Genomic DNA, 144,179 nt, shown 5'->3' on the forward strand with positions numbered 1-144,179 from the left:
AGAAAAGAAGGAATGAGCCAATAATTGAGATTCTGAGAAGTCACCAGTAATTGGGGGATTGAAAAATATTGAATGTATTAACTCATATCTCTCCATCTCTTATGACAGGGTTTTATTCTTTTTTATTTAAGCCCTGGACCTCAGTATAACATTTATACTTAGGTTGAGATTCAAACTTCTCTAGAACTCAACTCGTCCCATGATTAATTCGTGATCTTGGACCTAAACTTTGCTTTTTAGCTGATGGAGATGAATGTCTCTTAATAAGCTGCCAACTTCATCATTGGCTATTATAGAAGCCTTCACTTAATGATTAATCATTCACAGCCCTTTCTGTAGTTCTCCTCCAGTGGCCCATTTCCACTGTCCTTATAATTACTAGCCCCCCTGTATTTCTCAAATGATTGATATGTACCGTTGCTAGTGCATGTTCTTCCAATGGCATAAAACCACATTTCACGCTGATGAAAACGTTAACAAATACATTACTAACACATGCTAGGGATAAGCACTTGACCCGCCGGTGATGGGGTCCTTATTACCAACCTGCACGTAGTGATTCAGCTGCAACATCCTCTCTCAGTGACTTTTCTCAGCCCACTTCTGGAACCATCGCTGACTATTAGTTTCCGCAGAAAGCATACTGTGAGATGAAAATGAGCTTATGGTATATTTATATTACTAGCCAGTGCTCTAAAGATCAACTTCTGTGTGGAAAAAAAGAAGGCATGATTGGACAGATAGAAAAAATAAATTGCAATGCACTTTAAATAAAATTTCAGCTGACTCAGATGGGATATGGAAAGCTAGATGATGCTTCAGGGATGTGTTGTGTGTTGCAAGAAGCCAGATCTCTGGACTTTCACAATGCATTAATGCATGGGAAATTGGAAAAATAACTTTTTACTCCCCAGAAGGGCAATACATAAAGAGGGCTGGAAGCCAAGGCCTGTGATCCAGCTTCACCCCAGCAGCTGGGAATAACCCCTCCATGCTGAAGAATCGGGATGGTGCATTGTACATGCAGGACTCAAAGGGGCTTCAAATTTCTTAAGAACACAACTGAAATACAGAACAGCAAGGAAGATAAGCCTTTACATGTCTGAGAGATATGCTTTAATAGGAATAAAAAGGCCCTAGCCGATTTGGCAGAGTGGATAGAGCATTGGCCTGTGGACCAAAGGGTCCTGGTTCAATTCCAGTCAAGGGCACGTACCTTGATTGCAGGCTCCTCCCAAGTCTGGGCTCTTGCAGGAGACAACTAGTCAATGTGTTTCTCTCGCTTTGATGTTTCTCTTTGTCTTTTCCTCTCTCTTCCACTCTCCCTAAAAATCAATAGAAAAATATCCTCCAGTGAGTATTAACAACAACAACAAAAGTAATAAAAAACATATCAGTCATCTTTGCTTAAAAAACACATAGAGGCTTCTGAAATAAAAATCAAAACATAGTCTCCTAGTAATAATTTTCCCTGTCTTTACATTTCAGATTGTACATGATATGTCTTAATATGGGAATTTAAATTTATTTTTCCCTTTACTCTTGAATAGTTATTTTATTTCAATATAAAGTAATTTGTATTTCTAAATTTAGGAAAGTTACCTTACTTAATTTAGTTTTCATTTCCTCATATTTTCTTTTTTTTTAATTGTTTCCTGCAACTCATATTATGATGTTGGAGATTGCTAACATTCATAGTGTTACTCTTACCTATTTTTTTTCTAGTCCATTGGAAATTTCCTCAACTTATATCTTATATCTTATATTTTAATTATCTTCTTTTTTATTCTTTCTTAAATTTAATTTTCAAAGATATACTCATTGTTATCTCATTGTTCTTTATTTCATTGCCCATCATTTCTGTATCCTCTTTAGGACTCTAATAAAATTGCTATTTTGTTAGTTTTTCCTCAAAGTAAATGTGTGTGTGTGTTTTCCCTCTAAAGTATTTGTTTCTCTTTTATTTGCTTTGAAATATGTCTTTTATTAGAGACTTTGCTCAAATATCTTGGGATTTTTTTTGTTATATCAGTAAGGATAACTATATTATACTGAAATAAAAAAGTGTCTCCACAATCTTGCCAATAAAGTAAAGTTTAAATTATGTCTCCTGCTATCTGTTCATCAAAGTTTGCTTTGGGGATCTGTTCTGTGTCACCATAATGTTCACTCCGTGACCCTGGCCAATGGAGTGACAGTAGTGGGTCATATCCAATACTATGACAGAAATAAGCTGTTGATGTTTCTGTCCAGAAATGGAAAAATAAAAAAAATCCACTTCTACTCACATTCTATTGACCAAAGCAATGGTTATGCCTAAATTCAATCAACAGGAAAATACAATCCTACCACGTATCAGGAGAGAAAAAACAAAACAGTTTATGAAAACATTAAACATCGTACCCTTACACCTTCATAGTTAATAATGAGAGACTAAAATGCTAATTGCAGACTTTGAGAGCCTGGGGGGATTTACTTTTTTAATAGAGGACTCCAAATGTAATATTCTGGAGTTCTTTCCCTTTGGCAAGTCAGCTTTCACAGAAATAAATTCTTTAATCTCTCGCCTTGGGAAATGTAGTTAGGGCATAAATCTATTTGCAGACATCCTGGTAATGAAGCTTGGGCACATTGCAGAGTTCTCATTTTCTTTGTGTGGATCCTGGTTTCATGATGACACGCCGCCCCCTTTTAGTGTATCTGTTTCAGGTGAGTCCAGAATATGTCAGAATCAATAACTCCATAGGGTTTCAAATTCAATTGTGTTAAGTCTACAACCAACAGAATCTATAACTTTTAATTTAATGCTTGGGGTTTTTCTGTTGAGGCAGGAAAGAGCATCTGTACTAGTAAATCCTCCCTTTAAAAACATTTAAGCAAGCTTACTTTTTCATCCTCTAGATTATCTAATAGCTTCCCTTTCTATGGAATCCCCTAGCACAGTGGTTCTCAACCTTCTGGCCCTTTAAATACAGTACCTCATGTTGTGACCCAACCATAAAATTATTTTCGTTGCTACTTCATAACTGTAATGTTGCTACTGTTATGAATCGTAATGTAAATATCTGATATGAAGGGTGGTCTTAGGCGACCCCTGTGAAAGGGTCATTTGATCCCCAAAGGGGTCGTGACCCACAGGTTGAGAACCGCTACTAGCATTTCTGTTTTCAGCACTTTTTCTTCCCCTTCTTATTTACATATGATTCCATATTTTTATGCCTAATTTATGTATTAGTTTGTTTGGCCTGCTGAAACAAAGCCATAGACAGGGTAGCTTATATAACAGAAATGTATTTCACACAGTCTGGTAGCTGGGAAGTTCAAGATGATGGACATCAAAGTGCCATTTTGTTCAGTTCCTAATGAAAACTCTCTGGCTTGCAGATGGCCAACTTCTTGCTATGTCCTCACATGGTGGAGAGACACTAAGCTCTTTGCTGTCTCTTTTTATAAGAGCACTAATCCCATCATGAGGTCCCCATCCTTATAACCTCACCTAGCCTAATTAGTTCCTTAAAGACCCATCTCCAAATACCTTCACCTTGGGAGTTAGGACTTCAACATAGTTATTTTTAGGGAACACAACCATTTATTCCATAACATGTATCAACTTCATTAGGCCACAGGCTGCCCAGATATTGGATCAAATTTTATGTCTGGGTGTGTATGCCAGAGTGCTTCTAGAAGAAATTAGCATTTGAAGTAGTAGATATGGGTGGCTCTTATCCAATCAGTTGAAGACCTAAATAGAAATAGTCTGACTCTCTAATAAGAGGGACCTCCTCCTGTCCAAATGCATGACCTGGACGTTGATCTTTCCGGCCTTTTGACATGAACTGAAACGAGCTTTTCTTGGATCTGGAACCTGCTGATTTTTAGGCCAGAATTAAACCACCCATTCTCCCTGGTCTCCAGCTTGCAGACTGCACATCTTGGGACTTCTCAGCCTCCATAACACATAACCCAATTCCTTATAATACATCTGGTTCTATATCCCATTGGTTCTTTAAAGAAACTGACTAATATACAGATAAAATTATGTAGTTCTTTGATCTATCCACTTAGATTTGGGAGGAAATTCCATATTTGGAATTGTTTATTTTGGACCAAACATATGAGGTAGAATAAAATGACACTATGTCAGTTTGTTGGAAGATGATTACATGAACTTGTGAGAGCAGTCATGGCAAATGAAGACATTTAATGTATTTAATGCATTCATTAGAACATTAATATAATTTTATTGCCTAAAATAATCAAATTCTACATCTTAAAATATATATTTCCTATGGGCATACACTACTGATAGGCTTTAAAATGTTGAATATACAGTAATACAAAATGTTAAAATGTGCTGAGAGTAGTTTAGATGGTAAATCTAGAAATCTTCAGTAAGGACACAGCTTTAATTGTTGATACACATACTGTTGGAATAATTTTTAAAACCTGATTTCAATTGAAGCTGTAATGCAGTTTCTTGGACCATTCAAACTGATGGAGTCAAGATAATCAAGTTGTATAGAGAGTTATTTTAGGGAGCGACTGAACTTAAAGAATACTCACAATATAGCATGAAAAATATATTATGCATTTAAGTCAATTTGTCAATCAGTAGCTTAACATGAACATGTAATTATTATCTATAATTTTTTAAAATTTTGTAATGTTTCTAAATATAGAGGTTTAATCAAAATATTGTATTTGGCATTGTCAGTTGTGTTTCTAAGCAATAATAAAAATTTAAATACATAGGCAATAAATAATTCAGTGTGAATATTCCTGGTGTGTTGAAAGCTTAATGAGTGTACAGGTTATATAGCAACTTTCTCATAGCTGTAAAATCACCTTTCTATACTGTTTTGGGATACTATGCCTGAGACTCACCATATCACATTTCTCCTCTGTCAACTGACTCAACCAAAGGTTCTTCTGAAAGGGGGGGATACTAGGAACTAGAAGGCTCTTTGCTCCCTGTTTCTTTCAGCATTAACCAAACTAATGTGCTTTACCTTGAGAATGGCTGCTATTTCCAGTTGTAGTTGTCAATGTAAGAAATGTCTAAACCTATAAGAATTTTTGTGAGTTTATTTGAGCCAAAGTGACAAGTGCTAGGAAGCAAAATCTCAATGGATTGAGAAAATTCTTCAGAGAATGGCAGTTTTGCACTGTATTTTATACATTACAATCAAAAGAGGAGGCATAAAGTGGGTTACATGAAATTCATTGGTGATATATTAGGGGGGTGGGAGAAAGCAAAGCAGGGAAATCTCTGGGATTGGATGAAGAGTAAAATGAAGAGATAAATACTTCTTTTACATAGATGGATATATGATAGTTAATGATTAACATTTATAGCACATAGAGATGGTATGTAGGGGAACAAAATAACAATGAGAGGTTCCGTGGTTTTGGGGACTTGTGGGAGACTGTGCCCTGAGGGGTCTGGTAAGGGAATTACTCAGGTGCACAGGGAGATGCTCAACCAAATGAGCTACCCCAGCCAGGGCAGATACCTTGTATTTATTTATTTTTTATCCTCACCGGAGAACATTTTTCCATTGATTTTTAGAGAGTGGAAGGGAGGGAGAGAGACACAGAGAGAAACATTGATGTGAGAGAGACACATCTATTGGTTGCCTTCCACACGTGCCCAGACAGGTGCCAAGCCTGCAACCAAGGTACGTGCCCTTGACTGGAATTAAACCCGAGACCCTTCGGTCTGCATGCTGACGCTCTATCCACTGAGCCAAACCAGCCAGGGCCAGCGTCAGATACCTTTCAAATGATATATTATACTATAATATAAGATGGCTAGACCAACAGCAAGATCTGTATAAATAGGGAACAAATCCTTCATTTCTGAATTTTGTTGTGGCTATGGCTGTGGTTAGTTTGAGAAAGTGTGACTGTAAGATATTTGAGGATATTGAAGTAAAAAGATATTGGAGATATATTATCTATGGAGATTGAAAGAATCCCAAGTGTCAAAAGTGACTTTATTACTTTAGCCTGATAGTGGAATTGCAGTACTTCTCACAGAAATGAGATATTAGGTTGAATAGCGATTTCTGGGAGACAAGAGATGGGACTGTGATGAGTTAGCAGTAATGATACTCTCTAAGAGGAGATATCATGTAGGTGGGTGGAAATATATTCCTCTTTGGTCATAGGAGAGAAATAGACATGTAAGAATACCACACGAGAAGCTGAAAGTATAAAGCGAGTGCAGTAAAATATGAAAATCACTTTGAAAGGAATCATATTCTAGGAAAATCTAAGAATATATTTTCCCTAGAGTTGAAAATTTAGAGAAACCTAACATTTATTAACATGAAAAATGTATAAAAAACACAGAAAAACAATGGTGTGACATTATTTATAAATATAAAATCCCTTTCTGTCTTACTGAGGTCTCTTACCTTATGTGATTATATATTGGTTTTATATTTCTCAGGTTACTAATTTTAACTGTGTTTTGTAGAATCTCAGTCTCTCTCTCTCTCTCTCTCTCTCTCTCTCTCTCTCTCTCTCTCATTTATATTTATTTTTTGGCCACTCATTCCCTTGGCAGGTTCAATAGCATCATAGTAACTTCTGTTTATGAAATGTACTCTCTGGTACTCTCTGGACGGAGTTGATTTGTGGACAAGGTGTCTAAAGGGCATTGAAGGGTATGGTCTGTGCTTTCACGCCTCACACTCCAGGACTTTGTCAAGCACAAGACAGTGTGTTTTTCCTAAAGGGGATTTCCTCCCCGCCGCCCCTGCCCGCCCTGTTCACTGGTTTAAGCATATCCAATGTGAAGGGGCAGGAAGGTAGGATAAGGGAGGCAAAGATTTTCTTATGTAAGGTAGTCACTGCCAGGGGAGGGGAGTCCTGGCCTCATAGGATTTATTCTGTCTGCTGCTGGTTGCTGAGGCTGTTTAGGTTTTCTCAACAGCGTGGGTGTGTGGGTTTGGGGGGTCATGTTCACCTTGTCCTAGCTGCTTCTCTCACTGTCAGCACACAATACAGGGTGTCTTCAACTCACCATCAGTACATAACTCCCCTCCTGGTGGGCTTGGTGCATCTTTGTCAAAAGTCTCTTGAGCAGTGCTCCCTGTCTACTTTCTTCTCTAGATTCTTGGCTCCTTCACATGTGGACACTGGCATAGCTGAGCCTTTTTCACGCCCTCAAATAACCACAGAGTGGTTTGGAAGTTTGGGAACATGGGGTTAGTCACTCTTTTCTCCTCAGGTTCTTATGCCCCATAACGTAAGTGTCTCCTCAAATCTACAGACAAGTAATCAGGCACCATCTCTTTGATATATGCACACAACTTCCAGGGACCACATGCTTTTCCTCCCTCAGTGTCTTCACTGGGGAGGGACTATAGCTTCTGAGAAAAGGTACCATAAGTGGGGCCATTTTAAACTAGAGCTGGGGCTGCCATTCCAGAGGAAATTCTTGCCTGTCTCACTCCTCAAACTTTGAATGTCTGTGTTATAGTAATAAGTTTAGTTAGTATAAGTTAGCATAAGCAAACTCCATTTTTATTAGTATAGGTTAGCATAAGCAAATTCCATTTTGTATTAGAGGGAATTTTAACTTTACTTAGAAGAGGAACTAACTTGTGTGTGTGTGTGTGTGTGTGTGTGTGTGTGTGTGTGTGTGACCCTGATAAGTACCTTGTACACTCCTGACAAATAACTTGTAACTTCCTGCATGTGTATCCTGATAAGCCCAGAAGGCACCACAGGAGCACACTGATATGAGACACTGAAGAAGCCCACCCATCGGGTATAAAAGAAGGACTCTCACACCAGCAGTTAGACGCCTGTCTGCCCTCCACAGACAAGACATTCTCCTTGCCCCTGGAAACTGCCATTCCTGCTCTGCTTCTGAGCCCAAACTGTTAGAGGCCTCTCTTCGTGTCAAGAGACCAAGCACCTGCAGCTGCATACCTGACGACCTCCGTGTGTCTCTGTCGGCGAGTGTCTCCGGGTGGCCTGCAAAGGACTGAAACCCATCAGCTCTCTGGTAAATAAACCTGTGTGATTCTTGCATTCTGTTTGTCTCCTGTGTCTCCTCTCTTCTTAGTTTTGGTTTAAGCTCGGCCTAATTAATAATAAGTACCCTTTGACGTCTGTATTAGTATATCCAAATGAGGCGGACTGGGTCACCTGTGTATACGTTCCCTAGAAGTGGAACAGTCTGAATTGCACAAAATGAACCTTTGGACTTATCCAAACCAACATTGTATTCCAAATAACTGTTTGCAAATCTAACAGGAAAGTACATATCTTGACCAGAATAGCTTTGCTTATTAGCATCAAGAGAGATTTTTCTAGTCATATATTTCCTTTAATTTCTCCTTAAAAAACAAACAAAGCCAACCTTGCCTTTACCCCGTGATCAGAGCACTATTTGGGTTTCTGCCTGAATCACTGCTTCCCAGATAGCTCTTCTTTGATCTCAAATAAACGCTTGATGCCTCCCAGGTTGACTTTTTAGTTTGAGGTTAATGGTTCTGAAACCCCGGAAGGCTTGGGCCAGGGAGCAATGTGCTAGGCTCTGCTTCACACGAGGATGACTGCCCCTGTCTAATGATTCTCTTTAACAGCCAGTTCTTATTGTTTAATAGGAACACATCACATCCCTTTCACCATAAGTACAAATGGTTAAACATTTTAAATGAAGAAAATGACTAGGAAATATATTATGTTCTCTCCTCCTGCTGTGATAAATATGTCTTCACAAAGACAAAATAAAACATCATGTGGAAAGCAACAGACTATACCACAAGCTCCCTCAGTCTCCTTTCTAATCACTTAGAAAAACCCTGGAATAAACACTCTTTGTCTCTCACCCTGGGGGTGGGGTGGGGGGCTCTTTCCATTTCTATGTATTACCTTCCTTTATCCTCACCATTCATGGACATCAGTGCTCAGAGGCAGAAATCACTGTGTTGGTTTCTCCTCACCTCAAGTCACAGGCCAGACAACATCTGACTACTAGATGCCCTGTGGAAACCCTTTCTAGGTTTTTATAGGAATTTGAAACTGTAAGGTCGAGTTTGGATTTAGAGTTCTCCTGCAGCTAGGAATTAGAACATGGCAGAGGGCAGAGAGCCATGTCTGGGCCATGCAATGGTCCACCATCCTTTTTTTAAAAAACATTTTTAAAAATTATTTTTATTGATTTCAGAGAGGAAGGGAAAGAGAGAGAGAGATAGAAACATTGATGATGAGAGAGAATCATTGACCTGCTGCCTCCTGCGTACCCCACACTGGGGATTGAGCCTACAACCTGGGAATGTGCCCAGACCAGGAATCAAACTGTGACCTACTGGTTCCTAGGTCAACGCTCAACCACTGAGCCATGCCAGCTGGGCCAACCTCCTTTTTTTTAAACCCCAGCTACTTCCAGCAGTTGGAAGTTTCTCATGAGTATAAGAAAATGCCTGCATGTGCACAAATGCTCCCAAATAGACAAGCTTTGGACACCCAACATGTTTAGGATTGTGCAACCTTTTCTGTGATCTGCCCTCAGAAGATCAGATCCCAGGAACTGACCTATTCATGCTGTTGTATGGGTCTGGAGACTTTGTGCTGAAAATTATATAGTTCCAGCTCCTTAAAATATGGTTTTAAAAAAAGGGTCATTTGGGTGTTTGAAAAATATTAAAAATAAAATCCCCTCCCAACTCAGAAAACATGGCCACAAAGGTAGAAGAGGAAGACAAGTTTAAGTGTTGAATAGACATTAAACTGAGATGTGCTACACAAGACAATCCGCTGAGAGATTGCAGAGACATAGTCTCAAAATAAACCATAACCAGCTCCCAAATAAGATGACTTGACACCATTTGTCACATACAGTTTATCTTCAATTCACTTGGTAGTTAGCTAATTGGCTCTTGCCAAAGGAGAAACCCATTTTTCATAGCTTTATGATAGGAGGGAGTTTTGTTACCGTAGTTACTGTAGTTAGTTACACATTAGAAGGAAGAAAGCAAGGGAAGGCAGACATTGGTAAGCTGGGAGCAGAGGTCCTTTTGCTTCATCAGGAAGCTACAGCTTCACACTCCCCCCAGGGAATCACCAGCCCATTCCCAGCAGATCACTTGGAAGGGATCCAAGAAAGAGGGAGGTGAGCACATGCTCAATAGAAGTGGAAATCCTGCAGGGGAGGTGCTTGGCCATAGAGGCCTGTCAGTCAAACCTGGGAAAAAGATCATTGACTACTAGAGGGTCAGTGCAGTCCAGAGAAAGCTTGGGAAGATGACTGGTTATTTTGAAAAGCTCCTAGATAAAACCCCAGGGAAACAAAGTTCTCTCTCTCTCTCTCCCTCTCTCTGTCTTGCCCATCCTGTAACAGACTTGCCCATTAGTTTGCCTGCTCTCCCACCAAGGAACACCCACCATGCTGGTCTAGCAGCTACCACACCCACAGTAGGCCACAGGTGCCCCAAAGGACTAAGCTTTAATATGAAATAGAAACTTTGGACACTGAATGGGTTCTCTGGTGGGAGAAGTCTTCTCTTTGGCACTGTGGTCCACCAAGTGACTGACCCCTAAGGCTTAAAGACCATACACAAAAATACTTAAACTCTATCCTTTGGAGATGTGAGGGGAGCGGTGACTGTTGATTCTACTGCTTGGTTCCCTGACCCATTCAATCTTGCTATGGAGAAACGAGGCCATCAATTGAACACTAGCTTAGAGCATATTTTATAAATTCTAGGGCTCACACTCATAGCAATATGCCCTAGTACTGCTGCTAAACTTTCTACAGAACCCTGGTAGATTGAATTCTTTCAGCAAATATTTAATATTCTCTCCAATGTTTTCTCTAATCTCTCCCTCCTACCAGGCTCAATGTACTTTTCTACCTGTCTTACTTTAGGCTTAACTCAGTGACTTGCGTTAATGTGTAGAATAGAGCAGAGTGTGCCAATTTTGAGCAGAACAGAGGCTTTAAAAGGTATTGTGTGTTCTCTCTCAGTTCCTTATATTCCTGTCACGAGAAGACCATGCGCAAAGTAACTTCTATTCCTCCGTCCCAGGTTTTTATATGAGAAACTTGGGGAGAAGTTCAATACTAGAGCCCAGATAAGCCCAAATATCCCAACAAAGATTTGCAGATACACAGGTAATCAGATGCTGATGCAAAAAATAATGTTTTGTTTGTTTGTTTAGGCCACTGGGGATTTGTAGTCATTTATTGTTTTAATTGCATTGCATTTCCAATTCCATTTAAAAAGGCAGCTGCCTCTGTGTGATGGGGCATATGATATTACTGGCCACACAGTCACTGCGCCACAATCTTCCCTTTAAACAACTGTCAAATGTTATTTTGAGAGAAATGCCAGGGTACTCCATAAATGTTGGGATTAACAAAAGCACTGCGTGGTGGAGAGGGAAATGCACATGAGACTTAGTTGTCTGTTCTTCAAAAAGAAAACACTGCCTGCTCCATGATGGGGAGGGACAGGGCACCAGGTTGCTGAATGATTCCCTTAGGATAGGGTTTGGCAAACCACAACTCTTGGGTCTAATCTCTGTTCTATGAATTACAGCTACACCCATTTGTTTACTAACTTCCTCTCTTCAGGTTATGATGGCAAGCAGAGTTCAGTAGCTACAACAGAGAAATATGGCCCACAAAGCCTAAGATATTTACTAACTGGCTGTTTACAGAAAAAGGTTTCAGATTCCCACCCTAGCAGGTATGTGAAATGTCAATATCTACAGCTTAGGTTTGATTTCTGCTGTTGGGAGGTTGATCACTCAGCACTTGGCCGAAGGCAGATCAATTTCAATGAGGAAAGGGACAATTTGGGTGGATCTATAGCCTCCATCTCCTTCTAGCCAAGCCAGATTTGGTATAAGAGCCCTTTGGGACAGCACTAGATTAGTTAAGGAAAGATGCTTACTAACATCTACAGCAAGTATGTCAAACTCATGCCCCGAGGGCCACATGCCTTGTTTATTTGGCCCATGTTAGCCTTTGAGTTTGACATGCTTGATCTACAGGATAAACTTACTCTCTCCCATGCACCTCCTGGTCAATTTTTCCAATGATATTCTTTTGAATTCCTGATCTATTGGTCAACCTTTCAGCTATCACTGAATCAGTATATAGCTACAAATCAAGCCGTCTCTTCTTCTACTAATAATAATATGCATTTTTATTGATTTTTTTTGAGAGAGAGAGAGAGAGAGAAAGAGAGAGAGACATGGGGAGAGAGAGGGAGAAAGAGGGTTTTTAGTTCCAACAGGGGTTGGAACCCAAATCCCAGGCATGTGCCCTAACCAGGAATCTAACCCTCAACCTTGTAGTGTACTGAGCCACCTGGTCAGGGCCAGGTCATCTCTTCTAAGTGCACATTTAGTTGTATTACCCAAAGTTGTGATCACTGGGAACATTTTCTACCAGCACTCTCTTTCTGGGTCAACCCCGATTTAGGATGAAGAGCAGCAGTAGCACATTCCTAGCTAATGTTTTTTACCATGAAAATACATGCAGGAAGTAATAACCAGGTGATGATGGTATAGGAGGGAAGGCAGTGCTTCTGGGGAGATTTCCTGTCTGCTCTCAGAGGATTAAGTCCCCTGGCATGTGTGAATAGGTATGTAGCTTCCTGGTGAAGCAAACAAACTCCTGCCCCCCAGCCCATTAGGCTTAACAATGTCTGATTGCCCTTGCTTCCTTCCTTCATCAGTATCTATGCCAACAGACCTGCCCCTGCATGGGTACTGGCAGACCTGATTTTATTCTTTGTTAGGGCAGGCCCATTTGGGTTGCAATGTTGCTACAGTTGTCCTGTTATATGGCCTTATTGGGCCTCACCTGAGTACCTGAGGTATTCGGTTAAATCTCTCACTCCGGCTGGGCGAGAAATGTAATAGCCTCAGGTATGTTCCATCTCTGTTTTCACTATTTAGGTTTCAATGTCATAGCGGGTGATTTCTTCTGGGCTTCACAGTCTTATCTTGTGCATGCTGAGCCCAGCCCTCAGCCCAGTAGCTGAGGTGATGTCACACAGACTTCTGGAATGCTGGAACGCCTCGGTCCTTCCTATCAGCTCCCTGTGCAGTCCTATCATTTAAGTTACCCTGCCTTGCAAATTACAGCTCCTTGACTAGGCAGTGCCGGGCATCTCTGCCTGATCAGCCAAGTGAGACTCTGGCATTGATTAGACCCCTCCAAATACCAGGCTACTAGGGGCTATTTCCCTGTGTTTTCCTGCTGTGCCTGTGCTATTGAAAGCCTGTGCCCCAGAGGACCATAACAGTCCCCTCAGCTTGACTACAGTTTAGACAGGTTTCTTTCTGACTCCAGGGTCCTGTGCTTTCCTTTCTTAGAGCATATACTTTAGAATCTTAAATGTGCTATCCTATATCTTTCATCCGCTCCTTTGAAATGTAAATCCTTTTTAAAAAGCCTCTTGCCAGTTTTATAAGCCAGGAATGCCTTTCTCCAGGACCTGGGAGCCTTTTCTTTCAAATGCAAGCAACAAGGAAGATAGTGCCCCTATCTCTCTGTCTCTGTCGGAGGAGAGAAGCCACGTTTGGGGGGGGGGGAGGGGGGGTATGGCAGGCACCTTGCTCTTAGTTGTAAAGGTAGACAGAGTTTGTCTTTCCTTTGGGTAAAGTCAGTTGGCAAAAACAAATGACCTAAGATCGCCCCCTCACCCTCCGTTCTCAATAACTCTATGGCCATTTGTCATTAGAGTTGAGCTCAGACTGTGTTCTGTTGTCTCTCCCTATTGCAATAGCCTTGAATAATAAAGTTTTCCTCTTCCGTTTCACTCTGCCCAGTGTCATCTTTACCTTGGCACTTGAAAACCTTTGTCCCATGTGTTTTTCATGTTTCGGTTGTGTTCTGTGGTAAGAGTTATTCTATCATGCTTGAAGCAAAAGTCTAGGGAGAATCTCAGAGGAATTTTGCTCTCAAAGAGGCCATAACATTTTGATTGATAGATGAAAGACATAAGTTCAAAGAAGGTGTTTTTCTTTTAAGCTGGGTATGTAGGTATTACAACATCTGTGAATGGTTATGGAAATGATACATAAAAGAAGAGAAAATCAGTCCTCAAGAGAAAGATAACTGTGGCCTCTAAGGCTTCGGGCATAGAAGTGCTGGGTTCCATACACAATGAGAAGTCAGGGTCTTAGAGAACACAGATGTCAGTTCCACCAAGCGCCATATATTGATACAGATGCAGGTATGTCAGTGGATTTGGTGGTGGAAAGCTGATGAGGTCCCTTCAAGTAGATTTATATTTCCTCAGTCAATAGGAAGAAAGGTCTCTCTCATCCAGGGATCAAGGGTGAGGCTGTTGGAGAGCTGAAGAGTTTGCAGGCACCAGAGGCATTGAGAGTTGGGCTTAATCAGGCATAGATTTTCACTAGGTAAGGATAATCTAGGAACACAAGGACACATTAGTAAAGGTATACTCTGAGAAGGCACAAGGAAGTCAAATGACAGCAGAATATATGAAGGGTAGCAGTGATATAGTCTAATTGTATGTAAATCGTAAGGAGGGTAGGGGATACATCATTTTGTGAGATAAGGAAAGAAATAATTTTCTGGTGAAAATAAGGTGGTGATATAACAGTCCTACCTCCAGACTCTGCATTATGTGTGTTACAAGAGGAAAAATGAGATAAAATACAAGAAAACGATGAAGAGTATAGCCTCATGGGCATACTATATGCCTGAGTTTGTAGCTTGGCCTCATCACACAGTGTGACAGTGTCTGTGTTACATAAGCTGTGGCTCAGATTTCTCATATGTTAGTTGGAAATAATAGTTATACCTATCACACAAACTTTTTGTGACCAGTAAGTTCCCTGATACATGCAAAGTGCTTACTTAGTACACTGTGTAGTATATACTACACATTCATTAATTGAGATAGAAATGAGAAAGCTAGATGGGACATGGCCAACTGGCCATCTGTACAAGAGATACAGGGAGATTCAGAGAGGAGTTCGACATTACAGAAGGTTGTTCTAAACTGTAAGCAACAGGATCCAGAATGTATCTTGAAAGCCTTATGGAGAAGGAGCTGAGGAGGAATTGAATCTTATCCAATGAGATGTGGGCACATGAATTTGGCTGAAGGAGAATGACCTGAGAAGCTAGGACTTCTCAGGCATGGGAATTGGTGTGATTGCACCTCTGTATCAGGGGCTGGCAAATGTTTTCTGTAAATAGACAGATAAAAATATTTTAGGGCCACAGTCTCATTCACAACTTCTTAATTCTCCTATTTGATCCCAAAGTAGCCACAGACAATGTCAATCAATTTCTGTGGCTATGCTTCAATAAAACTATTTGCAAATGCAGACAGAGGGTCAGATCCAGCCTGTGGGCCGCACATTGTGATATTGGTTTGCTAGGGCTGCTGTGTGGCAAAGTTCCACAACCTAGAGAGCTTGAGTAACAGAAGTCTGCTTTCTCTCAGTTGTGGACCTAGAAGTCTGAGATCAAGGTGTAGATAGGTTTGGTTTCTCCCCAGGGCTGTGAGGGAAGGATCTGTTGTCTACCGGCCCCACTTCTTGGCTTGTAGATGCCATCTGCTCCTTGTGTCCCTGTCCATGGTGTTCTTCCGGTGTGCATTTCTGCCTGCAAATGTCCCCTTTATATAAGAACACCCCTCATATCGAATAGGTAGGGTCTGTCCTACTAGCCTCATTTTAACTTGAAAAGTAAATGATTAGCAAATGTATAAAGACCCTGTCTCCAAATAAAGTCACATTCTGAGATACTTGACATTAGGACTTCAACATATGAATTTGGGTGGGGCGGGGGGGGGGCACAATCTAATCCACAATAATTGCTGACTCCTGCTCTAAGATGAAGATCTTTATTCAATGCTAACCTTCACCTTCTCCTTGTGAGTTGTCTCTCTTGGGCCATGTGAGCAACACTTATTGGTTATTTCTACATAACATCATTTTAAAAAAAAAAAGACTTGAAACAGAAAGTTGATCTCTGCTCACTGATATCCCAGCTTTGATGCAAATGCAGCTCTGCCTTTTGCTTTTATTCTGACAGGTGCTACTGGGAAACCATGCCTCCACTCCAAGAAGTGGTTAGTTCTAAAAATCAAAGCCACTGACGGACGGCATCTAGAGACTCAGGCCTGCAACACTTCATCGCTTTGGCGACAGCTGTCTAAAGAACACCCACAGAGCACCCCCAGCTTCTGGGTGGAAAACGCCCCGGGTACTTCTGCAGGCAGCCGCTTGCTGCCATCCCCGCGGTGTGATGCAAGGGCAGCCCACGGAGCTCCACTGATCCTCTACCACCTCCCACTCTCTTCCTCCTCCCAAGATGCAACCCCACCCACCTCTCACTTAAACAGCAGCGAGAAGGACAGAATCTATTTGGTGGTAGGAGAGTGATGGACATTAAAAATGGAATATAAAGCGAGGTATGAAGGTGCATGAAGGTATTTTCATGAGGCATTGTTTAGCAAGAAATGTCAAATTCACAAAACACACACACAAATGTGTGTCTGTCTATGCATAAATACATTCATATATATATACACATATACAGATACATAAATTACATTTCTTAATAAAATGTATCATAGGCATAGTTTGAACACTTTGTAGAACCATGCTGTGTGTGGGTGTGTGCAGCAGAAAACACACTAGCTGTTTTGTGGTTGCAGGTGAACATGAGGATGAGGAGGGTGAAGTCATTTAGGGGAGATGGCGAAGCGAAAGAGAGAGAAAATACAGACCCCAAACTGAAAGAGCTAAATTAGACTGCAATGAAAGCATGTATTTTTATCATATTTATGCACAGATTTAAATTATGCAATTGTATGGGAATACATATATATAGTTATGACTGTGTGTGTGTGTGCGTGTGTGCATTTTAAAGCTTTAAGAGGTGGTGAGGGAATGAGGAGGCCTGGAAACTAAAGGAGCAGCTTTGCCTACTTCACAGTTTGCACTGGGCATGTGCGTACTTTGGAGAGTTCCTGGAAGCTTGTAAGAGGCAAAAATAGTTTTTCTACTTAACATTAAACTTGCAGCCAAACTTCTACACAGTGTATTATAAGATTTAAGAGTTACGGTTATTTTCTTATATAACCGAACAACTGCTATATCCTGGTGACCTAAACTAGAATTATTAGGATACACATACAAATGTTTGCAAACTTACTACAATCGCATGCAATAAGACCCAGCCTTCACTTAGCTCTTACTATGTGCCAGCACTTTTAAAATCATTTTAATGCATATTTACTGTTTTTCTCCTTCTAGGGAACCTATGAGGTAAATACTGTTTTGTAACCACATTTCAGACTACAAACAAGACACTGCATTTGTTTTCAATGCAGTGCAATGAACTTAGCAGCTTAAAATAAATACACATTATTTATCTCCCATTTTCTGAGGCCCAGAGTCTAGCAGGGTTTGGCTGGCTCCAGTGCTCAGAGACTCACATGCCTGAAATCAAGGTGCCGCCATCCTGTGGAGCTTGTTCAGGGGCTGACAGAGTTCTGTTGCCTGTGGTTGCAGGGCTGAGGCCCTAAGGTTTTAGAGATCATGCCTCTCCACAGACACAGTATAGAACTAATTGTGCATGTCCTCCACCAGGCCCAAAGGAAATGTCTGCTGCTGCTGCTCTGTTTTTTTCTTTCTTTTTATAATTCATTAATTCTTATTTCTGCTGCTGCTCTGTCAGACTTCTTATTCTGACTTCTTGTAAAAAGTCTCGCCTTAGCCAGTTTGCTCAGTGGATAGAGCCTTGGCCTGTGGACCAAAGGGTCCTGGGTTAGGTTGCAGGCTCCTTCCCAGCCTGGGTCCTGGTTGTGCAGGAAGCAACCAATCGATGTGTTTCTTTCACATTGATATTCCTCTCTGTCTTTCCCGCCCTCTCCCACTCTCCCTAAAAATCAATGGAAATATATCCTTGGGTGAGGATTTAAAAAAAGTATTAAAAAAATAGGCTTACCTCCTTAGGTAAGGATGACCCATGTTTTGATTAATTTAAAGCCAATTGATTAGTGACCTAATCATGAGAATACGATCCCATGATATTGAAGAGTCGTGAAGGAGATTTTATAGAACGCACATACCAGGAGCAGAAATCTTCTTGAGGTCCACTTTAGATCCCTGAATACCACACAATATAAGGCAAAGAAAGGAGGTTTAACTTGCCCCACACTACAGAGTTAATAAGAAATCAGAATTAGGCATCTATATTTAAATTCCATGTTGGTAACCACTATGCTCTACTAAAAGGTGAAGGAGGAGAGTGTCAGCTCACACTTTGTAGATATTATAAGAACTGTGAAGGGTGGGAGATTTTATCCTACTTGCAGGTTAACCAGTTAGCCTTCCACAGTTTCTTGGGAGCTGGAAGAAGACACAAGAATCTTGAGTAAGAACCAAAGTACAATCTATTACTCAAAGAAATAATAGTAGCCACAGTATCAGCATTTGCACTGGTTGTCTGAGCCTCAGTTCTTATGGAGTGACACAAAGAGGGCCATGTGGTATTTATATATCCACTGGGTTGTGTTAAAAGGGAAGAAACTCTAGTTTAGGGAACCAGATGTCTTACACCAGACATAAGCCTGTCTGATGTTTGCCCCAAGGGGAGGTATTATCTTTATTATACTAGACAGTAAGCAAACCTGCCTTTTTTCTATAGAAAACTATTATATTTCCCAGGCCAGTTTTCTAAACAGCCAACCTTGAAAAGATAGTCTTCAACACAGTCAGATAAAGTTTTATTTGTGCAAAGTGTATGGAAACATGAGAAATCCATGAAAAGGCGTTGCCCAACACTACCTACCTCTTGTTTCTATACCATCTTTGTTTCTATTGAATTTTCCCACAATTATATTGGTCTCTCTGATTAATCTTAATAACAGAGTTGTGGAAAAATTCATTCACATTGTCTCAAATTATTTAATTAAATTTATCACCCGTAACATTGCAAAGAGTAAAAAGGAGGCCAATGCACAATATTGACCTCAAACATGTCCTCCAAGGAATTGAATCCAACCAACTGAATAAACATCACAAACCATGAGGGTGTACCTTAATAAACCAGGTGACTTCCTCCTTAAGGTTTTATATTGATTTTTCACTTGGCCCAACCTATTAAGCGGGATGTATTAGTAATTATACAGACTCTACCTTGTCCAGCAATCAGGATGTCTAACAAAATTCCATCATCTATAACAATACCGGTCAGTGAGTTGAAGATGACCTGCACACCTTCTAGGGACAAGGTAGTGTTTCACATTTTCTAGGGACAAGGTAGTGTCTTTGATCTTTTGAACTAGTCAAGAAAAAAATTAATTCAATCTTTTCTGATTGTCTGATCCCTCTCAGGGAAGACTTTCCACAGCCTGCCCATAAATAGAGTCAGTTATCCCTCTGGAAGCTCCCCTGAGTAAGTGAAAGTAGTCTGATTTTGAATAAATTTATGTATTTTTCTTGAGGGCTACACGATCTACTGGCAGTATTTTCTTTAAAATGTGTAGGTCTTTTATATTTACCCTTAAGGTGCAAGTCACAGTGTTTTTAGAAGGGAGGCAAGTTAATACCTGCCTATTACACAAGAAGTATAGTCCCAGGAATATAGACTCTGGCAAAAAAAAAAGAAAGAAAGAAAAGATGGTGGCTGGCAGGATGGAGGTGAGGGATAAGAAGTGAGTGAGTGAGTGGATGAAAGGAGAGAGTGGAAAGTGTGTGGATGTGTGTGTTGTGTGTGTGAGTGAGGGAGGGACAGTTAAATCCGGCAGGAGCAGCAGACCAGGCTCTCTGGGACAGGGAGAGACAACCACCACTGCGGGCACTCCCCGGTCTGCCAGACTCAGCACGAACCCCCCGCCATCTTAAAGGGGAGAGCGGCCTCTTCTAGGAACTCATCAGCACCATCACCCAGACAGGCCTGGAACACTGCCTGTGACCCGGCAGCCACTCCAGCCAAAATCCTGCTGCCGCACACGCACACTCGCAGACCCTGGGATCTCCACCGCCAAAGGAGCACCGCGCCTGCAGCAGTAAGTGCAGCCTCCCCTCCCCAGCGGCAGACCTCCGCATTAGCGATCTCCAGCGCGCAGGTCTCCAAGGCACACCTCTCCATAGACTTCTCTTAGGAGTCACTATGAGCCCCAGCTGGGTGTGATTTTGTACAGACACAGGCGCACTAACCCCCCCCCCCCCCCCAGTAGAAATTCTGAATTCCCTCTGCCTGATTAACACCCCCCACACACCCAGCTGCGCAATGTAAGCACCAAGGCCCTTCAGCGTCAGGGTCCCTCAGAGTGCATCAGAGTCAGCACTGCCGCAGTTGCTCATTCCCCCTGAGCCCATCTATCCACAGGGCACTTTGGGAAGCCGCAGTGAGCCTCCGCTGGGTCCGATCTTGGACAAATAGGGACGCGCTCCCCTGGGCAGTAGAAATTCTGAATTCACCCACCCTGGATACCTGCCCAAAGACACCTTGATTAAGCGTGCCAGGGCCCTTCAGAGTGCTTCAGTGTGCCTGTGCTAGCAAACTCACTGTGGGTGCTCCTGTGTGCCACCACCAGGAACACGCATCTATCCACCACAAAGCAAAAACTGAGTTTCCCCACCCCACAGCTGCAGAACTCTGGACACTACAGTTGCATGCTTTTCCAGCATGCTGGTCTCCCTAGACCACCGCTCCACAGGCAGCCCTGAGGCCCTGCTGTGAGCCCCGCTGGACACGCACTTAAACAAACAGGGGTGCACTGTTGAGCTGTCGAAATGCTGAATTCCCTCTTCTGGGATACCTGCCCACAGACACTGCAATCCAGTGGCTTCAGTGCCAAGGCCCTTCAGAGTGTGACAGTACACCCTGCTGGCAAACACACTACAGGTGCCCCTGTGAACTGCTGCTGGGATCGCGTGTATCCAACCACGGAGGCAGCAGCAAAAGGTGAGTCTGCCCACCCCACAACTACAGAACTCTGGACACCACAGTCATGCCTTTCCAGAACGCAGGCCTCCTGAGCCCCACCACCCCAACAGACGGTTCCTGGGTGCCACTGTGAGTCCCCGCTGGGCACGAGTGATTTCAACCAAGGGCACAAGACAGCAAAAATTGGGACACCCCCTCCATGGCTGCTGACTTCTAGACACCTCAGTTGCGCCTTTCCAGTTCACAGGCCTACATCAAGAGAACCCAAATAGCTCAAGTAGGGAGCTATACTAGACTACCAAGCCCAGGAGACCTGAGAGGACACACCAGTAGCACCATGCCCAAAAGAAACTGGGTAGCAAAGCAATCAGAGCTACAATTAAAACATTACAGCAAAATATGGGAAGAAAAAAAGCAATCCACAAAGGAAAGAAAAAGATAAATCACCAGAAAGGGAGTTAAATGAAATTGAGGCTACTAACTTATCAGAGAAAGAATTCAGAATAATGGTTATAAGGATGCTCAAATGGCTGGATGACAAATACACACAACTCAATGAGAATTATAAGGAGCTGAATGAGAATGTCACCAACATGAAAAGGAACCAAGAGGAAATGAAGAACGACATAGCTGCAATAAAGAACACAATGGAAGACTTAAACAGCAGAGTAGAAGAGGCTGAGGACCGCATCAGCGAATTAGAAGACAAGGTAGGAAAAAACACACAAACACAGGAGCAACTGGAAAAAAAACTTAAAAAGCCATAGGAGAGCCTAAGGGAGCTTTGGGACAATGCAAAATGAAACAACATTCGCTTAATAGGGGTACCAGAAGGAGAGGAGGTGAAGCAAGGAATAGAAAACCTGTTTGAAGAAATAATGACAGAAAACTTCCCTGATACTGGAAAGAAAAAAACTACACAAGTCCAAGGAGCACATAGAGTGCCAAACAAGATGAACCCCAAAAGACAAACACCAAGACACATCATAATTAAATTGGCAAACACCAACAACAAAGTAAGAATCTTAAAGGCTGCCAGAGAGAGACAAAAAGTTACCTACAAAGGATCTCCTATTAGAATATCAGCTGACTTCTCAACAGAAACACACCAGGCAAGAAGGGAATGGAATGAAATATACAAAGTGATGCAAAGCAAGGGAATGAATCTAAGAATACTATACCCAGCAAGGCTATCATTCAAAATTGAAGGTGGAATCAGGAGCTTCACAGACAAAAAAAGGGCTAAGAGAGCTTATTACCACCATGCCAGCAATGCAAGAAATGCTAAAGGGACTGCTGTAAAAAGAAGAAATAGAAAGACAAGAAGAAACACAAACATTAAGAATAAAAATGACCACAAACAAGTACTTTTCAATAATAACATAAAATGTAAATGGATTAAATGCTCCAATCAAAAGACACAGGGTAGCTGAATTGATAAGAAAACATGACCCATATATTTGCTGTCTGCAAGAGACCCACTTCAGAACAAAGGATGCACACAGACTGAGAGTGAAGAGATGGAAAAAAAATTTCAGGCAAATGGAAATGAGAAAAAAGCTGGGGTTGCGATACTTATATATGACAAAATAGACCGCAAAGTAAAGGCCATAACAAGAGATAAGGAAGGCCACTACATAATACTAAAGGGAGCAATTCAACAAGAAGATGTAACTCTGGTAAACATATATGCACCCAATACAGGAGCACCCAAATACATAAAACAACTTCTGGAAGATATCAAGGGAGAGATTGATAGCAATACAGTCATAGTAGGGGACTTTAATACCCCACTGATACCACTGGATAAATCCTCTAAACAAAAAATCAGCAAAGAAACAGCAATCCTAAATGACTCACTAGATCAGATGGACTTAATTGACATCTTCAGAATATTTCACCCCAAAGCTACAGAATATACATTCTTCTCCAGTGCAAATGGGACATTTTCAAAGATATACCATATAGTAGGACACAGGCAAAGTCTCTTCAAATTCAAGAGAATAGAAATCATAACAAGCATCTTCTCAGATCACAATGGCATAAAACTAGAAATCAACTACAATAAAAACATTGAAAAGAAATCAAACACTTGTAGGCTAAATAGCATGCTATTAAACAATGACTGGTTTACCAGAGAGATCAAAGAAGAAATAAAAAGCATTCTGGAAACAAATGACAATGAAAACACAACAATCCAAAATATATGGGACACAATGAAAGCAATCCTGAGAGGGAAGTTCATAGCTCTACAGGCCTACCTCAAAAAATAAGAAAAACTGGTAATAAATGATCTAACCCTACAAGTCAAAGAGTTAGAAAGAGAGCAACAAGAAAAGCCCACAGTATCTAGAAGGAAAGAAATAATAAAGATCAGAGCAGAAATAAACGACATAGAGACCAAAAAACAATACAAAAGATCAATGAAACCAAGAGCTGGTTCTTTGAAAGGAAGATTGATGAAACTCTCGCCAGGCTCACCAAGAAAGAAACAAAAAGAAAGGACCCAAATAAACAACATCAGAAATGAAAGAGGTGAAGTAACAGACCCTACTGATTTACAAAGGATTGTCAAAAAATACTACGAACAACTCTACTCCAACCTCGACGAAATGGACACATTCCTAGAAAAATACAAGCTTCTAAAACTCAATCAGGAAGAATAAAAAAACCTGAATAGGCCAGTAACTACTGATGAAATTGAAACAGTAATCAAAAAGCTTCCAGCAAACAAAAGCCCTGGACCAGATGGCTTCACAGGGGAGTTTTACCGAACATTCAAAGAAAAACTAAAGTCAATCCTTCTCAGACTATTCCAAAAAATTCAAGAGGAAGGCACACTTCCAAGCTCTTTCTATGAAGCCAACATTACCCTAATCCCAAAACCAGATAAAGACACCACAGAGAAAGAGAATTACAGGCCAATATCCCTGATGAACATAGATGCTAAAATCCTCAACAAAATTCTAGCAAACCGGATCCAGCATTACATTAGAAAGATCATACACCATGACCAAGTGGGATTTATTCCAGGAATGCAAGGCTAGTACAATATCCACAAATCAATAAACATGATATTTCACATAAACAAGTTGAGAGACAAAAATCACATAATCATATTGATTGATGCAGAAAGGCATTTGACAAAGTCCAACACACTTTCTTGATAAAAACTCTCAGCAAAGTGGGAATAGAGGGATCATACCTCAACATAATAAAAGCCTTATATGACAAACCTACAGCCAACATCATACTCAATGGGAAAAAACTAAAACCATTTCCCTTAAGAACAGGAACAAGACAGGGATGCCCACTTTCACCACTCCTGTTCGACATAGTACTGGAAGTGCTAGCCAAAGTGATTAGACAAGAAGAAGAAATAAAAGGCATCCAAATTGGAAAAGAAGAAGTAAAATTGTCATTACTCACAGATGACATGATACTGTACTTAGAAAACCCTAAAGACTCCATCAAAAATTATTAGACCTAATAAATGAATTTGGCAACGTAGCAGGATACAAAATTAATGCCAACAAATCTATGGCATTTTTATACGACAATAGTGAACTTACAGAAAGAGAAATTAAAAAAACAATCCCATTTACCATTGCACCAAAAAAATTAAGATACCTAGGAATAAACTTAACTAAGGAGGTAAAAGACCTCTACCCAGAAAACTGCAGGACATTGAAAAAAGAGATAGAGGAAGACATAAACAGATGGAAGAACATACCGTGTTCATGGATTGGTAGAATCAACATCATCAAAATGTCCATACTACCCAAAACAATCTATAGATTCAATGCACTCCCCATTAAATTACCAACAGCATATTTCACAGATCTAGAAAGAACTCTCCAAAAATTCATCTGGAATAAAAAAAAAAAAACCTCTGAATAGCTGCTGTGATCTTGAGAAAGAACAAAGTAGGAGAGCTGCTGTGATCCTGAGAAAGAACAAAGTAGAAAGGATCTCAATACCAGATATCAAACTGTATTACAAAGCCACTGTTCTCAAAACTGCCTGGTACTGGCACAAGAACAGACATATAGACCAATGGAATAGAATAGAGAACCCAGAAATTGACCCAAACTACTATGCTCAATTAATATTTGACAAATGAGGCAAGAACATACAAAGGAGTCAAGACAGTCTAAGACAGTCTCTTCAATAAATGGTGCTGGGAAATTTGGTCAGACACATGCAAAAAAAATGAAACTAGACCACCAACTTACACCATACACAAAAATAAACTCAAAATGGATAAAGGACTTAAAGGTAAGACAGGAAACCATAAAAATATTAGAGGAATCCACAGGTAGCAAAATCTCAGATATATGCAGAAGGAATTTCTTCACTGACACAGCTCCTAGGCCCTAGGGCAATGGAAACTAAAGAGAAAATAAACAAATGGGACTATATCAAAATAAAAAGCTTCTGCACAGCAAAAGAAACCATCAACAAAACAAGAAAACCCACTGCATGGGAGAACATAGTTGCCAATGATATCTCTGATAAAGGTTTAATCTCCAACATTTACAGGTAACTCATACAACTTAACAAAAGATAAACAACCCAATCAAAAAATGGGCAATGGACCTAAAAAGACACTTTTTGAAAGAGGCCATACATAAGACTGAGAGACATATGAAAACATGCTCAAAGTCACTAATCATCCGAGAGATGCAAATAAAAATGACAATGAGGTACCATCTTACACCTGTCAGAATGGCTATCATAAACAAATCTACAAATGACAAATTTTGTCGAGGATGCGGAGGAAAAGAAACCCTCGTTCACCGCTGGTGGGAAGGCAAACTGGTGCAGCCACTGTGGAGAACAGTATGGAGTTTCCTCAAAAAACTAAAAATGGAACTTCCATTTGACTCAGTGATCCCACTTCTAGGAATATATCCCAAGGAACCAGAAACACCAATCAGAAAGGATATACACATCCCTATGTTCATAGCAGCACAATTTACAATAGCTAAGATTTGGAATCAGCCTAAGTGCCCATCAGCAGATGAATGGATTAAAAAACTTTGGCAAATCTGCACAGTGGAATACTATGCTGCTATAAAAAGGAAGGAACTCCTACCATTTGCAACAGCTTGGATGGACCTGGAGAGCACTAAGTGAAATAAGTCAGTCAGAGAAAGATAAATATCACATGCTCTCACTCATTTGTGGCTTATAATGAACAACATAAACCAATGAACAAAAACAGATGTAGAGACAGAGAAGCATCAATCAGATGCTCAAAACTCAGAGGGAAGGAAGGGGAGGGTGGGGGGGAGGGGAAGAGATCAACCAAAGGACTTGTATGCATGCATATAAGCATAAGTGATGGATGTGGACAACAGGGGGTGAGGGTGAGGGCAGGATTGGGGGGGATGAGAGGACATTGGGGGGATAAGGACACATTTGTAATATCTTAATCAATAAAGGGGGAAAAACGGAAAAGAAAACAAGTATTATTTAAAAGTATTAAGTGACTCACAGAGTGGTGACATATTTTAAAGAAGTTCATCTTAATCCAGGCTATCTGCTGCACCATTTTCATAACACCTGACATTTATGTCTTATTTTATGAGCCAGTAGATTTTTCCAAAGCTGTGGGGTTGACCCCAAATCTTAGCTAGGATTCTTTGGCCCAGTTGTTCATTCCCCAGTGGCTCACTGAGGCAGTAAGAGCCTAGACAGAGATCATTTTTTTCTCTATGACTTTCCACAGAAGACTCACTGTTTCAGGGAATTCTCCCTTCAAAGGTAACTCTCCCTCACAACAGCTGGGTCCCATGACAAAAACTCAGACTTCTTACTGCCATACTTGAGTACATTTAAAGCTGGAATGAAAGACTGCAGGAGGAGCTAGTTTTTAAGATAATCCAGTTGTGGCCATTTCTCCTTAATAAGTATCACATGCCCTAGCCCCTCAACTTTTATATAAACCAGCCAAAGTTGTAATGAATTGCTTGTTTTTTTGCCCTCCAAAGCCACAAGTTTTCCTTCTTTAATAGTCAGCAGAGGTGTGTGACTCTGTAACTCCTGATTGCAAGAGGGACCTTAGTAATAGTTTTTGTAGAGGGATGGACCTGAAGCTGACCACCACATTGGCTAGTTCCAACATCCAAAGGAGCTTTAGCAATAATCAGACCCATTCCAACAGCTGTCTTTGAGCTCACTTCTTGGTGTGGCCTGTGAGCATCTACTCAATTCTTCCTTATTTACAGGCAAGAGTGAAAAACCATTTATTGTGTAGCAGTTGTCTGTAAAATTTAGTTAACCTATTTACTACATAGTCCCATGGACTTCCCCCATGTGGGGAGCTGGCACGGCCATGGCATACTCATGCCAGCTCAGCCTGGTTCAGTGACCTGAGTGGGGGTGGTGAAAGGATTGAGAAAAGACAGAATGAGAACGAAAGCTGGGTCTCGGTGGGATGCTGCTCCCTGATGAGGAGACAAAACCAGCGCCCACAAGCTGTGTCTTTATTTTAGAGCAGATGCCACGAGGCAAAGTAGGGGCGTGATCAAGATGTTTACAACATTCTCATTGGTTTCAACCCTACTCAACTACATGCACCTGAACTCTATCACACAGGCACATGGGGCCACTTGTTCAAGCCATAGGTTCAAGCTTACAGCTATAGCTGTTGGCTAATTGTGCTGGGAAGGCTCTGCCCTCCAGCTGGGACTTGCACGTGGCAATGAGAGGACTGTGCCCTCTCCTCAGTCCAAGGCTTGAACCTGTCCAAAACACTGTAGCCGCTCTCCATACCCCCAAATCTTGTCCATTGGCCCCAAATTCTTATCCTTCCTAGCACAGAAACCCATGTTTCTATTATTTTGTTAAACTGTCAAAAACTGTGAAGGATCTGAGACGATCTACTTGAAAACTAACAAGTTAGCATGTTGTGGTTTCATGGCTGCTGGCAGAAAGCATGAAACCTCTGAATCAGAGGCAAAGAGCAGTTTATTACACATACAAATAGTAGTAGCAGAAAAGTAACATTCCCCAAGCTCTAAAGCAGTGGGTGGCACTATAGGGGAGGAACCCCAAACATAAATGGGTGAATTTTTTAATAATGGTCGATGAGGCTATTCAACCTTTGTTCTGAAAAACATTACTTTTATTATACTAGACAATAAACAAACCTGCTTTTTGCTGTCGATGGCGATACTATTCTATCTTGCAAGGCTGTTTACTATACAAAATCCTTGAAAGACAACCTGGGATAAAAAGCCTTTGGCTCATAAGATGTGTAATGGGGAGACTCATACCAATATGCATTTGCCTCCTTCTTTTAAATAGTAATTACTAACTTTCTTTAAGAGGGCATACATTTTCACATACTGTATCTTTTGTCTTCACAAAAATTGCTACTATACACATTTTTACATGTATTAGCTCACTAACCCTCACATCCCCATGAGGTACTGTTATCCTTACCCCATTTTGAAGCTGAGCACTCTAAGATCCGGAGACTAAACTAAATGTCCCAGTTCACAGCTAATGATGTTAAGACCAGCACCTGGGTGATTATCATCCCCCAAAATTCTGACTTGAGAGTCCATGCTCTTGGCCTCCAAACTGGGGCCACAGGAGGGTCACATGCACTTATTGCTGATTCAACAACACGTGAAGCCCTCAGCATTGGGCTGGACACATGGTGGTCTCTTCAGGCATGAAGATTGACATTAGGTTTTCCTTTGATCTTGACATTAGGTTTTCCTTTGATCTCTTACATTCAGTTTACAAATAAAGAAATTGAGACTCAGAATATAGATGGGATAATCAATCACTCTCAAATAAATGTTAATTATTCTAAAATTCTGAAAAATTGATATCCACTGGACATTTCAACATATTCCTGGGCTCAGAAAAAACTTGGAGATGAAAATAAATATCAATGACTACATATTTTTCCAAAAATATATTTTTATTAATTTTAGAGAGAGAGGAAGGGATAAGGAGAGAGAGAGCAAGAGAGAGAGAGAGAGAGCAAGAGAGAGATAGAGAAACATTGATGTGAGAGAAATATTTATCCACTGTCTCCTGCATCCCCCTTACTGGTATCAGGAATCAACCAGCAACCTTTTGGTGCACAGGATGACACTCAAGCAACTGAGCCACACTAACCAGGGCTTGCTTTCTTTCTTTCTTTCTTTCTTTCTTTCTTTCTTTCTTCTTTTAATATAAATATGTTTTTATTTATTTTAGAGGGATGAAGGGAGAGGGAGAGAGAAAGTGACTACATAAATTTAATGGCATAATCACTCTAATATTTATGAAAACAAAGTAATATAATTTAATGTAGTTTCTTAAACATATCTTAAGCTGGAAACACATTTGCATATAGCATTCAGTATCATAATAAATACTGCTTACTGTTTTAGATCTAGATTTGGCCATATGTACTTTGTTTTGAATATTAACAAACTTGGGAAAATTAATTTGTATTCTAACCATATCTACTGAAGATATGTGTGACCCCTTCAATATGTAAGTTCATAATAACTATAATGGCTTTATTTTATTATGAAGGTTTATAGTATCCCAAATGATTATGATTAGAAGTAGTTAAAATAATTTTAATATAGAGAGCAAAAAAGCAATTGTACATAAAGGCAGTGATGGTTAATTTTTATCTTATAATAAATTAATGAGTCAAAAAAGAACATTAAAAAAGCATATAATGAAGTTTTATGATATGAAAAACGTAACCACTGGGTTCTCTTCACTCATTTCTTGGTAATTTCATTTCTTTTTTCTTTAGAGTTCAAGAGAAATCCTCTGCCCCACTGTCTGACCTGATCCTTCTTAAACTCTTACAACTAACTTTTGCCCTACAGCTACAATGGTTGCTCGCTGCTTCAGAAAGTTTGACATAAAGAAACCCTTAGACTTCATGCTGCAGGACAGAGCATTGCAACAGAGTCAATCATTACATTAACAACCGATAATACTGCAACCTAAAGTAGAAGAGCCTTTGGTAATAATTAGGTTTTTTAAGAGAAGCACAAACTCTTTTAAATGCCCATGTAACCTAGGGCTTGCTGACTAATTAAGTGGCCCATTACATAGTTAGCGATTTTCTATAATTACTTGCTATTTAGACTTTATAGCTAGATTATTTAGAATCCTAATTCTAATTGTCTGTTTAAACTTAGATAATTTAAATCTCTGAACCCTAATTGTCCCATCTCTTACCTGGGAACATCTTGATGGTGGAAGGCATGAGGGAGATGCTATATGAATATTGCTTATTTGAGCCCTTATTAAAGTAAAAGTGATAAATGGTAGCAAGTATTTAGTGTAGTAACTGGAGTCCTATGATAGTCTGAGTATTGCATTCAATATTAAGAATATATAGATGAATAAAACACAGTTTCTAAACTAGAGGGACACTTACTTCACTTGGGGCAGCCACAAGAGGCAAAAGATGTCTATATAATACACTAAGTACAGAGGCATACCAAAATAAATAGCTTGGCATATCAGGTGGTTCATCTGGCAAAGTGGAATCTACCCTAAACTGAGGTTACAACTACACTAGTCAAACAAATAGGTCATGTGGTCTGATACTGTGAGCATACACAATTGTGTGAAAACATAGTATATTGCATAGAGCAGTGGTCAGCAAACTGCTGCTCGCGAGCCACATGCGGCTCTTTGGCCCCTTGAGTGTGGCTCTTCCAAAAATACCGACTTCTGTGCATGGGCCACGAAGTTTCAATCGCACTGTACATGTGCGCCCCGCACATGGTATTTTGTGGAAGAGCCCCTCAAGGGGCCAAAGAATCGCATGTGGCTTGCGAGCCGCAGTTTGCTGACCACTGGCATAGAGCCTATTGCCCTGGCCTTTCTACATGTGGAATATTTTAAATATGAAAACCAATTAAAAAATGTGGAGACAATTGCTTATGTTTAACTTCAATTTTGAAATGAAATTTCTGATTTTTTTTAAAGAGGATAAGAGTATAAACAGTGAACTATGAAAGTGTATGGTTTTTATGAACTACAGCAGTTGTATAGAGTGGAATTGATAAATGAATGATAGATAGGTGCAAAAACAGTGAGCATTACATACCATTGAGAGGAACCAATATTTATTCTGTATAATAGTGTTTGTTAAAGATTGGCCAGAAAACCACGTAGGCTCCCCTCTGCCCATAGACTCAGAAACCTTGGGAGCATGAACTAAGAAACTGCTACTGTAATTAAATCCCCAGTGCAAATCCTCAATTAAACAGACAGAATGGTGCAACTTCAGCTGTAAGTAAGCTAGTGCCATTGACTAAACAGTTAGCATTTTTGATTGATGACTTTAGCAGTTACTAGAGAAACAATTTGAGGAGGACAAATTCGAAGGCAAATAGGAAATTTAAGAGGCCATTTATTCATTCATACACCCCCTCACCCCCTGCCCCCATCCTTCCAAAACCCAGTTAGATGATGGGCATACACCATAGGAAAAAAGCAGGTAAGTTCTTTGAACTCTTGGTTCCTAAAAAATTTCCAGAAAATCAGATAAGCAACAAATAATTCAGTGTATTTTTACAACAGAAGTTCAAGGTAACCTAAGCAAGACTGGTGAATCAAGGAAGACTAGAAAGAAGTGACATTTGTACTTAGACCAAATAAGTAAAAATCATGTGGGTGTAGAAAATAAGCAGAAAGCCTGAAAGGAGAATAGAGCTGAGTTTTTAAAGTGGAGGAAACATAATCATTGAAAGCCCTAAGGCATGAGAGAACATGTTCCTTTAGAGTAATTCACTCTTGTTCATTTTAGGTCAAAGGAATTCTTTAATAGTACAATATAATCATATAAATCCTCTTAAGAATTTAAGAATTTTATGTGGTACATTATAAATTATACAGAAGTCTATTTTTAATTAGTTTGTATTGTGGATATGTTTTAATAAAATCTTTTACAGCAATACAAATACACTATCTTTATACATATTTTAGATAAGCAACTTGGAACCATTTAGAAACAATAAAAGCATATTGTTTACTTTAAAAATTATTTAAGATAAATATATGAATTATATATTGTACATTGATTATTTTTGGAAGGAAGATGTAGGCGTGGGGATACATTAAAATGTAGACTAAAATATAATTATATTTTATGGTACCTAATATAGATAAAATGTTTTCATAAGCAGTTGCTTGTATTTTTTACATATTTTTGGTTAAAATAAATGAGTGTTTATCTTAATAATGTTTAGATTTTGCCTCTAAATAATGAGATAGTAGAATGTTATTATTATTTAAAACCACAAATAGCATATTAACACCTCATGTATAATATATAAAATATATGAATATGATCACTATCCTGACCAGGGACTGGGATCAAGCCTGAAACCCAGAATCAAACCCGAGACCCTTCAGTCTGTAGGCCAATGCTCTATCCATTGAGCCAAACTGGCTAGGGCAGCACTAGTTTTAAAAGTTGAGACATCTTGACATGATGTACATGATTTTAATAATATGAAGGCAATATATAGATATAATGATAGTCATACTATTGTCTATTTCCAGAATTATTAATAACATTATAATTCAGTGTCATTGTTGCTTATTATTTCTATCTTCAACCAAGTTCAATATGAAAATAAATTAAATTCATTATAAAAGAAAGCATTAAAATAAATTGATATAAAAAGTGACACAGATAATAAAACAATTCAAATGAATTGTTGGCTGAGTCATTAGGAAGTTTATCTGCAGTCAACAAACCCTTATATAATAGGGATTCATTTAGTACTCACTCAGATTTCATACCATTGTATTTTAAAGTGAAAATTTATTTTATTATTGAAACCAAGTAAAGTAGATATAATTATCACCCTGGAAACATGATCTTAATGACACATGTTTGCAAATATCCAGGTGTGGAGAAAATCACATATTCAGAAACACTGGAATATGGAGAATGGAATGCAGTCCATTGAAGTAGAGAAGAAGAGTAGAGGAGAGGAGAAAGTTGATTGGGATATGTTGGGGAGAGAGATATTTTAAAAGCTTTCAGAAGAAATTTTTAAGGATACTAATCAATTTGTTTTCTGTAAGGATCATGAAAATATATAAGACTACTAATCTGAAATTAGCATGATCTAATAATTAGTATTTTCATTAAGGCAATTTAAATAAAGACACAAAATAAATATGGTAGCTAAGAGTGAATAGAAGAAGCTTTCAAAAATCCAGATAAAATTTGATGAAAGATGACTTTTATGTTGGTATGGAAATAAAGAGAATTAAACAGATCAAAGAAAAGTTTAGAATAAAGAGTCTGCAATTGTTCAAGTATGAAAGAGAAAGGAATTCCAGACTTTTGGGTTGATCAACAAGTTAGATGTTAGTGGTGTTTTTTGAGAAAGGGAATATTGAATGAGAATAAGAAAGATGAAGAGGATCACTAGTATTCTATGGGTGATGATGCTTATTGTTATTTGTTTTCTTGTTATGTGATATACTTGAAAATATATAAGTGCTGATGGGAAGGAGTGGGTTCAGAAGGAGACACTGAAGTGGTAAGAAAAGGAAATAGATTTTGCTATAAAACATATTGGTTTTGAGGGGGAAACCAAGATGGCGGCATAGGTAAACACCGGAGATTGCTGCCGCAAACAACCACTTCAAAAATACAACTAAAAGACGGAACGGACATCACCCAGAACCACAGGAAGGCTGGCTGAGGAGAGATTCTTCAACTAGAAGGAAAGAGAACAGCATACCGAGGCTCAGAGGAGGCGCAGTGTGGAAAATACAAAGGTACGGAGGTGCACGTGGAGCCGGCTGGTGGCTGAGGGTGCGGTTGTCATTTTCAATCAGGAGGGAGTCTCAGACTCTGAGCTCCAGATCTGGGCGAGTCTCTAGGGACTCAGACTCAAATGGGAGAAGCAGGATTGTCTGGCATCAGTCGGAACGTGAGGGCAGCTTTCTCTCCGAGGTTTGCAGCAGTTGCTGGGGTTCTGAGAAGCAGAGCCTCTGGGAACAGGACTGAGAGCAGCCATAACTGCTCCCTCCACCCGCCCTGTTGATCCCCTGCGACCTAACCTGCACAGAGCCATTTGCCGGATAGCCTCAGGCAAAGGCTAGATTAGCACCTCTCCAGAGGACAGAAGTTTTCCCACTGCAGACACAGCTGATTCTCACAGCCAGTCGGCCTGGTGGTCAAATCCCTCTAGTATTAACTACAACAATCAAGGCTTAACTAGAACAAGACTGCGCACAAAGACCACAAGGGGGTGCACCAAGAAAGCATAAAAAATGCGGAGACAAAAAAACATGACAGAAATGGAGGCTATAGAGCTAAAAAATGCACTTTTGAGGGCTTTCAATAATTTGCTAGAAACTGCCTATAAACTTGATGAGAGCCTCAAGAAAACTAATGAGACCCTCGATGTTGTGATAAAGAACCAACTAGAAATTAAGCATACACTGACTGAAATAAAGAATATTATACAGACACCCAACAGCAGACCAGAGGAGCGCAAGAATCAAGTCAAAGATTTGAAATGCGAAGAAGCAAAAAACACCCAACCAGAAAAGCAAAATGAAAAAAGAATCCGAAAATACGAAGATAGTGTAAGGAGCCTCTGGGACAGTTTCAAACGCACCAACGTCAGAATTATAGGGGGTACCAGAAGATGAGAGACAGCAAGATATTGAAAACCTATTTGAAGAAATAATGACAGAAAACTTCCCCCACCTGGTGAAAGAAATGGACTTACAGGTCCAAGAAGCGCAGAGAACCCCAAACAAAAGGAATCCAAAGAGGACCACACCAAGACACATCATCATTAAAATGCCAAGAGCAAAAGACAAAGAGAGAATCTTAAAAGCAGCAAGAGAAAGAGACTCAATTACCTACAAGGGAATACCCATACGACTGTCAGCTGATTTCTCAACAGAAACTTTGCAGGCCAGAAGGGAATGACAAGAAATATTCAAAATAATGAATACCAAGAACCTACAACCAAGATTACTTTATCCAGCAAAGCTATCATTCAGAATTGAAGGTCAGATAAAGAGCTTCACAGATAAGGAAAAGCTAAAGGAGTTCATCACCACTAAACCAGTATTATACAAAATGCTGAAAGGTATCCTTTAAGAAGAGGAAGAAGAAGAAAAAGGTAAAGATACAAATTATGAACAACAAACATGCATCTATCAACAAGTGAATCTAAGAATCAAGTGAATAAATAATCTGATGTACAAAATGAACTGGTGATTATAATGAATCAGGGACATAGAAAGGGAATGGACTGACTATTCTTTCGGGGGAAAGGGGAGTGGGAGATGCGGGAAGAGACTGGACAAAAATCGTGCACCTATGGATGAGGACAGTGGGTGGGGAGTGAGGGTGGAGGGTGGGGCGGGAACTGGGAGGAGAGGAGTTATGGGGGGGAAAAAAGAGGAACAAATGTAATCTGAACAATAAAGATTTAATTAAAAAAACATATTGGTTTTATAGCATAAGAATATAACACTGAGATACGTCACCTACAATATCAATAAAATAAAAAAAATATATAATGAGGACATATCATTCACTGATAATTCCATGGAGATTGTAACATATTGGTACTCTCTCCAAATAGATTTTATTTTATATAAGTGGTAAGAGGTGAAGGAATAGAAGCATATACTGGAGATTTGAGAATTGTGGAGAACATTTTCAAAATTCATGGTGGTAATATGAGACTAGAATTGAGTTTCATGACCAATAATTTATTTTTGTACCACACTGCTCAATTGTGTGATTTTCTCAGGAACACTCAGAAGTTAAGCTGTAGTCATGGGAAAAGGTGAAATTCTTGAATGCCAAGAAGATAGAATGTATTAGAATGGTTTGACCACAGAACAGAGACAAGCTGTTGACACAAGTGATTCAGATGGGGAAAAATTAACAAGGCAGTAATCATTGAAAGAAATGGTGAAGATCTGTAGTTTCTGCCACATGTGTTACACTTGAGAATTATCCTGAAAATATTATCATGTAATTGACAGAATCTTAAGATTGAGACAATGAGTATGTGTGTGTAAATGTGTGTGTATATGCACAGACCTGTGTATTATATGATCCCATGGCTTAATTAAGAGGAAGCAAAATAAATTCTACTCAAAGCTCAAAATATAGGAAATAGGGGAGAAACCCCAACTCTCTTAAGGTTGGGTTATGAGTTAATTTTTGAACTTGTGAAGATGTTTTAGGTGTCAGTGGATGCATCACTCATGGTCTGACTAGAAGACAGAAACCACATCATATTTTGAACAGGGAAAGTTTAATATAAGTAACTATTATTTACCCTAGGAAATTGAAATTCATAGGGGATTTGTTAAGAAGAAGAGAGAGAACTCTGAAAATTACTGAAATAGGAGGTGCGAGGAGCAATCATTACCTCATTACACCCAGACCCAGACAGAGCATTCACAGAAGAGTCACTCTCGGGTTACGCCCCCCACCCCTCCACCCCAGACTTGAGATCCAGACTTCAATCAAAAGTCATGAACCCAGCTCACCGAATGGAAGAACCTGCTGGAAAATGGCCCTCTGTGATAAGCTGTCCACAATTAAGTGTCATACTTTGGAACTCTTAGCAAAGCCACCTGAGGTCTTGCTGAACTAGCTGGTGCTACCCTGCCTTGCAAGAACCAAGTGCTGAAAAAATTATTCACTGAAGGAGATAAAGGCCAGAGAAACTGTAATGCAGGAGCCTGGCCAGGGAAGTACCATGGCAGTTAAATACCTACTTTCCCTTCACTGCTCCTCTAGTACCCTCTACTGGCAACGTTTAAAGTCATGCCAGGCAGCGAAGCACAAATCACTGAAGGCCCAGCTCTACTTTCAGAGGAGGAAGTGAAGGGTACATTTGGATCAGAGAGATAATGATTTCATAAATGGCAACTCCACGGGATAAGATGATGCGGCATCCCTGGACTTTGTATTAAGGAAAATATAGCTTGAGAAGGGAGCATTGTTAACATGTAGGAGTTAGAACAAGGAAGACAATTTAGCAAAACGAATAAAATAGAGACATCAAAGGTAGAAAGGAGAAACTGGAAAAAATGGTGGTTTGAAGTCAAGGAAGTTTCAAAATGAGAGAGTAGTCGGCAGCATCGGATACCGAAACATCCAGTAGAATGAGACTTGTATTTCACATTTCAATGGGAAGAAACCGTGTTAGCAGACATAATGAAAGGGAGCGCTATTTTAAAGAAGTTGCATGGAATTTACAGTCAGTGAACTTATGTTCAAATCCCCATCCTGCCATTTATCAATGGTGAATCTTTAAGAGGGTTTCAAAAAATATTTCTGAACTTCAATTTTATCCGGAAAATAGAAATGTTAATAGTAGCCATCTCAAAGCTTATTGCTAAAGATGAAACAATCTACTAGTGTTGCAACAATTTGAAACCTCTATTTTTGCACAATTGGTATTGTTCGTGTTGGTACTGAAGTCGGAGTTCTAGTGCTAAATGAAAGGGGAGCAAACGGAGCCTATAAATGCAGAAGCGTAATTCAGGAAGATTGACACTTACAGGAAGGAAAAATATATGTTTAAGTGGATCAGGCTGGAAGTTGGGGTTCCAGTAGTTCAAGTTACTGTGCAAGGCACAGCATTTAAAGGAGTAAGACATTTCTTTGCATAAATTGCCAAGACCAAAAAGTACTACTGCCATTTACATTCGTTAATCAGCAGATAGTCAGAGCTCAAACCGCCATACATAATACAGCATACAAAATAGTTAACATACCCCTACCTAAATCTTCGACTCTGAGCTTAATCATGCTATTTAATTGCCAAACTTAATTTGAAAATAATTGTTCACAGCAATTAAGTAAATGTGCCAATTTCATTAACAGACTTTCTAATTAGAACCTACAACATAAAAGTGCTAATGTTGCTTCATTAGCTTTGATTTACTGCTTTTAATACTACCTTTTTTATTATTCTTTTTTTTCAAATCTGAAACTGTGTCTAGGGTTAATTATGTTTGGTTCTTGCAAATATCAAGGGATAATTATTTCCAGATTAAGCATAAAAATATCTTATATTAAAATTTCATTTTAACTTTTCACATTAGACACATATTGGGACCAACATTTTAGTCTCCTTATTGTGGAATAGTTTAAAGCAATTAGTGAGAATTGCATTCGCCTTGAATTGTAACCAAACAGGTTTTTCAAAATTGAAAATGCTCCTTCACATATGGTGTCTGATTGTAAAATAAAACAGTAAAGAAAAAAAAAGTTTTATTGTTATGTAGCCCTGTTGCAACATTCTGAAAGTTGACTTAGGTTAGTAATAATTTCTTTTTTAAAAAATTTCTTTATTGATTAAGGTATTACATATGTGTCCTTATCCCACCATAACCCCCCCAACCTCCCCAACTAATGCCCTCACCCCCCTGTTGTCTGTTTCCATTGGTTAGGCTTATATGCATGCATACAAGTCTTTTGGTCGATCTTTCCCCCTTACCCCCACCCTCCCCTACCTTCCCTCTGGGGTTTGACAGTCTGATTGATGCTTCTCTATCTCTGGATCTGTTTTTGTTAATTAGTTTATGTTGTTCACTATATTCCATAAATGAGTGAGATCATGTGATATTTGTCACTTTCTAACTGGCTTATTTCACTTAGCATAATGCTCTCCAGATCCATCCATGCTGCTTCAAATGGTAAGAATTCCTTCTTTTTTACTGCAGCGTAGTATTCCATTGTGTAGATGTACCACTGTTTTCTAATCCATTCATCTACTGATGGGCACTTAGGCTGTTTCTAAATCTTAGCTATGGTGAATTGTGCTGCTATGAACATAGGGGTACATATATCCTTTCTGATTGGTGTTTCTAGTTTCTTGGGATATATTCCTAGAAGTGGGATCACTGGGTCAAATGGGAGTTCCATTTTTAGTTTTTTGAGGAACCTCCATACTGTTCTCCACAGTGGCTGCACCAGTCTGCATTCCCACCAGCAGTGCACGAGGGTTCCCCTTTCTGCACATCCTTGCCAGCACTTGTCATTTGTTGATTTGTTGATGACAGCCATTTTGACAGGAGAGAGAATGTACCGCATCAGGTTAGTAATAATTTCATGATCTAAGATATGCATTAAATATCCTCAAATATGCTATGTATTGTCTGCTAATGAAAAACCTAGGTTGGGAGGATCAGTTAAGTTTTCCAGTTTCTGTCTTTGCCAAGTAAAAAGAACTTGCTTATGTTTCCAAGCAACAATTCCTATGTAGCTATTAACAGCATGATTATATCAAAACATGAAAAACATACTGATTCCTTACCAGGCACTAAGACAAGGCTCTGATGACAGGGGAATCTGGAACTTTATTGGTAGGATTGTAGTTAAGAGTGAAGAAAGCGGAGTCCGTAGGTCATCCAAGTCCATTCATTGCTTATGTATATATACAAAGGTGGGCAAAAGTAAGTGAACAGTTATGAGTTCTCAAAGCACAGAGTTTATTCTTGTCTTACTATTCATTGATATTGTATTATTTCCCATACAACCGTAAACCTACCTTTGCCCCATCCTGCATATAGGAATGCCTGTATATATGTATCCCCCTCGATATGATGGTCTACAGTGGTGACCACACTCTTCTATACCATTTTAGTCCTATGATCAGGTCTGTGTTTAGTTGAGTCTGACCCTGGGGTTGTGAATTCCATCAGTGCTTCTCAGTGCTTCTTTCCCTTTATTTGGGAAACACTGGATTACTGGAGGGGCCTGGAATTGGGCATTTCCCTTCCCGCAGCTAGTTCAGTCTCCAATAAAAACACCGACAGGTTAGGCTCTGATAAAATAGTTTCTCCTGAGCACAGGCCTTGTTTAAAAAAAGATGCTCTGGAGTATTTCAAAATGGTTGATTTTCCCCTCCCACTGCCAGAGCATGGGGAGAATTTTCTCTGCCAACGTGGTAGAGCTCCTGGAGGTAAAGCTAACAAAAGTGTGGGAGGCCCCAGGACTGGGTCCCCCCGGAGGTTTAGCAGTCAGACTTATGCACCCAGGGCTTCCAGCAATTCATCAATTACCATTCAGGGTTTCCTACCCCAGCACTGGTTCCTGGGGAGACTTTGTGTGGGGGTTTCTGCTCCGGTAAATTGTGATTCTCTGTATCTGCCTGTCAGTCTCAATTTGGGGGACATCAGCTTATTGTCCTATGATCACTTCTTTTCTTAATCTAAGAAAAGTGGTGGATATTTTTCAGTAAGTTTAGCGTTTTACTTGTTGTTAGGATGGAGTGATGACTTCTAAGCTCCTTGCATGCCAGATTGGAAACCAGAAGTCCCTCTACTAAATTTTAAAACCCCGCATAAACTCCAAGGGAGTACAGGATGCCAGGGAGGAATGGGGATGTTACGTGTGTTAATGGTGGCTTGTGGTTCACAGGAATCAATCATGCACGTTTCTCCCCAAATCGAAGTTTAGTGACATCATTTGAGTCATTTGAAATTGGCCATTTTATAAGTACTTACCTTTACAGTAATTGGTTTATGCTACGAAGCAGCCCTTCCTGGCCACACTTGATGGAATGGAATGCTTGAGGGTTTCCAGGGACCACCATATGAGAGGCAAATGTATGTGATAATATCTGCATTACAGTCTTCTGATTTCAAATGACATGCAACCCAGGGCAAACAGGTTTAGGCAGAAAAAAAAACAAAAACAAAAACAAAAAACACACACATATTGGTTCAAAAACTGAGAAATCTATGTTTAGTCTTCATTTCAAGCACCATTATTTCTAGGATTCAAACTCATCAGAGCATAATTTTTATGATTTTCTAAGCCTGACTCCTATGGTGTATCCTTTCTCTCACTTTACATGGTGCCTACCAGATCAATAGCCTCCTCAGTTCAAAGTCAGCATGCAAAGAGTGCTTCTTCTTGTGATAAATAACAGTCCCAGCTATCCCTCTGATTGAATCAATTTAGGACAACATTGATCCCCTGAACGAGTCACTACTTTGTATGTGTAAACTGAAATAGACTGGATGATTCAATAGAGACATATATTCTACCCTGGGGCTAGACCTAGAGTCCCACCCAAGGATCAGAACTCTCCTGTGCAGAAAAGGATGGTCCTGCAAGGCAATTTTTGGTGAGTCACCCACAGCAACATGTGACATGATATTGAAGGAAAAGACGCAACAGATGCCCGCTACTTCCTACAATGAAACAGACATAGAGAAAGGTCTCCCTTTATTTTTTTTTTATATATATATTTTATTGATTTTCCAAAGAGAGGAAGGGAGAGAGATAGAGAGCTAGAAACATCGATGAGAGAGAAACATCAACCAGCTGCCTCCTGCACATCCCCCACTGCAAGGCAATTTTTGGTGAGTCACCCGCAGCAACATGTGACATGATATTGAAGGAAAAGACGCAACAGATGCTCTATCCACTGAGCCAAACCGGCTTAGAGAAAGGTCTCCCCTTAAAGCACAAACAAGTTGAGCTGTGAAAACCTCTCTAAGAACCTTGTTGGAGTATTTTTAAGATGGATCATTTTCAGTGTGACATTTGATTTCTTTCTCCTTTTGGCCCCAAATGGAACTTTTGCTAAATTGGATTGAGATGGGACTTTCGGCAAATTGAGAGTTTGCTAAGAAGTAATAATGTTAGAAGTAATAGCACGAAGGCTCTCTGGTCCTCATAACTAAAGTATGTGTCTGGCGGGAGAAGGCTGTCTGCATTAACAGGGAGTGGTGCTCTGAATCTCCATTGGTGGCTCAAGACAGCAACAAACACTGAAGTCAGTGCCAAGGCCATCTGACCTTACCCAAGTTCATTTGGGTGGCAGCAGAGGTGGCCCCAAAACAGCAGATAGGGAAACTGTGAGCTTCTGTCTGCTGAAGAGACCTGGCTAGGCCCCAGCCTGAAATTCCATCTCATAAAGGAACAAACGTCTCCTCCTTTGTTCTGCCCTTCAGGCTGCAGGGAGTTTCAGACCAAAACAGAACAACAAAAGATGTATTACACCTGAGTTCAGTTTTTAATTTTATGGTAAAAAATAAACATGTACAGAAAGCAATTGTCATGTCTTTGAATGTGTATTATATTGAGTTGTTTATCATGTTAAGTAAAATGTATGCTTTATATCAAGTTAACCGTGTTAAATATAATTTGCAAGGAATTCAGACACCTCATATTGGAAATGAGTTAGATGTATGCCACTTAATTGGCATCACAATTATCCTTTTTAAAAAATCATTCTCTATTCCTCTCTCTTTTCTTTTGCTTCCTTGAAGAAATAGCAATTAAACTATTTTAGTGTGTACTAGTATACTCAATGATTTCTGCACAGTAGACATTCAATAAATGTTTGTGGACTAAAATAAAAAATTAGTCTCACTGAGAAGTTTCACTGCAATTATTAGAACTTGATTTTGCAATATGTAACTTGTCTATTTATTTTATGGTTTTCAACATCTTGCTTCCTAAAAATCAAACATTCTGAGATTGATTTTTGGCTAAAACATCCTGAGAAATGTTCTTGTGTTCTACCTATGTCCAAGATAAAATGTTCACTACTTAACATATGACCCTATTATCAATTCAAATATAATAATATCCATATTCCTAGAACAGAATTCAAAACTAAAGTATTTTCAAAATGATAACTATATCAGTAAACAAAATATTTATCATATTAAGAATAATTAACTTTGCTTGTGAAACATATATTATGCAAATATTATATTAAATTATGAAGACCTGAGAATTTCAATATAAAGTCATTAGGTAATTATTGTGTTACTGATGACTGTGAAAACAAATAAATGCAATCATAGCTACAATCCAAATGAGTTTCTATTGGGTAAAAATGTGAATTAAATCTACCTCGTAGAAACACAAGACTAAACTTTTCTAAAGAATACCTGATATTTAAGTTATTCAGCACAATTATAATGTAACCTAATTGGGTATTGAAAATGGCTCTAGTGACAAAACAAATTTTCCTTACATAGCTTTGAAATCTATCACCTATATTTGGTTGTGGGCATTTGAGGGGCATATCATTGGTTTGGAGATTGTTGTTTTCTGCTATTCCCAGATGATATAAGTAAAATAGGCTCTTCTGCTGATAATTTCAGTGAAGAGAAATAAAGCCCCTACAAATCTATCTCATAAACTTGAAAACTTTTTGTATAAAAGAGCCAGTTAGTAAATATTTTAGGCTTTGGTGCTCCGTGTCATCTATGTCACAGCTCTTCACCTCTGCCATTTTAAGCCAAAATGTCCAAAGACAATACTTAAATGAATGGGAATAATTTTGCTGCAATAAAACATATTTACAAAACTGGTCTCAGATCTGGCCCACAGTCCTCAGTTTGCTAACCTTTTCACCTATATTAGTCTACATCCTTTCTAGGAAAAACAGTGCATATTTTAAAGCCTGCTGAAAAGTGAATATGGGTTACTTTGTTTCCTTATCTTTGAATTGCATTATTATTATTATTATTATCCCATCTTTTAAAGTGCTTTGGACTATTTTTTTCTGAGAATAAAATTGATCTCATCTATGGAATTTTAATTATGCTTATATGATTACAATTAATTTATATTCAGAATGAGATCTTGCATTTTGTAAAGGTAAGACTAACAAAACATAGGCAGAAAATGAGAACATGGAAATATCTGGACAATGTTTTATGAAGACTTGCTGAAAATACTGTAACTTATTACCTTTATTTTTTTAAAATATAAATTCCACTTCAATGTGTTTATGGTTGTACAATAAAGAGGAAACATAAGCCTGGCCAGCATGGCTCCGTGGTTGGACATCAACTTATATACCAGGAAGTCATGGTTCCATTCCCTGTCAGGGCATATGCCTAGATTGCGGGCTCAATCCCCAGTGCAGGTGGCAGCCAATCAATGATTCTCTCTCATCATTGATGTTTCTATCTCTCTCTTCCTCTCTGAAATCAATTAAAAAAAATTTAAGAAGAAACATAATTCTTCATCAGTAAGAAACCATCCTCACTGCTCCTTGATCTCTTGCCCTCAGATGTGCCTCTCTCCCTTTCCTTGTCCTACTCTGGTTCACAGGTAGGGAGACCCTCCCAGCTGCACTTTCCAAGCCCTCATGCCAGCTGGTTGTTGCTGGGTTTGACCAAGGAAGACAGGACTTCTTGGCCCACAATTTTACCAGTTAACCCTGGACCTGGAATTGAGTGTCATCTCTTCCTCTTGGGCATCCAGTTAACAGTAGTTGCTTTGATCTTTGTGTCGCTTCTGTTTGGCTGATGACCAGAGCCACAAATCCCCTGCATTAAATTCTAAGATTCCAAACATTTTCTCTGTGCTCTGCTTTCCTAGGAGCTTTTGATTCATGTAAGCAAAACTAAGTTAAAAACTCTAAATAGCCCTAACCGGTTTGGCTCAGTGGATAGAGCGTCGGTCTGCGGACTCAAGGGTCCAGGTTCGATTCCGGTCAAGGGCATGTGCCTTGGTTGCTGGCACATCCCCAGTGGGGAGTGTGCAGGAGGCGGCTGATCGGTGTTTCTCTCTCACCGATGTTTCTAACTCTCTGTCCCTCTCCCTTCCTCTCTGTGAAAAATCAATAAAATATATATTTTAAAAAATAAATAAATAAAAACTCTAAATATATTCCAACCCAATATAAGGAAAAACTGTCTTTTCACTAGAGCCAAGTGAACTACTGAATCAGGTTATCTTGTAATTGTGTTGAGTAACTTAATTATCAGGTATCCTTTAGAACAGTTTATTTTCTACCTGGTGGGTATAATTACTGCTGACCTTTATGAGAACCACAGATTTTTAAATAAAATATAATTAAACATATTAAATATTACCTTAAAAATCAAGAAATTTTTTTTGAGCTTATAAAATTTTCACTTTACCATTTCTGACTTAATAAGAAAATCAATATATTAAAATATGAAATAATTGCTTATGTAATGTAGTTGTCTTATAATATACTCTAGCTTAAAGATCACACTTTGTCATAGGTAGCTATTTTTGTAAAAATAAAACAGTATTATGATCAACAACTTCATAAAATATATGCATGATGATATCACACAATATACCTTTAATGTTGCATTTCATCACAATTAGCCCAACTGGATGTTATGAAGTAAAGTGGGTTTTGTCATAGCTAAGCTTTGTTGGGTTGCATAGGTTAGTCAATTTCTCTGTACATTATTTATATCCTATATAGTATAGGTAAGTGATGTGTCATTATGAAATTTCAATGGGAAAATATATGTAAACTAGAGGCCCAGTGCATGAAATCGTGCACGGGTGGGGTCCCTAGGCCTGGCCGGGGATCAGGGTCCATCAGGTTCCCCACCTCCTTGCCTCCCTGCCTCCTCTTTCCCTCACCACCCGCATGCCACCACTGCGCAGTTTCCTGCCTCCCTCTCCCTCCCCTCCTCTTACCTCCCCACCCGAGTCCTCCACCACCCACCTCTAGTTCCCTGTCCCAGCTCAGGGTCCAGCCCCCATAAGGTAATCAGGACCTGCCAGCCAGGGGGGAAGGGACTGGGAGGTTGTCTGGCAGGCCCCGATGAGGCTATTGGGGCCTGCCAGTGGGTGGAGGGATGGGGAGAGGACCCTGGAAGTTGGCCACTGGCCCCAAGGAGGGAGCCAGCCCTCAGCCCCCATGGGAAAGTGGCTGTATCCACCACCACCCACCACCCCCGGTTCCCCATCCCAGCCCAGGGTCCCAGCCCCAATCAGGCGGTCGGGGCCTGCCGGCCAGGGGGAGGGACCGGGAGATTAGCTGGTAGGCCCCATCTGCGATCGGGGCCTGCGGGCTGGGGGCAGCTCCTGTGTTGAGCCTCTGCCCCCTGGTGGTCAGTGCGCATCCTAGTGACCAGTGGTTCCAGTCGTTCTGGTCGTTCCATCATAATGGTCGCTTAGCCTTTAGATACACGTATAGATGTCCTGGCACAAAGTCCGGTGCTCAATATATCTTAGTTTCCTTCCTCTGAAACAGTGTTCTGGTGATGATAATTCCTAACTGGAAAGAATAAAAGTCCAAATGTTGATTTTTTTTATTCCACTAAGACTAACCAGAATGGATTTTTGAATTTGTTTTATTTTTGTTTTGTAACTCAAAACCAAGTTAATAGGAAAATCACATCATAAGTTGTTTTGGGATCAGGATGCACTATCATTTCTTAAGTGTGAAAATATTCAGTTTTTGTTTTTTATTTAAACTATGTAAGGTCTTATGGCTGCAAAGAGAGCATACAATTTCTGAAAATATTCTCAAAATAGTTTTGTGTAATTTTATTCTAATTTTTAGCCTTTATACAGTTATTTTAAATTAGGAAGATTAAATATATTTATAAAACATGTTTTAACAAGGAAAAATCCTTTGGACTTATTTTATTAAACCCTAAAATGAGTGCTTTGGGCTGCATAACACCCTGCTGGTGAAGATATTTTTTAATCTAAAATTTAATCAGTTTATTAAACAAAAGCTCTTTAATGCCTACTCTAACTTCAGTTCTGCTACACATAATTAATTCTCATAATCATAATTCAAAATGGACATTTTAAAATGAATTTTTATGGCAAATAAATTTAATTGCCATATGGCTATACAAAACTTCTATTCTTATGCATACCCCTGAAGTCAGAAATGCAGTGTATACACAAATATATTTCATAAGTATACATTTGGGACTTAAGGGAAAGATTCCAGGATCAGAACAAGCTTCTAATTCACTATCTTCTCCAGAAGATCCCTGAAATACTTTTATTTATTTTATTTTTTTTAAATATAATTTTTATTGATTTTAGAGAGGAAGAGAGAGGGAGAAAGAGTTAGAAGCATCAATGATGAGAGAGAATCATTGATTGGCTGCCTCCTGCATGTCCCATACTGGGTCAAGCCTGCAACCTGGGCGTGTGCCCTGACTGGGAATCAAACTGATCTGCTGGTTCATAGGTAGACGTTTAATCACTGAGCCATGTTGGCTGGTTTATGAAATATTTTTAAAAGAAGAAAATATATCTTCATTAACACTGAAGCTAGATAACAGCAACAACCACATGCTATAATACATTTATGATATATTTAGTAAAACTTACATCCAAATGAAGGACACCAGAGCTAATCCATGCCACCCATTCACCAGGAAAGGGTTGTGTTGCAAGAATTAGTCATTGGCATCTAAAAAAATATGTATTTTTAAAATATTTCTCAAAATGTGACTAAAGGCAATGGTGAATTAGAAAATCAGCCTTCCAGAGGAAATGAAAGAAAAGACATGTGGGAATATTACACCAATGTCCTCTGACCTGGCCTATCCATTGCAGTGGTTCTCAACCTTCTGGCCCTTTAAATACAGTTCCTCATGTTGTGACCCAACCATAAAATTATTTTCGTTGCTACTTCACAACTGTAATGTTGCTACTGTTATGAATCATAATGTAAATATCTGATATGCAGGATGGTCTTAGGCAACCCCTGTGAAAGGGTCGTTTGACCGCCAAAGGGGTCGCGACCCACAGGTTGAGAACCGCTGCATTAGAGGGATGGATCCCTCTAAACTAGAACTCTAGTCATGGAGATTAATTGAGAAACGTACTGATGACTTTAAACTAATTAAGATTTGCAAAGTCAGGTTGATTCACCCTTTAAACCTGGTATTTCTGCAGCCTTTCTCACCTCAGTAGTTGACCCATTGTTGTCCTTATTGGTCAAATAAGAAAACATGCTGTCACCTTTATTCCTCCCTTTGGCTCATTCTATACAACTTATTTCTGAGCAAGTCCTGTTGGTTCTACTTCCAAAATATGCCTAATAGCCATTAGCTTTGCTCTAGTTCCTCTTATTCTTGCATCATCACCTCTGCAGTAGCCAGGGAAAAGCCTTTGACCTGGTCTTGTTATTTACTATATTTGCCTTCTCTAATCCCTTACTCAACAGCAGCCTGTGTCAATTTAATAAAAACAAACAAACAAACAGATAAATGAGGTTATATCTCTTTGCTTAAACCCTTCAGGATAGATTCAGAAGGAATACTTTGTAACTCATTCTATGAGGCAAAAATTACACTAATATTGAACCGAGACAAAGACATTATAATATTATAGTCCAATATTCCTGATAAAGATAGATGCAAAAATTCTCAAAAAATATTAGCAAGTCAAATCCTACAATTTATAAAAGTCATTATACTCTGTGACCAAGTGGGATTTATCCCAGGTATAAAAGTTGAGCAATAATGGCTTAGATTATGAAAATCAATTAGTGTAATACATAAGATCAATAGGTTAAATAAATATTGTCACATGATCATGTCAATGGATGCAAACCAACACACACACACACACACACACACACACACACACACACACAACTAAAAATAAAATAAAATGAAATAAGGGAAATTTTTGGAGGTGACAGATCTATTATCTTGATTGTGATGAGGTGTTTAGTTTTGTGTATATCAACTATATCTCAATGAAGATTTTTTTTAAAGGCACTCCAGGTAACTGTACTTAGTACTGCTATCATTGTAGCTTAACTAAGAGTCTTTGACCCCTGGCTGGTTTGGCTCAGTGGATAGAGCATAAGCCTGCAGACTGAGTGGTCCCAGGTTGGATTCCAGTCAAGGTCATATATTTAGGTTGCAGGCTCCTCCCTGGCCTGGGCTCTGGTCAGGCTCAGGCAGGAGGCAACCAATCAATGTGTTTTTCTCACATCAATATTTCTCTCTGTCTTTCCTTCTCTCTTCCACTCTCTCAATGAAAAAAAAAATATCCTCCTGTGAGTATTTTTTTAAAAAAAGAGCCTTTGATACAGTATGTAATAAAAATATATTATTGGGTAAAAAAGAAAAGGCATTTGACAAAATACAACACCCATTAATGATAAATCTCTGAAAAACAACAACAAGAAACAGAGGGAATCTTCTTCAACAAGATACATAACTTCTACCAAAAACACATAGTTAGTATCATATCAAAATTCATGGTGAAAAACTTAGCTTTCCTGCTAAGATCAGGAACAAGGCAAGGATGTTCCAACTCACCACCAATGAAAAGATGCTGAGGAAACTTAAAGCATATTACTAAGAGACAGAAGCTGACCTGAAAGTATATGACATTCTGGTAGACAACACTATGAAGACAGTAAAAGAATCAGTGGTTGCCAGGGATTAGGGGGGAAAGGGATGGATAGGTGGAGCTCAGGGGATTTTTACAACAGTGGAACTACTCTCCATGACTTTCATGATGGGTATATGCCATTACACATTTGGCAAGACCCATAGAATGAACATTCAGAGTGAACCTTATGGAAACCACAGACTTTGGGTGATAATGATGTGTCAATAGAGGTTCATTAATTGTAACAAATGTGCCATTTTGGTGGGGGATTTTAATAGTGGGGGAGGCTGTGTGTATGTAGGACCAGGGGACACATGGGGAGTATCTTTACTTTTGCTCAATTTTCAATGAATCTAAAACTGCTCTCAAAAATAAAGTCTGCCCTAACCGGTTTGGCTCAGTGGATAAAGCGTTGGCCTGTGGACTGAAGGGTCCCAGGTTCGATTGTGGTCAGGGGCATGTACCTTGGTTGCGGGCACATCCCCAGTAGGAGGTGTGCAGGAGGCAGCTGATCGATGTTTCTCTCTCATCGATGTTTCTAACTCTCTAGTTAGAAACTCCTTCTCCCTTCCTCTCTGTAAAAAAATCAATAAAAATATATATTTTTTAAAAAATAAAGTCTGTAAAAACAAACAAACAAAAACTTTGTTAGCTTTTCTAAGCACAAGAAACAAAATTGACACCACCCAGCATGATTACTGTCCTGAAACGAGGCCAAAGCTGACCTGTGCACCTTTATCCCATTGCCTTGTCTGGTACAGGGAAAGACAAAGCATTAGACTGACTCATTTCTTCGCCCAGAACTCCGTTCTCATAGCTCATCCCATGTCTGTCTCCTTTTCATCAGCTGTAGCTTAAATGCTGCTTCCTTGAACACCATCCCTTAAGTTTATTTCTTTACTATGCTTCCTTTTTTTCCTGTAGCGCAGAATGTACTTGATTCTGAGTTTTATTAAGATAAGAATCCCCATGAAGAAAGTTTTATTAAAATGGGTTTCAAAATGAGCATGGGAATCATTTGAACATAAAAATAACTGAATTAAATACAGCTACGAAAGAATGCAAAATGATAAGTAGATGAACATATAAGGCCATGTAAGATAATATTTATAATTATTTATTTTATCATTTTAGTTTTACTTTTTAAGCTGTGAACAAAGGTTCATGATTATACAACAACAAAAAATGTGCCCTAGAGGCAGGTGTTGGAAGTATAAATATGAAAAATACTTTATTTCATAAGGAGACATTGATATTGTTTTGTTTTCAAATTTTTGACTAACAAATTGAGAAATAGAGTTACATAAAGGTATAAATATAAGCACTGGTAAAGTATAATGAAGTTTTGGGTTTTTTGTTTTTTGTCTTTCAAATCACTATGTGCAGAATGTCGGGTGACATTAAAAAACAACAGTAGAAAGTAGGACAATATAAAGAAAGCACTTAAAACATAACTTACAAATCAAGATGACAGCTATGACACTATAGGTACTATTTCTATGCTTTGAATTAAATTTAACCTTAGCAGGAATCACCATTTTTTTTCTTTTTTGGCAGCTATTTGATCTAAAATGGGTAGACTATGCATTCAATTAATAATAAAACATGGCTTAAAATACAGGGATGGGCAAAAAGAGGTTTACAATTGTGAGTATGCAAAAAGTTCACTTTTATATGATTGTTTACTTATTATTATATTATTTATTATTATTATTAACCTACTTTTGCTCACCCCTGTGATATATATATATATTGTGTTGGTTTGTGCTTAGATAGTTTTTATAACCAGAAATTTTATAATATTTAGTTTGTTCACTGAGAGATTGCCAGCCACACTAGTTAATGTTTCTATATCCAGTGCTTTGCTCGTCATCTCTAGACAGGGAGATTTCTTTCGCTTATGTATTTATTTTTAGCTAAAAAGACTTGTCATTTCACTGTACATATCTTCTGATAGATTAGAGCACCACTTACACATTATGTAACATTTTAAAAAGGAAAGATCCAAAAGAATTGTATGACTAAGTGAAATGGAGCTTACCCACGCATGTTTTTTTAAACTTCAAAGTAGTTCACACTATCATAGCTGTGTGCATGGTGCTTTTATACTCTTAGTTGTAAGGTGTTTCATGATGCTTTAAAAAACACACACAGAAATGTTGAGGCATGAAAAGTTAGACATAAACCTAAACTGTGAAAAGGTAACAATGTCGTATCTCCCAATGAGATACGTTTATTTAATTTATTTTTTTAAATATATGTTATTGATTTTTTACAGAGAAGAATAGAGAGAGGTAGAGAGTTAGAAACATCAATGGGAGAGAAACATCGATCCGCTGCCTCCTGCACACCTCCTACTGGGGATGTGCTCTTGATTGGAATCAAACCTGGAAACCTTCAGTCCGCAGGCCCACGCTCTATCCACTGAGCCAAACCAGTTAGGGCAAGATACACTTATTTTTTTTTAATCCTTCTAACTAAGGTATAAGTTTATCTGTGCTCATTCTCAGCCCATTTTACTCTCCCCTCACTTTGTTCAATGGCTGAATTTTATTCATAAGACATTGTAATAGGTTGTTAAACACAAGAAAAACACATCGGCTTTCTATTTTATAAGACTAGAGGGATATCTCATTTAATTGAGACTGTTACCTGCGTGTGTCCAGATTAAAATTACAGTTATTTGCTTTCTTGCTTTATGCCAGGCATTATGCCAAACACTTCATATACTACAAGATTGAATTTTATTCATAGCTCTATAATGTAGTTCAGTTATTATTCTCATTTAACAATAAAGACTCTGAGGCTTTTGAGAAAGTTTACAGTGGGAGGTAAAAGATCGCCATGATACTTGAAGCAGCTGTGGTCAGAATCAGTGAACTAGTGGCTGGATACCTTGAAGCTATAGTTGAAGTGTCTTTTGAGTGAGCCCCTACTACAAATAGTTCTTTTCTACAATGAGTGGTTGTAGTAAGTTTTTTTTTCTCAGTTAAGTATAATTCTTGCACAGGTCCAGATCTGATTTTGCAAAATACAGGAGTATCCCCTTATCTGTGGTTTTGCTTTATGTGGTTCCAGTTAATCGTGGTACACTGTAGTGTAAAATATTAAATGAAAAATTCTGTAAATAAACAATTCATAAGTTTTAAATTGCTGTTTTGAGCACTGTGATCAAATCTCATGCTATCCCACTCTATCCTGTCCAGGATGTAAATCATCCCTTTATCCGGCATCTGCATGTGATATACTACCTGCCAGTTTATCACTTAGAGTTAGGCTATGTATCAATTATAAGAGACAGGAAGAGGAGAGAGAGAAAGAGAGAGAGAGAGAGAATTCACATAACTTTTATTACAATACTATAAACCCATTGCCCGAAGATTTGTGCAATAGGCCTTCCTTCCCCTGGCTGCTGGCACCGGTTTTCCTCTGGCACCCGGGACCCAGGCCTATGGTCCGGCCATAGCAGAGAAGCCAAGCCTCTTCAGTCTTCACTCGGCTGGAACCTTCAGTCTTCGCTCTGAGCCTGTGTATGCAAATTAACCACCATCTTTGTTGGGTTAATTTGCATAGTCACTCTGATTGGCTGGTGGGCATAGCGGAGTGACACCAATTTGCATGTTTCTCTTTTATTAGTGTAGATATTGCCATAATTGTCCTATTTTATTATTAGTTATTGTTAATTCTTCCTGTGCCTAACTCATAAATTAATCTTTTTCATAGGTATGTATCTATTGGAAAAAAACATAGGATATATGGCGTTCAGTACTATCTGTGGTTTCAGCCATCTGCAGTGGGTTTTAAAACATATCCCCTGCATGTAAGGGAGGACTACTGTGCATTTTATTCTATTCAATCATTGAAATATGGGTGCTAAACATAGCATTTTGTTTTTTTTAAAATATATTTTATTGATTTTTTACAGAGAGGAAGGGAGAGGGATAGAGAGTTAGAAACATCGATGAGAGAGAAACATCGACCAGCTGCCTCCTGCACATCTCCTACTGGGATCTGTGGTTTCAGCCATCTGCAGTGGGTTTTAAAACATATCCCCTGCATGTAAGGGAGGACTACTGTGCATTTTATTCTGTTCAATCATTGAAATATGGGTGCTAAACATAGCATATTGTTAACTCACTATCTTTATTCTTATGTAATTCTGCTTCATAGTTGAATATGGGAGAAATTATTACCAAATCAAGAATAAGGATATTGCACATATCATAAAATCAATCTGAGAAAAATATATCTTGTATATATAGACTATATACAATTTAAAAAAATAATCCTGTTGTTAATATAATCACCATTATATAGAATTATCTTCAAACATTCTGTAGTTATCACAACAGAATAAAAATAATCTCTGTGAAAATAGTTGGGAACATGAATATATGTTTTAATGATCTTTTTAAATAATAGTAAATGATATTGACAGTGATTTCAGTTTATGGTCAACTTTCAGAGCAACTAATGTAATGTGCTGTAATTAGTTTAACACTCATTTTAGTTAACTTCTTGTGTTCACAATATGTTGTTAGTTTTCTTTAAAAAATTCTTTTGATTTTTAGAAAACATGTTCTAAAATATATAATCTACCTGTTTAGGGCTCACACCAGATGATAGTAATTAGTACTACTCAACTTTATTAAAACAATTGAGCTCCATATTGAATGAAACTTTGCCACTTTTTTGCAAGTTTTAATACATTTGTGAGTTTTAATATTTGAATGCTTGGTGTGAGTCTTTCTTACCTTGCACTTTATCATTTCAACTCTATGAGGTAGGCATTACTATGAGGTGACAAAATTGAGGTAAAGAACATGGAATTTACTCACAGCTACAGGGCGTGCAGACAGTAGATCTAGCAGTTGAATCCTGGGGGCCCACCTAGTGTCATGAGAAAGATTTAGGAACAGCAACAATGGAAACAAAAGCAATGAAAGGCAACAGGATACTTTTAATAGGATATTTTTGAGCTTCCTGGAGCTTGATCTCAGCTTAATCAATGAAAAAAGCCAGGTGGGCTATTATAAAACAACACTGGACAAGCTTCCTTAGGCCCACTTCCCTTTGGGTCTACATTTAAATGTCCCTCCGCTTTGTCTTACCTCCTGATAGTGTGGGCAGGCATGCATGGAAGAAACACTATGGGATAGGCCAGCCACACGTTCATATTCTTTTCTCTTTCAGCTCATCTCTTCTGAGTGTGGTCCAGTGAAAGGAACGAGCATGGGTGAGTGAAGATAAATACAAGTTATTGCTACTCCTCTTCAAATAAGATCTTAAAAGTTTTAATGAAATTCAAATTAAACTTTAAAACCTAATGGAAAGGAAGAACAGAGAAAAGACTCGGTGGTTCAGGCAAGAGAGAAGTTTAATAGAACGAATACTGAGGACTGAATACTGAGAAGAGAAGTGGGGACAGGAAATAGGGCAGCACCCATTGTCACAAGGGAGGGGGACAGATGTCTTGGTGTGGAGCCAGAACGTTGGAAGTTGAAAGGATGTTATTCCTATCTGCTTCCTTTAAAGTAAGATCGGCTGGCGCTGCGGCAGTTTCTAAAACCGCCACAGAGGGGCAGCACATAATAGTCATTATGGAGATGGTCTCTGGGGCACCTCTGATGGGGTTCAACCCCTGGCTCTGCAATTTATTGGTCCTGCATCCTTCATAATTTGACTATACCTCAACATTATTTTATTAGAAATAACAGCTAAAATTTAAGAAAGAGGCTGTGGATGTTAAATGAGGTGGAAGGGTGCCTGATAAATATTAGCTATTACTAATATATTACTAATCTTGCCTGCCCTAAATTTTTTCTCTTTATAACAGTTATCTATCTAAATCACATTCACACCTCTCTCTCCTCTGCTCTATCGACACGTTTATATGACAAGAATGATTAAAAACTCAAGTCCCCTAAAGTGATATATAACCTCTTCTGGGTTTTGGCTGCCTCCTTCTTTCTGCCTGAAACTTTTTGCAGCATAAACCACTTGCAATTCCCTGTAAGAATATTGCTGCTTCTCGTCTCCTTGCCTTGTTCACTAACTGCATGGAGCTTTATTCTCCCCTAAATATTTATTCCTATCAGTAAATTCCATCATTCATTCAACATCTCAATCAATATTGATATTATATAAAAATCTGTATTAGTTATATATATATAATATATATTTAAAAATTTATTGTTCAAAGTATTACAGATGTCCCCCTTTTTTCCCATTGACCCTCTCCACCCCACTCGCATCCTTCCCAGGACTTCCCCCACTATTGTTTGTCCATGGGCTATGCATATATGCATATAAGTTCTTTGTTTAGTTTCTTCCTGTTCTCCCTGCCCCTCTTCTGAAATACATCAGTCTGTTGCATGCTTCAATGTCTATGGGTCTGTTTTGTTCAGTTTATTTTGTTCACTAGATTTCACATATGAGGGAGATCGTGTGATACTTGTCTTTCTCTCAATGGCTGATTTCTCTTAGCATAATACTCTTCAGTTCCCTCCATGCAGTCTCAAAGGGTGAGAGATCCTTCTTTTTACAGCTGCGTAGGATTCCATTGTGTAAATATACCACAGTTTTTTAATCCATTCATCTACTGATGGGCACTTGGGCTGTTTCCAGATCTTAGCTATTGTAAATTGTGCTGCTATGAACATAGGGGTGCATATATCCTTTTTGATTGGTGTTTCAGGCTTAAGGATATATACCTTGAAGTGGGAACACCGGGTCAAATGGCAGCTCCATTTTTAATTTTTGAGAATACTGTATTAGTTATTGATTAATGCATAACAAATGACTGAAAATTTAGCAACTTAGAAATATATACACACATACAACATTTCATGGTTTCTATGGGCCCAGCTTTGGTGAGTCCTCTGGTTCAAGGTCTCTCCCAAGACTGTAATCAAGACATAAACCAGGGCGACATTCAGTTTAAGGCTCAATGGGAAAGAGATCAAGTTCAAATTCACACAGTTGTTAAGAGAATTGAGTTCCTTTTGGGTGTTGGAGGGAGGGCCCCAGTTTCTAGCTGTCTGTTGGCTAGAGGCTATCCTTCACTTCTTCTTACATGGGCCTCCATAGCATTGGAACTCCTTTCTTTAAAGTCAAGCATGAATTTACTAGCAAGATGGAGGTTATACACTTCATGAGTCTTCTTTCTTTCAAGAAGGACCCCTGCTCGTGCAAAACAGGCAAAATTAACTGAAATCATCATGTTATTTTATATCTACTTGATTTGTGTGTCTTACCCCATGGCCTGCATGACATCAGGGACTGTGTCTTCATCTCTTTATGGTTGCGGCATAGGGTGATGACAGTATAATTATTAAAAATATGTGTTTAATCAACTTTGGAATTAAATCCATATATAACCATTCAGTTTTTGATGGGTAAGATTTTTACCATCTCACATAAAATAAATTATCTTTAGCACACAGAATGAGCATTTTCACTATTGTGCAGGTGACAGGGGTACATGCATTAGACACCAAATAGAATAGAATGGTCATGACTCTAGCTACAATAAATGGCATTAAAATTACAGTAACGAAACCTTGAAGCATAATTTCAAGAGCATCTAAATAAACATATTTGTAGTAATAATGATGATGCATAATGATGATGTCAGCAGATACCAAAACTCAGGAATCCACTACTGTTTAGTGTCTACCCAGAACTTCTATACATTTGGGCTCTAGGTATTAATGAAAACTACACAGACACACAACACAAGCTTATTTAAGTCTTTAAAATACATACTTTATAATATTGAGAACAGGGAGTAAAAGTGAGAAAACCATATTATGAACATATACAGAAAGAAAAACATGTGACATTTTCCCCTTTGTCCCATATTTCTGAATAAATAGCAGCAGTTATAAAAGATCTTATAATGAAATTACTTAGTTGGATCACTCTATAGAATTTGTCATTTAAATCCTTCAGAACAGTTGCTAGCTTCTGCAGGAAAATAAGAGTAATAATCACAATGTATTGGATTTAGCAATCAGTATTTATAACATAAAACTTTAGAGTTCAAGCTGAATGTCACAATTAAAGTTTAAAATTATCCCTATCTGAATAAGTTATGAGTTTTGTACAATCCAAAGAAAGATAATTATCAAGTTGCTTCAGACAGTTATGAATATTTTCATAATTAAGTATGAAATGCTGTATTTTTCAGAACTACCTTGAATTTCCATGTTCTTATTACAATTTTCCTGGCCCTGAGTTAATCCCTACTTAGTGGGAAGTAACAACCAGCAACTTTTTCAAGTACTATTGTTGGTGTGCCATTGTCTAACTCACAGCACGTGCATCCCTTTTTGAAAATGCTCATGCGAGTATGCTAGACACTTTGCGTGAGTTTCCCTTCCCACATTTTCTGCTGCTGCTGCTGCTGCTCAGAGTAGCTCCATATACTTGAAGCCTCATGAATACCCTTCCATGTTATTCTCGCAAGCAGTGTCTTGAGAAGATGCCTTCTTCTTACTTTTAAAATAGAAGGCTTTTTTATTTCTTCTAAACTATATTTTTATTTTAAGAAATAATTGAATTCATCTAACCTAAAATTAAAATGTAAATTTCAAGAATTTTTGTGATTCTAAAATAATTTATAGAGAAAAGGGGCTATTTGCTTTCTTTTTGGAAGTTAATTTTTATTTTTATTTTTATTTTTTTTTATTTATTTTTTATTTTTTCGCTATAAGTATTACAAAGGGTATTACATAAGTGTCCTTTCCCCCCCCCCCCCCCCTGAAAAGCCCCTGCCCTCCCTTAACCCCCAGTGTCTTATGTCCATTAGTTATGGTTATATGGATGCATACAAGTCCTTCGGTTGATCTCTTAATCCCCTCCCTCCTGGCCCCCAACCCTCCCTGGCCTTCCCACTGCAGTTCGACAATCCATTTTGAGGCAGCTCTGCCACTGTATTTATTATTGTTCGAAAGTTTGTAATGGTCTTAATTATCCACGAAAGAGTGAGATCATGTGGTATTTTTCCTTCATTGACTGGCTTGTTTCACTTAGCATAATGCTCTCCAGTTCCATCCATGCTGTTGCAAATGGTAAGAGTTCCTTCTTTTTAACAGCAGCATAGTATTCCATCGTGTAGATGTACCACAGTTTTCTAATCCATTCATCTACTGATGGGCACTTAGGCTGTTTCCAGATCTTAGCTATGGTGAATTGTGCTGCTATGAACATCTGGGTGCATATATCCTTTCTGATTGGTGTTTCTGGTTTCTTGGGATATATTCCTAGAAGTGGGATCACAGGGTCAAATGGGAGTTCCCATTTCCCAATTTTTTGAGGAACCTCCATACTGCCTGGAAGTTAATTTTTAAATAAAACCAGTGAAAAGCAAAAAATTCATATTTTAATTCTAATTTGTTTATGAATGAATTTTATAATATGATGCAATGAAAAAATGTGAATGGTTTTTAAAGCCTAAATTCTCCAGTGACTTTTCCACAATAGTACATTTTCCAGTGTTCTGTATAATTGTGTTTTTACTTATTTTTTGTCACATACTAAAAAACATGAAATAAATTCATTCTCACTTTGTTACTGGTTTTCATATAGTGAATAATACGACTATCATTGTTAGAATAAATTATAGTTTTACTCTATAAAACATAATTTTACTCTGCATTTTAGTTTCTCTAGAAAAGTCTTGTCAGTAAATCAAACAAGGAATGTGAAATGCTTCATCACTAAATTAATTAGAGTTGCATCTTAGACTTTCAATAATCTATTAGTAATTAAATAAACTTTGTAGTAATTGTTAGCATTCTAAATAATACTGCTTATTATTCAATAGTATGCTGTAGGTAGACATCATTTTGACTAAATAATTGTTTCATCTAGATGTTAGAATGTTAAATAGATTTTTTTAAAAAGGAAGAATTGATATGTTGGTTTGCTGAAAGGAAAAACAAAAATAACAATAAATTTGTTTTCATTAATCATATAAATAAAAACTAAAAAATTCAAATAATATGCAAAGTCTGTACTTCATTCCACTTTGATACAAAAATGTGGAGTTAAATAGTAAAATGTATTGAAAAGCATATTTTGGGGGGAGATCATTTTTATAACATATTTAAGTCTAATATAAAAATGATTCATTTCAGTAATTTCATCATTAAACAAAAATTATTATTAAATATAGTAAATCAGCTTATTTTATTATATTATTTAATTAATATTTATCACATTTTGATCATTTTTGACACCTGGAATAGCTTCTTTAGCTTTCACTCTTCCTCTCTCTTAATCACATGTGCACAGACTCACAGACACACAGATACACACACACTAATCTAAGTTTTCTTAATATCTTTTTAATAGATTCTTGAAATGTTTTCCTTAGTAACTTTTTAGCTTTGGTGCTAATGACCTCACAAAAATTTTATAGAGTATTCTAAATAGCTTGAATATTTATGACATGATTTTATTAATTGTTCTATCTTAACCCATATCTGCTATCATTTATTTTAATGTATTTTGCCCTTAACATATGTATAATTGCTGACAAGTACTTTATGTACTTCAGTTTACTTTGTTGCTAACTTATCAATTCTAAAAATCACTGCAAAATAAAAAGAACAAGAGACTTGACTTTTTATTCTGTATAATTATTTTTATTATCCAACTTAAATCCTATGTTTAGCAATTAAGTATAATATAGAATTATTAGAAAATATAACCATTGAATTGATTAAAAATATGGGGATATGAAAAAGAATCAGCCCTAGCTGGTTTGCCTCAGTGGATAGAGTGTCAGCCTGGGGACTGAAGGATCCCAGGTTCAATTCCGGTCAAGGGCACACACCCAGGTTGTGGGCACAATCTCTAGTAGGGGGCATGCAGGAGACGGCCATTCAATGATTCTCTCATCATTGATGTTTCTATCTCTCTCTCTCCCTCTCCCTTCCTCTCTGAAATCAATTAAACATATATATATATGAAAAAGAATCAGAATATAACAACTGTTTTAGCAGCATACAGTTTAAATTCTGGAGTTTGGAAGATACCTTGTGATTAACATTTTCATGATATATGTTATTTTTCAGTTGACTGGTTTCTGCTTCCACCTGAAATATGATACTGTATGACAATGCCATTTTAATGATTAAGTGTCCTGTTGTATGAGAAAGTGAACTCAATTTTTAAATTATGCACATTGAAATTACGAAAACTAAATTACATGAAAATTCTATTGGTCAGAGACTTGCTATCTAGGATGTATATCATTTATGGAAGATGTTTCCATTTCTTTCTACTCATTTTTTCACACTCACTTGAGTATTTTATTACACTTAGCTATTTCTTAATTTCTCTGTTTAGTTGTTTTGTGGAGAGGCAGAGTACAACCAAATGCCACAGGAAATTTGTAGCTAAATTTTCTATATAAATCTATTTGGTTCACTTGCCCCAGATACAAGGAAGAAAACAAAGAAGCCCTGAGAAGTCAGGAGGCAGGACTCTTTTTGATGCTTTATTTGAATCCTTTTTGTGGCCCCAAACTGAGACAGATGCAGTTTTCCTGAGATTCTTCCCAAAGAAAGAACTGTTTTGTTGTCGTTGTTGGTTGTTGTGGTGGTGGTAGTAGCGGTGGGGTGGAGGTTACGAGATATGTTTTACTACCAACAAAATGAAAGCAATACCTGAATTCATACTAATAATTGAATTGGCAGAGTTCCCTTTTATGCTGAGTATCCCAGGCATCCATAAATATTCTACCTTCACTCTCAAAAGTGTTCTTGGCATGGGTAATCAATTTTATGTACACCTATAGCACTACTAAGCAAAGCCTCATATGTATAATCATTCAATATTTATAAAGTATTTTAATTTCATCATTATATTGTATTATCTTAAGAACCTGGTGATACAGGAAGGAAAAGTACCAATATTCTAAATTCATTCACAAAAACATTAAGTAACTTGTATGTGTCTCAGCTACCTGGAGTCTGAGTAATGAATCAAACCAAAATCTCTAATTAAAATTTCTTTTGCTCTTTCCATTATAAAAGACTGTTTCAGTTAAATTCTCCCAAATATAACTCAGACAACTTGTAAATATACCAAACTACATTTGTTAGAACTTACAACCATAACAGAGGATACCATCTTAAGAGAATTTTAGCAGTTTCAGAAGAGGGGAAATTAATAGAGAGATAATGACAAGGTTTTTTGGTCCAGGTTCAAGTGGTTTAACATGTGTCTAAAAAAAAAGTCAAATTGGCTTAAATTAGGTAAAGTTCACAACATACATCTTTTTAGGATTAGTGGGTATAGTGAGGTGAATAACTTGAAGTGAATCTTGATAAAAAAATGATTGATTAATAAGAAAGATATTGGCCTATGTGAATAGACTATTATGTAAGACTAGAGGCCTGGTGCACAAAAATTTGTGCACTGGGGGGATCCCTCAGCCCGGCTCGCCCCCTCTCACAGTTTGGGAGCCCTCAGCGGATGTCCTACTGATGGCTTAGTATCCCAGGCATCCATAAAATGAGATGCAGTCTGGCCTTCCTCTGCTGGAGGTGACAGGGCCGATCAGGGGAAGGCGCCACCCCCATCACCCTGCTGTTGCTGCCACTGCCAGCTGCCGCAACTGCTGGCTCTCAGCCCTCGCTTCTTAGCGCCGGCCCCGCCCCCTGCCCACTGGTGGTTGGAGGGCAATTTGGGGCCAGGATGGCTGGGGGAAGGGCTGTGGGATGTTGAGGAACAGCAGCTCGCACCCTGTCCTGCCTCTGTGGAGGCATGGCACCAGGACCAGGACTGCGCCACTGCCTCTGTGGCTGCCTCTACGGAAGGGGCAGCACTGGGACCTGGACTGCACAGCCCCCTCTCCCACTGCCTCTGCAGAAGGGGCCATGGTGCTGGACCAGCCTGTGCTGCCACCTCTCCTGTGCCACCACCTCTCCTGTGCCACCGGCCCTCGGCCCTCGCAGCTGCTGCGGCTTTGTCCAGAAGGACGTCCAGAGGACATCTGGTCTATCCGGTCTAATTAGCATATTACCCTTTTATTAGTATAGATAATTTGATCTCCAGGAAAGTTATTAATTGGTATATTTCTGGACAAGTGTTTCATGGACTAAGAAATATTGATTCACGTCCTCTTAATTCTCAGTCTCTTGTGGTCATCCATCTGCCCACAGTGAGCAACCCACCATCATTAGTTGAGGGCTTTACCTGCCTGATCTACATATTCTAGGCTGCAGCTGCCACTGATGTTGATGATAATATGCTACTTACTGTTCAAGGGCTACAGAATCATGTATTTTAGAGTTAAGTTCAAAAGAGAGGATAATTCTGGGAGTCTTTATTATCAGGGCTTTCTCTTTTAGTAACAGTAATGGCTAACAAGCTGAGGCTTTCTTTCCTATAATTTGATATTGTAAAATCTAATATGATTTAGGAACCACTAGTCAAGCAACTATTATATGGATACTTTTAATGTTTTAATTTTTTTTTCCAAAATATGTCTTTATTGATTTCAGAGAGAGGGCAAGAGAGAAGGATAGAAACATCAATAAGAGAGGAACATTATCTTTCAGCTGCCTCCCACATGTCTCCCACTGGGGATCGAGCCCACAACCTGGGCATATTCCCTGACCCGGAATCAATCTGGTGACCTCTTGGTTCATGGGTTGATGCTCAACTACTGAGCCACATTGGCTGGGCTAATGTTTTAATTCTTAAATAAGTAATGATATGGGAAAATTGTACTGGAATGAGCAGTGTTCCTCTGGGCAGGATGGTTCCTGTTTTTTTTTTGGTCCGGTGGAGTTGAAGAATGAAACCACGGATGAAAGTTGGTATAGCAAAAGGTGGACATTTATTGAGAAACAAGCACAAACTCCCACGTGGGGAGGGGGAAGAGTCCCACCGAGTCCCTTTCCCCTACAGTTTATAAAGGTTGCAGATCTTTGTGCCTTGATATCCCCTCTGATTGGTCACTATCCCCTTAGATTGGTTACTATAGCAACTCCAGAGCTCAAACTTCACGTGAGGTTCCCTCCTTCTTCTTCCCTATTGTTTCCCTATTCCCTCTGGGCTTTCTTCTTCCCTCTCAGAATGAGGGGCTTCCTTCCCTTTAGTCTGTAAATGTATACCTTTCTGCAGCTCCCAGCTCCCTTATCTTATGGAAATGGACCTTCTGCTATTCCCAGCTCCCTTAGCTGATGGAAATGTACCCTTTCCAGCTCTGTAGCCTGTGCTTTTTCCATGGGCCCCTTAATTCGTAAAATGTCCTAAACCTGCCTATCTCACCCCTAAAAACTCCTTTCAGTAACATTGATCATCTCTATTGTAACTATGAGAAGAAGGAAGTTCAGAGATGCTATTTGATCTGCTCAGGGTAATTCAGATAGGCAGTGAGTCAGGAATTGAACCCAGGCCAATCTGATTCAAAAGTCCATGTTCTTAGGTAGTATTTCATTTAACCATTGATGAAACAGACACTAGAAGAGAAGACACATGCTAAACTATTTTTATCCTTTGAACTTATATTTGCTTTTACATTAAAAGATATCTGGACTTACTTCAACTAGATAACTAGCCACAAGAGCATCACCCAGATAAAAATTTGACTGCCTGATTATGCCAGGGAGCAACATGCCATAACTCCCGGTATTTGGTCACCATTTCAAAGATGTGATTTGATAAGACACAGTAGCCGAGGGAATAAAAATTCTTAACACTCCCATCTTTTTTCCGGTGCCTGGGGGAGCTGCATCTATAATTGATTACTCAACTTCCAGCTGTTTTCAGAACTGTGTCATTGAAGTCATGAATTATTCGCTAAATCTAATATGTGGATAACAGTTAAATCAGCACACTGAGTTTATTTATCTGCTGCATAATTTTTTCTGTAAACACACTTGTCCAAACAGAAGATATATACTTATCAAAGAAATTAGCCTAAAATTACTGAAAAAAAATATGATAGTACAAAATAAATACGCACAGAGAACTGCATTCTGGCATGGATGTCAAGATGGCTTCACAAAATTCCCAACGACCTTTGTTTGGAGGACACTTGTAAACATCTTTGAGAGCACTTTCTGAAATCCTTCACCTATTTCCGTAGGCATTATTATTTTGAACCCTTCTCCTTGAATTACAAGTGAACTCTAAAAAAGTGAGGGAGGCTTTGTAGGCCTAGATGGCAGAGCAGTTTTTGCCAACTTTCCAATAGGAATTCCCTCAGGTCTTCCTTTTGTGCCCTCTTTCAGAAGAGTCCTCCCCACCTTTAATGTGCATATGAATCACCTGAGGATATGGTTAAAATTCTGGAGGCTTGGGTTCAAGGCTGAGGTTTTGTAGTTGTCTCAAGCTCCCCACTGCTGATGAGTCCTTGAAATGTGGCTAGTCAGAAAGGAGACAGCTTAGTTATACAGGAGAGTTTAAAATCTTAGTAGCAAAACAAGAAGGGAAAATACATCAAAATTTTTTTATTCCCTAATGATTATATGTTGACTAGACAATGTTATGGATATATTAGATTGAGTGACTACTAATTTTTTCTTTCTTTCAAATAAATGTGTACTTTGCATTGTTTCCTTGGTACCTCACTAGTCTCAGTAAAGGGTCAAGATTAGAATGTGATTCAATGAGACTGAGATGGCATCTTCGTACTGTCATACTTTACTACTCATGCATATTAATGATACTATTTATCAATCTTTCCCAAAGGATTGCTCATTTCCTGAGTGTCCGGACTCTTCACTGTTGTGTCTCAAACAATTAATAGGGTGACTAGCAAAGAAGAGGTTGTCATGTTGGTTAGATATTTGCATGCCATAACTATGAACCATCCTGTGGTCATCACAATAAGTGATACAATGCAGGGAAAATATCATTTCTGGAGCACTAGGTTTTCTAAATTTAATATCAGGGGAGCCTAAGAGAACTTTGTAAAAACTCATAATGCTCCATGTATTCCGGTGTTATTACGGGGAATATGTGAAGTCATGTCATAGCTCCTGCTCAAATATATGATTGTTTTACTTGAAACCTAAGGAATGATAAAATGCAGTTCATAGGAGCTTTGTACAGGAAATCTTGAGATGATAAAATGTCTTGTAATTCTCAGTTATGAATGACTCCACTGAAATGGAAAAGTTTACTTTCAACAAAGTAATACTCTTCAAACACCAGAAACATTTTTGCTACTGTAATCTATCACAAAATATACAGTATTATCAGGATCTATGTAGCATACAGTGGAGCATGGTTTATGTGTGCCCAGTTCCATTATAAATTTCAGACTTCTCTGAAATAGTATGGATTGCTCCCTTATCAGATATTAAGGAGACTCAAAACTTAAGTTACAACTGTTAGAAATTTGGTACTGTGGTATTTCCTATATATGAGGCTATAGAACAGCAGTTCTCAACCTGTGGGCCGCTACCCCTTTGGGGGTTGAACGACCCTTTCACAGGGGTCGCTTAAGACCACCGGAAAACACGTATATAATTACACATTGTTTTTGTGATTAATCACTATGCTTTAATTATGTTCAATTTGTAACAATGAAAATACATCCTGCATATCAGATATTTACATTTCGATTAATAACAGTAGCAAAATTACAGTTCTGAAGTAGCAACGAAAATAATTTTATGGTTGGGGGTCACCACAACATGAGGAACTGTATTAAAGGGTCGTGGCATTAGGAAGATTGAGAACCACTGCTATAGAATGTAGTGATTAAGATAAATGTTCCTAGAGCCAAAATCTACTATGCAATTTACCACCTCTGTTTATCAGTTTTCCTGTCTCTAAAAATGGGGCTACTAATTATACTTAAAGAGGAGTTGCAAGGATAAAATGAGTTAAAACCTGTAGACTATCTACAATTGTTTGGCATATAGTTAAGTATCTGATAGGATTGTCATTATTAGATACTAAAATGTTTCTAGTTATGGTATAAACTAGCAGCTGACATAAAAATCTAATGGCCCAATGCAAAATCTATATTATAGTATAATAAATGTGCATTCTACCCCAGCCAGGTGGCCCAGTTGCTTATCCCTCCCATGCACCAAAACAATTGCTGGTTAGATTTCCAGTCAGGGCACATGCATAGATGGTGGATTTGATCCCTGGGGTACATATGTTTCTCTCTCACATTGATGTCTTGCTCTCCCTCTCTCTCTCTTTCCCTTCCTTTCTCTCAAATATCAATAAACATATCGAGTGAGAATTAAAGAATATAATAAAAATAAAAATTCTTGAAAAAAAGAAAGAAGTGCATTCTTTAGTTTTTTTGGGTTACATTTCCACTGATGAGAAAACTTGAGGACAATTGTTTCTATTACGCTATTGTCTTCAAGCAAATAAGTCACAATGTTTTTAAAATTCATTTGGAAACATTTCACTTTTGAATTCGAACAAAATCTTAGTGTTTCTCACAGTTCAATATTCTTCTCAAAACATAGGATATTATTTTATCTGATAAAATTGAAAAATATCCTGTTTGTAAAAACTACTTTATCCAATTTCAGCAATACTTTACCTTTGGATATTTGAAAGCATATTCTTTTTAGTTCAAGTCTCAATATTATTCAATATGTAGGATTTCCAATGTAATCTTGAAGATATGGGGCATGCATTATTTATGTGCTCTGATGTATTAGCACTCAATAATCCATTTTCCACCTCTGAAACATGGTTGTTTTGTTTCAATATTTTAGCAGTCCCAGTGTGCAATGCATTCTGTTATATTCTATATTTAAAAATTACAAGAATACATTTTGGAAAGAGACATGATAGCCAAATGTCACGTAGTATCTTGGGTGAGATGCTGACACAGAAAAAGGACATTAGGTCAAAACTAAGGAAATCTTAACGACATGTGGACTTTAATTAAAAATACCAAATCAATATTGGTTTATTCACTGTGACAATTATACCACTGTACCGTAACATGTTGATGCTGGGGTGAAACTGGGTCATGCTATGCTCTGTAAGGTTATTGTGACTCTTCTGTCAGGGAATGTGAAAGTAGTTGTCAAAAAATACATTTCAAACTTATTGAAATTTTTAATACTAAAATTCTTCTCTCCATTCTCCCATCCCCACACCCTCAACACTGCTCCTTTCTGTCCTTCTCTCCAATATTATACAATGCAGTATTCTTTCTAAGAAATTAGAATTATGGAATCTTAACAGGAGCCTATATTAAATCTCTATACTTCTAAGTTAAAGTCTAAAAGTTTAAAATATAGGTGATATTTGTTTATAAATATATAAAAAATTTAAAATCTAATATGCTTATTTACAATCTTAACAGATAGGAATTGTATTTGTAATGCTAAGAAAACAAAGTTGTGTAGTCTAACTCTATACATATCTACAAATATTTCTAAGTTTATTCAAATGGCTGAATGAATAGAGAGGTCTTTCTTAGAATAGGAAACTATCATCTAGTCAGTAGTAGTCTCTTCTACTTTCCTTACTATGGGGACAAATGTTTGTTTAAATAGAAAATATCAATAAAGAATTCTTATCATAAATCTTGGACAAGTTACTTCATAAAATTTAAATAGTTATTTTTACTTCATCCCATATACTCTTACTCAATTTTACTACTTTTTAAAAAATTGCATCTAGTTAAACTATACAAACTTGAGGTTTCATATTATTTTGGGGGCTTTTGGTACCTGAGCAAATTTTGATTCAGAGTGAGTTCAAACAAACACATTTTGCAAGTGTCTTTGTTGAGAATACCTTTCAGTATTTCATTCCCCGACTTCAGGACTCTAGCACCGAACCGAGGTTTCCACTGTGATTTAAGGGAGGAGTCAGGGTGCAGTCCCTATTCTAAGAGCATTTCTGCTCCGGAAGACCTCCGTCTCCTCAAGCCTGACCTCCTCTCACACAGATGATTTCCCAGAGTCAGCACTGCCGCCTGCATTACAGATCCTGTGTATTTTATTCTCCTTATGAGAAGTTTTCATTTCTGTTGCCTGATTTCTTGGATTTTGGACTGTGTTTCCCTTCTAAAAATAATTCCACTTGTTAATATCCCTAACCACCATCTGATAACTTGAGATTTAATGCTTTGCTTTTTCTGAATCTAAGGATGATTAGATAATAACATAAATAATTTTGAAATTATAGCACATTTGAATTACTAAAATGTCAGTGTTCTATAGTATAATGCATTTATTTATTTTTATACTTTTTAAAAAAAAACACTCAATCCATATCCAGCACTTATGAACATTTAATAGCAAAATACTATTGCAGCTCAGTGTCCAATAATAGTAGTAGTAATCTACACTAATAAAAGACAAAGATGCTAATTGACCGTACCTTTGCTACGCCCACCAGCCAATCAGAAGAGTATGCAAATTAACCCAACAAAGATGGCGGTTAATTTGCATACATAGGCGCCCAGCGAAGACTGAAGACAGTGTAGAAGGAAGCCAAGCACTGCAGAAGGGAGCCAAGCGGTGGAAAAGGGAAAGGATCAGAGGTAGCAGAGATAAGAGTGGAGCTGAGGCAGCGGACACGGGAGGGAGCGAGGTGGCGGAGACGGGAGGGAGCTGAGTGCGAAGCAGCGAAGGGAGCGAAGCAGCGGAGCAGGGAGTGAAGCCTGCCTCAGTGGGCTTCGCTCCCTTCTCTGCTTTGCTCCAGTCTCAGGAAGCCCTATTCTTGCAGGAATAGGCCTGAGGAAGCCCTATTCTTGCAGGAATCTTCCTGCAATGGGCCTCTAGTAATAATAATAATAACAATAATAAACAGATATAGTTTAAAGTTATTGAAAGCTCTTATGTCTGCTAATTTTTTGTTTCATTTTGCAGTTTCAGTGTCAGAAATGATATATATCTTCAAAAACTGTGTTTTTTTATTTGTTATCATCATAAGTTACAAAAAATCACCTGGTGGAATCAGAAAATATTAGCTAAGTCTAGAACTCATTCAGATAAAATAGATGGGCTGAAGATCTAAATCAAGGAAGTTAGCAGTTACTTGTGGAAGTCAAAATTAGACCCTATAAAAGGAATCAGATGGGTGGCAAAAAGGTAAGCTGCCAAATGGAAGAACCAAGCAAGTCAGGACTAGTAGCTACGAGGTAAAACATGAAGGACAGCTCTGTATTTAGAGCTGTCTCGGGCTTGACTGTTTAGAGTAATTACATGCATTAGCCTTCAAGCTCCAATTAGGATGGCTCTCATGTAGCTAAATTACTGCACCAGATCCCATACGTGGCTGCAGTTCTGCATGGTCCCTGCCTGATTTTTCCATTGTTTTATTTCTAAAAGAATCTTTGTTCTTTTCCTTTCGAACTCCTGTAGGATCCTCACCTCTGCAGTCACTCTGATCCTCAGAAAGTCAGATAGGGTTTCTGTCATCGGAAAGTTCATCCTTATTTTGGCACAGAAGGCATAGAGCACACCTCAGGCCTAAGCTTTTTAAGACCAGGAATATAAACGGTATGATATTTCTAAGTGGCACTTTTTTTTTTGGTAAATCATGTGTATGTTATTGTAAAATGAAACAGGTGGGTTAGTTATGATCTCATTCCCTTATTTTTTCTTGCTGAGAGGTATGCACCCAATTGCACTGTAGCATATAAATTAGATTAAAAATCACAACTAAGACCAGTCTCCTCCTGCCCCAATATAAGTCCTGGACCCTGAGAGTCATTGGGTCTCCCTGGGGAGAGACGTTCCACACATGTCCCTGTAGTTCACAGCCAGACATGGGGCAACCTCTGTGGCCTCAGACAAGGATGTTTTCTGAAGCCTAAACTGGACCTCTAGGGACTCCTTTTGGATTCAGATCATTTTCTTGCTGTTTTTGCTCTGTATCCTTTTCTGTCATAAATCTTAGCAGTTAGTATTACTACAAAAAAATGTCATAACCAAAATGGAAACTTTTCAGTTCTTTCCGAAAACATTGAGATCATACATGAATAGCTTTCTTTTAATACCTGATGGTTAAAAAAAGATAATTATCAAGATTTTACTTTACTTTTTTCACCATAAAATTGACTAGGAATATCTGCACCTACCCATTTAAACACAATATACACTATGTTGCACTGGAGTATAGAGAAAAGTAAAAGTTTTAATGGCACTTAGGTACAAATCCTAAAATATCCTCATATCTTTGGCATGAGACATAGGGACACTCTTGGATAAAATTAACCCAACTTAAACCTGGTGTTTGTTTATTTATGTTCACAAACATAGAGAAAAGAACTAAACAAGGCAACTCAAGAAGATTCAGGAACATAATACGCTTCAGATCCTACCTATGGTCTGCCATAACCTATCTCTGAGAAAGGCACACGATTTTCAATCTTTTAAGATGTGGTATTAAAAGGTTGAAATAGTTAGTACATTATTTACTTTGTGATAAAAGCATTCAGACAGCTCAGGTAATCAGTTTATTTGTTCATGATCATGTATAGCACATTTTAAGTCAAAGAATAAAATACAAGAAACTGTAGTATAGGAGGTTTCTCAGAGGAATTTTGAATTTGTGAAAGTGCTGACTGTTGACTTCTCACAAAGGCTAATAGGACAATCTGTTGGTCAGAGTAAAGCTGAGTTAATGCAACGTACTGCCTCATGTGAGGTTATCATTTTGACATTTTCTGAAAAGAAGGAATTGAAAAAGTTAACTATTGACTTTTTAAGTCTGGACTCCAATAGTTTGAGGTGCATCTTTCAAAGAACTAGGTAAGCACTGAGCAAAGTTTATGAAGTTTATGACACAACAGATTATGATCAACAAACACAGTGAGTCCAGGGTCCTGAAATCAAACTTTACTGGGAAAATGGTTGCCAAATAAGCAAGCAGCTGTTCCAGAAAAGTTTAGGCACTTACTGAAGGAAAGAGCAGTTATTCGTTGGCTGATCATTTCATCTTGCTGAACAAGAATTTTCTGGAACAAACACTTAAGTCATATTATCATAGGAGGTTTAAGTTCTCAGTAGGGAGATACAATTCAAATATTGAAAACCATCTGTTTCAGCAGGGAGTACTGGGAGACTTCAACTCCAACTCGGTCGTGCACACATGTAACCATCTAGTATCTGGAACACGCCGTGTTATATGCTGTCTCCAATACATGAGCATTAGAGGGATGTATTCTCACTTTACAGACCTCATAGGCCATCATGCAGGTTAATAAAAGGCAATGCAGTGTGGGGTGGCAAGTGTTTGATAGCAGATATATGGGGGCACAATGGCAGCATACGGGAAGAACACAGAACTCATAATTGGGGGTTCTCAGAGGCTTCTTGGGAAAAGTAATGGCTTGAATGAAATTTTGTAATGGAAGCTGAGGGAATCAATGTCAGAAATGAAAACATAGTCAATGTGAGGACATTTCTTTGGAGAAGAGCAACTTTTGGAATAATAGGACTTAAACCTAACTGGAACATAGATTGCTTTAAAATTGAAAGGTAAATCTCCCTTATTTAGAAAAATTATATAATTACACATATATCCTAAATTAGAAATTTATTTCTGTTACTCCCACATATTATAATAAATATGTATGTTATGTATATATCATATATCATGTTTATTATTTTTCAATTCTACTGAAGGTCAATGTATGATCTGTAGACATAAATCTAAATAGTTCACATAGAAAATAAACTCATTCATGCTCAGATTTAATTTCAAAATGAAGGCTACTATTGTTTAGGCCTGATTTGAAATTGACATTTTGAGAGGTAATCATGGCAATGAGTATGTCATCTGTTGAACCAATCAATTTTAACTTTTATATTTTGATAATACTAAGAATATATAAAATGCCAGCAATTCCCCTATAATTCCATGGACCAGATTTAAACCTGGAGTATCAGAATTCTCTAAGGCAGTTTGCACTAAATTCACATTGCATTTCTTTCTTTGTCCTCAGTTCATTCAGACTATGTTCAGTATGAGCTGCCTTTTTTATACTAGTTGTGTCAACATGGTAAAGATTAAGAATATGTTTATTGTTAAATCTTTCTAAAGAACTTTCAGAAGAGTTCCCTCATTTTTCCTAGTGATTATAGATTTATTTTCATGGAAATCAAAGGTTTATTATTCTGAACTTCTGTGTGCACGGTTGCTTCCTCTTAGCACTAAAAAATCCACATATTCATTCATCTCATTCTTTTCTGCTAGTTTGCTAGCAATTAGCAAACTCTTATTTTTAGCTAATATTTCATGTTAGTGAGTTCAGGACCTTTATTTTTTTTTAAAAAAATTACCTATTCACATGTACAAATATATATGCTTCTCCCCTGTCAACCAAGAAAGAAACATTTTTTTTTGTTTGTTTAATGATGCTGGATTTGAGTTTTAATTTTCTCTCTTTCAAAGAAACTTAACCACAAAAATAATAACTAGTGACTTGCCTCAAGTTCAGTCAAGCACTGGAATATTTATTATCTTTAAAATCACATCTCTGTTGGATAGAATGTGAATCCTAATCCATTATTTTTAAAAACCTTTTTAAAATGTTACTTTTCTGTTATAGATAATCATTTGGTTATTTTCATAATAGAAGATTGAACTTTTGGGGGGGATCATGATGATTTCTTAGATGTGAGATCAGTGAATTATGTTTGGGGCTTATTTCTTCACCCAAGGAGCAAAACCAGCAATGTTCCATCTGCATAAAGAATATCAAGATTTCCTTTATTATTTCTAAGCCAGTTTATTTTCTTTTTTCTTAGCAGAGAATGTGACCATATCAAGAGACATCTATGGCCTTTCAAGTGCTGAAAAGGAGCTCAAAAATTGAAATGTTTCTTTGATGCTGTCAGCATGCTTACAATGGATGACAAGCAACTAGCTTCACTGAGAAATATCTAAACGTCCACCTAATGCATGATGACTAGAAATGACAGAGATGGTAATTGCTAATTCTTAAGAAACTGTTTCAAAATATTAGTAGAAACTTTAAAGTTTCTGGAGTGGGACCCATCATCTGACAGTGACATGATTAATTTTTTTTTCTTTATGCCAAAACAACCATGGCATATAATTTCATCACATTCCCTCAAATTATGCTAAATATTTATTATTCTCAATTATATTAGGTAAATGTCAGTCTGCTTTCTGAAGATTTTAGATGAATTGAAATGAAACTTCTTTTCAGAGTAAATTTCTGTATTGCATAATATAGAGTACAGCATGAATAGAATATAAAATCCAAGATACAAGAAAGAAACCATCAGACCATAGTTTCAAAAAAGCTAAAAGAAGCATGACCAATAAGTACTGGACTGTCTGTTTTAAGATCTCCAGTGGGCTAATCTGCATGGTGGGTATTTGAGATCTTTTTTATAACCAACTTCTATAATCTGATGAGGGTAAAGTGAAAGTACTGTGGGTTAAGGAGGGCATGGGAGATGAAGCATGGCAGTCATAGAATAAAGAACACCTCCAAGACATGTGGAGGAAGCTTTGTTTGGTGAGAGAAACAGGGTGATAGAAAGTTTAAACTTTTAAGAGGAGAGTTGAGTATGTTTATTGTAGGGAGAGAGCCCATTAAGAGGGAGATTACTAGAGACATTGATTGTTAGAGATTTAGATCCCTATGATGAGGCTAAAAATTTGGTGAGTGTAGATGGTTTAAAATAGTTACAAAATTAGTGGGGAAAAAAGGAATGATGATACAAATATACAAGGATTGACATCAGCTGCTGAAAATATCATGAAATTTTTGTCATATCTTTCCCTGGTGGTTTTTATTTGCTCACAATCAAGAATATGAATGTTGGTAAAGAATATATAGATACTTACCAATATTTGAATTCTAAAAACATGGGCAAAGGATCTAAATAGACACTTCTCAAAAGAGGACATTCAGAAAGCCAAGAGACATATGAAAACATGCTCAAAGTCACTAATCATCCGAGAGATGCAAATCAAAACAACAATGAGGTACCATCTCACACCTGTCAGACTGGCTATCATCAACAAATCAACAAACAACAAGTGCTGGAGAGGATGTGGAGAAAAAGGAACACTCGTGCACTGCTGGTGGGAATGCAGACTGGTGCAGCCACTATGGAAGACAGTATGGAGTTTCCTCAAAAAACTAAAAATGGAACTCCCATTTGACCCTGTGATCCCACTTCTAGGAATATATCCCAAGAAACCAGAAACACCAATCAGAAAGGATATGTGCACCCCTATGTTCATAGCAGCACAATTCACCATAGCTAAGATCTGGAAACAGCCTAAGTGCCCATCAGTAGATGAATGGATTAGAAAACTGTGGTCCATCTACACGATGGAATACTATGCTGCTGTAAAAAAGAAGGAACTCTTACCATTTGCAACGGCATGGATGGAACTGGAGAGCATTATGCTAAGTGAAATAAGCCAGTCAATGAAGGAAAAATACCACATGATCTCACTCATTCATGGATAATAAAGACGATTATAAACTTATGAACAATAATAGATACAGAGGCAGAGCTGCCTCAAACTGATTGTCAAACTGTAGCGGGAAGGCCAGGGAGGGTTGGGGGGCAGGAGGGAGGGGGGTAAGAGATCAACCAAAGGACTTGTATGCATGCATATAAGCATAACCAATGGACATAAGACACTGGGGGGTAGGGGAGGCCAGGGGATTGTCAAGGGCGGGGGGGAAAAAAGGACACATATGTAATACCCTTTGTAATACTTTAAGCAATAAAACAATTAAAAAATAAATAAATAAAAATATAGAAGGCACTCTATGGAGTAGAAAAAACAAAAAGGCCCTTTCCTTCAGTAAAAAAACAGGGTGTCCCCCCAAAAATGTATACACACTTTGAATGATTATAAAGTCGGTGCTTATTAACATTTAGTTCATTTTCAAAATGTAAAAGAATCTAAAGAAATAAATAATTCTTTAGGTCAATGTCTGTTTTCAAACTGATGACCTTTCTGGTCCAGGCACTGCTGATAATACGAAGCAATGCAATCTCAAACATCAAGAATCATTTTCTTTGGTATTTGTGAGCCTTCAATTCATTGACTGTTGTCAGTTTTGTACTGTAAACTTTATCTTTTATGTATCTCCATAAAAAAAAATCTAGTGACACTTTAGGATAAATTTTCTTTGTTCAAAGAATAGTCTTGCTTCACTCATTATTTCAAATCAATTAAACCTGAAAAGGAGTGAAAATTAAGTGTTATCAGCTGTTAAATTATGTATACATTTTTGGGGGACACCCTATAAAATCCAGTTGGACATAATCAACTAAAATTAGTTTTAAAAACAAATAGTTCAAAACAACAATGAATAATTGATTTCAATACTTCATATATGAATAAAAAGTTATTTTGTTTGTGGATAACCTCCCCATTTTCATATCTATTTAGACACATTTAGGAAGAAAAAAATTCATTCTCCATGTGCGTGCAACATATTGAGTGAAAGTTCAATTTTCCATGGGGTTTTCTCTTTAATTAATAGTTCTGAATCTGGCTCCTTTCTGACTGAGATCTCTGTATAACCAGGAAGGATCTTGATAACAAGGAGCTCTGAGGTGTAGTTCTAGGTTATTACCATAAGCTGGCAATGTCTATAAAGCACAGAACATTTAACCCATTGAACTAAATTCAACTTGATTTAACTAAACTAAAATCTGAGAATTTAACACATCAAATAATTAAGATAGAATCCCCAGTAACTTTAGAGTCTACTGAATTTTTAAGTTAATAATCACCTTAAACTGTTACAGGAACAATTGACTTTCTCAGATTGTTTGCTGCTGCTCCTTTTTGTGAGAATCATGGATTGATTTAATCAGGCTTTGCAAGCCAGCTCTCAATCAGCCCAGTTGCTCTATTAGTGTTCTAATTTTCTAGCTGTTTTTGCCAATTGGAGATTTAACTAAAGCCTGTAGAGTGTCAACGTCTTTCTGCTAATCCAATGCCCAACTTAAACTCTTCTTTTTCTAAATAATAATCAAACTATCTTTGTGACAGGAAGAACCGGTCTTTTTTAGAGTCCCAGTCAGGTAACAGGCAATAGAATGGGTTCAACACTTCTTTTGTAAAAGCAGTCAGGTAACATCCCTGATGAGTGAATTAAATTCACAAAAGATACATTTTTCTGAAGGCATGCACTTTTCCAATCCTTATAAAAATCTGTGCAATATTACTATAATGATTTACTAAGGTAATTATACTAACAAAATATAGTTTATTTTTCTTTTTTAACAAAATATATTTTAAATGTTAGAATTAAAATAATGGAATTCTTATGTATGTATGTATGTATGTAAGGTAAGTGAATACGTATATATTTTTTGAAAGTTACTATCTTATTATGTAATCACAGCAATAGTGAGCATTTGTTATATGTTTGACAATATGGCAGGTTGATGTAATTAAATGTATGTGATCATTTAATTCTCACAGTAAGTAGATGGGGTTGATTTTATAGGTCCCATTTTATAGGTGATAAGATGGATATTGAGCACATTTTTTAAGATCATTCAGCTAATAAAGGCCTGTTTTGTGCTGCAAATACAGGTTAGTCTCTGAGCACACCTAGGCTTCTATTCATTTTGTTATACTAAGAAAACATAGCCTTCTCCATACCTTATTTTTCCTCAGTGGAGAAAGCAAAGCTAATAATCATTTCAATTATTATCCATTCTATGTTATTGTCACACAAACAAAGCTCTCCGAATTGTAATCTCTCACTCAGCATATAGTTTGTTTTCAATGTGAAGGCAATTGCTCATTCGGCCACACACTCAAAAATCTTTACACTTTGAAAACTAATTTTAAATATAATTCAACTTTCTATATTTCAATAGGGTAATGCAGCTAGAGAGCATGTCTCAATACGTTTCAAAGATATTTTGTTTGGTTTTAGTTTGATTTTAAGTTTAAATTCTCAAGTGGACAGACGGTAAAGTCTCTGAATATAATTTCTTACCTTGAAGTACAATAATGTGGGTATAATAATCTCCATCAATCCTTGTAGATTAATGTTTGTTATTGTTTTTGTTTGCTGCAAAAAGCTTTATTGTTTCATTTGGTCCAATGCATGGGAGAGGGCTCCAGGGTGGTTAAAAGAATGGCTAGTGGTTTGGGGGAGAGGCTCAGGTAAAAGCCAAACACCAGGGGATGCAGAGGGGCCCCTTTCAGGCCTCTGGGCTCCAGAGGCTCCTGGCTGTGCTTGAGGGTGAGCCTTTCGAAGAGATCCTCGCCCAGCCCAGCCTGGGGGCCGGCAGCCTGCGAGGTGAGTCAGGTGTGGCCCATCTTCTTAATGAGTTTCACCTCTCACCCCGGAAGTGGTTCTGCAGGAAGTCACAGGGAGGAGGGTCTGCGGGGAGAACCAGGGCCTGCAGCTCCAAGAGAGCCTGGTTCAGGTTCCTCTCCAAGGCCAGGGCGGCCTCCCTGACATCCTGGGAGGCTCCAGCACGTCCTGGGAGAGAATGCGGCCACCGCGCTGGTTTTGCATCTTTAAGATGCTCAGCGCCCTCGGCTTTCTTCTCCGCCAGCTCTCGGAAGAGGGGCCCACACCCTCCAGAGCCACATCGTCAGGTGGAAACAGAAGCCCAGGGAGAGGTAGGTGTAAGGGGCCCGCAGATGCAGGTTGGCCAGGCTGTTGATGGCAGCCTCCACCTGGTGGAACAATTCTGACGAATTTGGGAGCTCGTGGTTGTTCGGCAATAAGGAGTGAAGGTGGGAAAAAACTGGTGTGTTGGCTGGTCTTGGAGGTGGTTCTAAAGGTGGTAACTGGATAAGATGCTGGCGGGGGGGCCGTCAGAAGCTGGAAGAAGGGGCGTCCCTGGGTCTGTTCACAGAGGGCACTGCCATAGCTTAATGTTTTCTAAGGGGGGTGGGGGGGGGTGGGAGATAGGTCTATTAAAGTGTTTTGGTTTTCACTGTAAAGAGGTCTTACTTATTAGCTGATAAAAGATTTCAAAAAAATGTGTTAAAAATGCTATTATGTGGATGTCAAACAGTTTCTTGTAATTATCATTTACAAATATAAATTTGGTCAAACTAGTTTACAAGCCTATTCAGCTCTATTTTTTTTTATTCTAAGCATATCTTAATTTATATTTAGAGTAATTTCTAAGGTTAATATGTTGATAAAAGTATACTGTGATAAATAGAATGTTTTTTATCTGATTCTTGAGAAAAGTTTTCCTTGGGAAAGTCTAATTAAAAAAGGAATCATTGTTTGAGTCTATAAAAATACCAAAATTAGGAAATGCAAATTGCATCTGGGGAGGAGGCTTCTAAGAACTTAGATTCTCAGACATTTTAGTACATTTGGAGAAATTAAGAAAATGCATTTAGCTGAGGTTAGCATACTTTACAGTTTGGAGGTCAGAAGTCCAAAATGGGTCCTTTGGGCCAAAGTCGAGGTATTGGCACGGCTGAGCTCCTATTTGGAGGCGCCACAGTAAAAACCTGTTCCCTTTCCATCTTCTAGACACCGCCTGCATTCCTTGGCTTGTGGCACTTTCTCCATCTTCAAAGCCAACAGAGTGGGCTGGGTTCTTCTGGCACTGGTGTCTTTCTGGTTCTCATTCTTATGCCTCCTCTACCTTTTTTTTTTTTAATTGATTTTTTTTTTTTTTGAGGGAACGGCAAGGAGAGGGATAGAGAGATAGAAAATCAATGAAAGAGAAATATTATGAAATGGCTGCCTCCTACATTCCCCCCGCCCCCCAGGGGATCGAGGCTGCAACCTGGTCATGTGACATTACCAGGAATCCAAACGGTGACCTCTTGTTTCCTGGGTCAATGCTCATCCATTTGAGTAACACTGCTGGACAACTTCTACCACTGGTTGGGCCCTTGAATTGGGCCCACCAGGTAATCAAAGATAATCAACCTATTTCAAGGTGAGATAATTATCAATCTTAATTCTAGCATTAGAATGTGGATTTTTTGTTTTGTTTTGTTTTTGGGGGTCAGGGGATATTCATTTTGTCTACCAAAATCCCAATAAATAAGTAACTAAGTCTTGGAGACTTATGTTTCGCATGATTTTGTAACCCTTCCTCATGTCTCCTACAGATTCTGTTTTACATATTTTATGGTCAGCTTCCAAATCACCTAACCTAATTTCCTCAATTAGAAATTAAGAGGCATGTTTCCAGTAGTCCTGTGCACTGAGTAACTCTGTGTCTCATAAAAGTGACTTAAGTTGGTTTTTTATAGGTAGGTCAATATTATTGGACTAAGTGACTTAAGTGACTTACCCCTTTCATTTTTAAAACAATGCATAATATAAAATGAGTAACATAATTACAATTGATTTTGATTATCAATTTTTAAATAACGGCACATTAACAGTCAAGTTTAAAAGCATTATACATATAATTTAACCTTAATTTGAGTGAAATACCTTCTCATCAGTCATATAAGAAATTGAAGTCTATTCCATAAAAGTTTCTCTTTAGCCAAAGTGATGAGGTAAGATGATGCTATCTTTACTGTGTTAAAAATAGTCCTTGAATCTTATGCTCTTAGGAGAGAAAGATTATGTGTATTCTTTTTACAAACTTTTTCTATGACATTCTTTATTAAACTACCATTATTATATTTGGCAATAATAGCTAATACAAGAGACTAGGATACTACATATAACATTTCTCTGTAGGTTATGTTTCAAATGATAATTTGGGTACTACGATGAAAATATTCAATTATGTAGCAATGTTGTGACTGCCTGGGAGGCAGTAATATGATAGAAATTTAAAACTCCATTTAGCATATTTTTGACATGCTGCATTTTTTTATACTCACAACAGAATCCCCTCTGGAACAATCTTTAAACTAGATTCAGCATTAAGACTTTTTATGGATTTTATGAACATAAGATAACGTGCATCCATATTAAATACCATTTGTCACTTAAATATCTTTGATATTGAGTAATTTTGAATCAAAGGAGATAATATTCATGGATTTTTGAAAAATGACTCCAATTATAATTCTTATTTAGCTGCTAATATTGTTGATATCTATCTTGTTTCATCAAAGTAGAAAAGGTTAGTTAGGATTATCTCAGTTTTCATGGTGTCTAAGCTAAATACTGTTAAATTTATGGGAAATTGTCATTTTTTTATTATCATCTGTGATAGCAAGTTGTGTTTAGCTATCTCCCCAAATTGGAGGCTATGTTTTACATTCTTTGAACTTTCAGGTGGTAAATGAGAATTAGATGAGCTTGAATGATAAAGACTCAAGCTTTTTATTTCTTGCTTTTTATTTTACTTTTAGATTTATGCAACAAAAAAGATCTTGCTCAAAAACAATGACAACAAAGTATTTTTTTTGAGGTAGATGAAATGTTCTCCTTGGTTACCAGTATTCTTTTATTGTTCCTACCAACAAAAGTGCAGGTTTTTCATTTCCTTTTAACTGTTTTCTAATGCCATCAGTATTTCACAGATCTTGTTGAAATGCTTCTAAGAAGTCAACAGTGTGTTTGCAGCATAAATTCTGGGGCAACTAGACTTAATTGATTGGATTTTTTCAATGGAATGTATGAGGTACAAAGTTATGTCCTTGGTATAATGAAGACTTGAGATGATTATTTCTAATTACTATTGTAATTGTAATATTTGGTGAGCCAAATAGCAAAACACCTCAGTCAAAACAAACAGGCAGCCTCCTGGTAGCACGTGGTGTCCCTGATTCTTTTCTATTTACCACAGGGGGGTCATTCACTGTTCATAAAAGTTCACGAGAATTTTTGGAAAATGTATTTTCTGTTCTGTACCTTCAGATTATGTTTTTTTGAGCACTGTTTCTTAGTTACTATTCTTTGTTGAACATTTTTTTACTTTATCATTTGCTGCTATTCTCACCTATCAACATGAAGTATATCAAATAACCCCCACAAATCTTTTAAGATAATACTTAGGTCATGAGTTAATTTTTAATATTTTTTAATTTGTATAGTTTTATTTGTAAGATTTATAATGTTGGATCCTATACATAGAAACATAGCAAAAAATATATATATTTATGTTTAAAGAGTCACAATTGTGATATTATCTAGAGCTAATTAGCATGCACATATAAAATAATCATGTTGCTCTATTTGATGTGAATGTGTTCATTTCTAAATACTTACAATGCACATCTTTCATGTGTAAATATTTTTAATGAATTCCTCCCAAGTTACATGATGGCCAAATATTTCAAAAAAGAAGGAGTCACAGAATTTGTGACTGGAATGAAAACCGCAATCATCCAACCTCTGTGGTTGCTAGACATCTGTGTGACTCTTCTGCATATTGTCACTTACAGATTTACAAAAACAGAATTGCAATGACAAAAATTAAATGTCTTGGAATACAGGCATAATGAAGTGTGTATTTTAATGGTGTTCTAGAAACTGTTCATCACCTTATATTAAAAATTGTACACAAAATCTATAAAACTTTGAACACTAGGTGGTTGGCATCTTTCAAGTCATAAAGATGAGAGACCTGACATGAGGAGATCAAGCAGAAGTATACCGTTGACCCTGAACAATGCAGGGGTTAGTGGCCCCCCAGTCAAAATTTGCATTCAACTTTTGACTCCAGAGACAGTTAATGATTCCCTCACTACTAAGGCAGATTGGTTCCAGGAGCCACACAGATGCCCAAATGCACGGATGCTCAAGTACCCTCAATAAAATGGCTTATAGCAGTGCACATAATTGGCCCTCCATATCCACAGACTCCCAGCCACTGATCCAAAACTGTGCAGGCATTTATTGACAAAAAATGTGCGTATAAGAGGACCCACGCCACTCAAACCCGTGTTGTTCAAGGTTCACCTGTATAACACAGGACTGGCCACACACAAATAAGCAGAAAGAAAACCTGGTATAAAGTGAATGGCAAAATTATACTTCTCAGAAAATCGAGATGCTATATCAAATGCTTACGAGCTATAATTCTGATCTGACCAAAATAGAAAAATTCCCAAATAACAGAAATGAGAGAAATTTATGTCACACCAAATCAGCACTTTGAAAACAAAAAGCAAAAGGATATGTTAAGACTTTTTTTCAATTTCTTGTTTTCAAAGCCAGCAGAAAAATTATACACAGAAAAAAATGGCCATATTAAAAATCATTTGTAATGGAATACCACCACACCCACTGTGGAAGAACTCGTTGCTATTTCAGAAGCCCCAGGCAGTCGCATTGCTATTTTGGACTCCCCAAGCGGCAAAAGCGAGGTCACAGCACAGAAAGAATTAAAGGACAAACTGTATGATACCCGCATTTCCCTGGCTGTGTGGTGGCGAGGTAGATGGCCTGCAGCTATGGCAGTGGGACTAATCAAACATGTACACCTGATTAAGTTTGATGTGTTAGAGGGCATTTGACCTCCTGAAGAGAGAAGTCATGAATTTCATAATGAGGCTCCAAATGGAACACATACAGCCACAACCCTGAGAATATTTGCTGGGAAAATGCTTTTCTTATAGACAAGTATCATTTCTGATACCTTTTGGTGTTTGTTTAAAATTACAGATTTGATAGATGCCACTCCATAAAGGATCACTCAACTTAGCTAAAGAAATAGATAGAAATTCTATCATGACAAATGGGACACCGATTGAAAGACTAATATATTACTTTCTCACTATAATTTACAAAAACAATATTGCTAACACGTCATCACCTTTCCAGGACAGTGAAAACTCTTAATTCCTCTGTTTAGGAATCCCTAATCAATAGCCATATTCTCTACCTTTTCTCCTTTTTAATTTTAGTTAGAGAGAGAGAGAAAAACATTCAGATTGGTTATTATGAGAATTGTTACTCTTTATAAAAACAAGCATGTGATTGATAAAAATCCCAATATACTTTTTATATGTTAGCAAGCAATCTGGGAAGTCAAAGTTGCATTTAGTACAAAAATGCATTTAACATACATTCTGAATAAACAGTGATCTAAACAGAAGAGAGCTGATTTTCCATTTTCTCAATAGAATAATTATAAGTCTTAGGGCACATTGATTAATAAACTTTTAGGAAAATAGATTAATAAGACAAATATCTATGAAAGTGATTTAAAAAAATTTAGATAGATCATCTATATATTCTGTATATAAAACCACATATATAAATTTAGCAATATTATTTGTTCTCACATTTCATATCAATATTTAACACAAACTCTTTACATGAATCTTTGATGTTGACTTCTATTTCTAGCACTAACTTTTATATCATGTAATATTTTTCAAAGCTTCGTGTTCCACCCCCGCCTCCCCCAAAGCTTCTAATCTTACTGTCATCTAAGTTTCTTAAGAAACTATATATGTTATCTCTGAAAACTTGTATCCATAACATTATTTGCAGGTCAGTAAGGCAGTGTTATTTTAAAATTTTATCTCAAGGCACATATTCATGAGTGCTAAAACTTAATCACTTGCAATTGTGAGATCTTACCTGCAGATATAAAGTTAAACTGGTTAAACGTCTTGTTTTGTTTTGTTTTATCATTCTGCTGTGTTATACATAAAGTCGTCTAAATCTTTAAGATTTTTCCGGAAATACAACTTGTTGACAATAGGACAATTAAGAGAGCCTCAGGCAAAATAAAGAAATGATAAATATGGGAGTTTGGGAGAAATCACGATTTCACTCAGATGTAGAATCTAAAGAACAATATAAACGAACAAACAAAACCAAAACAGACTCATAGATACTCTCAGAGAACAGACTGATGGTTGCCAGAGGGGAGGGAGTATTGGGAGACTGAGTGAGAAAGGTGAAGGGATTGAGAAGTACAGATTGACAGTAACAAAATAGTCATGGGGATGTAAAGTACAGCATAAGAAATATAGTCATTGATACTGTAATCTCTATATGGTGCCAGGTGGGTACTGGAAATGTTGCTGGGAACACGTTGTAAAGTATATTCTGTCCACTATGCTGTACACCTGAAACTAAGACAAATGTTAACTGTAATTGGGGCTGGGGGGAGGGCTCGATACCTGCCATCCACAGAAGAATAGGGTAGCAGCAAAGAGCACAGACTTTTGATGTCCCCTAGACTTGGGTTCAAGTACCAGTCAGCCATGTTCTAGCACTGTAACCGCCAGCACTTAGTAAACCACATAGAACAAAGCCATGTGCCTGAAGGGAGCAGGAAGATTATGAGTGAACACATGTGACATCAGACAGTGAAGAATGAGAGAAAGTGACAAAATAGATCATATGAACATATCTAGAGGCACTTTTAACTCTCCGCAGCAAAACAGCACTTAGAATAAAATTCAGCCCAAAGGCCAGATTGTGATCCCTGAGTCTCAACTCGCTGTGCTTCATGTTCCTAACCTGTAACATTATAGCATTTCATAGGAATGTTGTCAGATTTAAATGGGGTTATATGCATGGCCTATAGCTCAGAGTAAATGATACCTCTGAATCCTATATGCTAAGACAGCGGTTCTCAACCTGTGGGTCGCGACCACTTTGGGGGTCGAACGACCCTTTCACAGGGGTCGCCTAAGACCATCGGAAAACACATATATAATTACATATTGTTTTTGTGATTAATCACTATGCTTTAATTATGTTCAATTTGTAACAATGAAATTGGGGGTCACCACAACATGAGGAACTGTATTAAAGGGTCACGGCATTAAGAAGGTTGAGAACCACTGTGCTAAAAGCTCTAGCCTAGACCTCTCTCTCCCCTGAGCTCCAGATTATAGCATCTCCACTAGGTTCTCAGGGCTGGGAGGGTGAGAACCATGCCTGTCATACATCTCAGCCATGCCTAGTACAGTGCCTGACACTATGTTTCTACAGACTGACAGTCTTTACACATCCAACTGCCTACTGGACAGCTTCTCTTAATGGCCCATGGGCACCTCAAATACATGTTCAAAACTAAACTACTAAACCCACTACGGTCACCACCAGACTGCCATTTCTATTTCCTCTCACCCTCTTGCATTTTCTCATCACAAGTTTGCTTTACCCTCTGTTAAACATCGCCATCTATGCAGTTTCCCCACCTAAAGTTTTGGAAGGCAAAACAGCCCTCTCTCATTCTTCACGCACATCCGGAGAATCACCAAGTCCTGTGTCTTTCCCCCTGAACTATTTTTCACATCCATCTTCTTTCCTTTTCAACCTGCCACTAATTAGTTTGTCGTTATTATGTCTCACTGCTTAACTGATCTCTCAGCTTCCAGGTTTGCTCCTCGCTAACCCCCCTCCCCAGCTGATGTTACTATCCTGCTGAAACCCCATGGGTGCCTCCTGGTTTTCCGGCTCACTCCAGCCTCTCTAGCCTTCACATGTCAAAGCTCCAGAAATGTCAAATTAACTGTGGCTCTTTTGCATCTCAGCTTTTGTATACCTCCTTGCCTTTTTTTACTTTATAAGATATACATAGTAGTTGTGAAAAATCTTAATGAGTACAGTCCTCCATGACTGTACCTCTCTCCCTTTTCAATCTTTCTTATCTCATGTGATAATGCTGCTCCCGATTCATCAGATCCATCATCCCTTTTGAGCATTCTGCAACACCCCCCCCAAATCCCACCCACCCACACACGCACCAATGGGATTAATCACCATGCTCTCTTCCCTACATCCTCAATCTTATAGGCTGCTATGTAGGCATCACACTGCATTTTCATCTTTTCTTATATATTCACTGTAACAAAAATAAAAAAGTATTATCTCAGCCACACAAATAAACCCTATTCATAATTTAGTTTGCATTCTGTTTCTGTATTTATGAAAATGTGAATATGTAAATTTAATTATCTGCATATAAACATATCTATAGTCTTATTAAAATGGATCATACGTACTTTACCTTTTTTCACTTTTTTTCAGTTAATATGACATGAATATTCTTTCTAAGCAGCACAAGTATTTCAATATCTGAGGGCTACATAGTGTTTTATACTCTGGATGAAGTACAATTTAAGGTTGATGTATTGATGTCCAGGTATTAATGGACATTTCACTTCTTTCCAGTTTTTTGCTAATAAAAAACAATATTATTCTTGGTTGGTGTTGCTCACTGGATAGAGCATTGGCCCGGCCACCGAAAGGTTGTGGGTTCAAGTCCCAGTTATGGGCCCGCACCTCTGTTGCAGGTGCAATCCCTGGCTCTGGTTGTGGTGCCTGTGGGAGGTAATCAACGATGTCTCTCTCACATTAATGTTTCTCTCTCTCTTTCTCTCCCTCCCTCTCCATCCCTCCCTTCCACTTTCTTAGAAAGCAATGGAAAAAATTTCATCTGGTGAGGAGTAACACACAAAAAAAAGAAAGAAAGAAAAAAAAGAAAAAGGAAACAATATTAAAGTGAACTTTAAAAAAATAAAAGATACTATGTTTCTCTTAGAAAAGATCATGTTATGTTGCAATAACAAACAACTCTAAGCCACAGTGGCTTGCCAACGTTTATTTCTTGTGCCTGCTATGTGGCCTTCACCGGTCCATGGCAAAAGAGAGCTGTAGCACATTGTCACTACAGGCTCCGGTCAGAAGTGATATTCTGATGGCCACTCACTGGCCAGAATTGTCCCAGCTGCATGGAAACTGGGAGGTGAAGTATCTCCAATAGCTGTGTCACTAATAACTAATAGACAGACACAAAGAATGCATATTGTGTACTCCCTTTGTAAAAAGTTAAAAAAAAAGCAAAATAAAATATATTAGAAAATCAGCATGCTGGGAACTTTTGTGTAAAAGAAAAGATTACAGGGTGTTCACATTGTGGTGAGTTATTGAGCTGTGCTTTTATGTTTTGTTCCTAATATGTGTTATATTTCAATAGAACTAGTGCTAAAGTAAAATAAAAGGAAACAAACAAACAAAACCACTAGTGAGTCAGACTCACTGGGAAGATGGAATGAAAAAGGATTTTAGCAAAAGTAAAAGTTTTGGTTTTAAAGAGGAGATATTTTCTTCTTGACCATTTAATAAAATTTTCTTTGGAATGTGAATATCTATTTTCAGCAGGAATCTTTTTAGTTTTCTATAACAGAAATGCAAGCCTGGCTAGCTGATTCACAATGCAAATTTTTGGCTCTCTAACTAAATCTAGACATTGTTCTGCATTTCGGCTCTGCTAGATGTCAGATGCTCCAACTCTGCTGTAAGCAATTTGTTGTTCATTTTTCTCTCTCAACTCTCATTGTGTATGTGCTTCTTTGATATCTGCCGTCTCTCCCCAGATGGTAGGAAAGAAGAATTTTGGGAGATTCAGAGATACTAAGTTCTTATAGTACCAAATTTCATAGGAGAAAAATCGATCTATCCCAAAGTACATATGGGTTCCCTAAAAACTGTAATCTGACTGACTTACATGGGCTACACAGTCAACGCACCTGCCCTACATGGCTTAGAGAAAAATGTGGCTCCCTAACTGAAAGGAGAGAGGCAGACAAATATATCTCACTAGAGGCCCAGTGCACAAAATTTGTGCACTCGAGGGGGTCCCTCAGCCTGGCCTGCACCCTCTCGCAGTCCAGGAGCCCTCAGGGGATGTCCAACTGCGGGACTAAGCCGGCAGTTGGACATCCTTAGCGCTACTGTGAAGGTCCCCGCCACTGCGGCTGCACTCACCAACTGTGAGCCGGGCTTCTGGCTGAGCAGCGCTCCCCCTGTGGGAGTGCACTGACCACCAGGGGGCAGCTCCTGCGTTGAGCGTCTGCCTCCTGGTGGTCAGTGTACATCATGGTGACCGGTCATTCTGCCGTTTGGTCGATTTTCATATTAGCCTTTTATTATATAGGATTATAATTCCCAAAGAGCTGCCATTTTATTTATTTATTTATTTATTTATTTATTTTTAATATATTTTATTGATTTTTTACAGAGAGGAAGGGAGAAGGATAGAGAGTCAGAAACATCGATGAGAGAGAAACATCGACCAGCTGCCTCCTGCACACCCCCTACTGGGGGTGTGCCCACAACCAAGGTACATGCCCTTGACTGGAATCAAACCTGGGACCTTTCAGTCTCAGGCTGACGCTCTATCCACTGAGCCAAACCAGTTACGGCAAGAGCTGCCATTTTAATCTGATTCTTATTTAATCAACCAAGCTTCATGAAATATTTTATGGTCCCTGCTGTAAATATGTCCTTCTCTCTCATTCTCTCCTTATTCCAGGTAACCTGGTTTCTGCCTCCATCACATCCTCATTGCCAAAGCAACCGCTGCCTCCTGGTAGATGAATTCAGAAATGTTTTAGTTATAATTTTATGGCTTGACCCTTCCACCTTCCTTTGTTTTCCTAAAGAGAAAAGATTTTCTTGATTTGTTCCTATTTATCTTCATGCTTTTGTAGCCACCTCTCACTTCTACTGCTCCTGCCTTTGGTTAAAAGCAAATGTCCACAATCCTCAGTATTCAATCATGCTTTCTGTCTCTGAAAACTAAGCAGGCTGATCCTCTGTTTGCAATTACTTATCATGTATTTATATTAGTCAGTACAACTACAATTTGTCCTTAAAATTTAGGTTAAGTGTGTTTTTTTAAATCAAGATGAGCAAAGATTCTCGAACATTTTGGCAAACCCCTAACATAACATGCACATCACTTTACTATAATTACACTAGAGGCCCAGTGTGCGAAATTGCTCGGCCCCACCCACCCTCGAGCACCCCCACCCTCCTGTCTGCTGCCCCACTGCACTTGCAGCCCCGCTCACCCGCGCTCACCTCGCCATGCCCACCTCGCCGCACCCACCTCGCCATGCCTGCCCACTGCCCTGCCCACCTGCCGGCCACCTGCCTTGCTGTGATCAGAGCCTGTGGGCCGCGGGGGAGGGACCTAGAGGTGCTCTATGCACCTCTGGGTGACCGGTCGTTTGGTCGTTACGGCGTTACAGCGTTATGGCCATTGCCTTTTATAATATAGATTTTTGTCTCTCTCCTAGTTGCACATAAATTACTTTAGGCTAGAGTCTTTAAGTATCTGTGCCAAGATTCCAGAGAAGAGTTGTACCTCGATAGCTATAACAACATGGGAAGACGGAAATTACGAGTATTTAATTTCATCTACTTGACAGACCCACTTTCACCTGTGAACTAGGAAGCTCAGTAATGTATTGATAGAAAAGTCTATGGAGCTGGAGTATTTGATAAGAGTGAGGACTTTTTAAGAGCTGATAAGGAACAAAAGCTATTCCTGAGAGGTGTGGTTGTCTCCTGGAGTTTCTAAATCTCACAATGTTACAGTCTCCTCACTGATGCTCACTACTCCAAATAGGACAAGGCAGATATCTGGATTGATTAGAGATAAAGTGCTCAGTGGAGGGAAGGATAGAATAAAGAACAGTGTAGGGGAATGTTTCCAAGAGAGCCATTCTGATGTAGCACGTTTAGAGTCAGCTTGCTTAGAGAGAAAATCTGAAGCTGTTGAGAGACTGAAGGAAAAAGAAGGTAAAGACTGGACATATTAATGAAGTAAGGATCTTGTGTAATATATATTAGAAAAGAATAATTTTTCCCCTTTCACTTACCATTTCATTTTTGAAAAGTGCATATACACTTGCTTTACCATTTACTATTCTCCACAGTTTGTTTATAAACTGTAATAATAAATTCTCCAGTTGCTACTATATTGAGACTGTTGAAGATTACCTTTCAGTTCAAGTTGATAAATCCAAATGTCTAAAAAGTCACCATTCTTGCTACAGCAAATGTCAGCATTTCTTATTCTTTTGAAAATTTTATATATCTATTCTTCCATGTTTAGTTACGCCCCAGTTTTGAGAAAGGGTCACATGACCCCCCCCTGCCAATCAGCATGATTCTAGGCTGTAGAATCTACTCCAGGGAAGGGTATTTCTGTCAAGCTAAGGCAAGCATGTGAACCCTAGCTATTGCTCAGAACTTATATATAATGTGTCAGGGACATAGAAAAATATGCTAGCTTGGAGCTTCTGGTAGGGGGTTACTAATTATAACCTGAAAATAAGCCAACCTTATGAAAAATATAGCAGAGAGTTGGGCTAGAAACATCATAATGAAGTTTTTTGGGCTATAGCACCAAATCCTGCTTGAATCTGGCAATAACTGTTTATGGACCATGCAGTTATGTGAGCCAAGAAATCTCATTTGTAATTTAAGCAAGTTTATATGGGTCCTTTGTTACTTGCAGCAGAGAGAAAGATGTATCCTACAGGTCCAGTGTCTAAACAATTTTTCAGGTCCTACTTTTCTGAAATTTTCTCCTCTATGTTCTTCTCAGATGATGACTACCAAGGAAACTTTACATTGTTTTATAGATTCCTAGCACTGCTCACCCCAATCCTTTCTTCCCACTGTTAGCTTAAAATTTCCAAAATAAAAAAAGTAATTTTAACATTAATTTCCACAAAATCCTCATTGTGCGTTTTAGTTTGGAAACCATGTTGGTCTATATTTATTTATCCAAACTTTTCATCTTATCCTCTATAATGACTCTGTAGGATGGATAAATAGAATATGCTCTCTGCTTTTACAGTTCACTCTCTGTCTTTGTGCTAATGGTTCTTCCCTGGATCATAAATGTTCTTTCTAATTCATGTCATTTCTTCATTCATTTATTCAATAGATATTTAACTTCTTTTAAGACAATAATATTTTAATTCAATCAGAATTCTACCCAATCTTTAAGTCCTTGTCAAACTTAAAATATGAATAATTTGGGTACTAATTAAAAACTCAGGAATTTGTATATTTTTTGAAAATTTTCTTATTTTATCTCATAATGTTGGAATTTTTGTCTTATCAACCTAGAATATTACTAGTTTTCCAGTGCAGTGTTGTTTCTTATTATTCTCTTGTTTATATTCTTTACATTCTTTATATTCTCTACATTATAAAATGTAGCATTGCACATGGCAAGTGTTTAATAGTTAAGGTAGATTAAAATATTTGGATTTACTCAATGTCTTAAATTAGGATGGTCTTATTAGAGCATTACTCTTTTTTTCTTTTCTTTCCTTTCCTTTTTTTTTTTATTGGTTGCCTCCCACCCAAACCCCAACTAGGGCTAGGGATCTAGCCTGAAACTGAGGTACATGCCCTTGACTGGAATCGAACCCGGGACCCTTCAGTCCACAGGCTGACGCTCTATCCACTGAGCCAAACCAGCTAGAGCTATTCTTTTTTCTTATAAATGTATTTATTATACCATAATATATTGATATTAAGTATTGGCCTGTAGATTGTCAGACTTTACATTAAAATGGTAAGACATTTTACCAGCAAAATTAATTTTATTTAGGAATAGCAAAGGAATTGCAATTTGGCACAAGCAAACTGTGGTAAACCATAGGAAAGTCTGGAGAACAAAGGAGAAGTGCACTTTTTTATATATAAAGGAAAGGAAGAAGTTGGAGGGGTTGTTTTGAGCAAAAATTCATTGGAGGACAATAAAAGTTTGAAGTGGTGCAGCTTCTCATTGGCTGTAGGCCAGGGCAGCTTGCTGTTGCTAGGGTAAAAGGGAAATCCTCCTTCTTTCTACTGGTTATGGCTGCAGTGAGGGTAGAGCATGAGAGCTCTCTTCATGTCTTTCCAAATCCATTTCATATGATGCTTCCTTAACACATTTTCATAAGGGGTATTTTCATTTTTGAAGAGCTTTTTGAAATGTTATTTCAATGATCAACTCTATACGTAAAGCAAACATTACTGTGTTAAATGAGATACAAACTATTTTATTGGTATGTTTACAAAATTACTTCTATCCTCATAAATTTGGAGGGTATTCATAAATATTTTAACTACTTAAATAACTGATGACTCTATATAAGCTCTATATTAGGATTTTTAAAATTCTAACTTAGTATTTTATTATGGGACTTCAACAATGATGATCTGATAAAAATTTATGTAAATTACAAGAAGTAGATTCCTTTGTTCCTGGTGATGATAATTATACTTTGTGAGAAATAAGGAAACAATGTGTTACTACTGCTCCAGCCTCTAAAACAGTTAATAAAACTAAAATTTTGTTTAAACCATGTTAGGACATATTGATTTCATTTTAAAATGTCCTCTTCTATTTATGTCTCACTTCATCTATCTCTTCATTTTTGAAAAATGAAAAAGAAGAAGGCATTATTCAATGAAAGAAATCATAATCTAATAGTATGAGAAAGCCTAACACACAGTTGTGTATTATGTTCCCTTTTGTTGGCTCCAACTCCTGGAGACCCTATGCATGAGTGACATCCATAGTGTCCTGTCCTCAACAGCCCTGTTCAACTCCTGTAGACTCCTGCCTATGCATCATTTATAGAGTCAATGCATCTCATATGCAGTTTCCCTCTTTTCCTGCTGCCTTCTGTTTTTGCCAGCATTTATTGTTTGTTTCAAGGAACCCCGCCTTCTCAAGATGTGCCCAAAGTAGGACAGCTTTAGTTTTTGTCATTTTTGTGTCCAGCAATGTTTCAAGTTTTATTTGCTCTAAGACCCACTTGTTTCTTTTTCTCGTGGTCCAGGGAATCCACAGAACTCTCCTCCAACAACATATTTCAAATAAACTTTTTTTTTTCTTATCAGCCTTTTCACTTTTCAACCTTTGCATTCACACACAGTAATTGAGAATATGAGGGTGTGGATGATCTTAGATTTCTCATGATACACCATTGATTCTTTTGAGAGAGAGACAGAGAGAGAGAGAGAGAGAGCGAAAGAGAGAGAGAGAGAGATATGTGAGAGAGTGGTTGCTTCCCACATGCACCCCAACCTAGGCAGGAGATTGTACCTGCATCCCCGGTATGTGCCCTTGACCAGGAATCAAACCCCTGACCCTTTAGTGAGTGGGCCAGACACTCTGACCTCTGAGCCACATCGACCAGAACTCAAGTTATTCTTTGATATATCAAATAGAGGACATAGAGGGGAAAAGAATCATTTTTGAGTTTTGGGGTTCTGAGAACTCTTTCAGTTCTTTGAATCTAAACAAACGGCAAATCAGACCTTATGGGTCTAGGTTCATTGAATATAAGGGAACAAGCGTGGGAATCAGACCATTGAGTCCATTTCCCTGCAAGTAGAGGAAAACTATTTCTAATAAGCCCCTCAGTGTAATGTCTACTTTGCCATTATATGCCCAGTGGGAGGGTATTCCTTCTCTTTCTGTGAGAATCCAGACTCTTACCCAGTAGTTCGCACCAACAGTGTTGGCCTTAATTGCACTACCCTAAATTTCTTCCCATTAGTCCTAATTGCATGTCCTTGATGAACACTGAGAAACTGCTTGCTGTCATCAAAGTTTTTCTTATAAAGTTTTTATTCCGTTTATTAGAACAAGAAATAAATTACATGCTAATTCTACATTTATTCTATTTTAAACTGTAATATTTTTGGATTTTATTTAGATTGCAACTTTAAACATTTGAATATAAATATTCTAATTTTATCGGATACATACAAAAAACTTTTTGTTAAATGAATAATGTCACTTCTTGCACTTACATCTTTTTAAAACATTGCTTCTGTTCTACAATTAATCGTATTTCTTTCTCTTCCAATTCTTTTAGTTTCATCAATCCACAAAAAAAAATTGAGTGTCTGCAATTTATGTCAAAAAATGTAAAGAAATAAACATAGTTGCTTTTTTCCCCACTTCTTAACCATTAGGATTTTTTCTTCACATTACTTGTATAACAGCTCCTACTCTAATACAATTTAGAAATTTCAGTATAAATCTAAATTTTTCTACTTCCAGATTATTACAAAGTGTAATATTTAGAATATTATTTTGACTCTGATGCTCTAGATATAAAAGTCATGTTTATTGCTCTGGCTGGGTGGTTCAGTTAGGTGGAGTGATATCCTGTACACCAAAAGTTTATAGGTTTGATTCCCAGTCAGGGCACATATAGGGGGCAACAGATATATGTTTCATTCTTACCTGGCTATGTCTCTCTTACTCTTTCTCTCTCTCTAAAAATCAATAAAAACATATCCTTGGGTGAGGATTTTTTTAAAAATCACTTTACTCATTTATACATAACCAGATGAAAGTTAAATTTATTTATTTTTTTTAATTAAATTTTTATTGTTCAGATTACATTTGTTCCTCTTCCCCCCCCCATAACTCCCCTCCTTCCAGTTCCCGCCCCACCCTCCGCCCTCACTCCCCACCCACTGTCCTCATCCATAGGTGCACGATTTTTGTCCAGTCTCTTCCCGAATCTCCCATTCCCCTTTCCCCCCCAAGAATAGTCAGTCCATTCCCTTTCTATGTCCCTGATTCATTATAATCACCAGTTCATTCTGTACATCAGATTATTTATTCACTTGATTCTTAGATTCACTTGTTGATAGATGCATGTTTGTTGTTCACAATTTGTATCTTTACCTTTTTCTTCTTCCTCTTTTTAAAGGATACCTTTCAGTATTTCGTATAATACTGGTTTAGTGGTGATGAACTCCTTTAGCTTTTCCTTGTCTGTGAAGCTCTTTATCTGACCTTCAATTCTGAATGATAGCTTTGCTGGATAAAGTAGTCTTGGTTGTAGGTTCTTGGTATTCAGCACTTTGAATATTTCTTGCCATTCCCTTCTGGCCTGCAAAGTTTCTGTTGAGAAATCAGCTGACAGTCGTATGGGTATTCCCTTGTAGGTAATTGAGTCTCTTTCTCTTGCTGCTTTTAAGATTCTCTCTTTGTCTTTTGCTCTTGGCATTTTAATTATGATATGTCTTGGTGTGGTCCTCTTTGGATTCCTTTTGTTTGGGGTTCTCTGTGCTTCTTGGACCTGTAAGTCCATTTCTTTCACCAGGTGGGGGAAGTTTTCTGTCATTATTTCTTCAAATAGGTTTTCAATATCTTGCTGTCTCTCATCTTCTGGCACTCCTATTATTCTGATGTTGGTACACTTGTAGCTGTCCCAGAGGCTCCTTACACTATCTTCACACTTTCGGATTCTTTTTTCATTTTGCTTTTCCAGTTGGGTGTTTTTTGCTTCTTCGGTTTGATTCTTGTGCTCCTCTGGTCTGCTATTGGGTATAATATTCTTTATTTCAGTCCGTGTATGCTTACTTTCTAATTTCTTTATCGTAGCATCGAGGGTCTCATTAGTTTTCGTGAGGCTCTGCTCAAGTTTATAGCAAGCCCTCAAAATTGCGATTCTTAGCTCCATATCCTCCATTTCTGTCATGTTTTTTTGTCTCCGCATCTTTTATGCTTTCTTGGTGCACCCCCTTGTGGTCTTTGTGCGCAGTCTTGTTCTAGCCAAGCCTTAATTGTTGTAGTTAACACTAGAGGGATTTGACCACCAGGCCGACTGGCTGTAGGAATCAGCTGTGTGGAAAACGTCTGTCTTCTGGGGAGGCGCTAATCCAGCCTTTGCCTGAGGCAATCGGCAAATGGCTCTGCACAGGGTTTGGGCGGGGCGGGCTCAACAGGCCGGGGGGAGGGAGCAGCTATGGCTGCTCTCAGTCCGTCTCCAGGGGCTCTGCCTCTCTGTCCCCGCAACCACTGCAAACCTCATAGGGACCGTAGCCAGGCAGTCCCGCTTCTCCCGTTTGAGTCAGGGTCCCTAGAGACTCGCCCGGATCTGTAGCCCAGAGTCTGAGACTCACTCCTGATTGAAAATGACAACCGCGCCCTCAGCCACCAGCCTGCTTTGCGCGCGCACCGCCGCACCACCGTACCTTTAAATTTTCCACACTCCGCCTCCTCTGAGCCTTGTAATGCTGTTGTTTTTCCTTCTAGTTGAAGAGTCTCTCCTCAGCCAGCCTTCCTGTGGTTCTGGGTGATGTCCGTTCCGTCTTTTAGTTGTATTTTTGAAGTGGTTGTTCGAGGCAGCAAACTCCGGTGTTTACCTATGCCGCCATCTTGGTTTCTTCGAAAGTTAAATTTATTTAAGAATTTATTCTTAATTTAATTTGGCTTAATATCCAATTAATAAGTTAGTATTGTCAAAGTGCACACATATATTTTTTGAAGTGTGTACATGCATAAATTTTAATTATGCTTTTTAAATATATGGAGTTTTGTGGAGGGCTTGGGGGGGTGGGGTTATGTTGGCCCAGCAACTCTAACTATGAATTTCTGGATGCAACTGCTTGAAATTGGATCTCAGCTACTCTTTCATTTACTTCTGTTTCATATATTCAGTAATCCCCCACCCTCCATGCCTGCAACTGTTTATATAGGCTGTGTTTTCAGGATATTGTTTTATTTCAACTATTGTGTGTGCTGAGTTATGTTGTGTTTACAAATTTTATTTTGGAAAGTAAAATTGTCATTATATATTATATTTTTTCTTTTTTGTTTTTAACCAAAAGAGAGCATAAGACCTATAGTGTTGTTGAGTATAGTAATAATAATTCAACCTACTGTCAAGTATAGCAGTCCAAATTTTAATAGAGTTCCTAGCTTTACATACTTACATCTACCACTATCAATCAGAATGGTGCCCATACCTCTTAAATACATATTCCTCAAGGTTGTTACCTTGAAGGCTTGTTAAACATAAGCCTGAATATTTTATCTCTGATTCAAATGAACATTTCCAGGACAGTAGCCCTAACCAGGACTTTTACTACTCAAAAGTTTTAATTTACTCAGATTTTAGCTCTAAAACAAATATAATAGTGCGCCCACAATTTCCCTTTACAATCTGCTCTTAATGTGTCTTGCCAGATGCCTGATTATGTCTTACGCCCACCCCATGACACTGGGTTAGTCGACAGTTTTCATATAGCTAAGCAGCTTCAAACGCTACAATTCTTCTCTGTTTCTTTCTTTTGTAATGTCTTTCACCACTTTCTTCATCTGGAGAAAAGCTCTTTTTTAGACAGAACTTAATGTGTCTGGTTTACATATGAAAATGCAAGTTCCTCTGTGATTTGGGAAATATAAACACGTGGAAAATATCTCCAAAATGGGATATTTGGAACTGATCACAAAGCATATGTACTTTAGAAGACCCTAAAAATTGCTCTCCTATTTGAGCTTTCCAAATTTTCAAGGGGTGCTATTAACTAAAAGTGGTTTTTAAATGAGGAATTTGTCTGAAAAAGTAAAAATCATTTTCCAGTGTATCATGGATACAAAAAAAATTTTGCTGCAAATTTTGGGAAGTCAAGGTTAGGTGGGACTATATATATTAAAGGAGAGAAAGGGAGAGTTACTTGAAGAGACAGGTGCACAGTTCATTCCCATCTGCCATAATGATCTTTGTGCTTTTATATGGGCCATTTTGTCCCACAACAATATGCCTTTCCTCACACGCAGAATTGCTCTCTTCAATTCTCTTTCCAGAAATAAAAAGTACATATTCTGGAAAGTGCATCTTAATGTCACCTCTATTGGGGAAGCTTTCCTGGGTCATTTTCTTGGCCGGCTTAAGTATTGCTCTTTTCTGTACCTTGCTTCACCTCTTTTATAGCTACTATCTAGTTTTGTAGTAAAAACAAAAAGTGCTTATTGTCTTTTTCACCCTACATTTTAAACTTCATAAGGAAAGTACTTTTAGCTCACGTGTACAATAGTAACTTAGTAAATATTTGTTAAGCGGTGGCTGAATAAGAATACCAAGTCCAATGATATCTCAAATTCTGCTAGAATCTGAACTTCACAAGGGCAGGTTTTATGTGTGCATTGACAACAATATTTCACACGCACACACACACACAACAACAACAACAACAACAACAACAACAACAACAGCAAACAACATTCACTGTTGGATGAAATTTTGAATAGTTGATCAATCAGACTTTTTTCCTAAGGCATGTACTACTATATACTTAGCCATCCTCTCACTTAGTCATGGAGGCACTGTATATGTATTATCTCGAAATGTTGCACAGAAAAAAAATTCAGAAAAAACAAAGTATAGAGGAGCTGACCAGAAAAATGAAGAACGTGGACAGGAAGAGTCATCTGGCCAGGCTTGATCCTAAATAAGAATGTACATAAATTTAGCTCATAATCTAAAGTGAACAGATCAATGGGAATTCAGTTAATTATGCATGCAAAACAGTGTGTGATAGGCTAATCTAGTATGTGTCCTGGTATTCCAAAACAATATGTGAGTTTTGTTGCACAGAAAACGTGATTAAAGCCTGAAATCTTGGTAGTATGATAAAAAACAGATTAATTTAATGAAGGTGAATAAAACTAAAGGAACAGAGAGTTCATGGCTCTGTGTGGTTTTTTTTGTTGTTGTTTTAAGTTATAAATTCATTTCAGTATCCATAGCATGTAATAAGCATATGGTAATTAGAAGAAATATTTAAGAGTTAAGGAAAACATGTATATAATAGAGAATGACACGTGTTATTTAAATATATTATCAAAAAAGGCCTTTTTAGGATACTAAATGACAAAATATTAAGAATTGACTGCCCAGAATACTACAATTTTTGTAACTGAAAGTCACCATAAAACTTATAATTCTACAACACTGATTAAGAAATCATTGGCCACATATATACAAAGGGTATATATTATTAATACATAAAATAGTTTTGTTAAATCAGTAAAAAAATAGCAAAGGTCAACAAAGATCATAAACATTCAGTTTACTAAAACAAATTTTGATAATGATGATATACAAACATAATAAACAAAACAAAGAACATTACATATACTTTACTAAAAGCCAAATAATTAAAATTAACAAATAGCAAGCTGACATTTTTACCTCCCAAACTGTCAAAAAATTAAATGCTAACTCTCAGTGTTACTGAGGCTTCTGAGAAACATATTAAAAATCTTGAAAGCATGTATTAAATCAACAATGATTAATTTTAAGAATCTATTTAAAATATTTAATTATATGTAAAAACAAAAAATAATTTTGAGAAGATCCTCAAAGTATTAATGATATAAAATTGTAGGAAAATAAGTGCAATATTAGGGTGGTAGTTAAATATATTAAAGTATAATCCTATATAATAAAAGCCTAATATGCTAAGTGTCCAGTCGTCCGATCATCTGTTCAACCAATCAAAGCATAATATGCTAATGATATGCTAAGGCCACTCAACTGCTTGCTATGATGTACACTGACCACCAGGAGGCAGAAACTCCAACCAGTAGGTTAGCTTGCTGCTGGGGTCCAGCTGATTGGGACTGAGCAAGATAGGCTGGACACGCCCTAGAGCCCTCCCAGGGTTCCTCTCCGGCCTGGCAATCGTGCACCTGTGGGGTCCTTCAGCCTGGACTGTGCCCTCACTCAATCCAGGACCCCTCAGGGAATGTTGGTGAGCAGTTTTGGCCCTATCCCACTCAATACAGGAGCTGCCCCCTGGTGGTCAGTGTGCTCCCACAGGGGTATTGCCACTCAGCCAGAAGCCAGGCTCAAGGCTGGCGAGTGCAGCAGTGGTGGTGGGAGCCTCTCCCACCTCCATGGCAGCACCAATGATGTCCGACTGCCAGCTTAGGCCCACTCCTCATCAGTCGGACATCCTCTGAGGGCTCCCAGATTGAGAGAGGGCATAGGCCAGGTTGAGGGACCCCTCCCAAGTGCACTAATTTCATGCACTGGGCCTCTAATATTTATATAATTAATATTGTCATTTAGTAATTTAATATCAATTTGTTCACTTAGAAATTACCTATTGGGTGCTTACAATATAAGCCCTGAATAAAGAGAGTCACTGTTCAGAGTCAACTGAGGGAAAATTAGTAAGCAAATAAAAGTGAATAAAATAATCAAATGTTGATTAGTAATATAAAGTACTTAAGTGCAATGCTAAAGGGTTATAAAGGATATAAGCATTTATATTCTATAAGGAAAAGTGGAAGATGGCCTCTCAGACCTGAGACCATCAAAGGGAAATCATCTAAGGAGCTTTTAAACCTGGTAGAACCTTTCAGTGACCTTGCTTATATTTGAAATAAGAAGCTCATAAGAGATTTGGCATATATCCAGTGTGTGAACTATTACCCTCTATGTAGCTGTTAAAATTATGATAAAGAAAGGTCACACAAGATTAATGTACTTAAAACTCAATGCAAATCATAAGTCAGGTATGGTTTGGTCTACGATAGAAGCTTTCTACTTAGTTTGTGTGCCATTATCTAAAGTGAGATATGTAACCTCTATGCAGGCTTGCAAAGTACATGACCAACACAGATATTTTATCTCTATCTGACAATCCAACTCCAGTTTATAATTGAGTTTGGAGAAACCAACAATAACTGGAGAAATTATAGCAAAGTGGAGTGTTAAGGGAAAATATGTACAGTTCAGAAAACAAAATATATTTCTCCTGGTGATTGAGGGGCACAGTGGGTACTGCCCAATTCACATCTGAGAAACCCAAAGGTGCTACTAATTAAGTTGATGTCACACCATCAGAGAAGTGGCTGGATTAAGGGTGACCAGGACTCACAGGAATGTTTGCATGAGAAAATGGGTCAGAACTGCTATGGATCAAGTGTGGGTCATCCTCAGGGGAAGAAACTGGCTTTGGGTTGTTGCAGAGTATGTTCAAGAAACCCACGTGGGTGGGAAAAATGATAGCAATTGGAGGAACTTGGAATTTCATCTTTACGTATACCTAACGTTGGAGAAAAAAGATGTGTGTAAATTTAAGATGTAATCACTCTCCTCAAAAAATTTTCACTGAGAGATGTCTAACAATGGAGGCATATTTCTGGATAAAAAGTGAACATGCCTCATAAGTATGCGGCCTCCTCCATCCCAATGGCCCCCAAAGCTTCTGGGGGTACATGTTAAATGAGCAATTCCATTAGATCTCAGGAGTTCCAAAGTTCCACTTGCCTTGAAGTAGTGGATACACATTCACCTCCTAGAAGGACATATATCCTTATACACTTGTAAACCTACGTAAACAAAGCATTATTGCTTATGTCATTTAGATAAATAAAATGCTCATTTTCTTTTACATAATTATATGGTAATCAGTGACCTATGTTTAAAAAGTTATCTCTTAGCTTTCCTGCTAGATATTTAGTATCTGTTATTCTCAACTAATTAAGCCCCTATAAAAGAATGCTAAACAGGAAAATTGATTATACATATACATGCACACCCTTATTAAAATATAAGCCCATGAGACATGGATTTTTGATCTGTTTCCCTTATCCCAGTGCCTGACACATGATATACTAAATCAATGTTTGTTGAATAAAATTAACCAAGGTTTGCTCTTAAAGCATCTTAAATTAAATACAAGAAAAAACACAATTTTTATCACCATTATCACTAATATTGTTTTGAAATTACTACAAATGTAATTAAAGAGAGGTCGGAATGCATATCTATTTCTAGCTTTCTATTTATATTTTGAAGATAAGGAGGCATGACTAATTAACTGTTATTAATTGTATGTTTTTATACTTAGAAAATTTAAGGAAATCAACTAAAAATATGACAATAAGAAAATTCACCAAGGCAATGGATTAAAATAACAATTTATTTTAAAAATTATGTTAAACAGTAGTAACAGAACATAAACTAAACAGCGTACATAGTAATAGTACAAAAAACCACATAAGAACTATAGAAATAGCATTTTAAAATTAGTAGGATCTTCCTTATTTCTTTCACTTAATCTCATGCCAATCGACTTATTTACTCAGGCTTTTAAAATTAGTGACTTAATCCTCAGGACCTTCACAGATATATTTCCTCATGTTAGAAATGTATTTTATTTTCTCTTTGCCCATTCTCTCACATTTCCCCTGTTAGGGTCTGCTCAGTTTTCACATTAAAGGACAAAGACTTTCTTGATTCCCTTAGACCCGACCAGATTAAACTGTTGGATGTTTTTTTGTGTTTTTTTTCTCAACATAGGATTTCCTTTTCATCATAGGTGGGTCTTTAACTGTAAAATATACATTTGCATTTGTGTGATTATTTGACTCATGTTTATCTCCACAGCTAGAGGTAAATCACAAGGACAATATATAATCTGTAAATAATCAAATATAAGATTCCCAGGATTTAGCATAGCACCGACTGCACAATGAAGACTTAATAAATATTTGAAGAATGGACAAATAAATCAATGCAAATGAATAAAATGAATGAATGATGTAGCTAGAAGATAGATAAGTAGGGAGGAGACCAGGACTGCAAGTCTATTCAGAGCATCAGGAATACTGAGTGAGGCAGACAGAGCATTTTAGTGTTCATACCGTAGGGTCATAACTTCCATAAATTGGTCAGGAACATGCATGGTTTGAATGGCCTCCAAGAGCATGTGACCTTGAAAGCGTTAAATGTTTAAGTCAGCTTTCATGTGAAATATTTATGCTAATACAAAATGAAAATTATACAATAGACTTACAGTGAAGGAAAAACAAAATGAAAAACAAGTAAGGTACTTGGATACTTCTATTTCTGCACTACACAAGAACTGAGTGTCTTTGACTTCCTTAGTAAGCTTATAATTCATTTATTCCATTTATACCATTTTGTGGTTGGACTCATTGAAGCAACATTTAAAAAGTTCATGCTGTATGTGTAAGTTACATGTACTTTGTATGGTATGTGTCTTTTAATGACAATATTACATTCACTTTTATGAGTTTTACTAGGGGCCCAGTGCACAAATTCGTGCACCTGGAAAGGAACTGTGGGCCATGAGGCTATGGTGGGCACAGGGGTGGGTCTCGGACCACCCTCCGTGCCTCCACTGTCCCCTCCCACTGCGTCCCCCCAGTCCCTTGTCTGCCAGCAGCCCTGCTCCCACTGCTCCCATGTGCTGACTGTGCCGGCCCCGCTTGCACCCACTGACAGTGCAGAGCGATTAGGGCTGGTGCCAGCAGCAGGTGCACGCAGGGCTGGCACCATCAGCAAGTGCAAGCAGCAGCTGCTTCCCAGATTGCCCATCAGGAGAAGGGGGAGGTGGAGAAGCCTTCAGGGGCGATTGGGGCTGGTAGCCGCTGCCCACCCCCCCCAATGGCACCGAGCGATCGCGGCCAGCGCCAGGTGCTGGCAGCGGGTGTGAATGGTGGTTCTGGCTCTGGCAGCAGGTGCAAGCACTGGGTGGGACCATGGGATGTAGGGGCAAAAAATTTTCAGCAACCACCAGAGGCTTACCCCAGTGACAGTGACTGGTGCCCCACTTTGATCTGGCGACCCCGCTCACCTGCTCCACCATCCCACCACCGTGGCCAATGCCCACCATGTTCTGCGCGTGCCCCCTGGTGGTCAGTGCACATAATATCAACCAGTTGTTTGGTTGTTCAGCTGTTCTGCCATTCGGTCTATTTGCATATTAGGGTTTTAATATATATATATATATATATATATATGATAATGATATAATTTAGAAATTGTTAAAAATAGGAAAAGTTTTTTTCAATTGTTTTTGTTAAGATCCATTTTTAAAACGTTTGCAATTTTTTTTCACCAAACTTCAAAGTTATTATATTTACTTCATAGGAAGCCTGCATTTATCAGAATAAAAGTTGGCTGGCATGTATTAGGAATCATTCAAGTACTTCCATAATTTTCATTGTGCTGTACTAATAATTTCTCAATTTAAAAATAATTTATTTTCCAGACAGTTCCTGGGACTGGCATTTCTGCATTTTAAATTATTGTGGTACATCACTTCTATTAACTGTTCTGTTTTGTTTTAACATGGATTACAGGTGAAACATAAAATGGAAATATTTTACTTATTTTTTTGTTTAAATTTCAATGAACTAATTTTTAAAAAACATTTATTGATTTTAAAGAGAGAGAGAGAGAGAGAGAGAGAGAGAGAGAAAGAAAGAGATGGATTTGTTGTTCCACTTATCTATGCATTCATTGGTTGATTATTGTATGTGCCCTGACCAGGATCAAACCCACAACCACAATTAGTTAGTTAATCCTGTGGAAAGTTTTTTAAATAAAATAACAGAGTTTTAAGAAATGTATAAAGGCTGTTGATCAAAAACTATGCAAAATCAATGTAGTTCTCATCATTATGTTGTAAATAAAAACATTAGTGTAACAGCTAACATTTCTGTTCCAGCAGCACTAGCACAGTGTTTTGCACATTGTAGCATTGAATAAAAGCTGTTGAATGAACAGAAAAACAAACAAACAAAAAATACCCCAAAACCTTGGTATATGAAGATGATGCCCTAACCCCGTGGTTGGCAAACTGCGGCTTGCGAGCCACATGTGGCTCTTTGGCCCCTTGAGTGTGGCTCTTCCTAAGCCTTAGGAGTACCCTAATTAAGTTAATAACAATGTACCTACCTATATAGTTTAAGTTTAAAAAAATTGGCTCTCAAAAGAAATTTCAATCGTTGTACTGTTGATATTTGGCTCTGTTGACTAATGAGTTTGCCGACCACTGCCCTAACCAAGTGAGTTATTAGGCTAGGGCAGAGGTGGGCAAACTTTTTGACTCAAGGGCCACAATGGGTTCTTAAACTGGACCGGAGGGCCGGAACAAAAGCATGGATGGAGTGTTTGTGTGAACTAATATAAATTCAAAGTAAACATCATTACATAAAAGGGTATGGTCTTTTTTTTTTTTAGTTTTATTCATTTCAAATGGGCCGGATCCGGCCCGCGGGCCGTAGTTTGCCCACGGCTGGGCTAGGGCCTATTTTACTTATTACTTTTTAATGAAAAAAAATATTGTCTTTGTGATTAGGAAATAACAACTGTTGTGTTAGAATTAACAACAACAACAATACCCAGCCTGTTGTTTTTTATCTTCTTACAGCAAGCAGACTCAGAAAAATTGACTGAAAGTACAAAAAAATGAGTAATGTGTAGCTGGAATAATCCTCTGTAAGATGAATGAAAGCTGACAACTTCAATTACAATTTGAAGTGTCTCTTTGTGTATGAATGTGATTTAATGGAAATCTGATATTCAATAAACCCGACTTGCCTTATGATTTATAATAGCTTGCCTTAGGTTACCCAGATGTATTTTATAGTGTAAAATGGCACCATGCCCTCTCCCAGTGATATGCAAAATTTTCTATCAACCAAAAATCAAAAGGAATATTATTCTGATCAAAAGAAGCATATGTATGACCCTATTGAACTAAAATTTAGCTACATGCTCTGATCCCCACTACAAAACCCTATCTTTTATTTTTTGAAGCAATACAAGTCTGCTGACTTTATATATAATTATTCTCCCATATTCCATTTATTTTTTTCCACCTCAATTGTGTAAAAGCAGAAGGAGAAAAAAAGTTATCCCAAGAGACAATTTTCTGAAGCCTGATGTTTGTATATATGGCCCAACCTGCAGTCATAAGTTCTTTTTTATCGTCCTTTAGGAAGCTTATTACAAATCACGTCTTGTTCAAGAGCATAATTAAACTATAATCCAGGTAAAGGGTTTATTTGAACTATAGCTCTAAATGTGTTCATGTTTTCCTCTGAAGGGGAAAGCCTAGTAGGAAATATCACACCATGCTATGACTTTGTCTACCTCTTTGATGACTACCATATTCAAATTGTGTATCAAAAAATGCATTCTCATATAATTTTAGAAAATAAAATAGAAAATAAATGCGGAGCATTTCAGGAAAGATGTTTACTGATTAGCATGATTTGTCTCACTGAGTTTTAACTGCAACAATATTTATGGATAAGGTTTTTGAGATTTACAGGAGATAAATAGCTTCCCCCAGTTCACACAATTCATATGTATTGTAGAATCAGGACACACATTAAAATTTCCATAATATAAGACAGATATATATATATATATAATCTGAGGAAAACATAAGTTGGTAGAAGTTCCCAATTTAATTCAAGCTGGGTGCTATGTAATTGTTCTCTAAGTATTCAGCTGTTTAGCTATATACTAGTAGCCTGGTGCATGAAATTCCTGCACATTATAAGGGAATTAATCAAAAGAAATATTTTAATATTGTTATTTTGTTTTCATCTCTCTATCCCAGTCTCTCCCAGTCTCTGTCTCTCTTTGTTTTTCTCAGCAGTCCTCCAGGCCTCCCTGCCTCCCTCTCTCCAGCTTCCTCTTTTCTGGCTGGGAGGGGGTGGGGCCATTGGGGCAGCTCCACCCTCTGCCCCGCCCTGGGGTCTCATTCTGAGAGAGGCTCCGAGAGTGAGCTGGGAGGGAGGGAAAGAAAGGGAGAAAAGGCTGTAAGCTGGTGGGCGCTGTGTGTGTCTGTGCATGTGTGTGGTTGTGAGTGTGAGTGAAGGCTCCGCCTCCCCCAGCCCCATTCCTGCTGCCACAAGTCCCCACCCACCAGAGCCTGCTGCGAGCTTAGCCTGGGCATTAGGTTGAGCCTCTGGTCGTTTTGGATGTGACGGACTCTGGCTCTTTATATATATAGATCTGTCTGCCTGTGACTATTGGAGGTTATGTTCCCTGGAAGCTGACTCTGAGACTTTTATTAGAATGTAAAATTGTTTATTAGGGTGGGCTTTAGGATCAAAATCTCTAGAAAGGAAAGAAAAGAAGGAGGCGTGGTCAGGTGAAGTTTGCAGGAGATTCAGTATCTATGGAGACCTAGCTGAGCCTCTGTAGCTTCAATGGTCCTCAGAGATGTCCCCAGTAGGAACAAGAGAGTCAGACCTTGATTGTCCTTTACAATCTGTCATGGTATGCAGGTTTCCCAGAGAGGATCTGATATGACTTTCTTTTTTAATGTTTAATTTTTTTCAATTAAATTACATTCAATATGTATATTTTTGGGTATTAAGTTCAGGTGTACAGTACAATGGTTAGACAATCATACTTTACAAAGTGTTTCCCCTGATATTTCCAGTATCCAACTGACACTATTCACAGTTATTACAACATTATTGACTATATTTCCTATGCTTTCCAACCCTATGACTATGGGCAAGAAATGTGAAAGGATTGAGAAGTACAAGTATGACCTTTCTTTAACCAAGATAATTTGGAAGAAGGCTGACAACTGAGGTCTTTCTGTCAGCAATATTCTGATCAACCTTTGGAAATAGACCTTCAGCTTGAAGGAGGATCTGAGTTGTGCATCATAACATCCACCATACTCTTATGCATAGAGATATCTTTATACAATTATGCATATATAAAGCTGTGCATATATAACATAACTAATATTTTAGATGAAGATACATCAACCACTAGCTTGGATCCCATATTTTATTAAACAAATAAGCCTAAAGCTTTGCATTTTAATCAGGTATTCCAATACAGAATATGCACTTTGTTAAGAAAATAATAATATAGGAAAATAAAATTTTTAAAAATCTCATCTTAGAAGGCAATGAAGTGTGGCTTTATTAATACCTTTAAAGCAGTGCGAGGAATTTAAACCTGTCATGGAATACATCCACAAAGGCTTAACACTTTCTGTGGAAGAGAGAAAACAGTGGATTCAGTTTCAGGGGCTAAAGAAAGCTCATCTTAGTGGGTAAAATAATACATTTATACAAACTTCACGAACACCTGTAACTATGATTTTCTTTATATGTTTTGTGAGAGAGGCTCAAAAACAGGAGATACAAGGAGGGGAGGAGGAGGAATTCTCAAATGCCTAAGAAAGAGGTGGGTAAAATTGAAGAGTTCATTTCAAAAATTGGATCGTGTATCATGGCAAAGAACCTATGGAGTTAAACTGAGGAGTGTAAGACAGTACCCTGAAGTCTACTGAGCCAAGGTATTGAATCCTGGATGTTGATAAAGACAAAATAACAGTGCTGGTTGAGATAGAAAAACTACCTCTATTTTGGCGCTGCCTGTATCTAGTCACCATTAGTTTGAACCTTGTGTCAATGACAAGCCTATTTTCATTTCCCTGTTCATGACTTAACATACCTTAAGGAACGGGTAAAAGTCAGAAATAGAGGAGTGACCTGCTATCATAAAAAGAAAAAAAAATTACACAAATATCTTATGCAGTCAATACAATGAATCGGTAAGGACACTTAGAAACTAGAATGGCTTATAAAGAGACACAAGCAGTCTAAAATGCACTTCTCTGTATTTAATGGTGCCTTCATGCCACCTCTCCCAAAAAGAGCCATAGAAAGAGAAATCCTGGGTAAGTCAAACATTTCTTGACTGTTGTATTTTCCACTACAGTGGGGCCTTGACTTACAAGTGTCCCGACTAACGAGTTTTTTAATTTGAGTTAAGGAGCTCCTTAACGAGCTCGGTCTTGGAACGAATTAAACTCGTAAGTCAAGGCCCCACTGTATTTGAATCGTCATCACCATCACTTCTAGTTCAGTGGTGTAATATTTTCTTCCAGTAACGTTAATAAGTTTACACTAATATTAAGCAAAGGAATCATTTTACGCTGACTGGGTTGATAAGAAATGCCTCCACTCAATTAGTTTCTCCATACTGCGATTTTGAAATGAAAAATAAATAGGCAATCTGAAAACCCTAAACTGATAATGAGGTAAATTTCTCTAATCTTATACTCTATGATGTTTGAAAAACTTGATACTATTTCTAGAGTAGTAATTGGGAATGTGTATTCAGCAAACCTCTGGAGAATAGATCACGTACACCCTTCACAAATGAATATTTGTAAAAATATCAAACAATTTAAAATTATTTCACTTTCCCTGGGATCAAGTTTTATATATTTGGGAATTTTGAATTTTATTATAATAATTTTCCTTATAATTTTAGAAAAGTATTTTATTTAATATAAAATTGAGATCAGACTATTACGATGAATTCATTTATAGAAATTGTTTATTCTTGCTAAAATTTGAGTCTCAAATATTTCTTACTAGTTATATATTAAAATATATTTTGAACAGATTGCATTTTAATGTTTCTGTTGAATTAATTACATTGAAAAGATTTGAGTGAAACAAGACTATTTTAGCCATTTTGGTCAAAAGCTACATATTGATATTTAATTTCTCAAGTAGGTAGAGAGTTGTAAAATTGCAAGAAATAAGAATTCACAATACATTTCACTGAAGAGACAAAAGTGTTCATTTTATATAAAGTATATCAATTTCTATCTCATGAATTAAAAGTGTAAATTTGTGTTATCCTTATCTATTCATGTACACTGCAAAAGAATTCAACAAATTTGCCCAGTTTGAGTGAATCACTCTAACTGAATAGCTATATGTTCCCCTGATAGAGCGTTGAGCTACTTATCTGGGGGAAAAAAATGCCAAAGAATTCTTCTTGATTGCCTGGGGATAAGGGCGATTATTCCCTTTTATGTTCACTCCCCTGTGAAGACAGAGTATAATCACCTACATAGATTTTCTATGGGTAATAAAATTTTTCTTTTTTAATTTCCATTTTCCATGGTATTTTCATTCTCCTATGTATAATAGGTAAATGGTAGAAAGATAGAGTAAAAAATATTAATCTCTTATCTTGGTTGTTCAGAAAGCTGGACTCATAAATATTTATTCTTGTACATAACTTCACACAGTGATAGACAAATGATGCCAAATGTGAGGAGTAAAATAGCTGAAGAAAAAATTCGTATCAACTAATTAAAAAGGAAGAAGAAATCATGAAAGTAAATAAAAACAACAAATGTTTAAGAAAATACATTACAAGGGGGATGATGAGTTTCCAAAGAAAACAGTCCGTTGCCATTGTCTGGAACTACAGGCCTCCCATGCAACCTCACAAACCCTCACTTTCTCATTTACCACAGAAGGGTGAGACGACATGACCTCTAACATCATTTCAGTATCTGATACCCGTAACCTGTGAAATCATTGAAATGTTTCCAAAACTGTGTGTGTTTCTATATTAGGGAATAGGCAATTGTTGAATAAAAATTATAGCTCTTCCTTACCAAATGGTTAAGGATGAAATCAGAAGATGGGACTTTACGTATTTAATTTCCCATAGCCCAGATCTGTGTGCCACAGGAAGCCAGGGAGAGGCCAGTCTGTGATGGTCACTTGTGATCACAAATAACACCCAAGGGAAACACTGATTCTTAACACTACAGCATCAGTAGGTGCTTAAAATGTTAAATATTACAGATTGCTTCTGAAAATATTTTCCCAGGGCTGTAACACTTACGTCTTGCTTCAAATAGTAGGTTCCTACACTGAGAGGAAGTGAAGGAGTAAGTAGTAATCTATTGGGGGCAGTATCAACTATTTATGTGTTGAAGACCTTGGTAGTGATTTCTCCACAAATGTAACTGGTGTCTCCTATCCCAAAATTTAAAATGAAACTAGGAATTTCTCTGAAATGGAAGCATCTCGTCAGTAAATAAGTCTGCACTATTGGGATAAGTGCGCTATCCAACTTCCAGTAGGGAACCTAATATCCACCCGCTGCAAAGCGCTTGTCAAAGCACAGATTCTTCATGGTGGATCAGCGCAGAGTCATTTCCCAGGTTTGAACAGCAGTCATTACTGGAAAAGCTAAGCTGTATAAATATTTTAATGTATATTCTGACTATCAAATTTATGGCTCACATTTTCTAGCCTGTTAGGAATTAAATCTAGCTGTTAGAAATACTGTGTGCCATTTTTTAAAAAAATGAAACAGAAGAGGCAAAATCTAGATAGGGATGTTTAAATGGGACAAATGCAATAGCAATAACAAATACTATAAATATTATAGAAAAGTTTTTACTATTAAGGTAAATATATCCTAACATACACAAAAATACACTATTTTTAGCTTTTTAAATGTATATCTACTAACATCATATAATCGAAAGTGAATTTATATTAAACATATGGATTAAAATTAAGCTGCATGTCACACCCTCTCCTGCTCCACTTTACCTCCCCAGCCCAGAAAGTACCCTTTAGCACTCTGCCTGTGTCCTGTCACCGTCCCTTGCAGAAGAAGCCTTTGTTGCATAGGGCAGTGGTCAGGATGTATTTCCAGTCACCGCTCTTCTCTCCAACCAGCATTGCAGAGAGCTTCCTCTGGATCTCTCTGGATCCTCTTTGTGAAAGCCTGGTGTTTTCTAGAAGAAAAAGCATGCAAATGGGTGAGATGCCCCCATTAATACAGCCCCCAGGAGCTACACACTCTCATATAAACTCACGGCTTCCAACAATTCATCACTTCTTCTAGTTTAATGGTCTCATAGGCTTTTATGGTTTCTTTCTGCTTCTGCTCAAGGTAAGCAAATGTTCAGTTGTCCTTTGACCTCTTTTCTCATATGAGTTCTTGAAAAATCATTCATTTGCTGCCTGAATAATACATTTTCTTGTTGTAAGGACAGTCACCTTTTTTTAGTTCTTTAGATGTCCAAGATGAATCCAAAAGTGGTTAATGTATTGTGGAGTAAGCAAACCATACAATAGAACATTGCCTGATCTTATTCTAGTAATGACATCTTTCATGTAATCAAGTTAATTTGAGAAAGTGGAAAGTATTAATTTCTAAAGCTAAATATAAAAATGATAATTACTTGAATCACTTAAATATATGTGTGCACAGCTTCTAGCTAATTGACTATATTTTATCTCTCTTATCTCTTTGATCCAATGGTATACTTAAAGTTAGAAAATTAAACACATGCAAAGAAAACTGTAATCTAAGGCCAGAATACATTGTTTCAAACATGAGTATTCTTTTTTGAATTAAAAATTAGTCTAAGGAACAGCTAAGAATATAGTTTTCTGTTTGTTTTCTTGGTAAAAAGCAATTGATTTGTATGTTTCAGAAAATTCCTTGTATAAGTGAATTAGTTAAGTCTGGCTAAAAGTATAAAATTAAGAATGAAAATAACAATGTTGATAATATTGAAGATGATGGTAGTAATGATGATGACTTAAGTTCCAGTTCATTGGGAAGAAAAGATTCCATGAGGTTTACTTGCTATAAGAGACTTTTCACTTCATAAATCTCTCAAGTAAAAATGTTCATCATCATTATTGCAGGCTTATTATTGCATTTTCCAAAAACTTACGTTTATTCATTTATTCAACATTCTTTCTTCAAAACCCTGCAAACTCTACATAATTATTCTCAATTTGAATATATTGAATAAAGATTCATAGGTATTAGCTTATTTCCTTCAAGTTACAAATCTAAGCAGCAGGTCAAACTGTGGCCTAAAAACTCCAAAATTCTATCATTTCATCCAGTTTTTGTACTTAAAAAGTTGCCAAAATAGTAATAATATTCTATAGTTAACCCAGACTATAGAAGTTTCTAACACATGTAGTCAACATAAAATAAATTTGCACTGAGCATTATTTTTTATAATCTCAATTTTATAAATGAGAAAACAGAACAGAGTAGGTAAGTAATCCATCAAAGTGGCACAGCAAATGTGGGAGGACTTGAACACAAAATGTCTGGCTTCAGAGGGTATGCTGCCTTAGGAGCCAATATATTGTTGAGAGGTATATATAGATCTATCTATATAAAAGATATTTAGATATTTGCAAAAGCTGCAAAAGTCCACAAAGAATGAGATATATTAAAATAACTTTAATATTCCAACCCCCCAAACTTTTACCTCTTAAAGGCAAACCTAGTTAATATTTTTATGGCATTTATTTCTTGGCACATACAATGTTTTATATGACTAGCATTATACTTTTAAGAGTTGTATGTAATATTTTCATGTTTATTATATTTTAACTCATAAATGGTATAGACTGTGCTATCCAATTTTACTGCTTATAAGATTTTTTGTTTGTTTTTTAAATTGAAGCACACTATGAAAAGAACAGTCTTACCAAAGTTAGTGTAAATCCACCGCATCCAACATGGTGTGATTGGAATTAAATAGGTATGGAGATGTGGGACTCAGATACTCCTTCAGGAAGGAATTGGATGAGTGGGGTTAGCTGATAGCTTTGAGCTATTAACTCCTGCAGGTCTGCCTCTTCAGATCTTTTGACCAAGATCATGCTCTCTATAGGATGCTCCCACACAATTAGTAGCAGTCCAAGGGCCTTGCCACTCTCCCCCATGTAGGACTCCTCTAAGTAGAAATTATTTGCTCTGTAACTCCCTGTTAGCTGATAAAGTCTTTGTCATTCCTATCTCATGTTTTGGCTGCTTTTTTTGCTTAATCCTGCTTTTTTCATTTTCATTTTCCAGATGTTAATCTTTACAATATATATATTTTTTACTTCTAACTCAATCTAAGAGACTATTTCTCCAAGGAACAGATTTACATAATGGTAATGGGAGTGATGCCTGCATGAGCCAGTGGAAAGAAGTGTTTTTGGAGCCACTTCACTCACTGGCCAGCAGACACTGAAAACCCAGCTCAAGGCACAAGTAGTTCTCTGACATAAGGGTGCCCTATCTGTAATGTTTTCCCTGGTGTTGACTTAGGAAAACATTCTGCTGGGAAAACTCCCTAACCAGTGTAATAATTCTGATATTTGCAAAGCACAGAAAACAAAGCATGCAGGGAAATGTATTTGGATGGTTATTATAAAGTTGCATTGCCACCCTTTTGTGAGATATGAAAACCTAGAGCTTAAGAAACTAAGGGTGAAGACCAGAAGACCTGTTTGATTATTTACTGTGGGGGAGCATGGGAGACTTGGTTGGAAAGTCAGTAAGGGGGAAATTCCAAAATAATTTTCTAGGGGAGTTGGCTGAAGACAACCACCCCTAATTGTTCCTTGACCTTTCCAAACAAGTCTGTGTACGTGCGGACCCTCGGATGTTTACCGGAATCTTTATGCTTAATCTTTATGCTTAAGGGTACTGCTCTGTCCTTCCAAGAATGCTTACCCTACTGATTCTATCTAAAAGTTAAACTTTAGCTCAAACTGCTGTTACAATAAACGCCTGAAGATAACTCTCAAGGAGAATGAGGCTATCTGGTTCCTCTAGCCAGGCAGTCCCTTAGCCCTCTCTTTCACAGAAATGTGTGTCAGAGTTATCATTCATCTATCGCTCAGGGTCTGCTGATCAGCCCCGACAGTTTACAAAGAGGCCTTTCTCTTCTATATAAGGAGATGAAAAAATTTAAATGTGATTGAACACGCAACTGAGGATGGTTTTTCATATAATGTTAGAACACTATTTGAGAAAACCTGGGATGCTGGTACATTATGTGGGGACACTTTGTTCTCCAAACTACCCTCAGAGACTGCAGATGTGGCTCATCCCTGCCTATTCCTATTAGAAGCTAGCACCTCCCCAAGAAGGGGGGATCTTTCAGAAAAATAGGGTTCCTTCTAAATATCTGCACCTACCTTCTCTCCTGTCTTTCTGGTTAATAACTAGTGTTAATTCTCAGTATTCCTCAGTCTGAGACAGGATAGACCAGAGAAGGAAGAGAAGGGACTGTTCACACAGGAACTGAAAAGACTGGCAGCAGCCAGCATTTTAGAGCCATGAAGTACCCATGGGCCTGGATTATGAGTGTGCACGGTCAAAGAGGCCAGACTACAAGGAAGGTGTAGGGTGAGTTTAACAGCATGGGGGTGTATAGTGAAGAATTTTATTTACTGAAAGAGTGTTCCAGCCTTTGCCCTCAGCTACTGTTAGATAATTTCTTGTACCCTGGAGTCTCCTGTCTGAAAGGAGTGTCTTGGTTTTTCCTGGAGGCTTTGGCCTTGGAATAATCCAACAATGTGATTTATGATGGGTCTGTGAGCCATGCCATACCAATTCAGAGTTCTGGAGGGAGTAGTGACTCACCTTTGGGAGAAGGAGGTAGGGAGGTGGAACTGAAGACTCCCGTTCAGACACAGACAGTATGTGATTGAACCCTAACAAGAACTCTGGACACTAAAGGCCTGGATGAGATTCCCTAGTTGGTGATACTCTTTGGGTATGTTTACAATTCAGTGCTGCGATGGTAACATGTCCCTGAGTTACCAAGTTTGGATCCTCATAGATGTCACCCTATCCATCCCTTCATCTGGCTGGTTCTGATGTGCATCTCTTGCTGTTATGAGCATGGTTATGAGTTTGATAACTCTCAAGGAGTTCTGTAAGTCATTATAGTCAATTATTGAACCTAAGGGAGTGTGTTGGGACCTGCATATTTGTAACCAGCTAGTCTAAAGTAAGGGAGGCCCTGGGAACCTCCAAAATCATGGCTGTTGTCTGAAGTGAGAATAGTCTAATGGGGACTATTGCCTCATACCTTGCCGTTTGCCTACCTCGTTTGTAAGGAAATCCTCTCAGCAAATAGTGTTTAACAACCTAACAAGGACTGCTGCAGTGGGTGCAGACTCACTGCCAAGTTGGCTCCTAGAAACCTGAAGAAAATGAGTGCCCAGACTGAATGAAGCTAAAAAGCTTTAACTGCTATGGCAGATGGTGGAGGAGAAGAAAAAGAAAAACAAGTGTGGGGAATATGAATGCTAGAATAGATATATTAAATGAGGCCACAAGACCCAACAGATAATTTTGTTTCATGAAAAGACCCAAGGGACACACCATTTACCAAGGCCATCAAGGATACACTGGTAAGAGTGGCACCAGCCTCATTAATAAGTTCAGTAGCAACTCTTGGGAGGTTAAAGCTGAAGGCAGGAAAGGTCACAGCTTGGCTAATTAATAGCAAAGGGTAGGACTACCAGAAGCCTCCGGGAGATGTGATTTTTGTAATGACTGTCAAGATCAGAGTGACAGCCAAGAGAAGTTTAAGCCACAGGGTGTTATGGAAACTGATAATGAAACATGGCATCTCCAGGAGCAAAAGAGATGGGTAGTTTAAAAAGATACTGTGTTATAACACCAGAATGTAATATATGATTTAATAAAGCAGTAATGAGAAAAAAGGAGGTCAAGAGAAGTAACCCAGTAATAGTCATAATACAGTTTCCATAGTTTTGATCCGTAGCACATATAACTGAAGAGATGTCCAGGTTGATAGAAAAGAGGACCCAGAAACATCATAGCAATAATATACTTTAACAATTTTATTTTTCCAAGTTCTTTTCCAAGTGCCTATAGCTATTTGCTTGGATGACAGTACAATGTTCAAAGAAAATTATATGATAACTAAAACTCTGTTGAACACAGGGTCTAAGATGATGTTGCTTCTCAGATACATGAAGTATTATGTCCTTCTGTCCCCATAAATTCTGGGCCAGGTAAAAATGAAAACCTTGCCAAAATACAACATTTAGTAGGTCAAATTAGATAAGATAGTAAATAAAAATAATAATGCATGGTATATCAGGATGGTAGAGATTAGTACAATAATAAAGATCTAAAGAATGAAGAGGAAAGGGTCTCCATAATATCTCCATTTCATTCACAAGTCTGGCCCCTGCTAAAACCAGATGGATTTTATAGACTACCATGAGATCATAAGCAGTGGCTCTAAAGCATATGGTGTGTCAATCATGGAATCATACTTGAGTAGAACATCACATTGATCCAATATATTGATGTCATCATGAAGAATGGACAGAATCAAGAGGTGGCTGGCACGATAGAGTCCTTAACAAAATATATGAATTCCAGAATACAGAAAATAAACCCTAGGGATATCAAGGATGTGCCATTTTAGTACAAAATTCAGGGGTCCAAATAGTTAAAAATTATACCTAAAATAAAAGGCAAATTTTTGTATCTTGTGTTTTCTATCATAAAGAACCATGCATAACACCTAGTAGGAATCTTGAGGTACTGGAGGTGGGTGATATATTCCACCATTAAGAATAATTTCCTCACCTATATACCAGGTGTGATGGAAAGCTATTTGCTTTGATTAAGGCCTAGACCCTCCAGCAGTATGTAAGGTGTTGGAAGAACCAGTGGTAGCAAAAGATGCACTGTGTAGTCTATAGTAAGCCTTACTATAGGAGCATAGCATAAACCCATGGGATTCTAGGTCAAGGTCAGGCCCTTGAAACAGAAAGTTACATGTCTTAAAAAAAATGCTGTCAGCATGCACCCAGTCCTTGATAGAGTCAGAATTCTTTACAATGGGATATAAGTGAACCTGTGTCTGGCACTATACATCAAGACTGTGTTCATATTGAAACCACACCCTACGAGGGCTGCACCTAGCCAATGACTAGGGGTCCTAGAGACCTGGCCTATCTTCCCAAATGCAACTCTTCTCTTGCTCTTCCAACTCTGGGATTTGCTCTCCACAAGGCTGAGATTTTCTAAGACCAACACTGCAACTCAAGTCTCCGTCCTTCCCCCTCCCCTTTCAGAGGACTCAGACCTGCATTACTGTTTACTCTTCCTACATGCTCTGAGTGTTCACGCCCATTATCTTCCATAGGCATCTCCCCTATTAAATCTCATACATTCTTTTAAAACTTTTGGTCTGCTTTCCAAAAGCCCAAACAAACACAGAACCCATCCCAGCAGCATCTTGAACTTGTAAATTTTTCTATACTTATTTGGAACCACTACCCATATTTTCTTTTTATTGCACCATTTTTCCCCCCTCTGGAATTCTGTGATGTACATCTAATATTCATCATTCTAGAGCAAGGTACTTTAAATACTTATAAAAGCTTTATTTTCTTATTTATTTATTAAAGTAAGGCATTCTCTGAAACTGGCCATTTTCTTCTAAATGTATTCTATTTTCGGATGACATTTTAAAAAAAATTTAGCATGCAAATTGGATTTTTTACCCTAACTGCTTTTTTTGGTCTGAGGTTACAGTGGGACCATACAATTCCCCACTCTGTATTCTGCATTTATGTTAATATAGTCTAAGATCAAATTTGCATTTTTCACACCACGCAACAGAATCATAGAAAAGCTGCAGTCACCCAGAACGCATATATCTTTTTCACAAATGCTGGTGTAAAGACTCATTCTATGTTTCTGCAGTTGTTTCTTTGGAGCTAAGCCTGATACTTTATATTTTTTCTCATTACATTTCATTTAATTTGCTCTGGTCCCCCTAACTCATCAATATTTTTCTCATCCTATTCTGCCATCTCATATACTTACTACTAATATATTCTAAATTAGTTCCACATTCAAATCCACTCATCACGCCATCTCTGTTCCAGGAACTGGTATAAATGTGGAACAGAAAAGGCTCTGTTAGCATGTGTTTTTAAGTACTTTCTTGCAAATTAACATCAATCTATTTAGCAGTTTTGTATTTGGTCATTCAACCAACTATGGACTCCATAACTGCACATTTATTACTGAACCTAGACATGGAAGGAGAAAAATTGGAAGACCATAAACAATCTCTGAGGAAAAGGCATGGATATGAATCTACTAGAGTGGACAAAGTAAAGATCTTTGTGTCATGGTTGACACTACTAGAAGGAACCCACAATTAACCAACCAAGTAGATAGAATGACTTGGCCCACTGACTTTAGTCACTGCTGTCATTGGCCACCCAGTGCTGAAACAACGAGTATTAAATGGAAAAGCTATACTGGCACAGATGGTTGCTAGGCATAGGCACTCTAATTTAGCTACTGCCACTTATGTGCCCTGTCAGAAACAAACCAACCTGAGCCTCCAATATGAAACCATCCTATAAGAAAAACAATCAGTCATTTGGTGACAAGTTAATTATATTTGGCTTCTACTCTGTAATGAACAGCAATTCACCTTGAATGGGATTGACATACATTCCCAGCATAGGTTTTTCTTTCTTGCCTGCAGGACCATGACAGGATAACCATGAGAATACTTAAAGCCTTTCATCCACTGGCATAAATTATCATATAACATTGCCCAGGAATAATTATCTACTTTATATAAAGGAGCAGTGACAAATGGCCATAAACATGATATCCACTATTTTCACCACTTTGCCGAGCCACAGTTTGCCAACCACAGGACTAGAGGAATACCTTCTAAAGGATACAGTTGGAGGGATGAGATATAAGATCATATCCTGGCATTATCAGGATGTGGTATACACTAAAATCAACATAGTGTATGGCTCAGTACCTGCAAGAGGTACAATGTAGAGGTTTGGAAATGAAGGGATAGAGATATAGAGGTTAACTTGTCATAACTCCTAGAGATGCAGTTGAGTTATTTGTACTTTCAAACCCTTAAATTTGGGCTCTGTAAGATGAGGCATCTTGATTCCCAGAAGGCTAATGCTCAGCCTGGATATACAGCAGGAGTTCTATAGAGTTTTAAGTTATAGTTGCTGACCTGTCACTTCAGGCTCCTTATTCCAAGAGACCTGCTGACAAATAAAAAGTTGCCTTACTGATGTGGGTAATTGGTCTTGATCATAATGAGGATGGAGTATTGCTATCCTATCTAATAAAAGACAAATAGGGTAATTAACTGTACCTCCGATACGCTTCCCATTGGCTAATCAGGACGATATGCAAATTAACTGCCAACCAAGATGGCGGTTAACCGCCAACAAAGATGGCGGCTAATTTGCATACTGCAGGCAGGGCGGGACAGCGCCATCCCGCCTGCCCTGCTGCCATCCGGGCCTACTATCTGCGACCTGGGCGGCAGGCTGCCCATATGGGACCCCACCCAGGATTGGTGGGCGGGACCAAAGCCATCCGCCACCGGCCACGCCCACAAACGGCCCTCCCACGGGGATCCGAGGCTGGCAGGTGTTAATGCACCGATCTGCCAACAGGCACACCAGGGCCGCCTTTGCCCTGCGCAAACTAAGCAGCTGGAAGAGGGGAGTGGGGCCGCTGGGAGCAGGGCGGGAACTGCCCGGGGTTTGCGTCAGGCAGCCCAGAGCGGAGTGCGAACTATCCCGATGGGTAGCTGCTTGCTCATTCACTTACTTGCTCATTCATTCACTCATTCACTTACTCAGCAAACCCTCTCAGGTCCCTGGCACCAGGCCAGGCACTGAAGTTGAAGCAGGATAAGACAGAAGCAGGATAAGACAGAGCTATGTCCTCAAGATGTTAGTAATTCAGTAGGGCGAAGCAGGCACCTGAACGAGGCAGTTGTGTGCACAGATGCAGTGTACTGGGTTCAGTGAAGGCTGTAACTAATGCTGACTTTGTTCTCTTGATAAAATGGGGCCTCAGGAGCCAGGCTGCCCCAAGCCTGTAGGCCTGTGCCTAGGCCCGGAGTGGTCGGGGTCCCGGAACATGACAGAGGGTGCAGGTCGGGCTGAGGGGTCTGGCCCCAGCCCTCACCCTCACCCCCGAGTGCACAAATTTTTGTTCACCGGGCTACTAGTTATATAATAAGAGCAAAAAAAGAGTAGTTTTGGAGCTCAAGTGATGCACCAATCAATGCTTTTGGTGATCCCATGCCCCATTTTAAAGATACATTAATATTTGAGGAGATACTGTTTAAAAAAAGTACCAAGTGATTTGGGACCCTTAGGGATGAACACAAGGTGATCTCCAGGTAAATTGCATAGACAAGCAAAGGCGCTAGCAAGGTTTGAGGGACCGTAGAAAAGGGAGGGAGCAGTAGTTGATGAATTTTAGTTATGTTGCAGAAATAGAGGCTATAGTTCCATCATACTAACCTGTCTCACATTAGTGTTCCAAGAAAAAAAAAAACATTAACTAGAAATCTGAAGATGTTATTCCCAGATGAGGCACAATTAATAGAAAAAGCATGTGGATCTGAGTGGCACAAGTATTCATATTATTAGATTAACCGTTTTTCATCTGAATCCCCTCTTTGAGTCTGACCAACTCGTGTCCCATGCACCTGGAGATAACAGCTGCAAATGGCTCAAAGCTGGCTCTTCCCTGTGAATTGTCCTTGGCCACAGGGAATCGCTGTGTTTGACTAAAGCTCTCTTCTGTGTTGTACTCTGGTCTTCAGCATCACCCCCAAGTTTGATGATTCACTCAGGAGACTCATAGGACTCAGCACGTAGTTATACTCATGGCTATGATTCATAACAACAAATGGATACAAAGCAAAATCAGCACAAGTAAAAGAAACATGGGGAAAATCCAGAAGAAACCACATACAAACTTCTAAGAATCCTCCCCCAATGGCCATACAGAGTATGTTCATTTCCCCAAGCAATGAGTTGTGACAGCATGTATGAAATGTCACCCAGGGAAGCTCATTATAAACTAAGGGTCCACAGTTTTTCCCAGGGACTGATCATGTAGGTATCGTTTGCTTGGCATGTACTCCCCAAAGTAAAGCAGGTAATCAGCATAAATCATACTATTAGCATAAATAATGTAGGTGCAGGGAACCAAGGTGCTGGTAGCCATCCTGAAATCCGGGTTCCTGAATGTCAGCCAAAGGCCAACCTTGTAAACCAAAGGCCAGACTTGTAAGCAGGTCCTTCATAGGATGGCAGCCAGGACTGCGGTGTTAACAGTTTTCTGCTCATGTGGGAAGTCTCCCGTCATGATTAGCTAATGTAGGGATACAAATGGCTCAATTTGAGATTCCTTGAAAAGGCTAACTCAGCACCAGATCTCCCCGTGGGCTTCAAAAGTGAGCTTCTTGCTCTGTCTCCCTAAATTCATGTCTACCTCACTTCTTCACAGGGAACTCAGAGCTCTTCCCTATAAAACTCTGCACCCAGCTCCCCAATCTCAGAATCTGTTTCTAGGCAACCTAATCTAAGGTAATAGCCCTCATAGTGATGACCTGATATAGACTGGGGTCTATAGGCTCTCAAATATTCAATTGATAATGAGAACAACGGAATATTGTTAACTTATAAAATGTCTGGGGACTCAGATGAAATTGAACAAGTACAAAATTTTAAGAATCATAGGGCTTCTGATATAGGAAAATGTACCTTTTATTAGTATAAAAAAGCTACCTGGAATGTCCAATTTGGAGTATAAAATTTATGCTTGAAATGTAAAATGGAAATAGCTGCAATATCAGATTTTAGAAAGTAAAAAGGAAACCTAATTTCGTGTAGACTCAGGAGCCATCATAGAGGAGAAGCAGAGAGAGGTCTTAGCAGACTGTTCGTAAAACAAGAACAAGCACACACACATGTGCACACATACATGTGCACACATTAAGTTCTGTATACTGTCCTTGATGTCAAATGAATCAAATGGTTGTGGTGGCAAAGTCATGGGAACTCTAGACCATCACATTGCTCTATAAATAAATGCTTGTTGATCCTGACTCCACATGACTGTCTCCACTTTGTGCAGCACACTAATAATTACATTTCTGAGTGAGAATAAGAAATATTTCATTAATGTTGCTAGTAGGGCTAGTAAAGTGATTTGAGATCCTAAGCTATGTGATAAAGGGGCAATCAATGAAACCTTTTGAATTTTCCTAATTTTCTATTCTTGAAAATGCCTGCCTTTCTATACAAACTGAGGCTGGGTCTGTGATTGAAAGTCCTACCTAGGTACAAATCAGTTCATTTTTGAGCTGAATATAGTAAAACTAAGTTTTATTTGGCAAAATCAGCCTCATTATCTTAATAATATTGAAATCTGACTCATTTGGTGGCAAATTACATTTTGTGGTTGTTTTGTAACATTTCTATTACTTTCCTATCTCTGCCACCTACAAGACTCTCTGAAGTATTTGTGTATTTAATGCTTGTGGTATATTCTGCCAATTATTCTGAACGTATGAAATACTAATAATATTGGAAATAGAATTGGCTTTCCAGCATTCTTAGACATTTTCTCAAATATCAATTAAAAGAGCAATTTAAGGAAGTTGATGATAATCTAAGATTGCGTCACATCGCTTTAGAAAGCTCAGGGAAGGTTTTTTACGTCTAACTTCTACACACATTCCTCTTCCACTTCTCTCAGAAGGGTGCTCGTGCTTCTCTCAGGTAGCCTTCAGCAGCTCTGTATTTTCTGCATTTACTAGGTATTTCTATCTTAGTAGAGAAGCCTGGGTCTAAATTTCCCAGCATGCCCAATTCACAGGGTTCCAGTTTTGAGTCTCCTAATGAGAGACACTCATGCAAAATTTGTAAGTTGGAAGAGAATCCTAAGCAATTATTCACCAGTGGAAGCTGTGAACAGGCTCACGGATATTGTCAGCAGCCAATTTGAAGCTTCACCAAAAGTTCCCTTCTGTCTTCAGAGAAAAACACCCATTTCAATCTTTGAGGCAGATGACATCTTCAAGAACAGTTCACTTGCACTGTATTTCCTCAAAGCCTCCTTGACCTTTTCTACTCAGGTCTTCCAATGCTTGTATAAGCAACTAATTACCTGCATTCAGTCCTTTACCACCTGAAATACTGTACCTAGAGTGTAGTCTCTTTCTCTCTGTGAACCTGTCTGATGCAGGAAATACTGGGAGGAGAAGTATGCCCATTCATGCTGAGGGACTTTACACTTTGGAGAGCTACTTTTCAATCTCAACTTTAAAAATATGCAATCATTTTACTAAACCTTAAATCAGTTTTTGAGACAAGTAGAGGTTAAAACTGTAAAGAAGCAAAATAATTTGAGGGGAATAGTTTTCAATGCTCCAAATCATTGTCAATTGGTTAGGGACATTAACATCTCTCCTTTTCAGCGTTTTAGGCAGCATTTACACTTTGCATTTAAAATATCCATGACTTGTGTAAGATTACTAAAATATGAGAAAGAAACTACTCATTATAATTATGGTTTACAAAAAACAATATTTATGTAAAATACATTTACTTTTAGAGAAGTAAAATATATATACGTTTCTAAAGTGAAATTCAAATATAGGTGCTGTATTTTACAGGTTAAAAATGTGAAAGTTATACTGTAGAAGAAAGTCAAACAAAAATAAAATAATTTATTTTTAAAACCTGGAATTTCAGATCACACATTAAAAGTTATCAAGTTACCATTATATATAATATATATACACTAGAGTCCCGGTGCATGGATTTGTGCACTGGCGGGGTTCCTCGGCCTTGGCCAGACCCCAGCAGCAAGCTAACCTACCAGTCAGAGTGTCTGCCCCCTGGTGGTCAGTGCACATCATAGCGACTGGTTGAGCGGTCAGCCGAAAGGTCAGACACTTAGCATAGTACGCATTTATTATATAGGATGTATATATATTATATATAATTTTAATTTTATACTAAATTTGTATATATATATATGTATATATATATACATATATATATGTATATATATATATATACATATATATATATATGTATATATATATATATATATACACAAACACATATCAATTTAAGTCTATGAAACTGGCAATTTGTAATTCTTATTTCATCAATAACAACTAAAGATTCAGAAAACTTTGAAATTACATACACTGATTTTTATTTTAAAATTTTATAGGAGTCTTGGCAGAAATTCACTCTGAAGTAGAAACCATCTGCAGAAAGAATGAGTCATTTACATATTTTGTTTGAAATTTTGAATTGATTTTTGCTATAATTAATATTCATACATGACACTTGAATTGTGAGGTGTTGTATTACTTCTGATAATATCTGTATAGTCAGTACATTGACAATCGTGAAATAATCTTTCTAAAAAAGTGGTATCTATTTTTAGCTATTTTATCATTAAAATGTAGAACTAGCTATGTTAATTGTTAAGACTATTAATGTGTAAATGGCAAGTGACAATTCCTACAATTTTTAAATATTGCTATTATCTTCCTACCTCACAAAAAAGGTTAAGTAGGTCAATAAAGTTTTATATGTATTTATGTTTTAAAATATCTAGTGAAGGTTTAGAGATGGATGATGATGATGGTTGCACAACAATGTGAATGTACATATACTTAAATGGTTAACATGGTAAATGTTACATTATGTATATTTTACCACAATAGAAATACTGGAAAAATATTCTATCATTCATTGTTAACTAGGGTTCAACTTCATCTTTCATTTTCTTTTCTTCAACAGAGATCAAATTATAATTGCTTTCAGGTAGGCAGGGTTGGAAATGTTTTCTCTTAGCAGATAAAACCCTAAAAATAATAGAGAGAAATTAGTAAAATATTTTATGTAGAATAAAAGTGAACTGGTTCATGCTATTTAAATTTAAATAATGAATTACTCAGACAAATCTATAAGAAAAAATGAGTTAGCTTAATCATTGAAATAGTTAGGAAGGGAATTATATGAATTATAACCAACATAGAGTCAGTCCCGTCCAGAACAGCAGAAGGTAGAAAGAGGAAAGCTGTCCCACTCAGTAGTGACAATCCTTTGTTGTTTCACTGCCAGAGAAAATATTTTCTTAGTTTAATAGTGGTGGGGTGCCCAAGCCTGACTTGCCAGTTGCCAGACTACGTTCCCTGAGGTAAAGCATCAGTTTTCACAGAGGTTGCAATCTTCCAATAGAGATAAGGGAAGCCACCGGAAGCAATCCGACCTACACAACCAGGGAAACCCCTTGGCAGTTACCCTAACTCACCTAGCCCACTACTGAAATCAGTAAGCATTTAAAGAAGGCTAAGAGCATATAACTAAAGGTTATGTTAACTTCTTAAAAAGGGAGGTTGGTAGAAAAGAGAGAGGAAACTTTTCTTCTTTTTGCTGTTTGGAAACATTTAAATAACACTAGAAATATTTATATCTGGAAGGTTTGATAGAACCACTTGTGAAAAATCAGTCATTTTATTTTGGCGAAGAGCTGACAGCTTTCTCAAATCCTACCATGATAATTTTATGCTCTCTTAGTAATTTATATATTCTGTGAATTTGAAGTGAATTTTCAAACTTATTTGAATAGAGTTGAGTAAAATGCTGTCCTATAATTAGTGATTATTCTCTTGTTTGGTTAGATTACCTATTTGGTGGTTTACCTATTTAATTAGTTTCCTTCAAAGTATTAGCTATTGAATTTATTTATCAACACTAGCATTTGTATATTCTAATTGTTACTATACATTTATATTTATTAATTATGTACTTTCATTTTCCATAGGCTTATTTAGCTCTTTTCCCAAATTCTTGAGTCTGACAAATTCTGTTTATTAAGTTACATGAATACTTGAGAAAGGAAACTTTGATTTGTACCTCCAATTTTTATTTTATTTTATTAATCAACTGTATTGAGTAATAAGTACGTTTTGAATATTTAAAATATGCTATTAAGTGAATGATAGCAAACTATGAGCTTGAAACCCAACTACATAAATAATATGCAGATTATTTTGTTCATCCCCAAAACATTCCATGTATCTCCTTACAGTGTAATCATCTCTTTGTCCCAAGCCTCTGGGACAAATATTAAATATCCAATAATTTGTTTTGTGATTATAATTTAATTTAATTTTCCTAAAATTGTATATAATTGAAATAATAAAATTAGTATTCTTTTTTTTTCTGACACCTCTCAGTTGGCCTAATGATTTTGTGTTTTATCCATCCTGTTGCATGTGTCAGCTTTTTCCATTATATTTATATCCATTTACTGTTGACAGATACTAGGTTGTGTGCAATTTGGGCTTTTACAAATAAGGCTGCTATAACGTACTTGCACATGTCTTTTTATGGATATACCAGGGGCCCAGTGCATGAATTTGTGCACCTTGAAAGGAACTGTGGGCTGCGAGGCTGTGGTGGGCATAGGGGTGGGTCTTGGCCCATCCTCCATGCCCCCACCTGACCCCTCCGCTGAGGCTCCCCAGTCCCCTGTCTGCCAGGAGCCCGCTTCTGCCTTTACGGCTTCCACGCACTGAAGGTGCTGGCCCCACACACACCGCTGATGGCACAGAGTGATTGGGGCTGGTGTCAGCAGCAGGTGCAAGCGGGACTGGTGACGTCAGTGGGTGCGAGCAGCAGCTGCTGCCCTGATCACCCCTCAGGAGCAGGGAGAGGTGGAGAAGCCCTCAGGTGTGATAGCGGCTGGCAGCCGCCACTCACACTCCCTGACGGCACCGAATGATCAGGGCTGGCACCAGGCACCAGCAGCAGGTGCGAGCAGAAGCTCCGGAGCCAGCAGTGGGTGTGAGCACTGGGCAGGACTGTGGTGCACAGGAGCAAAGAATTTTCAGTAACTACCAGAGGCTCACCCCGATGACACCAAACAGCACCCTGCCTTGGTCTGGCACCCGCCGCTCACCTGCTCCACCATCCCGCCACGGCCGGCACCCCCATGTTCCGTGTGCACCCCCTGGTGGTCAGTGCACATCATAGTGACCGGTTGTTGGGTTGTTCTGCCGTTTGGTCTATTTGCATATTAGCCTTTCCTTATATAGGACGTTTTTATTTGCCTTAGGTGAATACCATAATGTGAAATGGCTGGGTATTATGGGAGCTGTGTTTAACCTTTTAAGAGACTGTTAACAGGTTTTCGAAGAGGCTTCCTGACAATGGATGCCACCTTCTCAGTGTGATTCCAGGCCTTTCTTCCATGAGTGTGCCTGGAAAGAGGGATAGCTCTCCTCTCTCTTTCTCCTCTTCCAAGGGCACTAATTGTAACTTAAAGGCCCATTCTCAGAACCCCACCTACACCTACTTACTCCCAAAGGCACATCTCCAAATGCCATCATATTGAGGGGTAGCTTTTCTTTAAAAATAAAAATGTTTCTATTGTTTTCAGAGAGGAAGGGAGAAGGAGAGAGAGAGATAGAAACATCAATGATGAGAGAGAATCATTGATCAGCTGCCTCCTGTATACCCCCTACTGGGGATCAAGCTCACAACCCAGGCATGTGCCCTGACCTGGAATTAAACTGTGACCTCCTGATTCATAGTTCGATGTTCAACCATTGAACCACACTGGCCAGGCAAGGGAGGAAGCTTTTCAATATATGAACTTGGAAAAGACTAAATAATCAGTCCAAAACAGTCTGCCATCATTTTTAATAGGACATGTTCTCTTTCTTAAAGTTTACAGTTATATCACTTTTATCTATGAATGAAGTTAAATTAGTAACCTGGATCTCACTTATTTTACCTTTTTTAGACCTGCTTAATGGTTTTTGAGACATATTTTTCCATGACACACTTTGCCTTTGCTCCACTCATAATAAAAATCAAGTATCTGTTTGCAAGTAATAAAAAATAAATAAAAATTCCCACTAAATACTAATGATAACGTTTCATTTATTTTGTTTTATATATACAGAATAAATAGTGATCTTTTTAGAAATTTAAAATTCAAATAAATAAACTCCTTGTCAGTTTTCACCCCCCATAGGTAATCTGATATTTTTTAAAATATAAAACAAGTATCATTTCATATGTCTGTGTCATAGCTTTTTATTGAAGAAGATAAAATTAAAACTGAGGGATTTTCATTTCTAGCCTACATCACATAGCTAGTAGCCAAAATTCTTCCTCACATTCAACTTGATTTGTCAAAATAGAGCAAAGACTCATCTCTAAAACACAAGTGTTTACATTGAGGACTATGCTTAGAACTTATGATTATTTAAAAATTATTTATTCAATATAAATAAACTAGTCAAATGCCTGTTAAAGTTATTCTCACCATTTCTCTGATTCTTCTCTTTCACGCACAGGTTCTTACTCTTGTTATGTTCTTGATATTTAATGAGCATCTTCCAAAAACCTGTTCCATATTTTGGTGTTTTTGGGGGAAGAATTTAAGTTTAGTTGACAATATGTTGGTTGCATATTCATTCTATAACACAGGATTTCATTTTTCCTAAGGCTAAGGATAGCAATTTGAATAGCACCTTCTCCTCCTATTTATTGCAAGAGAAAAATATTCATCTTCATAGCAAACATTTTTATTACAGCAGTTAGCCCCTGAACAATAGTAATAAAGATGCCAATTAACAGTTCTTATGTTGTGTGTAAGAGTTCAAATCTTAACTATATTGGTAAAATGCAAATTATGCCATGCTTTATTATGCATATTTTCCCACAAGAATAGAAACTCAGAAATGACTTGGAAGTTATTTTTAAAAATTCACTGTATTGCCTGGCCTGCATGGCTCAGTGGTTGAGCATCAACTTATGAACCAGGTAGCTGGATTCCAGATCAGGGCACATGTCCGGGTTGCAGGCTCGATCTCCAGTGTGGGGTGTGCATGAGGTAGCTGATCAATGATGCTCTCTCATCATTGATGTTTCTACTTCTCTCTGCCTCTCCCTTCTTCTTTGAAGTCAATAAAGTTATATTTTTTTTAAAAAATCACTGCATTATCAAAATAATTTTATCACAATTTATTCCTAGATATGTCAAATCATTTATAATGAGAATTTTAAATGGGAATAAGAAGGCTCAACCAGCTCAACTACTAAATTTTAAAAAATAATGCATTTCCCTTTTCATAGTCTGTCAACATAAAACATCCAATCCATTTACTTTTTCAAATGAAGAATAAAATGTTTAATCTCCTTGTAAGCTAACACTATTCACTTTTGCCTTACATCTGAAACTGATAATGTTAAATGACTACACAGTTCCATTTTAAATTTCATTGCCAAAAGTCATCAATAATGTGGTGCTTAAATGCATTTAGTGCAATCGCTTTCCTTGTCTGAATTCTGTTACTTTTCACTACTGGTCTTTTCTTTCATGGATTACTGTGTCTGTTGCTATCACAGTTAGAATATTTATTTGAGAGGACATCTTAGAGGCTTAGTGAAAATGAGAATATAATTCCTTTGTCAGCAGCCAGTACTATTCCTGGGGTTTCAGAATCAAATTGGCTACTGCTTCATTATTTATCAGACATGTGATCTTTCACAGACCCAAGGCAGAGAGGCTGTGCAGAAACAAATCATATGGTTGTTTCTTTTCTCCAAAACTTGAAGATTCAACAAAATTGTGTTATTTATAGATTTATTTTATTTAGTTCTAGTTTATTTAAAACTCTATCTCTCTACCTGTATCATCTATCTATCTATCTATCTATCATCTATCTATCTATCTATCATCTCTCTTATATATCTATATTCTCTTACTACCTGTTTCCCAATACATTTTTTATTTGAAAATCCATTTTATGTATTCTATTTAAAAATTATATTTCTTTCCCCTCTGATCAAATTGAAAAAGTAAACCTCAGAAATAAATTATAAGCTGACCAGTGTGGCTCAGTGGTTGAGAGTTGACCTAGGAGCCAGGAGGTCACAGTTCAATTCCCAGTCAGGGTACATACCTGGGTTGTGACCTCAATCCCCAGTGTGGAGTGTGCAGGAGGCAGCCAATCAATGATTCTCTCTCATCATTGATGTTTCTATCTCTCTCTCCCTCTCCCTTTCTCTCTGAAACCAATATAAATATTTTTTAAAAATTATAAACTCTGGCAAAGGCTGACAAGACTCTAATTTTCACAATTTAGCTTACTTATCTCTATTTATTCTTTGATATCAGAGGAAATAATAATTCATTGATCCTATAACATCTTTACTCTGCCTTACCCCCTTTGTATCCTCACTTCTCTTCATTAGAACTTAACTTCCCTAATCAACAAATACAATCTCCCCCTTTCTCTTCATTTTTTTGCCCTTATTTTGCTTCATTGGGCATTCTTATTGAAATCTCAGCCCTGACTAAAACTTTATCTACTCTATCAGCTTTATCTACTTAGAGCCTGCCCTTCAGACTTATCTCTCTTATCACTCATCTCAAGAGAGCCTTTATACTGCTCAACAATGGTGCTTTGTTGTCTTCATCCACTTCTTAGACCAATATCTCATACATTATCCTCTGTCCTCAAAGGATACTCACTTTCAGCTTTGACCCCGCTCCTTATTTCATTGAAAAAACAACAACATATCTTTCAAAGTTTTATTCACCATATGAAACTCATTAACTAGGATTCCTGTCTCAGTGTCTATATATTCTATTGTTTCTCTGATTATTTTAAATGTAATCAATCATACTTTCATAAAAAAACAACAACAGTCCCTTAAAATACTGTGGGAAAAAAACTTATTCTAATAATCTTTGTGTTCCTAACAAGGAGTAACACCTTAAACATGGCACTTACAGGTCTTGAAGCTAAAATTCATTTGGTAAAGTCACATCCTACTCATGATCCTCAGCCTTTGATCATCTTTTGGAGTGTTCTCTACCTCTCCACACTCAGCATTCAGATGTTCTCTACACTGCCCCTGCCTGCAGCTTCCCTCAGCCCTGAGAGAAACTCTCTTCTAGAGGGTAATTAAATTTGCACACTCAGACCTCTAAGGATCATCTAAGTGCCTAAAATGTGCCCTCACTTAGGAAAGAGAAACTTGAACCAATGGGGAAAGCAAGCTTTAGCATCCATCTTCCACATAAAACAAATGACATGCGTAAGATATCTGTGCCGCTAAGATACCATTCTATTTGTGCTGATGCTGTTTCATTTAGGTGTATAGAGCTATTGTCAATAGTTTGATTCTATATTTCCTTTTATAATTACAAAAAAATCAAAACAATTTGATCTATGTTTAAATATTTACTTGAACATCTTGTCATGTTTGCATTGTACATCCAACTTCTTCATTTATTTCTTAAACATTAACTTCATTGGTTTTCTCAATGAGTGGAAAGTCTAGAGTCAAAGATTTATGCAATCAACATCTCTTAAAATCATTTTAAAATCCTTGCCTCTGAAATTTTTCATATCTATGTTCATTGTTTTTTCCTGAATTATATACTTTTTATTCATGAAAAATACAACCATTATTGTACATCAAGTTTTTATATGTATTAATAGAATACCTAATGTTCTGGCTCACTTGCATGAACCTTACCTCTCTCAATAGCAAGTACCTATAATTTTTGGATAATCTTCAATTGATAGAGAAATGTTTACTGACAAATAGTTGAGAAAATACAATAACCAAAGTTACCAGCTTCATAACTTTCTTGACTAACATGCTTTCAATTTTCTGGTATGGAATTAATTTTTCCACACACTGGATGGATGTATATAAGGATCCAAATTACTCCATAAAATGTGCCTTGCAGTTGAGCAATGAGGACAAGATGTACCTCATGTTGATACAGTTAGTCATTTTGCTTTTCATGTGGCACCTGGATCTTCATCTGTTTTATGCCATTCTTATTTTAGGAAGAAAACTATAACCATGAGTACATTTTCAGTACTAGTTGCCACAGTGTTGTAGAATTTTGAAGCTGGAAGGAATCTCAGAGATTAGCTCTGTTAGCACGTTAGGAATTTCTAGCTGAGATTTTGGCAGGCATAAAGTAAAGTAGCTCCACAAAAGCAAAATATGAAAGATACAAAGATTTGTGTTTTTCCCAAAAATGTGTTAGAAGAGTACTCATATCCCTAAAATATATGCTCCTCACAAGAACACGTATAGGTCCCGAAGGCCTCCCTTTTGTTCACACAACCAGTTCTAATAGATTCATGTCCATTGCCATCACTGCTGCTCCTGGGCCCTCCCACAGCCCTTCTGAAAACAACCCACTGAAACTTCCCGCTGGCCCCCTTCCTGGGGAAGCATACATTTAGAGAGAGCATCATTTTGGCACAGAGGTGCTCTCCTAAGCAGCCAACGTAGCTGCAGCAGCCGTCATTAAATGGAAACTCAAAAAGTGGTAGCAGAGATATTCAGTTTAGGTGGATATTTACAGAGAAGTAATTTCCAATAACACATTTGTAAATGCTTTGCTACTCAGAAATAATATCAATGAAACCATTTCAGCCACACCAGCACAGTGCTAAACAGACATTAGGATTTCACAGTAAGTTCTAAGGAGAGCTAATGGAATAGATCAGATAAGCAGTTTATATGGGGACTGAAAAAAGTTGAGTCCTTTTCCTTACCTCTTATCTAATTCTGCGCTAGGCAGCTGGGGACAGTTTCTTAGCATCAAACCAATTGAATTTTACAGCTAACTTTTATTTTCCCAAAGCATACAATTTTCTATAATTTCAAATTCAATCTGTGGAAGACATCTTTATTTTCTTTTTTAGTGCTGGAAATATATTCTAATATTTAAGGGTATTAATGAAGGCCCAAAATAAATAGTTGAAATTTTATGAAAAACAAGAAAGGTTAAATATGATCAAGGAAATGTTTGCTTGAACCTTGTACATGTGCCCAGCATCTATTTACTGCATGATCTGGAGTTGTGGGAACTTTAAAAAAACTACTCCTAAAAATTGGGAATTGTGCCCTGGTTGCTACCCATATAAATGATATCATTATGCAATAATCACTGACCCTCAGGAAGTTTTCAATCCCCTATAATCAACTAAAAGGAGACTTTCAGAAATCTATGTTAATCAGGGGATTTTTCTCGTTTTTGCCCTCAGATTTTACATTCAGATGGACTCAATCATCTCATTTCACAGTGACACACACTCTTGCCTGGAAAGCTAAAATACTCCAGCCTTGATACAGATTGATTGTACAGTCTGATTATTCCTTGACAAATATCAGTGAAATCTTTGGAAAAGGTTGGAAGTAGTAAGAGGAGACCCTTGCATTCATTCAGAGATGGTCTGTTACTAGCTTGACCAGAAAAGTCATGACAGAGACAGTGAAAAATGGACACATTCTGGATACACTTTGAAAGTGGAACCATCAGAATTTTCTCATGGATAAGCTCAAAGTGAGAGAAAGACAAAGAGAAAAGGGCAGCTCCAATACTGACCAGAACAACTAGTTGATGGATAAGGCATTAAAAGCGTTAGCAGGGTAGCTCTCTTCAATGCCCTCTCCTCAACAAGAGCTTGAATCAAAAGTAGGATGGACAAGTGCCATTTGTCAATTTCATAGAATAAAATATATTTACCACCACGAGAGTAGATAGGGTCACCACAGGAGAAAATATAAAGAAAGTTGTCTCCAAATTGAACCTGAGGCTCTCTTCTATTAGGAGGCATTAGATATGAGGAAGAACCAGCAGAGGAGACTGAGAGGCATGAGAGGGGAAATATAATAAAAGCCTGAACACTGGAGAAATTATTTTAAGGAAGAGAGAATAAGTAACTGGGACAAAGGGCTGCTGATCTGTCAAGTAAGATGAATATTAAATTTATCAACTGGGACTAGGAAGTTTTAATAATTGGGTAGACACTGGAGACTGATAAAAGAGCGAATAAGAGAGAATAGGATGGGAGATTTGGAAAGAATGTATGCAGAAACACAGTTGAGGATTTTTTTCCATGTCAGACAGAAGATAGATTGCTAGAAAGGGAAGTGGAAATTTAAAAAAAAAAGTTTTCTATTTTCTTTTTTTTAAAGAGGAGAAATAATATCATGTCAATGTGCTCTTGGGAATGAGAAATGAGTCAATGGAGAAGAAATGTTGATGATGTAAGACACACGAGAATGAAATTGATTGAAAAAGGGAATGGGATCGGGGGAGGGGAATTTGGCCTCAGAGAGGAAAAGGAGTTGTTAATCCACCATAGCAGGAAGAAAAAAACAACAAATAGTGTATATGTTGGTAGACAGCCCCTAATGGTAGGAATGCCCAGAGGCTCTTTTCTAGATGTTTCTCTCATTTTGGTCATATAGAAAACTAGATCATTAGCTGAGATTGAACAGGTCTTATTGGTGGTATGAAGAGCCAGGAAAAAACATGACATCATTTTCTAGAAGAAAGGGGAATGAAATTGCTAGGCAGCATTAGGGCTCCATGTGAGAGTCATGGTCATATAATGGTCAAAATATGATTTAATATTACTAGTAAGGCACGGCCAGTGTGGCTCAATGGTTGAACATCAACCTATGAACCAGAAGGTCATGGTTTGATTCCTGGTCAGGGTCCATGCCCAGGTTGTGGGCTCAATCCCAGGTGTGGGGCATGCAGAAGGCAGCCCATCAATGATTCTCACTCATCATTGATGTTTCTATCTCTCTCTCCCTTATTCTCTAAAATCAATAAAAATATAAACAAACAAACAAACAAACTAGTAAGAATGATATTTGCCTTCCACCCAGCTACAGGAATGCTGGCTTGGATTAAATATGGTTTTTGTTTTAAAAAAAAAACTGTCAAAAAGTGAGAGAAGGGCAAGAGAGTGTATTTAGAAACTGATTATAAAATTTAAGCTAAATAAAGCAAATGAGGGCATAAAGGGGTTATTGGACAACCATGGGTTAAATGCATTGTAGGTGCTCATGAGGTTTAATTATGTTTTTAAAGTCAGAGCAAGAGGGAGCAAATGAGAAAGATGAGGGGATGAACATCAGACTAAGAGTGTGATGCTTGAAGCAGATTATAGGGGGTATCATTTTGGGGGGTTCAAGACTATTATAGGAAAAAAATAGTGGAGGCAGCATAGAAAAGGGCAGGGAGGAGAAAAAATGTGAGGAATCAAGATACCCAGGTGTGGGAAGCTGATGTCTATGAATAATAAAACCAAACAGAACTGAGACAGAAATCATCTGGAGAGAATAATAATAAACCAGGGCTAAAATCTGTAAGAACTCAGGGGTTTGACCAGCAGCCAGCAGATGTCCTACAACATAAAGGAGTACTAAGCACCATAGACTGATGACCTGGGATCCAGATATGGAGGCTTTTTAAAAAGTAGGAGGGAGGCAGAGCATTGACGAAAAGATATGCACCTTTATTGTAAATACAAATGTGTGATCCTGGATGTGAAAACGTACATGAGGATATTTTAAAATGATATAAAACCAATGGTATTTAGTAGGATGTAAGACACTTGCTTTTCCTATCTTTCCATTTCGAATCTTTCGTCTTAACTGCTTTCATCTCTTAGATCTCATTCCACCTGCAGTGTGAAATTGTTTGGAACTAGTATAAGCTCGACCATTTCATACTTGATAGCTTGACCTTGGTCTCAGGCTACTTTCGGAACTGCCTGTGTTGTTTCTCTGTTAGCCTTCTACCCCCTATGCAGAAGTTAAAGGCACATTTGATAGGTCTCGATATGTATGTCTTTTGTGCAGTTTCATGGTGGGAAAGTCCATTGCTCTTAATAGTTTTACTTCCCAGGGTAGTTCTACTTTTTCTCCTTCAAAATACATTGAGCCCTAATCTTCCGAGCATAAAGAGCAAAAGATAATATACCAGCTATAAATATATTCAGACAAACCAGGCTGCTTATTTTCAGACTAAACATGCTGTTCTATTTCTCTTACCGCCGATTAGGGAAAAAATATATAATCTGATGTAGGTCACTCCTCATTCACAACTTAATTAGAAGGATTAAAACATTTTTCAAAGTAAACCTTAGGGGTTTATTTTTAAAATCCATATTAAAATATTCCAATGAATATATGATCTTTTAAATATTTGAGCTTGCTTATTAAAAATAAACCAGGTGATATAATTAATCTCAGCTTAGATCCACTGAGAAATATACTTACTTTGATTAAGATATGATAATAGTTATGGTTTGAGTTACTAGAATGGGAGAAGATAAAATTTATTACATTCTCGTGAATAGACTTAACTATTTTACACAATTCAGTGTTCCATTTTCAGCGAATGCTGTGACAGAACTACCACTTTACACTGTCAGCTTCACATGACCCAGCTTTAGAGCAAGCAATTTTGCATGTGCCCTGCGCAGCCTCCTCCATGGTGACTGATTTCACACCAGCGTACAGCAACAACCCCTCGCCTCAGGCTTGCACTACACTAGTGTTGCTGCTAAGGCACGTGACACCAAGAAACACTGTGGGCACCCACGCATATCCATCCTAAATGTGTGGGAAGTTAACACCCCTGGAGAGAATCTCAGACAAATAGGAGACAGGAGCTGACAGCCCTGCCCTGAGATACAGCCCTTTATATGGCCCCCAGAAGACAGGCCATGACAATGTGTCACTTAACTCTCCCTCTGTAAGAAGCATAATTGACATGGACCCAGTGGCTATGCCGCCAAGGGCCAGATCCAGCCTGTTCGGCTGTTCAATCCGGCCCGCGGAGCCGAAAGAGCGGAGGGTTCTCTTGCTCTCCCCTCCGCTCCTTCACCAGCAGCAGTGTTAACATGGCAACATTGGGAAACACGGCCGCAGCTCCTTCTTCTGAGTGGGCGGATTTATATCCGCCCATTCAGTAGAAGGAACAACCTCTCAATCTTCCAGAGGCTCCTTGTAATGCCCGCGGACACGTCTCCCGACATCACCCAGGGAATGCGTAGACACGTTATCGTGGTGATGTAGGGAGACACGCCCCTGGAGAGCACAGTATCAGAGCCTTTCTGAGGTAAGAGCCTTTGCCATCTTCAATATAAGGTATGTTATTGTGCTATGGTTCCTCCATTTTTTGAAGTTTCAAATTATAATAATTAATGTTTACATTCTTCTTGTTAAAATGTTTGAAATGAATAAAACTATTGAAATAAATAAAAAAAGACCGTACCCTTTTATGTAATGATGTTTACTTTGAATTTATATTAGTTCACACAAACACTCCATCCATGCTTTTGTTCCGGCCCTCCGGTCCAGTTTAAGAACCCATTGTGGCCCTCGAGTCCAAAAGTTTGCCCACCCCTGGGCTATGCTCTGAATCCACCATCACATTCATGCCTAGGCCACACCTTCCATAGGATGCTTTCAGCCAAAGGCAGACCACTGTCAGGTACCAAGGCAGATCCATTTCTACAACTTGCAGGACTCAGCTGGTAGGTGACATTGGCTCAAAGACAAGTCATTAGAGGCCTGGAGCTCCAGGAATGTAGGAATGCTTAGCCAACATAGATCAGTCTCACTGACGTCAGGATTCTGGTTGGGAGAAACCTCGTACTCTGAAACACGGGATGAGAATATCTGGAGAAATGCCCTTGAGGAAGTTGATTATTCAGACATCCACCAATTCTTCTGTGGATTAACAGAAGCTGAAGAGTTGGCCCATCCTTCCCTATTAAGAGATGGCACTTCCACTATGTTGAAAGATGCTGCAGAGACCCTTTCCTTCAAGGCAAGAATAAACCCCTCAGAAACAGTTCTCTCCTCTTTTTCTGCCCACCAGGCCATCTCTTAGGGTTTGGTCATAGTAGATGCCACCTATTGACATGCTGGGCCTGATAAGTGTGAAACAGGCCATACACTGAAGGAATTACAAGAATTTGTAAGTACTGGTAAGAACCAGAGGAATAGCTCTGAAATTTGATTTTGAGGACCAAGGAAAATTATATACACCTGGTAACACCTGTTCAAGGTCTGAAGACACATTTATCTTAGAATAGATGCTAATCTTCTGTATATTTCGCTCATTTCAGAGTTTACAGTATTCTTCACATTGGTTAGTTAATTAAATATCTCCTACCATCAGATAATTTATGTAATTACTTGTTCCTAGAGAACAATAACTTTTATCAAGTAAAATAAAGAATTTAGTGATGTTGGCCTCCAATTCTAAAATAGTTAGGCTAGCAAAAAGAAAAGTAAAGCATTGACAAATATAATACATGGCCAAGCTACTCTTCAATATTAGGAAACACTACAGAAATATCCTAAGAAAAATAACACTCTGGGATTTAAACCATATATATTAGAGGCCCACTGCATGAAATTCGTGCATGGTGGAGGGGGGGCGTTCCTCAGCCTAGCCTGCACCCTCTCTCAATCCAGGACCCCTTGGGGGATGTCTGACTGCCAGTTTAGGCCCAATCCTTATAAAGTGTAGCAATGGCATATCATTCTAAACAGTGTAATGTTCCTTTGCTTTCAAAAATAAAATAGGGAAGGAAATATATATGCTTATATTCATATAATTTAATAATTTATTACCAAGTGAACATCTGATAGTATAAATCAAGAGCAGAACTGAAGTCCAAAATCAGACATAAGTTGCTTAATATATATTTCAATACATATGGCCTACCTTCAAATATATGTATTTCCAGGAATTGGTATATACTTCTCCTCCATGGACCTTATGTTTATATATAAGTATATGTTTTAGTTGACTTTCTTTTTGGAAGAAGAAATATCTGAGCAACATTGATGGGTACCAGGATTGCATTGTGATTTACTTTGGCCAATTACATGTAGACATAATGAGTACCATTTCCTAATAGAAGTTCAGTCAGTTTTCGATCCTTTGGATATCTCCTTTTTCTCTTCCAGAAAACTGTGTTCCAGATAGTGCCAATCTTCAGTCTGCATCCTAGAGTAAAGCTCACATGGAGCCAACTGACTCACCATTAACGGATAATTAATAGAAAAATGAAGCATCAGCCCTGCCTGGTGTGGTTCAGTTTGTTGAGCATAGTCCTGTGCACCGGTCAGGGCACATGCCCAGTTGCAGGCTCATCCCCAGTAGGGGGCGTGCATGGGACACCAGATCGATGTTTCTCTCTCATCAATGTTTCTCCCTCTCCCTTCTTCCTCTCTCTAAAAAAAAATCAATAAAAACGTATTTAAAAAGAAAGAAAAATTAAGCACCATTATTTAAGCCAATGGTTTGTGTTTTGTTTTTTGTGTTTTTTTTTTTTTATTATCACTGTCTCTACTGCATCATCCCTTGGCATAAACTTATATGATATGAAATTTGAAAATGTTAGAATAGTTTTATTATCACTTTAGGAATAGTTTAAGTAGACAAGAAGAAGGACTGACTGGGATAATGCATTTCTATACTATCATGGAATTCACACTCAAACTTCTCTTTGATTTAACTGTGCAACTTATAAATTGTCTTAAGACGGGTGCATTTGCACCATTATAAATCCTGCATGCTTTTCAAAGAATGAAACTCAAATAATCACCATTTCAGAGTGTAAGATGCCCTTGCCATATGGTAAGTGCAAATGTCTCCAAAGTGGCACATGTTCTGTCAGGAGTCTCCTGGACGCTTTGATTAGATTGCTCTATTTTCTGAACGTGTCTGCCAAAAGCAAGCTCAATAAAGAGTGCAGAGCGGCTGCCAGGCTGCAACAGAGGACGGCAAGGAACGTGCCTGCTGACAAGTTACCTGTCATCCTCAGATCTACCAAGCAGTTTATGATGGATGCCTCTGTGTACGCGATGTCTTACAATAACTTCTGTGCGCCAGAAAGAACCTCATGTCCTTGGAAAGCCAAGAGAAAATTGGACTCCAGATGAAGAACAGGGAACACTCAGAGTTTCTGCTACAGTGTCTCTTCTTAGGAGATATTAAAACAGAACACAGAAAAGAGCAGTGTATGTTCTTTTTTTCACAGCTTCTCTTCAGGCTTCCAAGATTCCTCAAATGGATTACAGGATTTTAATATAATGTATTTTAAGAAAATATCTGATTTTATGTTTTTCTAAGTGTAATGAAATGGGAAGTCGGATTTGGAAAAAAAAATCCTTCCTCAAGTTATACTTGGTTAGTATTATTTGGCTTTCTCAAATTATAAAGGTATTTTTTAAAAACTACAGAAACAAGTATACTATGACAAGCCATAAGTAAAATGATTGTCAGTTTCATGTCACTTTATTCATATTTATTATTTCATTTTTTTCATATCAAAAATGAAAGAGAAAGCAGGCACCCTTGAGATTTTAAGCACAACACACACACTCTCTCTTAATTTTATTAATGAAATTGCTGTAAGTAGTTAATTTTGAACTTAAAGTATGGCTTCCTATTTCTATGCAGCAGAAGCTGGAGAACAGATTAAAGGCCTTTTTATAAAAAATCAAGTTAATTTCTTATTTAATATACTAGAGGCCCAGCTGCTGGCTGCCGGCCGTGTACTCCCTTTCTTCCCCTGGCCAGCCCCACCCCCTGGTCGAACTCCCGGACAACTTCTGGTCGAGGGGACAGTTTGCATACTACGCTTTTATTATATAAGATGAATATAATAAGAAATTCAAATTCTATCCTAATATCAACTAAGACCTTGTTCAATGCCACACAAGCTGGTTGGCTCAGCATCACAAGAGTAGCTTTATAATACTGCATCTTTGCAACTTCTCAGAATTAAACTAAAAAGAACATTTTTAAGCTATATGTCTGATGTTCATTTAAGAGTATAGCCTACATATCTAAAAATAATCCCCCAAATATTCTGATACTTTTGTAAGGTAACTATAAAATAACAAGAGATACTCCCTCTGACTCTAATTCAATTATATTATAAAAAACTCATTGTGTACTTCAAAAATAAATTAACTCAAGATGTTACTCAAAGCCCCATCTGCTATATTGCTTTAAATGCATTCCATGGAACCTGGATGACTTTAAGTGATTTTCCATCAAAAGCCAAGGGCTGTTTTTTAATGTCGACTTCATTTCAGATACGACCTCATAAACTTTTTGATGATTTTCTTTTCTTTCCTTCTCTCTTTCTCTTCCTGTATGGAGAAAAAAAAATATGCTGCAAAACGTTCGTACCTGCTGTCTTTTATGTAAATTACTTTTCATTGTAGTTTAGAACTTTTACAGAAAATGAAGTTTACACCACATTTTCACAATGTAAGAAGGCACTTATAGAAGAATAAGTGAAAATGCCCCAAATTGGTATCCTCTATTATTTACTTGTACTTTCTATTATTCATAGGCATTTGCTGTTTATGTAAAAGACATATAGTTCAAAAAAATCAAATGCAGTTTACAATGCTATCTTTTTGATAAAGAAAAGGAGAAAGACTTTGGGAAGTTTCTTACCTGAGATTATGAACTGAAGTCAATCCTATTCTTAGCAGAATTTGGAACCATCTATTACTTTCCAGGGTCACATAACTGATTAAATTCCTATGCTTAAATCATTATGGATAATAAAATAAACTTGCTAAACTTCATATGACGCCTGGATTAACACCACCAATGAGTAGAACAGTCAATTCTTACTTAAACTAAAAATCTATAAGCAAAAGTGGAAGATAACCTGGTTACCAAGACAGTCTTTGTAAGGCTGTAGGGCCTCCCTTCTTTGTGAAGCCTGAGAAATCTTGAAGCATTTTTGCCAAGCACTTTTCAGTTCCTCCTTACAATACTTAAGAGTCATTGTGATATGTCTCAAAGTCATTGACTGTTCGCTGTGCAGAGCCTTAAAAGCTTACCCTGAAGGTTAATATTGTAATTGGAAGGCTTTGAGGTTTTACAAAAGGGTTTACAACGTATTGAGAAATAATAGTTTACCCATAAAATTGTATTTTTAAATGACAAAAGATCTTCAGCCTCCTATCAGACATGAGTCAACAAATAATTTAATAATAATATTAATAGAATGAAAATTATGCTTATCAGCACTCAAACTGAAAACGAGACACCCTCAAGAGAGACATCAACTTAAAAGAGAGTCAACAGTAGTGATAACATTCTATCCCTAGTGCTAGAAAAAAAATATAGGGGGTGGTAGGGAAAAAACATGTCTGTACTTCATTTCCAGAATGAGAATGACTGATTATTCATTACTCATAGTAACAGCTAACCACCAGACCTGGTGTTAAACCCATCTCAGTTAATCAGCGCCAGCCTTCAACATACACCTCTGAAAGCTAGCTAATAAGTGACAAGCAAATACAGTACTCTTAACAGCAGCCCATTAGCATCAGCCTCTAGCTTCTTTTCTTTTCTTTTCTTTTATTAAATACATTTTTATTGATTTCAGAGAGGAAGGGAGAGGGGAGAGATATAGAAACATCAGTGATAAGAGAGAATCATTGATCGGCTGCCTCCTGCAGGACCCACACTGGGAACTGAGCCTGCAACTGGGCATGTGCCCCGACCAAGAATCAACCATGACCTCCAGGTTCACAGGTCAACACTCAACCACTAAGCCATACTAGCCAGACTAGTCACATCCTTCTTTTGCTGAGGTCAACCAACCCCAAATATGCTTCTGAAAGACTGCCTATCTGAACTCAACCTTTCTAAAAACTCTATATGGGATCAGGGTTTTGCTTTGTTCAAAGAGACTATCTTATTAAGCCCAGGTCATTCATATTTTGAAGAAATAATTTGTTTTTGTTCATTTTTTTTTCCAGATTCTGATTGATGACCTCTTCCTTTAATAGCCTTTACTTGCCATTAAGTAATATGAAGTCTGCCAACTTCCTCTGTTATTTTCTAATTGTAGCTTTCTACAATTAACATACTACTGGCAACAACGTGATTGTCAATGCCAAATGTAATCACACATTGGCAAGGCTTTGTCAATGCTTTTCCTTATTCCAGAATAAGCCTGTGTTAATTTTAGATAATTATTAAAATGTAAATATATGCATTCAAAAACACATTAGTGTTTTCTATTTGTAGAATTTGAAAATTCCAGAAAGAAAAGAAAATATTCCTTGCAGCACTGGAAGACTTCGTCTCCTTTTGGAAGAGGAAGTGTGGTCTGAAGCACTGCACTACTTCACTTCATGTCTGAACAGTGAGCTCTGTTCCAATCGTAGCTGAAACAGGGGTGACAGTTTAGCAGAAATTCTAAGTGGGGATATCATGAGGAGGGTGAAAAGGAGTGGCTATAGAAACAGTTTGAATTTGTGGTCAGACGAGATCTGCATGCTTTGCTTCTTTCCGTCTGTGTGGCATGTGACAACTCACAACTTTTCCGGGTCCCAACTTCCTCAATTTCTAAACATAAACAACTCAAACTTACTTTATATGTTTGAGCAAATTCAAGGTAATGTTACAAAGTATGTATTCATAGGACACCCTCAGTTGATCAAATGTAGCCTTGATTTTGATTAAATATAAAATAAAATTCAGGTCAAAATCAGCGCCATTGTTTGTTCTTATATTAGAAAAATATAAAGCCATATGCTGGAGGCATGGTCTCTGAGTCCTGGGGTCAGACCTCTTTTATTTTTGTGTTTCAAGATCTAGCGCTGTGCCTGACATGCACAGGTGCTCGATAAATGTTTGGTGAATAAATATATGACTTTTGATTTTATGACTCAAGCCCAATAATGAGAAATGGCAGAATTGGGAACGTAGTTTTTTTGAAGAGAGATAACCTTCCATGTCATAGTCCAAATGCTGTACACCCACAAATCATGCAAGTGAAGCTCCAGATAAGATGTTGGCTCTCTCAGATCCAGGGATTATATGCTATTTTATCCAAGGTTCCCCAGAAAGTGGACCTTGAGATTAAAAATCACCAATAATGTTAAATTACTAAAGAATAATATCAGTACCAAAAAGAGAAGGGAAAGGCACAAGACAGGCTAGACTGGAAAGTGAGTACAAGGTGATACCCTATTGCTTCCTGTTGAGACTGGAAGAGACACAGACAATTGCCTGATACTTTCATCTGCTTAGCTACAGAACATGGCAAGACTGACTACATGGAAAAATCAGGACTTGAAATAATCCTAGAGAGTGAGGAAAATATATTGCTCATTTGCTGATTTTTTTCTTAATCCCGATGTGACATTAGTCAAAGTGTTTTATGAAGAAGTTAATACTCGACTGTTCTGGGATTACATCAACTGGCCCACTTGGCAGTTGCCAGAAAGCCAAACCCCATGTTCTACACCAGTGATGGCGAACCTATGACACGCAAACTCATTTTTTTGGTTGATTTTTCTTTGTTAAATGGCAATTAAATATATAAAATAAATATCAAAAATATAAATCTTTGTTTTACTATGGTTGCAAATATCAAAAAATTTCTATATGTGACATGGCACCAGAGTTAAGTTAGGGTTTTTCAAAATGCTGACACGCCGAGCTCAAAAGGTTCGCCATCACTGTCCCACGCCATCCTTTCAACTGAGCCCA

This window comes from Myotis lucifugus, unplaced genomic scaffold (genome assembly GCF_000147115.1).
Source record: "Myotis lucifugus unplaced genomic scaffold, Myoluc2.0 scaffold_0, whole genome shotgun sequence".
Lineage (NCBI taxonomy): Eukaryota > Metazoa > Chordata > Mammalia > Chiroptera > Vespertilionidae > Myotis > Myotis lucifugus.